Below are 144179 nucleotides of genomic sequence, written 5' to 3' on the forward strand. Positions count from 1 at the left end.
TGGGTGGGACCATGATATTAAGAGCATGAAAATTCACACTGAGGCACATTCATATTTTCCTGGTTTAAGAACAAAGTCAAATTTGACTGTTAAATGCAGAAGCAGTGGGAATAATCACACCTTCTCTAAATAGGTCTTATATAATGGAGTTCCTGTTTTCATTTAGATTGGGCCTCTTAAAAAAAAATCTGGGGTAGGTGTTATTTTAACTAGGGAGGAAAGTCCATAGAGTCATATTTTTTCAAATTGACAAGTGCCAGAGACTTAGTTTTATTACTCATTGGGTCAGACTGTCCCTGTGTGCTAGAGAATGTTTCAGGGCAATGACTGCTTTGGCAATGGAGAATCTGGACAAGGCAATAGTTCTTTCTGATGGTTAAGGTTACACATGTTTCTATTTTGTGTTCAGTTAAATCCCTAGCTGTTTTTATCCACTTGTCCAGATGTGGGCCAGAAGGCAAAAGAGGAATGAGGCTTAAAAGTTGTCAATAGTCAAACATTAAAACCGAGATCAGGGAGGGGCAGCTGGGTAGCCCAGCTTGTAAAGCTTCCTACTCTTGGTTTTAGCTCAGGTCATCATCTCAGCGGCATGGGATCAAGCCTCACATCAGGCTCAGCAACCAGCGTGGAGTCCGCTTAAGTTTCTCTCTCCTCCTCCCTCTGCCCCTCCTCAGCCCTGCTCAGATTCATCATTACACACTGCCACCCCCTCATACATCACCCCTCTATCTGGGCCCCCCAAACACAGAAACACCCAAGTTCTTTTTTTTACTCTCCAGTGGGATAAGGTGTTAGGAAATTTATTTTCAGTCCCCCATCCTCATCTAGTCCTTATTCCCAATGTCCAGCTAACTATGGACTGGTTGGTCTGGGCCCCAAACTTGCAGGATTCCACCTCCCTCCCTTTTCACTTACCCCTTTCTTTCCCCTCTTGTCAACAGAGAACAAAGACACACACACACATCTTTTTGCAATCTGTTGGTGTTTTATTCATCAAAACCCATGCACTTCATTTGGTCTCCACACAGGTGACCATGTAAGTTTTGACCTCTAACGGAGCATCCATCTCTCCAGCGCTGTTTCTGGAGAGGTAACAGCTACTTCGAGGTCTTTGACCCCTGGTAGGCATAGAGCACTGCCTGGGTCGGGAGTCGGGCTTTCTTCTTCCTCCTTTGGCTGATTTTCATTCTTCTTTTTACTCTGCCTGTGGTAACAGACCAGTATTGTTGACTTCCTCTTCTTACGCTTTTCCGCACTCAGCTGAAGGGCTAATTTAACCTTTGAGAGTATCTTCTGCACCTGGTAGGAAAACAAAGTGAGCCCAGAAAAGACACTGGTTTTGAGGAAGAGGATGGAAATAGATGGGAGGGGGGACTTTAAAAGAATGGGTACAGACTGAGGAGTTTTGTGCCAGATAAGGGCAGGACAGGTGTCTTGGGTGGGGGAATTGATGGAGAAGAGGAGAGGCATGAGTAGGGCAATCTGACCTTCTCACGTTCTTTGTCCTGGGGTTGACAAGGGGTCTTCATATTCTCGGTGATAGCAGTAACCCGCTGTTTTATTTTTGGGGCTTCCCTTTCTACTTCTGCCTCTGTATCCGAGTTAGACCCCGGCACTTCTTCACTAGCCTCTGCCATGCTGTACCAACAGTGGCCCACGCCAGCGCTCCTGGCCGCTATTTATAGCACGCCAGGACAATGGGGAGCCACACCCATTAGCTTTGATTGGTCAGTAGAAAATCGCTCCAGCCAATGGTAGCCCTGGAGTAGCTTGCCATCACAAAGCACCTCACGTGAAAAGCCACGGGAGGAGGGGCAACAAGTAGGGAGTTCAGATGCTCTGCTTAGAGAAAGGGGGAGATTTCTCAACGCCCCCTAAAGAGCCCTAAAAAACTGACCTGTTACTCATTCTCATCTCCTCTGGTTCAGTTCCTATGGTACACATGGCAGGGAGAAGGTGATTATTCCAAGCCATTTCCCATGGCCACTCACATTCAGTGTTTCATTGTCATCTCCCAGTGCTTATCACTACATAGTATTTTGTGTTTTCTTAATAAACTTTTAATTTTACAACAGTTTTAGATATACAGAAAAATTGTGAAAATAATACCCATATATCCCATGTGCAATTTCCCTTAATTATTATGTTTTATGTTAAAACATTCTTTTTAGAATTTTTACATTTGTTAAACTTAGTGAACCAGCAGTGAAACTGTTATTTAACTGAAGTCTGTACCTTATTCAGATTCCCTTAGTTTTTATCTAATGTCTTTTTTATGTCATCTAGGATATCACATTAAATTTAGTTAACATAGCATGCCTTTTTAAGCTCTTCTTAGCTGTAACAGTTTTAAACTACTTCTTTTTGAGGATTTTGACAGTGTAGGGGTATTTTTTGTTTTTACATTAGTCCTCAGACATTATTAATCTTATAGCTGAACATTTCCCCAACATTCCCTATTTCCTTCACTCTTCAGCCCCCGGTGATCTTTTTCACTCTTTGTTTCTATGAGTTTGACTTTTTTTTTTTTTTTTTTTTTTTTTTTTTTAGATTCCATATATAAGTGATACCATACCTATTTGTCCTCTGATTTATTTCACTTAGTGTAATACCTCCTCTGGGTCCATTCATATTGTCACAAAGGGCAGGACTTCCTCCTTTCTCATGGCTGAATAATATATATAATATATCACATATACATTGCCTCATATTTTGGTCTTACCTAAAACTCCTCTGAGCTAATGTGCCCATATTTAGCTTTCAATAGATACATGAATTATCACACTTCCCTCCAACATGTGGCTCTACCAGACAACTTTTCCAGGTGATGGGCACACGTGTGTGTGTGTGTGTGTGTGTGTGTGTGTGTGTTTACTGGACATACTTCAGTGAGGTTCTTCTCTGCCCTGCTCATATATATACACTTCTTCTAGAGAGTCCCAAATCAAATCATTACCATCAGGGTTATGGACCTCCCATGGCGATGGCTGAATTAATGCTTTGTCTTTGTCACGAGAGTGCCATGGATATTTCTCCCTAGAACCCTAAGGATCAGTCAGTCTCTCTCTCTCTCTCTCTCTCCCTCTCATGTGTGTGTGTGTGTGTGTGTGTGTGAGAGAGAGAGAGAGAGAGAGAGATAAACAGCAGAAACATTTTGTAAGGTCCTGGTGAGTTGTCTGCTTTTAGAATTGTGGCTTCAGCATCTCAGATAGTAACTGTTCTTCCCCCACGTAAATGACTACCCAATAAGCCTATATAGTAAACATACTATCAGTCTTTCCTTTTAGTTCCATATAGAAAGGGGGCCAATACCTATTTGAGATACAACTAATGTTTACACGGTAAGAGTCATTCCCTTGAGTTTAGTGTCAGTCACATAGTACTTTGGAATTGAGACACATGATTTAACCTGAGACCCTCAAATAGGTCTAGGTTGAGACACATAATCCGTGACTGCTTTAAGGAGGGCTCCAATCCAATCTTGTCACTGTATTCCAATTTGTGTTGGTCAAATCTTAAGAATTCACAAATGTAGCACAAAGGATCACAGTTCAAAGTACAAGCTAGCCAGTGGGCAGTAGCTCAAAGGGCTTGCTCACCAGCATGGAAGCCAAAGCAAGAGAAGAAAGAACCCTGGTGGTGGTGGAAAGTGCTGTGATGTCCTGCTTATAGGGCCAATTACCATGATCACTCCACAGAGACAGAATGATCCTTCACCCCAAATGTGGTTGGATATCAAGAGTAATGACACACTCACCAAGAGAGTATGAGAAAGCTTGTTACTCACATAATGAAGTTTTCTGGAGAGAACAGGGCAGGCTCTCAAACAGGTTCAAGAATGGCTTGATCTGCCTTCGGCTCAGGTCATGATCCCAGGGTCCTGGGATCGAGCCCCACGTCCGGCTCTCTGCTCCGCGGGGAGCCTGCTTCCTCCCCTCTCTCTCTCTGCCTGCCTCTCTGCCTACTTGTGATTTCTTTCTCTCTGTCAAATAAATAAAATATTAAAAAAAAAAAAGAATGGCTTGAGAGAGCAAAACAAACAAACAGCTGGCTTGGTTTTTATGGTGGCAAGGGAATGAATCTAGAGTGAGTGTTCCCACATAGAAGTCAGGGCTTGCATGGTCTGAACTTCCTACTGACCCCAAAGGAGAGAGTACCTGGGTTTTATTGTCAGATATAGATCCACAGGGAAAGAGAAAGAGAAAGTGGAGGGGCTCTTTTATAAAATAGTGCTGTGTAAATGAAAGATGTTCTAGCACTATTTAGAATTCTCATAAACATTATAAGAAGCTTCTCATATTGTTTTTAGTTTGAGCTACTTTTCACTAGATAAGTATTTCCCAAATTATGGTTCTTTAAATATTATTTAAGGTGGCTTAGAATTATCCTGGTTCATCAACAGAGAAACTGTATAAGAGAAAAGACTGCTAGCATCAGCAAGCCTGACAGTCTATAGGAGAGAAGACCTAATTGCACTATCTGCTGAAATATGTAGCGGCTCTTATATTTTTCCCAACCTAGCTGATTACTGTGGCACCAAAGACTGTAATAATTATAGAAACGAACATTTATTGACCATTAAGTCTATGTAGGAATTATGCTAAATATTCATGTCCATATTTAAAACTCATCACAACTCTATTGAGGTAAGTGGCAAAATAGCACTTATTGCCAGCTCTGCTGGGACTCCTGAGGCCACTCAATTCTAACTGCAGAAGCAGAAAAGAACATGGAGGAGGGTACATGGGAATATTTACGGGCCAGGTTCAAAAGTTTCATGCATTACTCCTACTCACTTTTCATTGCCAAAAACTCACACAGCCACACCTAATTACGAAAAGAAGTGGAGAACTTGCATGTTGGAGATCAGCTAGTAATCTCCGTCTCCACAATCCTGTTCATCACAATCTCCAGGATTTAGGATAGGGCCTAGCCCATGGTAAGTGGTCACAAATATTTCTGTCAAATGAATGTGTTTGAGCTCTTTTGGTCAGTTATGGAGATTAAAAACTTACAGAACTTGGTTAAACAATGGTTTCTTAGGTAGGACACCAAAAGCACAAGCAAGCAAGAAGAGTAAATTGGACTATATAGAAATGTTTTCTCTTGCAGAAAATACTATCAAGGAAGTGAAAAGGCACACTAGAGAAAAACAGGAAAATATTTGCAAATCATATATTTGATAAAGGTCAGGTGTCCAGAGTACAAAAAGAACTCTTACGAAAAAATACAAAATACCCAGTTGAAAATTAAAGGACTTGAATAGACATTTTGCCAGTGAAGATACACAAATAGCCAACAAACACATGTAAATATGCTCGGTGTCATTAGTCATTAGGAAAATGCAAATCAAAACCATGATGAGATGCCACTTCACACCCCCTAGGAAGGCTATAATTTTAAAGAAAATTAAGAGGGAAGTCCAAGATGGCAGTATAAGAAGATCTTGAACTTACCTCCTTCCATGGACATACCAAATTTATAGCTACATACAGATCATTTTCCTCTAATAAGACCTGAAAATTGGATAAAGTGCACTCCACAACAAAGGATAAAAGGACCATATTGAGACAGGTAGGAGAGGCAGAAACACACACACACACACACACACCAAAAAACCCACCTGCCTCTGCATGGTGACATGCAATAGAGAGAGATCTCACCAGATAGGTGCTTCTCCTGAATGAATGAAATGTTGATCCCCTACATAGGTCACCTTAGTCCCTGGGATCTGCCCCAGAAAGATGAGTCCCCAGAACATCTGTTTCAAAAACCAATGTGCTGTCATCCAGGGACCCAAAGTGCTATAGGAAATAGTATCCCCTCTTGGAGGGCTCACATGCAGTTTCACTTACTCCAAAACCCAGCAAACAAACAAACAAAAAACAGCAGTTTGAAAAGTGCCTAGACGATATATAAGAGAGATTCATTTGCTGATCTGGGGGTATCTGCTGGAGAGACAGTTAAGACGCTCCCTGGAGGCGGAGCTACCGATGGATCCCGTTTCTGCACGTCAGCTCAAACACAGCACCCTCCGCCCCGTCCGCTAGCACAGGCACGTAAGCTCAAACACAGCACCCTCCGCCCCGTCCGCTAGCACAGGCACGTAAGCTCAAACACAGCACCCTCCGCCCATGTTGCTGGGACTGGGAGGGGCAAGCAGTCCCAGCACGTGCCAAGGTTGGAGAGTGTGGGTGATTACATTGTTCCCCTGCTCCCTGGCTGGGGCAGGGTAGCACAATCAGTCATGGAGTTCTCCCACTCCCTAGCTGAAGTCTGTGAGTGTAGGTTGTTGTGACACTCCCGCACTCCCTAGCTGAGACCAGCAAGAATGAGCGGTTATGGCGTTCTGCTGCTCTCAGACTAAAGCTGGCACATGTCCATAGAGAAGTCACTCTCCGAACGCATTGCTGAAGCCTGTGGGCAGGTAGAGTCAAGACACTGTCCCACTGCCTTTATGAATCCGGTGAGCATTCCCTACCTCTAACGTTAGCTGCCATGCTAAAGCCAGTTGGAGCACACAATCCACACAGAGGCCACCCCTTAATTGTCTGGTTCTGTAGCCAATAGAACTGGTATTGCAGAGCTGCATGAGACTGTAGCAATTGGAAAGATAGTTCTTGACAGGCCACCACACCCAGGGCACTGCAATGGAGCCAACTAAAAGATAATACCCCAGTCTCCTCTGAAGAAAGGTCCATTTATTTAGCCTGGAGCTAAATTCTCCACTCAAAAGACAAAAAGTAACTAAATGGATTTTAAAAACAAGACGCATCTATATACTACCTACCAAAATACTCATTTCAGGAGTAAGGACACATGCAGACTGCAAGTGAAGGAATGGAAAAAATGTTCAATTCACATTGGAATGAAAAGAAAGATGGTGTAGCTATCCATATAACCTACAAAAGAGACTTTAAAATAAAGACCATGATAAAAAGACAAAGGGGGGTACTACATAATGATAAAGGGTCAATCCAACAAGAAAACATAACATTTATAAATATATATGTACCCAGCCAAATATATAAAGTAAATATTAACAGACTTAAAGGAGAAATTGATAACAATACAACAATAGTAGGCGATTTTACATCCGTTTTATATCAGTGCATACATCATCCAGACAGAAAATCAATAAGAAAAATCAGCCTTAAACAACACATTAGACCAGATGATTTAATAGATATATACAAAACATTCCAACCAAAAGCAATAGAATACACATTCTTTTCAAGGGCACATGGAACATTCTCCAGGAAAGATCACATGTTAGGCCAAAAAAAAAAAAAAAAAAGTCTTAATAAATTCAAGAATATTGAAATCATATCAAGCATCTTTTCCTACCACAATGGTAAAATACTACAAAAAAATTACAAGAAGAACACTGAAACACTACAAATATGTAGAGACTAAAAACCATCTTATTGAACAACAATTTGTCATAGAAGAAATCAAAGGAAAAATAAAAGCAATCTACAGATTCCACACAATCCCTATCAAAATTCTAATGGCATTTTTTTTTAATAGAACTAGGACAAATAATTCTAAAATTTGTATGGAACACTAAAGATACCCCCAAAAGTCAAAACAATCTTGAGAAAGAACAAAGCCAGAAGTGTGTTCCCTGATTTCAAATATACTACAAATCTATAGTAAACAAAACCATACAGTATTGACAAAAACAGACATATGATCAATGGAATAGAATAAAGAGCCTAGAAATAAACCCATGCATGTATGGTCAATTAATTTATGATAAGGAGGCAGGAGTATGCAACAGGGAAAGACAGTCTCTTCAATAACGGTATTGGGAAAACTGGACAGCTACATGCAAAAGAATAAAACTAGACCACAGTCTTACAGCATGTATAAAAATTAACTAAAAAAATGGATTAAAGACTTGAATGAAAGACCCAAAACCATAAAACTCCTAGAAGAAAACATAGAGGGTAAGCTCTTTGACATCAATCTTAGCCACATTTTCTTGGATCTGACTCCAAAGACAAGGGAAATGAAAGCAAAAATAAACAAATGGGACTACTACCACTGCTACTGCACAGCCAAGGAAACCATCAACAAAACAAAAAGGCAACTTACTAAACTGGAGAAGATATTTGAAAAATCATAATCCAACCAGAGGTTAATATCCAAAATATATAATTAACTCTAACAATTCAATAACATAAGAACAAATAATCCAATTAAAAAGTGGCAGATCTTTTCCAAAGAAGACATACAGATGGCCAACAGGCACATGAAAAGATGTTTAACATCACAATCATAAGGGAAACACAAAGCAAAATCACAATGAGATATCATTGCCTGTTAATATGGTTTATGCCTGTTAAAATGGATATTATGAAAAAGACAAGAAACAGTAAGTGTTGGTAAGGATGTAGAGAAAAAAGAATCTTTGTGTTCTGTTGGTACAAATGTAAATTGGTGCAGCCACCATGGAAAAGAGTATAGTTTCCTCAAAAAAATTAAAAATATAACTACTATATGATCCAATAATTCCACTGCTATGTATCTATCTGAAGAAAACAAAAAAAAAAACTGAATTAAAAAAAAAAAACACTAAAAAGGATATATGCATCCTTATGTTCACTGAAGCATTACCTACAATAGCCAAGATATGGAACAACCTAAGTGTCCACTGAGAGATGAATGGATAAGAAAGATGTGGTATACATAAACCATGGAATACTGCTCAGTGATAAAAAAAAAAAGTCTTACTATTTGCAACAACATGGATGAACATTGAGGGTATCATGCTAAGTGAAATAAGTCAGAGAAAGAATGACAAACACTGAATATTTTCACGTATATATGGAATCTAAAATCAAAACAAACGAAAACCCTAGAGTCATAGATACAGAGAACAGATTAGTTTGTTACCAGAGGGGAGGTGGGATGAGAGGGGAGGGAAAAATGGGTTAAGAAGTACAAGCTTTCAGTTATAAGTAAGTCAGAGGGATATAATGTATAGCAAGGGGAATATAAATAATAATATTATATTAACTTTGTAAGGTGACAATAACTAGACTTATTGTATTGGCCATTTTGCAGCATATACAAATGTTGAATCACTGTATTATATATCTGAAAGTACTCTAATCCTGTATATCAATTATACCTCAATAAAAAATAAATAGATAAATAGAAAATAACAAGTATTGGCAAGGAGGTGAAGAAATTAAAACCCTCATACACTTACGGTGGGAACATAAAATGATGCAGCCTCTGGAAAACAGTTTGACAGTTCCTCAACAAGTTAAACATAGACTTGCCATATCACCCAGGGTTTCCACTCCTGGATATATAACCAAAAGAACTGAAAGCATGGGGTGGAGGGAACAGGGAGCATTATGAAGGCAAAGGACAGATCATGTTTCAAGAAGGAAAAAACAGTCAACTTTATTAAATATTTTTCACAGGAAAGATGGAGACAGAATATTATTGAATTTAGTAATATGGAGGTAATTGGTAACTTTTTAAAAAGGAGATTAAAGAAGTGGAAAATATTTAATATAAACCCTGCTAGTATATATCAAGGAGATAATGTAAGATGAGGAAATAGGTGGTGAATAGGCAATTTCTTTTGCAAGGTGTGATGCCAAGAAGAGGAGAAAGTGGCACTATAGCTAGAGGGGGATTTGGTATCAAGCGAATATACTTTTAAAAGTGTAGATTCTAGAGGATATCTGTATGTTGATGTGAATAATTCAATAAAATTGATAATGTAAAAGATCAAGGGGATAATTATAGAAGAAAAAGTATTGAGAAAGCAAGTGGAGTATTCAAAGCACAAGTAGATGGGACACACAGTAAAAATAGAAGGGTTGTCCTTACATGAGAACAGGGGATGTTTATATACTGTAAAAAAAAGAAGGAAATGATTGCGGTATGGTTCCCAATGCAGGTAAGATGGTGGATTTGGTGGGAAAGATTTAAGGGAATTCTCTCTTGATTCTTCATTTTCCTCAGTGAAGGATGAGGCAAGGTCATAAAATGACAGGAATTAGTGCGGGAGGTTTAGGAACTGAGGAGAGGATAAGGTGCTGATACTCATTTGGAAAAAAATGGAAATGGGCACACAATACGGAAGGATTGCTGATTTGAGATCTCTGGTCAAGAATTTAAGTTGATATGAGTCAGCTCAGTCTTGTAAATTTCTACAGCAGCATACGGCACTTGTATACAGGAACAGAGTAGGTAGATAGCTGGATTTCAGAAGGGTTGTGGTTTTGCCAGGAGTGTATTAGAGTGGTATGGTAGATATGGATATGAAGGTTTATGAAAGTAGGTGATAATAGTGATGGAATGTGAATTCTATTTTGGTAAAGAATAAGGAAATGAGGAATGAGAAGGGTGAAAATTAGTAAAGTTCATAAACTGGAATTCAAAGTTAAAGAATTGCTAGAGTTGTGTATATGTGTGTATGCATGTGCACATGTGCGTGTGTGTGTGTGTGTACACACATGCACATGAAGGAGGTATTTTTGGCAGGAAGAACAACCAGTCGTACCTCAAGAGATACATGTTTTAAAATCGAGATTTCAGAATTGGTAGAATTTTTGAGAATGGCAATATCTATAGCATGAGCATTAAAATGAGTGGCTTAAGTATGATGGAAGAAAAATGTCATTGGACATGAGGACATCAAAGACTTGCAAGGCCAAAAATGTTGGATGAATATCCACATAGATGACAGATGTTGAAGCTGACAGAATTTAAGTAGAGAGGAAAAAGGGGGTCTGGAATTTAAGTGTCTATTGAATGATGGGAAAGGCATAAGGAAAGGCAGCACGTGATACTAATAATGTAAACTACAAATGAGCTCTGGATTTCTTTTTTTTTTTTCTTTTTTTAAGACTTTATTTATGTATTTGACAGACAGAGATCACAAGAAGGCAGAGAGGCAGGCAGAGAGAGAGAGGAAGGGAAGCAGGCTCCCTGCTGAGCAGAAAGCCCCGATACAGGGCTAGATCCCAGGACCCTGAGACCATGACCTGAGCCAAAGGCAGAGGTTTTAACCCACTGAGCCACCCAGGCGCCCGGAGCTCTGAATTTCAAAGGAGAATGGAGCAGACATGGTTTAGAAGTGATAATGAGGAGCAAAGCAACCAGCTACTCCACCTCTACTCCCTGGGGTATATGAGGAAAACTAATGTTTACTTAAGAGCACTGTAGGGGAAATGATTTCCTCAACGCACAATCACATTCCAGTTATAAAACACAGATGAACATTGAGAGAAAAATTTGAAGCTACTGGAGAGTTTCTTAACAATCTACTATCAGTAACAGAGGGCAGAAAAGAAGGGCTTATTTTTTTTTAAATCTTTTTAAAAGATTTTATTTATTTATTTACTTATTTATTTATTTAAGAGAGAGACAGTGAGAGAGAGTCTGAGAGAGCAGAAGGTCAGAGCGAGAAGACGACTCCCTGTTGCACTGGGCGCCCAATCCGGAACTCGATCCAGTACTCCAGGATCACGACCTGAGACTAAGACGGTTGCTTAACCAACTGAGCCACCCAGGCACCCAAAAGAAGGGCTTATTAAGATGGAGAGAGGGTAGTGTAGTGTTGTTTATAGAACAGTATGTGGATAAAAATGATGGATAATATGCAGTGTTGTGACTTAAGTATAAGTGATGAGACAAGATAAACCTTGTGATTGCATGGCAGTCTGGGAGGTCAGTAAAGCCCTCCTGACTGGGGATTGCTCGAGATTAACCTAGAACCTAGAAGAATCCAGAAACACCAAAAGGAACATGTTTCCTCTAAATACCATGTATCATGGTATTTAGGCTGATGCATGATGATGCAGCCTTTCAAAGATAGACTAGTAAGGACATCTAAAAGGGTAGATTTGAAAGGAGAGGAAAGTGTGTGTTCAGGAATGTGGGTGTGTATGAAAAATAGCATCATATTCTAATGTCAGAAGGTAGCTATTATAGGCATATGGAGCTGTGCACTATTTTTGGACAACCCAGGATGCCTGCACACATGTGGCCCACATGTAGGTACCAACATTGGGCACCTGCAAAGCTAAAACGGAGGAAGCAGAGAGAGGCCAAGGGGAAGTAGTATTATCCCAATACAGTAATACGTTTACTGAGGCCTCCTAAATGGCAGGTGGAAAATAATGGAAGAAAAGAAAGTGAACTTTTCCCCCCTAACATCTCTCTTTAGGAAGAAGTATTTGGAATTGTATTTCCTACATAAATTCACCTGCTAAAACTCCAGGGAGCTCATCAGTGGGCAGATGTTCCCACCTAAGTATGGTTACCAGCAAACATTTAATCAAAATCATGGCTGCATATGGCTCAAATTAAAAGGTTTCTCTTTGTCATTGTCTTTTAAAAGAACAATTCCCCATGCTTATAGTTCCAGGCTCAGAACATCAATTCAACCTGCCTCAGGAGCTTTGTGACTATCCCTTTCTTCTGGGAGTCAGCGCTGATCCCAAGTAATCAATTTGCAAAGTATTGCAAAAGTGCTTTTCTTTTCGGTGTTTATGTAGGAATGTCTAGGAGTGAAGTATAGACAGGGTTCAATTTCTTTCATCAAATGCATACAGTGTATATGAGCATCAAGGCAAGAGGACAGAGAGCTTTAACTGAACTTCCAATAAAAATAGGGGTTCAAACGCTGGAATCATTTTATATTAGCCTTGTGAGTTAGGCTAGGTACCTAACCACTCTGAACCTGTTTTCTGATTTCTAAAAAAGTAGAGAATAATATCTCATAAGGCTATTATAAAGAGCAAATGAAATAATTCACATAGTGAATATAACACAATGACCCACAGAATGGGAGGAAAAATTTGCAAATCATATGTTGGATAAGAAATTTTATCCAGAATACATAAAGAACTCTTGCAAGTCAATGACAAAAAGATAAATAACCCAATTAAAAATGGGCAAAGGATCTGAATAGACATTTCTCCAAGGAAGATACACAAATGTCCAACAAGCACATTAAAGATGCTTGACATCAATAGTTAAGCAAATGAAAACCACCAAGAGTATTACTTCATACTCACCAGAATGGCTAGAATAAAAAAAAGTCAGATAATCATAAGTGTTGGTGAGGATGTAGAGAAATCAGAACCCTCATCCACTATTAGTGAAAATATAAAATGGTGCAGATGCTTTGGAAAAGTTTGGCAATTTCTCAAAAAGTGAAACAGAGTTACTGTATGAACCCCCAATTCTACCTATAGGTTTATTCCCAAGATAATGAAAATATATGTCCACACAAAAAATTATACATGAATGTTCAGAACAGCAATATTCATAATCCTCAAAGGTGGAAACAACCTGAATGCCCATCAACCGATGAATGGATAAACAAAGTTTGGCATATCCATATAATGAAATACTATCCAGCCATCAAAAGGAATGAAGTACTAATCCATATTACAACATAGATGAGCCTTGAAAACATTATGCTAAGTGAAATAAGTCAGTCACAAAAGACCACCTAAGTGTATCCCTCTATTCATATGAAATTGAAGAGGGAAATCTATACAAACAAAGCAGATTAATAGTTGCTTATGGTTGAGGGTAAAAGCTGTTGGGGAATGATAGCTAAAGAATATAGGGCTTCTTTTTGAGACATTGAAAATGTTCTGCAATAGATCATGGGGCCAGTTGTACAACTCTGCAACTATATGAAAAAAAAAAAAAAAACACCGACTTGTACACTTCAAATGAGTGAATTGTATGGCACGTGAATTACTTCTCAGTGAAGTTGATTAAAAAGCCTATGTGGTAGGCAGGAAAAAAGAGTATAGCATATCACCTGGAACATGTAAATGTTCATTAAGTGATAGCTATTATTATTCTATCATCATTTATTATATTCCTCTGATAAATTTCGTTTGTCAGGTTCAAAATCAACCCAGGCCAAATGATTAATTACTGGGAAGGAATTAAGTATGACTAATAAACCTTAATGATTGATGGACTGATCTTTGAAGTCAAACAATCATGGATCTTTTATTACTAACATATGACCCTGAGCATACTAGCTTCTAAGTTTCCTCATCTCTAAGCTGCAGGTAATAACAGCACCTACCTCATATAAATATTGTTAAGAATAAATGAAATAAAGTATGTGCTAAGACCAGCACAGTGACTGGAACATAATAATTCTCAGCAAAAATTAGGTCTCCCTATCTCAAGCAAACTCCCCAGATGTTCTAATTCCCCCAAAAGATACTTCAAATATTTATATGCTACCAATTTTTATTTTAAATGTCAAACTTTACCTGGAAATTGCTTTCAATAATGGTTCACTGCTTAATATTGTCAGCTGCCAAAATGTCAATTACTCCAAAAGGCTATATTCTTATTCTCACTGTCCTCTATTGGTAGCTTGTTGATGGATGCAAGGCACTAATTTTCATTGAGTTTATAGGTATTTTTCATTTTAATCAACCACTGGTGCATCTTTGCCATTCTTTTAGCTACCGGAAAGAAAATCATTTATTGAAAAGTCAATGGAATAAATGTGATTCAATGAATATAGCTGTCAATGTTAGAAATGAAAACTACTCCCAGCTAATTCAAGATTGTGCTATTGTGAAGTCTTCCACTCGCAAGGGTTTTTTTTTTTTTTCCAGATTTACTCAAAATCAGTGACCTTAAATAACTAAAGAAAAAATAAAACAAGATGTTAACATGTCAAGATGTGCTTGGAAATCAATACACAGTTGTTCTGAATATAAAGAAAGGAAGACAAAACCTCCACAAAATCCCCGATACAACAAATCATGTTCTTTGCTCTAGGGATTAAAGAGAAGAGCAATTTTGTCACAACTATATATCATCTACCCAGATGTGTGACTTTTTTCAAATCTATGAAACCCGCAAATTCCATTCTATAAACCTGAAACACAAACACTGAATTTAAAGATAACCATAGGTACTTTTATAATCAAGCTTAAGTTACACTATAGTGGAATAAAATACATTTTTATGTCTTACAACTTTATTCAGAAATTCAGCATAGGAATTGGCTATAAAAGTCTCAGACTTCATTTATATCTTCCAAAGTTACGCTTTTGTTCTGGAATTTTAACTATTTTAAACTAACTTAACAGAAACATTAACAAAAGCAAAATACACATTATAGGCTATTTCAGGGAAAGGTATGCCCTTCAGCAAATCTCTACACGGGGAATGGCACATGTCAAGTTCACTGCCTTTTTGCCAAGGTGTGAGTATACAACAGGCAAGTATGAGAATTTAAATCCTCAGAAGAAATATGATGCTACTTTTGAGAACAACTTGACCTGAAGATCACAGAGACTGTTCCTAGGAGGAAAACTTCTAAGTTTCACACTGGTCTGCACAAATCAATAGCATTATTTCTGCCCATTCTTCCTGTTCCCAGTTTAATTCATAGGGGCACACTCATGGCCTTAGATTCACCCTACTTTCTCCTCAGTGTTGTCTGCTCTAAAATGCAGATTCTGTATGTTCTCTTGCTGGGCTATGCCAAGGTCAATGCCACATAGATAGCTTCTCTCTCAGAGTCCTCCGGGTTATCTCATCCTGCCCCACTATGAGGCCATTTCCTTGAACATTTTCTTCATCTTAATAGGTAATGTCATCAGAGCTAACATTTATTGAGCTTTTACCATGCACCAGATCCTGTTTTAAGCACTTCACATGCATTACCTTAACTGATCCCCCAACAATCCTAAAAAGTAGGTTATATTATAAGCTCTACTTTACCATTTTACTGAATGTATGGAAATGTTTCTCTTTATTTAGTGTCAAATGTAATGAGGAAAAAATATATATAAAGTAATGTGTCAATAGTTATTCCAATTGATACCAGTAAAATTAGAACATCTTTCTTAAATTAATTGATCATATGTATTTTTTTAGGAGTTACCTAATCAAATCTTTGTACATTTTCCTACTGGGACATTATATAGTCCTTATTGTTTCTTAAAAAAACTTTACATATTAATCAATTCTTGCATGACACATGTATCCCTTTTTTTCTGGTTATTTACCTTTTATTTTATACACACACACACACACACACACACACACACATTTATTTATTTATTTTAAAGATTTTGTTTATTTGACAGAGATCACAAGTAGGCAGAGAGGCAGGCAGGGGGCAGGGGTGGGGGAAGCATGTACCCGGCTGAGCAGAGAGCCCGATATGAAGCTCGATCCCAGGACCCTAAGATCATGACCTGAGCCGAAGGCAGAGGCTCAACCCACTGAGCCACCCAGGTGCCCCTTATATATGCTTTTATACAGAGAAGTTTTGATTATTTTTATGCAGGAAGAGCCTTGTATTTTCGAAGCACACTCAATCCACAATGAGAATAATAATAGTAAAGCTAAAATATCAATAATATTGATAATAACAGTATCAATAGATTTCTGCATTCCTATTTTACTTTCACAGCCCTTGTGGTCAATGGTAATGGTAGAAAGAACAATTTAATTAGCAGGCCCTAGAATTACACTGATTACAGGTTACTTTACATAGGAAACTAAAAGAAGGAATTTCTGCCTTTTTCCAATTCAAGTTCCCTTGCAGCGTTTAATGTCAAAAGATAGAACAGGCGAGACAACATATATTTCTAACCGTATAATTTCCACTAGCTTAAACCAAGTAAATGGATAAAAAGGTAAGTCAACAGTGGCCAAAATCTCTCTCTGGATCAAGCTCATTCTTGTATATAGAACACCAATTGTGTTCCTGATAGCCTCACTGTTTAGTCAATAGTATAAATCCTACCAAAATTCCTCCCACTATCTTTCCCCAAAATGGAATTAACTTGACCAAGTGCTACTCTGCTTCTTACTATTCTTTATTTACAGGAAGAGCAAATTTTTCTGTAAAGGAAAGCACAGTAAATAGTTTAGTTGCTTCTAAACTTCCGCTCCTCCTTCTACTCTTGCTCTTCTTTTTCAAATCACATTTGTCTTGATGTAATGCCATGAGATTTTAGAAAGTGGAACATGATTAAGAATAGAAACATTATTTTTTTAGTGGCCCATTTCTGTTTGCCCCCAGAATCATGTGTTACCTGCTTTTATTGGCACCCCAGATTGGATGTGATCTGCTGACTCACAGGCAGTGCTGTCTGGTGCTGACATAGACCTGCTTGAGAGAGTTGATTCTATGTGTCTCTTCATAATTTTGTGTTTGATGACAGTAGGTTGGTAGGCTGAAAATAGCCATAGTGAGAGTATTTGTTCCATGGAATTAGGCAAATGCTATAAATCAAGTGTATCAGTTTGCCTGGGCTGCTATAATAAGTATTGAAAACTAGGTGGTTTAATGAATAGAAACTGGTTTTCTCAAAGTTCTGTACTCCCATGTAGACTGCAGCATTATTTACAATAGCCAAGATATAGAAACAATCCAAGTGTCCACTGAAAGATGAATAAAGAAAATTATATATATGATCTGAAAATATAAATATATAATTAAAATATATATAATGGAATACTATTCAGCCTTAAAGAAGGGAATCTTTCCGGAGCGCCTGGGTGGCTCAGTGGGTTAAGCTCTGCCTTCAGCTCAGGTCATGATCTCAGGGTCCTGGAACCGAGCCCCGCATCGGGCTCTCTGCTCAGTAGAGAGCCTGCTTCCTCCTCTCTCTCTGCCTGCCTCTCTGCCTACATGTAATGTCTGTCTGTCAAATAAATAAATGAAATCTTTAAAAAAAAAAAAAAGAAGGGAATCTTTCCTTTTGCAACATGGATGAACCTGAAGTAAATAAGCCAGACTGAGAAAGATGAATACTTCACAATCTCAATTACATGTGGAATCTTTGAGTCAAACTCATAGTAACAAAGTGTAGAAGGGTGGTTACCAGGGGCTAGGGGATGGTGGTTTGGAAGAAATGTTGGTCAAAGGGTATAAACTTTCAGTTAGAGTAAATTTTAGAGCTTTAACATATAGCATGGTGACTACAGTATTGTATGCTTAAAATTTGCTACAAGAATAGATCTCGAGTGTTCTCATCATACACCAAAAAATGGTAACTATTTGAGGTGATGCATGTTAATTAGCTTGATTGTAGTGATCATTTCACAATGTGTATATATACCAAAACATCATATTGTTCACCTTACATGTATAAAATTTTCATTTGTCAATCATGCCTCAATAAAGCGGGGGAAAAAGTACAGCTTTTCAATATAAAGGAAGTATATTTAAAAAATAGAAAATGTAGAACTAATCGATAAAATTCCCCCACAAGGTTAGAAAGGATTACTAAGAATACACTGCATATGTCTCATCAAAAACCCTCAGAAGGGACGCCTGGGTGGCTCAGTTGGTTAAGCGGCTGCCTTCGGCTCAGGTCATGATCCCAGCATCCTGAGATCGAGTCCCACATCAGGCTCATTGCTCGGCAGGGAGCCTGCTTCGCCCTCTGCCTCTACCTGCCACTCTGTCTGCCTGTGCTCACTCTCTCTCTCTCTCTCTCTGACTAATAAATAAATAAAATCTTAAAAAAAAGCCTCAGAAAAGATGACTAAAGTGTCTGTGAGAGTTAAGCAGTTGAGGACCCTTCACACATATCTGATTTAAGTTTAGAAAGTACACAGATTTAATCAATACTTTTCAGTTATCATTAAAATTAAATTTATTATGCCATTCATTTGGTCCACCAATCCATTAGCATATTTTAGGAATATTCTTTTGCTTGTGTAAAAAGCTAAGATAACAACTTCCATAGCTAGATAGATGGGACTGGTTTGTTATATAATCTAGTTGGTCAAATATGGTTTGGTTATGGTCATTAGCAAAACAAGTATGAGCATACTCAACGTGGTTTCTTTTCTTTCTTTTCCTTTTTTTCCTTTTTTTAAAATTCCGGAATGGCACTTAGTGAATGCGCCAAAATGCTTTACCAACTCTGCTCATTTCGGTCATTAGGAATGATCACCAAAAAAACTTCTAGGCTCTCTTTTTCTGAGGACTGTAAGCCTCACAAAGAAGTCAATAGAAATTGTGTTGCTTTCTGTCTTATCGTACTTCCTTAATAGTTTTTGGCAGTTATTGATAATTGGCAAACAATTATATGTCATAACAATATAAACTTCAAATAAATGGATCAATTATTTAAGCAAGCATTCAGTAATCATTGAATGAATGCTTGCTTTGCTGTCATCATCATGGGAAAGTTTTCTGTCATATTTAGAGCCGTCCTTAAGCTCTAGGTTTCTTTCATAAATTAAAAAAAAAATGTTCAGGGTGCCCAGGTAGCTCAGTCGTTAAGCGTCTGCCTTTGGCTCAGGTCATGATCTCAGGGTCCTGGGAAGGAGCCCTACATCGGGCTCCCTGCTGGGCAGGAAGCCTGCTTCTCCCCTTCCCACTCCCTCTGCTTGTATTCCCTCTCTTACCGTGTCTCTCTCTGTCAAATAAATAAATAAAATCTTTTTTAAAATGTTCACACTTATTAAGGTATAACTGATATATGAAAAGTAAACACACACATCTAATGTGTAAAATTTGATAAGTTTAGACAATACATACATCTGTGATAGCATCACCACAATCAAGGTAATGTTCCCTTGTTTATACAGAGGAGATGAAAAACAAGAGCAAAGAGGTAGGCATTTACCTTATCATAGAAGTATTAAGTCTAACAAAATAAATTACAATGTAAACTTGGAAATTGTCTCTATCATAATATATTTGGGAAAAGAAAATACACAGTAAGTTGGTCAAAGAAGTTAAATTGTAAGGCATTTAAAGATAAGGTCAAATGCAATTTCTCTTTTTAATAGGATGTATTTTTAAATTTTTAATTATTATTTCAATAAGGCATTTTCTTTCAAAATACTTGGGATATAATTTTCATTTGCATCTAAATAGGATGTATTAATAGGGTATTGTTTTGTTCAAAATTTTTTGTTCACTCAGGGCTTGCTGATAAGTGATTCCAACTTCCATCTCCAAAGAGATTAATCACATTTAATGTGTTCACTGGCACAGAGACATGCCTAAAGCAAGTAGGTGGAAAGTGATTTTGCCAATGTCATTGGAATGTGTTTTTGCCAAGCTCTGAATGATATTACTTAATAGCAATTCTAAGACAGATGATATATGTGTTTCATCTGAAGAAATTTCTTTCTCTCAACTTAAAATAATTAAATATGTAGTCAAGTCTGTTTCCCTATGTATACAGTTAAGTAGATTTCTTGAATTCCTGTATCCATTATGAACCCAGGTACACTCTGCAATGTATTTTTTTCAATGTTGGGAATACAGACAGATGACTTCAGAGTATGCTATCCGAACCCCCTATTAGTGATTATGGTAGATAGAACAAGGGTTGCCCAAAGATTTTCATGTCCTAATTCCCACGAACTGTTGGGTATTTTAACTTACATCATAAAAGGGACTTTACAGGTATAATTTAGTTAAGAATTTTGAGATGGTTATATTATCCTGAATTATCCAGGTGGGACTGATACAATTGCAAGGGTCCTTAATGCGGACAAAGAAGGCAGAAGGGCAAGAACCAGAGATATGGCATCATAACAAAGACTCCACTAGGCTTTGCTAGCTCTATGAAAGAGGGCCACAAGTCAAGGAATGTGAGAAGTGTCCAGAAGCTAGAAAATGCAAGAAAACAGCTTCTTCCTAAGAAACCTTCCAGAAACGAATATAGGCCTGCTGACATTTTGATTTTAGCCAGTTGAAACCCAGTTTGTACTTCTGAACTCCAAAAGTGTAAGATAATAGATTTGTGGAGAATGTAGATGGTAAAGAATAAAGATGGTATTGTATGTGTTTTCTGTAACAAGTCCTAGGCAACATTATTGTCAACCAACTAGTGATGCTATTTTGAGGAATCAGAAGAGACAATAAAGCTGTGAGAAGATGTTAATACTTTCTAATCAGGTAAGAAAAACACCTAAACCGTTATTTCTGACTAGATTTAGGGAAACAATGGTTTGAAGTGCTGTAGAGTGAGCCTTTAATTCATCAGTGCCAAAATAATACATTTGATGGAGAATTTTCCAGCAAGAGAAACAGAAACTGTGAAAAGGAGCTTCCCTAGAGGCCATAGTATATTGTAGTAAACTTAACAGTTCAGATTAGCTGAATTCAGCTCAAACTGCATAAACAATTGCACAAAAATCAAGCATGATATAACTCAAAATCAATATATTCCTTTTTCACTACAAAGAAATGGTAGATAGGATAACAGGAATTTATATGCCCAATCTGAGCTAAGAATGAAATCAACATTTTTTTTAAAGATTTCATTTATTTATTTACACAGAGAGAGAGAGATCACAAGTAGGCAGAGAGGCAGGTAAAGAGAGAGAGAGAGAGGAGGAAGCAGGCTCCCCACTGAGCAGAGAGCCCAATGCGGGGCTCCATCCCAGGACCCTAGGATCGTGACCTGAGCCGAAGGCAGAAGTTTTAACCCACTGAGCCACCCAGGTGCTCCAAAATCAACATTTCTTTATATGTATCTAGAAAGTCTTCATGGAGGAGGGAAGAAGCGTAATGCAGCAGGCTGTAAGGAGGGCCTCATAACCATTACAGCTATGACCAGACAAAGTCACAGAAGGAGGAATGGGACAAATACCATCAAAAAGGTGAAAGCACAAAGAAACCTAAAGTTTTAAGATCTGAATCCATTCATATTTTCTGGATCTATGAGAAGATGCTATTACCATTTAGGCCTTAGATAGCAATGAGGTCATATACTGACAATCCTAAGAGAGATATTAACCTGGAAATGCATGCACACTGAATCCCATCATGTAAATGAGATGCTGTCTCCCAATCCCCCAAAATATATTCATTCTTAACTTATTCTTAAATTAACAATAGATATCCCATATTGTAGTTGAAGAAATAAACCTTAACTATCTCTCTAAAGAATTTCTCTAAGAATTCCTCCAAGCTATCCTCTAAAGAAGATTATAATGAATTTGGGGATCTCATTGGTAGTAAACCCATTCAAAATGTCAAAGAGATAATCTAATACACTTGATTTATGTTCAAAGTAGGAAAGTGTCTGACTAGACAAAGGGTTGTCAAATGGAAAGAGCATCAGGCTACAATGTGGGAGACCTGGGTTTTAGTTCTGACCCTGCCACCCCCTGACTATAGAATCTTCAATAAATCACTTCTCCTCTTTGGGTCTCAGTTTATGTATCTTGAAATTAAGAGGGATTTAAAGAAGTTGAAGAAAGGTATATTTGGAGAAAACATGCTTCCACTAGTTCATCTTTTAGTCATGACAGATACTCATAATGGATCACGGCACCCTTTTTCCTGAACCTGGATGAAGCCTCACAGTTCCAACTTAGCAATCCAGGCAGCTGCTACCAGACCATCAGAGTTAACATGCAAGGTGAAACATATTCCCCTCCTTGTAAATGATCTCCAAAATGCCTTCTATTTCCAAGAATTTATGTTTCTGTATTTTTTTAATTTCAGATTGCTGTTCTAGCTATTTTAAAAAAAAGCTTTATAAGAATGGATATTCTTCTGCAATTCTGTTGACTCACTTCTAAGAGTTTCTTTATAAGTTCTTATGAAACTCAGGCACAGATAAATATTTTGTGTTAAAATGAACATGGCTTATAGGGTTATTATGTTAACAAAGAAGAAGCTACAGTGAACCATGTGTTAGGTAACTGTATGATGTTGTTGTATCTGGCCTTCATCTACTGAAAGTAGATAGAAATTGAACAATAAGCATAATGACAACCTATGAAAGAAACAAATTACCTATGGAAGGCTAAAGTTCAGTTAAACTATAATGTTATCTAGAAGCAGGAGGAAAAGGTGTCCAAGAAATGAGGAAACAATCCTATGTGTTGGAAAGGGCACAGGCTCTAAAATCAGGCAGACACAGATTAAAAAAAAAATCTAAACTAAAACAGTTCTGACACTTGAGTTCTGTGCAAACTTAGGCAAGTCATTGAACTTCTTTAAGTCTGTCTTCATATGTAAAATGTATGTAATAACTACCTCAGGGATGTGCTATGAAATTTAAATGAGATGAGTTTATTAAGGCCAGTGAGAACATCCAGCATATCACTTGTTATGTAGTAAGTGCTCAATAAATGTCAATTTCCTTCCTTCTTTCCTTCCTTCTAAAGAGGAAACATGATTTGCAGAAACATTCCTTATGCCAAAGCCTATTTATAAAGTCTATTGCATTCTTACTTCCTGAGGTGACTTTTTAAAATTTTGAAATAATTTTTAGAAACTAATTTTTGTTGTAAAGAAATCACTGTCAGATTAACTGCTGCCTATAGAGTAGTTCTGCATATTTATCTCAAGGTGGAGATTAAAAATTGGAATAGGAGGACATGTTGTAGTTCAGCTCTGAGAAAGTCTGATTGAACTGGGATTTTCTGATTAGGTTGGTAACATAAAAATGTTATTTAGTAGAATATAAAATCACTGGTAGAAGTTCTACATCAAGCTGAATTTAAATATACACATAATAGTGTATATTAACTGGCTCAGCTGGGGCAGATGTTTGAAAACTGTGGCTTGCAGTCCTTCTGGGTCAGATGGTCAGAGGAGGAGAGAGGCAAAGGAGCTAGCCCTAGAAGAGTAGCACCATTACAGGCTGTGCCGCAGTGTGGGCCAGCAAGACCACTGGGAGCTTCCAGGATACACCTTGTGGTCTTAAAGTTTACTATGCAAATGCAGGAACATAAGTAAAGAACACAAAATAATATAAAATCATGAAATCCTTCATCTCTTGAAAGGAATAGGAATGAAAATATACAATATCAGGACCTCTGAACCCCACAAGCCTGTAGTCCCTAGGGCAACATAGCCTGTACTAAATACAATCTCATTAGGATGCCTATGGAAACATGATTGTTGTTTTCACTCCTGCTCCCATCTCAACCCACTTTGTCTTTGGCGTCTGTACTTGCAGAGTCAAATATTTTTGTGTGTTTTGAATAGCTGAGTATATTTTCTGGAAAGTTAATAGGACTTCTAATCTCTTAGAAAATGGGTAAGTTGTGAAAAAAATCATTTCCGTCTATGGAAAAATAACAGGGAATTGTCACTTAAAGAACTTCTTATACATAAATGTAAAGTTTGATGAGGTTCCTTTATTTTTTAAATTTTTTAAATATTATTTTTTATTACGTTATGTTAGTCACCATACAGTACATCATTAGTTTTTGACGTAGTGTACCAAGATTCATTGTTTGTGTATAACACCCAGTGAGTGCTCCATGAAATACATGCCCTCCTTAATACCCATCCCCAGGCCAACCCATACCCCCCACATCCCTCCTCTCTAAAACCTTCAGTTTGTTTCCCCAGAGTCCACAGTCTCTCACAGTTTGTCTCCCCCTCTGATTTTCACCCCTTCATTTTCCCCTTCCTTCTCCCAATGTCCTCCATGTTATTCTTTATATTCCACAAGTAAGTGAAACCATATGGTGATTGACTTTCTTTGCTTGACTTATTTCACTTAGCAAATCTCTACAATCTATTAAGTTACAGATGTACAACTTACAAAGAACCGAAAATAAAAAATGGCAGATGAGCAACACAGAGGAGTAGTGCTCTTACAATTGACACGTTTCTTACCCTTCATCTGATGGAAGATATTATCCTGGCACTATTATATTCCCCTCAAACTCCTACAAAGAGAACTATGTTACTGGAAGGGAGAGATGTTCTGGGATATGAGACAGGTATACAGCATAAAATGTATAAAATATCTTCCCCTAAGTCACCTTGGTGCATAAACTATTTAACCTCTATTAAGGCTAGCTGCTAGCCTCAAGATCCAGTCCCACAGAGGATTATATTCAAAGGAACAATAGTATATTATAGTTGGAGATTATAGGAAACCCCCCCATTTAAAAAAATCATATCTCTTTAAGTGCATTTATTCTTTACCCCTTTCAAAAGCATTTACTGATTGTCAGCAATGTGGTGCTGATTATGCTAGAAAATGTTGATACAATGTTGTACAAAAACAGAATTGTTTCTTATGGACCTTATCATCTGGTTGGCAAAATATATACTAATTATATGTATGCATTCATCAGATATGTATACATTAATACATTAGCATATATTAACCATATATGTGTATATATTACATCTTCTACATAATGGAGTACTATTCAGTCATGAAAAATAAGGAAATCCTGCCATTTGAAAAAACCTAGGTGGACATAAAGGATATTATGCTACATGAAATAAGCCAGACAGAGAAAGACAAATACTATATGATCTCATTTACAAATACTATATGATCTCTTACAAAATAGAAAGTCAAGCTCAGAAGCAGAGAGTATAATAGTGGCTACCAGGGGCTGCTGAGCTGAGGGGAAGTGGGGAGATATTGATCAAAAGGTACAAAGTTGTAATTATGTCAGATGAATAAACACAGAAAGCTAGTGTAGAGACATGATGACTATAGTTAACAAATACTGTATTGAACTCAAAATACACTAAGAGGGTAGAAGTAATGTGATTTTAGATTGACTGTAGTAATCATTTCACTATGTATATGTATATCAAATCATCGTGTTGTAAACTTTAAATTATATATAAACTTTAGTAACAAATATCTAAATAAATGAAGAATAAAAACATAAAGGGTCAAAAATAATTTCTCCATGTTAAGGTCTATTGTGGAGATGATGGTCCATTTTGTTCTGTCTTTAGGAAACACAGTTCAAAAGGCGATGGGCTATTTCACCACATAGGTAGTTATCTTCTCTGTGTACCAGTGGCACCAAATGAGCTGATCTTCATTCTCATAGCACCCTGTACATTTTCCTTATGCTACTTATCACAGATACAATCAAATATTTCTTTCTTTCTCAGTGTTTGTTTTAAAGTATCTACCCTGACAGATTTTAAACTCCATACAGTCAGCAAATATGCTTCATTTACCATTGTATGCCTAGTGCCTAGCAAAATGCCCAATAATGTCCTAATAAATGTTCCATAACTCTGTGTAGAGAGTAAAGACTAGAGGGAAGGAAGAAAAGAATCTAAGAAGGAAGGAAAGAAAGAAACAAGAAAGAAAGATGGAGGAAAGGAGGTAGATCTAAAAGTTATATAGATAGTGCACTGTGACTTATGGATGAAGAGGTTACTAGTAATCAACCATTTTAACCTCTAAAAAGTCAACTTACATGGCAATGCATGGCATCTATAGGACAGTCACATTCTGTTTTAATATGTAGAATGGATGTATGGACTATAATTTGTTTGTCGAAGTTTGGAACCACTTTGGTTTTCCTATACTATAACCTCTGTTTCCAAATGACTCCTTTTTTTTTTTTTTTTGCTTGTTTGTTTGTTTTATTTTTTATAGGGATAGCCTGTCCAAAAGTCTTCAAAGTATGAGTATCATATGCAATCCATAGTGCTGCTCAAACACCTGAGTGATTCTTGACCCCTTTCTCTTCCTTGTCATACATTTCCAGTTCATTATCAATTTGTCAATGTTGCTTCCTTGATACCTTTTTTTTTTAATATAATTTTTTATTTTTTATAAACATATATTTTTATCCCCAGGGGTACAGGTCTGTGAATCACCAGGTTTACACCCTTCACAGCACTCACCAAAACACATACCCTCCCCAATGTCCATAATACCACCCCCTTCTCCCAAATCCCCTCCTCCCAACAACCCTCAGTTTGTTTTGTGAGATTAAGAGTCACTTATGGTTTGTCTCCCTCCCAATCCCATCTTCTTTCATTTATTCTTCTCGTACCCACTTAAGCCCCCATGTTGCATCACCACTTCCTCATATCAGGGAGATCATATGATAGTTGTCTTTCTCCGCTTGACTTATTTCGCTAAGCATGATACGCTCTAGTTCCATCCATGTTGTCGCAAATGGCAAGATTTCATTTCTTTTGATGGCTGCATAGTATTCCATTGTGTATATATACCACATCTTCTTGATCCATTCATCTGTTGATGGACATCTAGGTTCTTTCCATAGTTTGGCTATTGTGGACATTGCTGCTATAAACATTCGAGTACACTAAAATCAACAAGTCAGGAAATGACAGATGCTGGCGAGGATGCGGAGAAAGGGGAACCCTCCTACACTGTTGGTGGGAATGCAAGCTGGTGCAACCTCTCTGGAAAACAGCATGGAGGTTCCTCAAAATGTTGAAAATAGAACTGCCCTATGACCCAGCAATTGCACTATTGGGCATTTACCCTAAAGATACAAACGTAGTGATCCAAAGGGGCACGTGTACTCGAATATTTATAGCAGCAATGTCCACAATAGCCAAACTATGGAAAGATCCTTGATACCTTTTGAATCTTCATTTCTGTTAGTCATCACTGTTTGCAAGTTTATCCTAATCTATCTCTCCTTTGGTAAATGGAAATAACCTCCCAACAGATCTCCCTGATTCTACTCCAGATCCTTCAGTTCACTTTCTCTGCTGCAACTAGATGGTTTCAGAACACCAACATGGGCATGAGAACTGCATGCTCAAAGAGTGACTCACCACTCTTAAAAACCAAACTTCTGGGGCACCTGGGTGGCTCAGTGGGTTAAGCCTTTGCCTTCGGCTCAGGTCATGATCCCAGGGTCCTGGGATCGAGCCCCACATCGGGCTTTCTGCTCTGCAGGTAGCCTGCTTCCTCCTCTCTCTCTGCCTGCCTCTCTGCCTACTTGTGATCTCTGTCAGATAAATAAAGAAAAAATCTTTAAAAAAAAAAAAAAACTTCTCAGTGAGTTCCTAGTGCCCTACATGGTGCTGCTTTTTGCCCACTCCTGCCTCCTGTCATGGCACTCTTACCCTCACCCTGGCACTCCATCACTCTAGCCTGATTTGAGTGCCTTTCATGTATCATTCTACACAGCCTATTCCCACACATGTAGGCCCTTTACCTAATCGAGGCCTATTCATGTTTTGGGTCTCAGCTAAAGCAAGATTTCTTCAAAGAAGTTTCCCTGGTCAATCTCGCCCCCAAGTAGGTCCAGTTCCTTCATAATATATCCATTAGCCATGTCCTTGACATGAATAACATTGTTCTCAGATTGGAATGATACACTTACTTATGTGAAGTAAAATATATATTTTGCCAACTAGAAGATAAAGTCCATGAGGCCCATGTCTGGTATTGTTCCACATTTTATCAACATTTCCTAGGGAAATGAGTAGCACAGAGCTACTCTACTATGATCAATAAATATTTTTTAAAGAGGTAAATAATAAGTGCACTCAAGGAGGTGTGGTTTTCTTTTTAAAATCCTCATAAATATAAGGGAATTCTCTATAATGCTATTTTCAACCTAAAGATAAAGACTCAGGTTTAATGTTTTAGTTAACATTCTCTATGATTTAAAAAAAATAATAACATCACTACTGTCCTTGGTGACAGTTTCTTTTTATGAAAAAATATTAAAACATTAGAGTTGTATTACAACTTTGTGATGAAACCAAATTTATATGCTCTACATCTTGATCTAATCATCAAATCACCTTTCATTTGAGTAACAAAATGTCTTCATGAAGCCAAGGATTTTTTTCTGTGTTCAAATGCCTGCCTATGGAAGAATGCAGCAAGTACCTATTCAAATGATATCAAAGGGTTAGGGGAGATGATGGGCTACGTTAAGAAATTGATTCACTGATCTATTTTGATAGAAAATGTCCTCCGAGACTGTTTTTACACTTAAAAGCATTGGGTCAGCCTTAGCAGCAACAAAGCACCTTAAATGCTATTATTTAAAAAATTGTGATCTCTCCCAGGCTCCCCTTGGCTAAAACAATAAGGAGAATGGTTTTCTTTATTTCATGACACATACTGTATCTTGTTCTTATTCTTTTTTTTCCCCCTTTCTTATTCTTAAATGATAGGAAACATGAAGGTTCATTCAGGATGGTAGGGAAAAGGTGTGGATCCTACTAGTACTGAAGGATCGTTGCTTGGGGCTTAGCCAAGAAAGAGCCAAAGCAAATGAAACTACAACGCAGGACATAAAACACATTCAGGACACAATATTCACAAGAAAAAAGTCAAATAGTTTTGGGCTCTTAATATTAAAACAAAGTGTCAAAAAGAAGTAAAATAAATAAAAATTTCTCTAGTCTTTTTAAATGAACATGGGTTCTACCATCCCTACAGTTCTTATTTGCAAGATTTCAAACTTACATTCACTTGATTTTGGAATGATTTTTTTTTTTTTTTACTTCTAAAAGGCCTTATTTTGAAAGTACGAAACTTATTTACAGTTACCTTCTTCATCTCTTTCCACATCTATCCCTTGGTCCACCTGTCAGAAAAGACTATTCATGATCCTTTTCTATTCAAAGCCTTTCGAGGATTTCCCATAACCTTTCAGATAAATTCAAAAACTTTTAGGAGGACATTAAAGTTTCTTTAGCATAATTTTCAAAGCATTTGAGAACTTGACCTCAGCTCAACCCTTGCCATCTCAACATGCAAATCCATACAAAAAGTGAACGCTTTACAGATTCCAAATCCATCTTTTTCTCTCTTGTTTCTCTCTGCCTCTATGCATGCGCTGGGAATATCTTTTCTCCTGAAATTAATTTCTCCTGGTCCTAAAAGGACCAGCTTAACAATAAAATTTTACTGTTTCTGAAAAGCCTTCCCTGGTATTCCCATTTGGGGTGAGGTATCATCCAAACGCTCCCAGGTCAAAAATGGAAATAAATAAGCTTTATTCACTTAAGTACAAGGAGAAATAATTGCCCATAAGGAAAAAACAAACAAACCTGTAACTGTATATATAATTAAGTAATATGACTTCATAGTAGAACTGAAAAGGCCATCCAAGTCATCTACCCAGCAAGGTTTTACCACAAAAAAGTGACTCCCACAATGTACGATGGCCACACTGGCAGGGTTGCTATGTTTTGGAAGCCCACTCCACCGAGTAATTTACAGTTCATCTCCACAGGGGAACAGAGCTTCAACTTTCTCCGCAATACAGCAGGGAACCAGTCACTCAATTACCACAGATAGACACGGTGATGGTGTTGAGTCTTTCTGCTGTGAACATCGTCATATATGTCTGTTTGGTACACTGATGTTCTGGAATTAACTGATAGTCAAACTCTAATCTCCTTTCTCTAAGGACCTGATACCTGAATTGGAATGTTTGCTTACCTCAGCTGCAAACTCACTCCTATCACTTGGAGAGGAAAATGGCAGTGTATCAAGCTACAGCTATGACACCATTTCCCTATCATAAGAAGGCGTAGCTAACATTTTAATTTTTTTAAGATTTTATTTATTTGTATGACAGAAAGAGACCCAGCAAGAGAGGGAACACAAGCAGGTAGAGTGGGAGAAGAAGGCGTCCCACTGAGCAGGGAGCCCCATGTGAGGCTTGATCCCAGGACCCCAAGATCATGATCCGAGCCCAAGGTAGACACTTAAGGACTGAGCCACCCAGGTGCTCTGGCATCACTAACATTTCTAGACAATTTTTTTTCAAAATCCCATGTGATCCACAAAACGTAAAAATTCTATAAATGATCAACTCATGAAATTAGGTTGAAATCTCTGCTCCATGCACACTAGTGACATTGATAGAGATTATTACCATTCTAGAATTTTTATATTGGTGGAGTTTGGCAACAGTAATTGGTTGAGGGAAGTAGGAAGAAAGGCTGAAGAACTTGTCCTGGGCTCAATCTGCATAGCAATGTCACTCTTTCTTACCTGCATGTGTCTTTGGGGAAGCATTTGTGGTGGTGTCTAATGAATATTATGGGGTCCTAAGCTTTGCGCCCCAGATGACTTTGCATCACCACTGATTGCAAAAGCTACACAAGCCTATCGTGCAGCTTCATGAAGGAACAATTGCATATTTCTGAGTGTTGGGACTTGGATTCTTGCTTTAAATTTGCTACAAAGTATGTGGTTGATGCTAAGTTATTTTCCCTCTCTGGATTCTAGTTTTTTTCTTCCAAAAAAAAAAAAGAAAGAAAAAGACGACATTGGGTTCCATGATCCTAAGATCTCCTCTACTTTAAATATTCTATGCTAGAAATGTATTGGCTTCAATAATGTCCAGTGCTTTCTCTTTTGTAAAGATCTAAATCTTAGTCCTAGAAGTTAAATGTCATGAATTTCCACATCTTAATATATTCACCAGTAGTAGTTAACAATACTGAACAAATGGTATATACCAGGCACTGTGCTAAGAATTTATATATATATATATATTAATTCACTTGTTTCCCACAACAACCTACAAAGTAAATACTAGTATTATTCCTGTTTTTTAGAGGAAGAAACTAAAGTGCATAGAGGTTAAGATACTTGACCAACTAGGAAATAGCAGAACCCAGAACTGAAACAGGCTCATGTTTTTGTTGTTGTTGTTGCTGTTGTTTTGGTGCCATATTGCCTCCATTGAATGTAACAGGAGTAATTTTATGAAGCATAACATTAATATAAATTCAATTGCATTACAATTGACAATTTGATAACCCTTACCACTATTGTGCAAATAAGTAGCATGAATATTATCATCATTTTATAGACAAAGGAATTAATCATGTTCCAAACATTCCTTCCAAGGAATTCAGCATTCTTTCTTCTACATGTCAATGCTTTCTAATATTGAAGGCTGCAATACTAAGTTTAGATTAACATGCATACAATCACTAAATAATTCTTTAAACTTTACATGTTCTAGGCACTGTACTAAGGTGAAACTGATAAAAAGGATCACTTTTTTGGGGGGGGACAGAAATACAAGTACCACTTAATGCTTTCACCATTAAATTGGGAATGGTTTTTCTAATGGGGGTCTTCTAAGTCAAGACCTAAAGAAAATGATGATGCACAGCTGGTATCTTAGAGAAGAACCTTGCAGACGGAAGAATGCAAAGGCCCTGAGATGGACTAATGCATGTGGGTCACGGGAATCACAAATTGGCAACTGTGACTGGAGAAGAGCAGTCAGGAGAATGATAAGCATTGATGTCAGAGAGGTAATAGGTGACCGGATCATGTAGAGCCTTAATAGGATTCTAGATTTCATTCTAATCAAAGTTGTTGGAAATTTCATCAAAGGAAAGACAGGATCTGGTTTAAAATATATAGTACGTGATTGACAGAATAAGAAAAAATCATTGTTATTATTACTTTACTGAGTATTTTCCAGAAGCACTTTCCAGTTGCCCAGATGTTTTTCAGAAATATTTTTTATGCTACTTGACTTTCTAATAACTTTATTTTTAATTAGTGTCAATAGATTTCTGAAACTTTCCACAAATTCAGGTTTAGGGATGTTTTCTTTTTTCCTTGTTCTTATCTCTTTCTTCTTCTCTTTTTTTTCTTTATATTTAGCCTAGAGCATATGTTAACATAGGACCAGATCTGATGTCTGAAATGAGTTCATGTCCCCTGTTACAGGAGTCCAAATCATGATCACCTCCAAAGGGTGATCTACAAATAGAAGAAAGCTGAACTCAACATTATTGTATCATGGGTTATGAGGCCAGCCTGCATGGTCTATATTTCAGTTAACAGAAAATATTTATATACACTGCTTCTCAAATGGAATAATGGCCTTGATCAATGATTGTCAATTTCTATTGTCCATGAGAAAAATGATGTTCTCACATGCAATATACAATGCCAGGATCCTTCTGCAAAATAGAGAAGATAGAATTCAAAGTATGCTTATTTCTCAGAACCTTACTTATAACTTCATTTCCTCCTCTTACTCTCAAAAAAGAATACTGGAATGCAAATGAGTTTGCAAGAGAATGACATTTTTATTGATATAGTTGGTATATGAATAATGTACCTGATCCAAATGCTCAGCTGAGCAATAAACACAATGCTGTTTTACTATAAGTGGGCCTAATTTTCATGTGGCAAGCACTTCAGGATTTCTGTCATGTTCCCTAGGGTCGTATCCATCTCCTGAGATGTGCATCATTTGTCTGAACCTTTGTGGCTGATTCATACAAAACACTTGTTTGCCATCCCTCTATCCCAACCACAGAGCTCCTCTACTTCCAACTCTTTAAGACACTTCCTGGTCCCTCTTAGGGGGTGTGGGAAACATTTAACTGCTTCCTTCCACTATTCCGATTCTTCAAGAAACAAGGTAGGGCTTTTAGAGGGCATTTATTGCCTGAGGGCTACGCTCAGGTAGCACTCCTCTGACATACTATGATGGAAACACAGGGCAGGGTAATGGCAGAAGGCAGTCCCGGGCCCATCTTCCCAGAGAGATCACTTGGACATTTCTTTTAATCTCTCATTATTCTGGCCTACAGGCAATTTGTCTCCTATTCTCTCAAGAATATGTATGTATTCTCAACTCTGGGTCTTAAACCAATTATTGGTTTCTTACATTCAGTTATTCTCCACCCATTCAAGGACTGAATGGGTTGAGAGTTCAGGGTGTAGTACCCCATCTCAAGCACCAACAATATCTATTTATTCGTGGTAAATTATGGTACATATCCCTTCATTCTACACTTCAAGGATGGATCTTCATATGGTCTAAGCCAGTCATGATTATCCACTAGGATATACTAGTTTTTGCTGGAGAAACAAACATACAAATGCTTAGTGGCTTAATATAAAAAAGCTTTAATTCATACTCATGCTAAATATCAAGGGTGAGATAAAAAGTCCTATTCAAAGGGCACTGACTATCTAGATTACATACTAGCAAGTGTGGCAGAGGGAAAACAGAGCCATGGAGTATTTCACATCAGCAATTAAGTATTTTGGCCTAAACATTACGTTTGTCATTTCTACTACAATTCGTTGATCTGAATAAATCATGCCTCTCATTGTCCTTCCACACCCTAATTGTCATGCTTGGTCATATGATTGCTTGGACCAATAAAAAGTAAGTGGAAATAACTTAACAGACTTTGTAAAACCCACAGCATTATTCTTCATGTTCTATGTTTCCTCTGCTACAAACTGGCATCCTAGAATGAAGATATTAAATAAAGCTGTAGCCAACATGAAGTCAAGAAGTAGCATGAGCAAGAAATAAACTTTTATTAGTGTGATCTATGGATGTTTAGGGTTGTTCGTTACTGCAATGTAACTGTCCTTAAACTAATTTATATAATCTAGAGGGGAGGGGAAATGAAATATTTGATGAACAACACTAATGACTTATCATAAACTTTCTATGTTTTAAACACCTGGGTAAAATAATTGTGGATTTGGGAAAACTTTAATTTATGGTAAAAGCAATTGGGGAAATAAGAAAAAGAATAAGAATCTATTTGAATCCATTGCTTGAAATGTGGTCCTTAGAATGCACTGATGATCTGACCTTATGCTCATAGAGGAAGAAATTTAATTAAGCATACTATTGTCTCATAGTAAATGATATTTAGGTAATCAAGATAATATCAATATTTATTGATATCAATATTTATTATTATAAATATTTATTATTTTCTTCCTACACAATCAACTAGATATACTTAATACAATTTGGTTCTGTAACCATAGTGATAAGCCTTGGCAATATCAAGTAAACAGAGTGCATATAAAGCCTGGGTGCTAGAAAGAGGTAAGAATGGGTGCAGGAAGGATATAAGGAAAGAGGAAGGAGAGATTTACCAATATTTCATTCTACAACATAGGGAGCAAGGAGAAACTGCTTTTGGTTGGTAAAGCAAGAAACGGAGATTTAAATATTCAGTTTGAAGTGGAAGAGGTGCCCAGTCAAGAAATATAACAATAATATATTGGTAGAATATGCTAAGTCAGAGTCAGCATCTAACCTGCTATTTTTATAAATAAAGTTTTATTAGAACATGGGCACCCCATTTGTTTATGCCTTGTCTGTGGTGCCTTTCACATTGCAAGAACATAATTGAATAGTTGCGAGAATCCTAAAACAGAGCCCCAGCCTAAAATATTCACTAACTGAATCATTACATAAAAATTTTTTTGATAACTCCTGTACTGGATTATAGCGTAGTAAAAATCTAGTCTCAGAAAGAAAGTGGCCCAACATTAACAAGAGATGTTTTTTTCTTGCTAACAACATGTTTAACTGGGGCAGTAGGGACCCTGCTCCATGTAGTCACTCAGAAGAACTAAACTCCCTGAGTATCCACCATCTTAGGATGCCTCCATAATAACACAAGGTTTCAGAATTTGCCACAGTATAAGAGGAGGTCACATGAAAATTCCATGCTTCCCTTTGAATCCTTTGGGGCTAGAAGCAAAATATATTACGTCTCTCCATACCCCATTAGCCAGCACTAATCACATGAAAGCATAATCTTCCATGTAGTTTTCTGTGTGCCTGAAAGGAGAGGAAACACAGACAGTGGTGAGCACTAGAAATATCTGACACAAATGACATAGCAATACTGAGAGGAAGATAGAGGCATAGAAGTGGGAGGTTGCAAAATAGCTAAATACGAATCAATAAGGGCAGGGAATCAACAGATAATATTTAAAGTTTCTAAATAGTGGTGAAACTGAATGACTTAGAAGGAATTAACAACCATAAGGAACTAAAACTAGGAAGTCAACAAGGTGGTTTCTTCTGGGGCACAAGACTGGGAGAGGAGTAGTATAGGCATAGGACTATTATGTTTCCTGACAAACTATTCTATAGTCTTCTGGAGTATGGCTTTTCTTAACTTAATGCATATATTACTTGGATGTTTTATCTGAACTAGATCATTCTGGGCGTGAATATGTAACCTCTCCACACCAGCTTATTACCCAGTTAATATCTGTCTGTTAAGATCTAGTTCACTGACATACTAAGAGATTTCCCTTTTTTCCCACCTAGTCCTCCCCCCAACCTATTAGCCACACTTTTGCTAAAATGATCCTTTCAAAGTACAATTAAATTATTTTATTTATTCTCTAATTTTTTCAATGTCTAGAGGTTCTGGAAAAACAAGGTTTAATCTCAGTAATGTGATGGTAAACGTTTACCAACTGGCTCTCAAAAAAAAAAACCCCAAACACCCTGATCTATAGCATTTGTAACTGTTGTGTATATACTAACATCATGACTGGCCTCAAACTGACAACATGATTTCACTAAAGCCAGGTGGGCAGAAATGCACAGTAGCACACCATGATATATATAATATGTCCACCATGCAGATAGAATAGATGTAAATATCCTCAATAGCATAGATAATAGTTAAATAAAGTAAAATAATTAAGAAATGATTACTTTTGAGTAGATATTTCCTTGGGTTTTAATATATTGTTTAACTGCATATCTTACATAATTTAATTTTAATTATTAAATTATATAAAATTAATACTTTTTAATAATCAACTAGGTCAGGAATTCCAGCACACCACAATAAATCTTCTTAGCAAGGCCTACAAAGCCCTTCATAATCACACCCTAAGCTTAGCTTTCCAGCCGATTCCATTCAGCATTCAGATCATAAAAAATGATTAATGGTTCCCTAAGGATGCTGTTCTATGCCCTTTTTCTGTGCATTTATTCTAAATTTCCTCTGCCTGGAGGGTTGTCCTTTTTATTATGATAATGGAAAACTCTTAATAGTCATACAAGGTCCAGATAAGGAGTGATGACAGTGAAAATAGTGGAGCAAGTACCTCCAGAAATTTTCTCCTTCTAAAAGCAGTGAGAAACAAGATGGGATTGGGAGGGAGACAAACCATAAGTGACTCTTAATCTCACAAAACAAACAGAGGGTTGCTGGGGAGAGGGAGGTTGGGCGAGGGGAGTGGGATTATGGACATTGGGGAGGGTATGTGCTATGGTGAGTGCTGTGAAGTGTGTAAACCTGGCGATTCATAGACCTGTACCCCTGGGAGTAAAAATACATTATATGTTTATTTAAAAAATAATAAATTTTAAAAAATTTTAAAAAAGCAATGAGAAAACTAGCAAAAATTTGTAAGTATCATCTCTTTCAAAATGGACATTAACAAAAGACTAATATAATATGAGAATTATTTAATCAAGAAAAAGAGTTGAATGCAGGTAAGAACAGTGAGCTTTGCAGCGCTTTAACTTGCCCTAGTCTCATACCCATTCTCTAGCTCCACAGGAGCCTTGAAAACTAACAGCCTACATTCACAGTGAAACCAGTAGTCTGGCAGTCACTGGAGGGACAGAACAGTGTTAGAGCTTTTTCAAAGCTACATTCCCAGATGAATGTCATTATTTGATGTGTCTGATGTCTCCCTGGAAGATCCCACTTGCAAGGCTGTCTGTATTTGACCTCATTCAAAGATCATCTACTAAGAAAAGCTCTTTCCCGAGTGTTTGAAGAAAACCACTAAAGCCGATTGTTTAAATTCAAGACTGTCTAAGGAGGTGGACAACCATTAAAGGGAACAATAGAATAGCCAAAAAGCTTAAAAGGAAAAGCTAAGGAACAAGATAGCTATAAAGACTTCAGCTCTAGGGGACCGAGTGCATACATGTGACTAAGCATATGGCCAGGGCTGTGTGCATGTTCTGAAAAGAACCAAAAAGGCCCTGTGCTCTTACTTGTGCCTGACCCTGAGGCTTTGTACAAACAGGAAGTGAAGGATATGGCAAAGTGGTCAAGTGTCAACTGCAACACACACACAGAGCCTCTTGGCAAAGACTGGAAGACTTACTGGTTGCAGCCATTTAAGAAAACTTCTGTCCAATCATTAGTTGACAAATAAACTGAGTAGAATTTTTAATGGCCACACATGACTAAAAATACTTTACAGAATTAGTTCAGAAAGTCACTAAACAAATGAACAGTAAACAGCAACAACAAATCTTGAGCTATAGAATTTCATTTCTAAAGTTGTTACATTATTTTAAATATCTAGTTTTTGATAAAAAAAAAATTATAAGATAGGCACAAAAAAAAAGAAAGTATGGCCCATACAAAAATCAAAAATCAATCAAGAAAACCTGTCCCTGAGAAGCAGACATTGGATTTATTAGAAAAAGAGTTTAATAAGCTATTCTAAATATGTTCAAAGGACAAAAGGAAATCATTTATAAAAACATAAAGGAAAATATGAAAATCAGGTCTCACAAAAGAGAGTATATCAAAAAGAAAATAGAATTTATTGAAAAGTACCAAAGAGTAATTCTTTAGTTAACAAGTATAGTAACTGAAATGAAAAATTCACTAGAAGTCTCAAGAAGAGATCTGAGAAGACAAAATAATCCGTGAATGTGAGATTACCTAACCTAAAGAACAAAAGAAAAAAGAAAAATGGACAATACACAGAAATTAACATCAGTCATACTAAAATATGCATAAAGAGAGACCCAGGATAAGAGAATGAATAGTGAATAAAACGTTTGGAGGAAATAATTGCCCAAACTTCCTAAATTTAAGGAAAAGCATTAATCTACACATCCAAGGAGCTCAGTGAACTCCAAGTACTATAAACTCAGAGATCTGCATCTAGACACGCCATAATCAAATTGACCAAAACAACAACAAAAAAGAATCATAAAAGCAATAAGAGAGAAGCAACTCATCTTCTACAAGCAATCCTCAATAAATTAACAGCTATTCTCCCATCATAAACCATGGAGATCAGAAGGCAATAGGATGGCATATGTAAAGAGCTAAAAGAGAAAAGCAGTGAACCCAAAATTTATATCCAGCAAAGCTATCCTTCAAAGTGAAGGAGAAATTAAGATGCTCTCATATAAACAAAAACTGAGACAAGTCATCACCAGCAGACATGTCCTACCATAAATTCTAAAGGAAGTTCTTTAGCTTGAAATGAAAGAAGACTAGACAGTAATTCAAATCCACTTGAAGAAATAAAAAGCATCAATAATGATTACTTCAAAGGCAAAAATAAAAACCAGCATAAATATATTTCTCTTGTAACTTTTTAAAATCATTTTACAGTTTAAAAAACAACTGCTTAAAACAATAATTATGAATCCCTGTTGACAGAAATGTATTGTGCAAAGATGTAATTTGTATGACCATAAGAGCACAAAAGAGGAAGGAGAAATCATAGCTATGTAGAAGCAAAGGTTCTGTATACTATTAAAAATAAATTGGTATTGGGCACCTGGGTTGCTCAGTCAGTTAAGTGTCTGTCTTCAGCTCAGGTCGTGATCCCAGGGTCCTGGGATCAAGTCCCATATTACTGGGCTCCCTGTTCAGCTGAGATCCTGCTTCTCCCTCTCCCACTCCCCCTGCTTATGCTCTCTCTCTCTCTCTCTCTGTCAAATAAACAAATAGAATCTTAAAAAAATAAATAAATTGGTATCAGGAGCACCTGGATCGGTCAGTTGGTTAAGCTTCTGACTCTTGGATTTGGCTGTCATAATATCAGGGTCAAGATTGAGCCCCATGTCAGACTCCATACTGACTTAAGTCTGCCTAAGATCCTCTCTCTCTCTCCCTCCTGCTGGGGCACATGCTGTCTCTAAAATGAAAGAATGAATGAATGAATGAAGAAATAAATATCAATCCAAAGTAGATTGCTATTAATAAAATGATAATCGCAATCCTCAGTGAACCACTAATAAAATAATTTTTTAAATAAATTATAAAATAAATGAAACAGGAATTAAACTGGTTCAGTACAAAATGCGTATTTAACACAAAATAAGGCAGTAGAGGATTAATAGAAAAACAAAAGTAACATAATACAAAAGAAAATGAATAACAGTATGACTGATACAAATCCTACCTTATCAGTAATTACATTAAGTATAAGTAGATTAAAACATTCCAATTAAAAGGAAGATATTTGCAAAACATTAAAAATAATCCAATGCTATACTATTCATTAATAGATGCACTTCAAGTGCAAATACACAAATAAATTGAAAGTAAAAGGATGAAAATATATATTCTCTATAAACAATAATCAAAGAATAATGGAGTGGCTATTGACAAAACAGACTTCAGACAATAATTATTGCAAGAGACAAATAGAGCCATTTCTGTGATGGTAAATTTGTTAATCTATCAGGGATATATAAAAATTATAAAAATAATTGAACCTAATAACAGAGCCCCAAAATACATGAAGCAAAACCTGACAGGACTGAAAAAAAGATATAGATGACTCAACTGTAATAACTGGAGACCTCAATGCCCCACTCTCAATAATGAATAGAACTGGACAGGGGGTACCTGGGTGGCTCAGTGGGTTAAGCCTCTGGCTTCAGCTCAGGTCATGGTCTCAGGGTCCTAAGATCGAGTCCCGCATTGGGCTCTCTGCCAGAGAGCCTGCTTCCCCCTCTCTCTCTGCTTGCCTCTCTGCCTACTTGTGATCACTCTCTTTGTCAAATAAATTTTTAAAAATCTTAAAAAAAAGAACTGGGAAGAAAGCCAACAAAGAAAACAGAAGACTTGGACAACACTATAAAACAAAAATTGACAGAAGTCTATTGAACACTTTACCTTATTTGGGAGTATGTTGTTTAATTTACACATATTCCCTAAATTTTGTCTTTTTATTGATTCCTAATTTCATCCTTTTGTGGTCAAAGGGCATACTCTGTATGTAAATTTATTGTGATGTGCTTTACAACCAAAAAATATGGCTTACCCTAAAGAATGTTTAGTGTACATGTGGGGAAAATGTGTATTCTATTTTTGTTGTGTAGAGTGCTCAATAGACTTCTATCAGGTTTTGTTGGTTTATAGTGTTGTCCAAGTCATCTGTGAAAAAAGTAGTCTTGATTACTCATGAAAGTTACCCATCTATGTAGTCAATGTAAACTATCTCCATAAATAGTTGCAAAATGTTTCCATTTTATTTATTCTATTCTATTTATTTCTCTATTATGGTATATACCACCCATATTGGAAATGCCTGCTTTTTTGGTCTTTCTCCACTACTCTCCCTGTCAAACCATATTTATTCAAGGGCAGGGACTGAGCTTTACTCATCTTTGTATCCAGAGAACCTGCACAGTATCTGACACATAGAAGGTCCTCAAAAAATGTTTATGCAATGGATGGGTAACTTTTATGACACAAATTTATTAGCATCACTATTCTGTGTATATCATTAAAGGTTAGCCATATAAATCCCACATTATACTGCCAAAAGGATGATAGGTGAAAAATCATGGGAAGCAAACAATATCTATATCAAATTCCCAGAATAGTAACAACTCTTACATAGAATTGAGTACTGTTACTGTTGTTATTATTAATAGTAACTCATGATTGTTTTACATTGTTAGACACACATTTTGCTTTGAGACTTTTCCCTGTATTGTTTCACATCTTTTTCAGTCATTACTTTCTCAGATTCAACCATGTTATGATTTAAAAGAGTAATGGGAAGAACTTAACACTTTTTTCTGTAGGAGACAGGAATAAATACAGAGGCACAACGTTTAGTCTGGTCTCATATTGGATCATCTTTATAGGAGCAACTGAAGCAGTCAAGGGCATAAACTTCCACAGCACCCCCACCACATTCACACACCCACCTGCATCTGTACCATACACCACTCCTCCCTCATCTTGGTTACTCTGTGAAGCATTCTTACTCCTAGTTAAGACTACTTTCTTCACAGAAGCATTAGATCTCATACTCTCTTGCCAATTGGAGGACACTATTAAAGCAACTATCACTTTTATTTACAGTATCGTTATGTTTTCCTTCTCCACTGCATATTTACCTAAATATACACTCTCTTTCCTCCCGTATTACCAATCAACAAACAAAACCAAACCTTTCTTTTGCTCTCTACTCACTCTGCAATAAACTCACTTCAGTCAGAATGTCATCCGAACTTTTTTTTATCAATGCCGCCAATAATATCCACATTGCTACAGCCAATTTCAACTCTCAGTCCTCATATTATTTAACCTCTAGACTGTATTTGACACAATCACTTATTCCCTCCTCCTCAGAAAACTTTTTTTCCCTTAGGTTTCAGAACTCTGTACTCTTGTTTCCTCTTAACTTTCCCTGTATCTCTCTATTAATCTTTCTAGTCTTTTCTCTGACTTATAAATGATAAAAATCCTTAGGGTTCAAAACTGAATTTTCTTCTTTATCAATACATCTCTGTAGGTGATTGCATTCATTTGCATGGCTTTAGATACCATCTTCATGCCAATGATTTCCATGTTTGTGTCTCCAGCTCAGACTTTTCCTCGGAAGTCAACACTCATATGCCTAATACAACTTGACATAAATATTCCAACTAAGATAGAGATTCCCCTTTCTCCACCCAAACCTTCTCAAGTCTTTTCCAACTCAGTAAAGGGCAATATCCTCCCAGGTGCTCAGGCCAAAAAATTTGTAGTTATATTGGAGCCCCTCTCTTTCTCTCACTCCTCATATCTAATCAGACAGAAATTCGTACTGGCTCTACTTTCAAAATAAATCTACAGTTCATCCACTTAACCACCAATCCCTTTGACAATATCTATATCCAGGCCATTGTCATCTCTTGTCTAGAATATCACAAGAGCCTCCTATCTGGAATCCTGGTTCCAACCATTTCCCTCCTTCAGTCTATTCTCAATGCAGTGATCCTGAAATTTCGAGTCAGATCAAGTCATTCCTTTTCTCAAAACAGCCATCCTCAGGGTTGAACCCAGAGCCCAAAGGCTTTTTATAATCTTTCTACCAGGAACCCTCCTTCTTTACTCCCAGGTACCTCTGTGAACACATCTCCAATTACTCTGCTCATTCACTTTACTCCCTGGTATGGATGTACTAATATAAATTTGGGGATTATTTTTGAATAATAAAATATTTTAAATGAATGATAAGATCATTAGCAATTAAGCAGTCCTGGAAAATACCAATTATGCCAAGCATTTTTCTGTTTGAGTCTCCCATTAAGCTTAATGATACCATTATCCTCTAGGTCTCTGTGCCCCAAATTTGGTCACCATCTTTGATATCCTCTTGGTCACAGACCTATTCTCTCTCTTCTGTTCCATTGTATATCTATCTATTGGAAATATGACTATCCCCCAAGTCCCAGGTGAAATGTTCCTTCTTCCATGAAGCATGGCCAAAACTTCTGACTAGAGATTGGCTTACTTCCTTTGAATTCTTTTATTTCATTGTCACTCTCTTAAAACATTTCATATATGAAATATAGGGAGGATGCTGTGGTGAAGTGGAAACAGCATTTGGACTTAGAACATGAAGTCCAGGATTCACACTCCAGCTGTCATAACTAGATCTGTGACTTTTGGCATCAAAGTTTATATATATATATATACATACATACACACACACACACACACACACTAACTGGGATTGTTTTAAAGATCCCATTAGCTAATATATGGAGAAACATGTAACACACAACTTAAAACATAGCAGATAATTAAAACACAAGGCTCATACCTTTTTCTAGAATGAGAGTTTATTGGTAACCAAGGTCATGTTCTGTCCAGATTCATCTTCTTTTTATTTAACTTAATTTTTTTCCGTTTTCCAAAATTCATTGTTTATGCACCACATCCAGTGCTCCATGCAATACATGCCCTCCATAATACCCACCAACATACAACCCCACTTCAGACATAGTTGGCGTATCACCTGGTTCATGGTGGGTAGTCAATATTGAATGAATTAAATTTTAAGAAATTACTAGAACTCATACAGCAATTCAGTAATGTGGCAGGAGACAAAATCAATGCACAAAAATCAGTTGTTTTCTTATACACTAACAATGAAACTACAGCAAAAGAAATTAGAGAATTAATTCTATTTACTATAGCATCAAGAACCATAAGATACCTTGGAATAAACCTAATGAAAGAGGCAAAGGATCTGTACTTAGGGAACTACAGAACACTTATGAAAGAAATTGAAGAAGACACAAAAAGATGGAAAAACATTCCATGTTCATGGGTTGGAAGAATAAACACTGTTAAATATCTATACTGTCCAAAGCAATCTATACTTTCAATGCCATCCCAATCAAAATTCCACCAGCATTTTTCAATGTGCTGGAACAAACAATCCTAAAATTTGAATGGAACCAGAAAAGACCCTGAATTGCTAAGGAAATATTGAAAAAGAAAAACAAAGCTGGGGACATCACGTTGCCTGATTTCAAGCTTTATTACAAAGCTGTAATCACTAAGACAGCATGGTACTGGCATAAAAACACACACATAGACCAAAGGAATAGAGTAGAGAGCCCAGATATGGACTCTCACACTCTATGGTCAAATAATCTTCAACAAAGCAGGAAAAAATACCCAGTGGAAAAAAGACAGTCTCTTCAATAAATGGCGCTGGGAAAATTAGACAGCTATGTATAAAAGAATGAAACTTGACCATTCTCTCACACCATACACAAAGAAAAACTCAAAATGGATGAAAGACCTCAACATGAGACAGGAATCCATCAAAATCCTAGAGGAGAACATAGGCAGTAACTTCTTTGACATTGGCCATAGCAACTTCTTTCAAGACACATCTCCAAAGAAAAAGGAAACAAAAGTGAAAATGAACTTTTGGGACTTCATAGAGATCAAAAGCTTTTGCACAGCAAAGGAAACAGTCAACAAAGGAAGAGGCAACCCACGGAATGAGAAAAGACATTCATAAATGACCCAACAGACAAAGGGCTGATATCCAAGATCTATAAATAACTCCTCAAAGTCAACACACACAAAACAGAGAAGCATGTCAAAAAATGGGCAGAAGACATGAACAGACACTTCTCCAATGAAGACATGCAAGTGGCTAACAGACACATGAAAAAATGTTCATCATCATTAGCCATCAGGGAAATTCAAATCAAAACCTCATTGAGAGGGGTGCCTGGGTGGCTCAGTGGGTTAAGCCTCTGCCTTCAGCTCAGGTCATGATCTCAGTGCCCTGGGATCGAGCCCCGCATCAGGCTCTCTGCTCAGCGGGGAGCCTGCTTTCTCCTCACTCTCTCTGCCTGCCTCTCTGCCTACTTGTGATCTCTCTCTCTGTCATATAAATAAATAAAAAATCTTTAAAAAAAAAAAGCTCATTGAGATACCACCTTACCCCAGTTAGAATGGCAGGGAATAACAAAACAGGAAGCAACAAATATTGGAGAGGATGTGGAGAAAGGGGAACCCTCTTACACTGTTGGTGGGAATGCAAGTTAATGTAGCCACTTTGGAAAACAGTGTGGTGATTCCTCAAAAAATTAAAACTAGAGGTACCCTATGACCCTGCAATAGCACTGCTGGGTATTTACCCCTAATATACAGATGTAGTGAAAAAAGGGCCATATGTACCCAATGTTCCTAGCAGCAATATCCACAATCACCAAATTGTGAAAAGAGCCAAGATGCCCTTCAGCAGATGAATGGATAAAGAAGATGTGGTCCTGGGGACCCCTGAGTGGCTCAGTTGGTTAAGCCTCTGCCTTTGGCTCAGGTTGTGATCCCAGAGTCTTGGGATAGAGCCCCTGCATCAGGCTTTCTGCTCTGTGGGGAGCCTGCTTCCTTCTCTCTCTCTGCCTGCCTCTCTACCTACATGTGATCTCTGTCTGTCAAATAATTAAATAAAAATTTTTTAAAAAGATATGGTCTATATATACAATGGAATATTACTCAGCCATCAGAAAGGGTGAATACCCAACTTTTGTATCAACATGGTTGGGACTAGAGGAGATTATGATGAGTGAAATAAGTCAAGCAGAAAGAATCAATTATCATATGGTCTCACTTACTTGTGGAACAAAAGTAATAACACGGAGGACATTAGGAGAAGGAAAGGAAAAGTGAATTGTGTGAAATCGGAGGGGGAGATGAACCATGAGAGACTATGGACTCTGAGAAACAAACTGAGGGTTTTGGAGGGGAGGGGGGTGGGGGGGAAGGATGAGCCTGGTGTGGGTATTAAGGAGGGCATGTATTGCATGGAGCACTAGGTATGGTGCATAAACAATGAATCTTGGAACACTGAAGAAATAAAATTAAATTTTAAAAAAAGCACTACTGGCTATTTACCCCAAAGATACAGATGTCGTGAAAAGAAGGGCTATCTGTACCCCAATGTTTATAGCAGCAATGGCCACAGTCACCAAACTGTGGAAAGAACCAAGATGCCCTTCAATGGACAAATGGATAAGGAAGATGTGGTCCATATACACTATGGAGTATTATGCCTCCATCAGAAAGGATGAATACTGAACTTTTGTAGCAACATGGACGGGACTGGAAGAGATTATGCTGAGTGAAATAATCAAGCAGAGAGAGTCAATTATCATATGGTTTCACTTATTTGTGGAGCATAACAAATAGCACGGAGGACATGGGGAGTTAGAGAGGAGAAGGGAGTTGGGGGAATTGGAAGGGGAGGTGAACCATGAGAGACTATGGACTCTGAAAAACAATCTGAGGGTTTTGAAGGGGTGGGGGGTGGGAGGTTGGGGGAAACAGGTGGTGGGTATTACAGAGGGCACGGATTGCATGGAGCAATGGGTGTGGTGCAAAAATAATGAATACTGTTATGCTGAAAATAAATAAAAAATAAATTTAAAAAAAAGAATAAGGATTTAAAAAACCCTGTTTTCCAATACAGGAGACATCTTATTCTGAGTCTTATTCCCAAATCTTCACTTTTCCACTTTAGAATAAGGTGACCTATCACATATACCCTCTTTGATTTGGGTTTTATAAGATATATGTTTCAGTAGTGCATTGTATCAATGTTTCCTGCAAGATAGTGGCATGTGATGGTGATATATCTTATGTGTTAAAAGACTCTAAGCAGGACCCCACACCCTTTGATCACACACAGTTTATTTTCCATTTACACCATTACTCTCAGAACTACAGCAAAGGGAGCAGTAAGATAGTTATATAACAAACTAGAAATAAATAAGTTTTTTTTGGAGTGCAAGCTGGTTAATTCCTCAATTCAACTTTTTTCTTTCTGTGTGATAACTGTATCTTCATTTATAATAAGGAAAACTTATAAATTGTACTTTTCTACTTGAAAGAAGATTGAAATGAAGGAGTAATATGAAAGATGTAATTATAATGTGCCAAAATAGGATCATTGCAAGTTGTTCTTTTTAAGAATTTATTTTGGATGACATTTAAATTAAACTGCATTTTAATTCAAATACAAAGAAGGAAACCCACATCACTAACTAACTTTGCCGATCAACCTGTCAATACACTAATTATCAAAAACTTAACAAGGCAGAATTGCCCCCTTACAATTCTTATACTCTAGCCCTAGACACAAAGGCAATTACTTTGTTCAAGTTCTCAACTTTGTGAGTCAAGTTTAAAAGTGAACTCACAAACAGTGATAATAAGCCCTATCTATGAAAGAATTTTGGTAGCTATACAGAATTGACATTCCTTAACTATAACAGATACAAATCCACTAAGGGAACAATACCATTTACCCCTAAACTAGCGCTGTGCCCAACTATAAATAACAAAATGATCATGTAAAACTAATCATAATTGTTGTCATTTATTGGGCATCCAGCAGTTTTAGATTTTTTAAATGATACCTTTAATTTTCAAACTCTGAAAGATATGGTCCATTTAATAAATAAAAAAGTGATACTCAACCAAGTAACTCAACCAAGACTGCATACTAGGAAGTGCACAGCTTTTTCTGACTAAAGCTCTTGTTTTTTATCTTGTGCCAACTCCAGAAGAAAAAATGTTAGCCTTCAAGCAGGACTCCTGAAACCCGACTGCCGCAAAGTCAAGTGCCTCAAGGGCAGATTTACATACATAACTTCACTCCAGGAATTATTTTTCAGCGCCACTATTTGTTTTTAAGGGATTCTGACCACAGCAATTTATTCTCTTCATAACCTTGGTGAAGCAAGAAGAGTTGCTAGGTGATCCTAGCTATTTTATGTTAAATATTTTGTATCATGGTTAAAATATTGTAACTTTTTTTTCCTTTTTTAATAACAAAATTTAATGGGAGATGTATGAAAAATAGAATTAGTAGCGTTTATGTTGTACAAATGGGAAAATAACGTCAGTACTATTTTTTAATTTTAATTCTAGTATAGTTATAGTAATGACTATACTATACTAATAACGATAGTAAAATTATTTTTTAATTTTTAATTTTTAATTCTAGTATAGTTAACTTATAGTGTTATATTAGTTTCAAGTGTACAATTTAGTGATTTGACATTTGTATACATTGTTCAGTGATCATCTTGATAAGGGTACTAATGTAAGTACTATGTTTAAAAAATAAATTATCCAGTGTTTTTTAGTACATATATTTAGTATATATGAATTGCAGATTTATATACAGTCAATGTAGGCATGCAATGTAGACCTATTACAATTCTCTATTATATTTAGGTATTGTGTTTATTATTATATTATATTAGGTATTGTGTTTCTCAATAATTGTCATTTCATCTAAGGCAAATGCATGGTCATAAAGTTGTTTAATATGCATATTATTTTTTTCAATGACTATAGGGTATATAGTGGCATTCTCCCCTTTATTCCTGATGTTGGTAATTTGTAACTTCTATCTTTCTTCTAATTAATTAAAAAAATCTTTAAAACTTACACACATAGTCATCATTTTAGGCCCTTAAGTTTGTACAGATCCAAATTTCTGTTTTTTCCCTTCAATCTGAAAAACTTCCTTTAATATTTCTTTTACTTCTAGACTTCTTGTGAAAAATGATCTCACTTTTGTTTTATTGTTTCTGAAAATTTTTGTATTTCTTCATCTCCAAAATATATTTCACTGGACGTAGACATCTAGGTTGGCAATTTTGTTTGTTTTAACACATTTATCAGTTTTGTCAAAGTGTCCTTCAGCTTTCATAATTTCTGGTAAGAAGTCTGTAATAATTCTTTTTATTCATCCACATGTAATATATCTTTTTTGCTTTTGTACTTTTAATTTTATTCCCCACACTTATTTTAGTAACCTGATTATGATGCCTTGGGCTTGATTTTCTTTATGTTTATCCTCCCATATTTAACTGAACTCTCTGGTTCTACAAATTCTTAGTTTTCAAATCAAATTTACAAAATTTCATCCATTTATCCTCAAATAATGATCTGCTTCCCCTTTTTTCCTTCTCTTTCTTGGATTTCTAATATACATATATTGGGTCATGTAACATTATTCTACTTGTCATTAGTGGTCTGTAAATTGTTTTATAGACACTTTTAGAATAGTTTTAGATTTACCGTAAAGATGTGAAAATAGTAGAGCAAGTTCACATATACAAAAACCATATACAATTCAGTTTTCCCTATTGTTAATATCTTATACTAGTATGGCATATATATCACAACAAATGAGTCAGTACTGATAATTATTACTAACTAAAGTCAATATTTGATTCAGTATTCCTTAGGATTCACTTGATGTTGTCTTCTTGCTCCAGGATCCCATGCAGGACACCACATTACATTTAGTCATTGTGCTTCCTGAGGCTTCTCTTAGCTGTTTCTCAGACTTTTCTTGTTTTTGATGACCTTGACAGCTGTGAGGAGTACTGGTGAGATATTTTGCAAAAAGTCCCTCAATTGGGATGTTTTTCTGATTCTTTAAAATATTTTATTTCTTTATTTGACAGAGAGATAGAGAGAGTACAAGCAGGGGAAGCAGCAGGCAGAAGCAGAGGGAGAAGCAGGCTCTCTGCTAAGCAAGGAGCCCGAGGTAGGGCTCTGATCCCAGAACCCTGGGATCATGGCCTGAGCCAAAGGCAGATGCTGAACCAACCGAGCCATCCAGGTGCCCCGGGAATGCTTTTTTATTCTTAGACTGAAGCTGTGAGTTTTAGGGAAGAATACCACAGAGGTGAGCTGTTTTTCTCATCACATCATATCAGGGCTATATGATAGCACATGACACATCACTAATGACATTAGCTTGAATCACCTAGCTACAGCAGTGTGTACCTGATTTCTCCACAGTAAAGTTACCTCCATAGTAGAGTTTCAAAGCAAATCATTTAGTGCAATCAGCACTCAAAGTGGAGGGGAATTTTGCTCCACCTCTGAGTGGGGAGTATCAACATAATTTGGAGCTCTTCTGTATAGGAGGCTTATCTCTTTTCTTCCACTTATATATTTACCCAATATATTTATATTGCTATATACTCCTAGATATTTATTGTATAGTTTACAATATGTCAGTACTATTTATTAACTTTGCCTTTCATATTTGGTTGGTTTCTGTGTCCTTTTTCCATACCCCCATCCTTTTGCTCTTGAGATTTATTTTTAATTTTCTGACATTACAAGATGCTCTAGGTTCATGTTATATATGTCTTGCCTCAGCCCTCGAATCAGTCATTTCTTCAAGGAGTCCTGGTTTGTTTGTTTTTTTTTGAAGAGTGACATTCGAAGCCAAGATCTGAGTGCTAGGTGTGTTGGTTGTTACTTGGTTGTCATCAATTCTAGGCCCCCTCAGCAGATACAGTGAGAAAGTATGTGTAGGTACGCTCTATTGTGTATATAACTATATCTACAAATATTTCTATATGTAGCCATCTATATTTATATTACACTAAACCTGAGTTTATACTGATGTCTTCAGCACTAATTCATTACCATATGTATCATTCTAGCCTTCTGCCTTGCTTATCTATAACCTCCCACTCCAATATCGCAAAACTCCGTTCTCCAAACCCATCATCTATTTGCTTATTTGTTCAGTTCCAGTACAGATGTCAAGGGTTTCAGAATTGTTAGTCTGTGCCCCAGTGGGAAACAATGTTACCCAGGCGGAGTGCAGTGTTTATATAAAACTCGTTTTGCTTTTAGTCTTATAGATTCCATTCATACCCACCTTTCTCGGTGAGGTTATTTAATACATTTGTAATACAGTCAGATTCTGTTGTCACCATCTGAATTTTCTATTTTCACGTGGTTTAGACAGGTTTTTTTTCTTTTGCAAGTATCTAATGTTCTGAAAATTTCATCCACTTAGTTTCTAATTTCAGTATATGTCTTAGCTCCAAACTCTCATGTTTTCTTTTCTATTTATCTCCTCATTACGTTCATGTTTTTTTTCTTTTTTAATTTCTTTTTTAAAATATTTTATTTATTTATTTGACAGAGAGAGAGAGAGAGAGATCACAAGTAGGCAAAGAGACAAGCAGAGGGAGAGAGGGAAGCGGGCTCCCTGCTGAGCAGAGAGTCCGTTCATGTTTTTTTTTTTTTTAACTGTAAAACATAGTTACATTATTTTAAATAACTATTGTAAAGCCCTTCTCAGCTAATTCCATTATCTCTGATTTCCTCCTTGTTATAACTCACAATTTACTATTTAGTTTGTTTTGTTAGGCAGTTAAATGAAGATTTTTGGCTTTTGATTTAATAGGACCTTTAATTTGATTTTTTAAATCTTGATTTTAAGTTTTTTTTTAAGCTTTGCTAGGGCAAGTCTCCAGTAGCCTTTACTCTTGGACTAATTTAGCCTTCTGGTGTCTAATGCTTTCTTGAAGTGTTAACTGATGTCTCTCCACTTTCACGAGTACGATTTTGAAGACTTTTTCAATCCTATGTGTAGAAAATTTTAAAAAACAGTCTTTGACACCTGAGAATTGGCCTGACACTTGTAGCTAGGCCTCAGTGCTATTAGAAGCTAGTCCGCCACTCACAGCTAAGGCATATTATTCTCTTATGGGACATAAATGATTTCATAGAACACCAATTTCAGACAATGATAAAGTGAGATAAATAAGGCCATTTTATAATTTTGTTTAAGCACAGACAAAAATAAGATCGCTGTATAACCCACAAAATATGAATATCCTCCATCCCCACTAATATGAGTGACTGCTGCTTATTCTGTATTACAATTTTGTATTTGTTTTACTCTGTCTCCCTTCTATATGAGATTTATTTTGATATCCAAGCATAGAATTGTCCCTATATTCTGGTAGCATTCAATCTAGAGCACACCACCACTTTCTTAGACCCTCTTCCAAATCACCCATCCAAAGCCCAAATCCTTTAATATATTTTTTCTAACAGCCTCTTACTGAGATGTCCTGGTGTTCATTCTCCTCACTGAAATGAGTAATAAACCCAACTTCTTCATCTATAGGTGTGTTCCTGAAAAACAATGACAGAGAGTTCTGGGAATTTTTCAAATGATAACTCACAAGTAGTCATTCCTTCTCTGGTCTCATGGAATTCATCCTATGAATGGGTTGATTAGTAACCAAAGATTCCAATGGCCCTCATGAAGATTTCTGGAGCGCCTTTTCTGCATAGGTCCCTCCTCTCCATTATTCTACTATGCAAATTTCAATTATTTCAGCCTGCCTGAATTCCAATTTCTGCTCCTCAATTTAGTGAAATAACAGTGGTTTACTTAGGTTCCTCTTTCTTGTGCCACAGTTCAAAATGTTCCTCCTGGGAGGGAGCTGGAGTGATTGCAGAGCTCACCTCATTCATTTCCTTTCTGAAGTGATCATAATCCTGCATTGCCAAATGTCCTGATTTCTGATAAGAGATTGTTTCAAATGTATGTCTTCTAGCTTTCTAGTTGTTTGCATAGGAATAGAAAGCTCTGGACTGGTTATTTCTTCATGGGCAGAAGTGGAAGTTCTGTAGCCACTTTTTAAAATAAAAGCGCACCACTCAAAAAGTTGAAAATAGAGTTACCCTACAACCCAGCAATTGCATTTCTGAGTATTTACCTCAAAAATACAAATATGGTAATCTGATGGGGGCACATGCACCCCAATGTTTATAGCAGCAATATGCACAATAGCCAAACTATGGAAAAAGTCTAGATGTCCATCAACAGATGAATGGATAAAGATTTTATATATATATATATATGTATACATATATATGTATATATATATATATACATATGTATATATATAATTACATGCAGTGATGAATTAAAGTTGAAGACAACAGTATAAACTCATAATATTCATATATATATGAATATTATGCGGCCATCAAAAATGAGATCTTGCCATTTGCAATGACGTGGATGGAACTACAGGGTATTATGCTAAGCGAAATAAGTCAATCAGAGAAGGACAATTATCAAAGCTGTCACTGATATGAGGAATTTGAGAAATAAGACAGGGAATAATAGGGGAAGGGAGGGAAAAATGAAACAAGATGAAACCAGAGAGGGAGACGAACCATAAGAGACTCTTAATCTCAGGAATCAAACTAAGGGTTGCTGGAGAGGAGGTGGGTAGGAGGGATGGGGTGGCTGGGGGATGGACACTGGGGAGTATATGTGCTATGGTGAGTGCTGTGAATTACATAAGACTGATGAATCATATAGACCTGTATCCCTGAAATAAATATATGTTAATAAAAATAAAATTAATTAAAAAATTAAAAATCAAAGCATACCATATATATTTATCTGCTATTTGCTGTCCTTACATCAATCTTTTTTTTTTAATATTTATTTATTTTACAGACAGAGATCACAAGTAGGCAGAGAGGCAGACAGAGAGAGGAAGGGAAGCAGGCTCCCTGTGGAGCAGAGAGCCCGATGTGGGGCTCAATCCCAGGACCCTGGGATCACGACCTGAGCCGAAGGCAGAGGCTTTAACCCACTGAGCCACCCAGGTGCCCGATTACATCAATCTTTTAAAAAGCACGGATTGCATGGAGCACTGGGTGTGGTGCAAAAATAATGAATACTGTTATGCTGAAAATAAAAAATAAATTAAAAAAAATAAAAATAAATAAAAATAAAAACATATCAAAGATATATTATAAATAAAACTCGATTTCACTTGATTTTGGTTAATATCTTATAGGATATAATCACAATTATGTATATAATCAATGCATTTGCATTTTTCCTTTTTAAATTGAAGTATAATTAACATGTAATATTATACTAGTTTCAGGTGTATGACATAGTGATTCAACAATTCCATACATTATTTAGTTCAGTGCAGTGGTATGGGTGAAATAGATAAAGGGGATGAAAAGATACAAACTTCCAATTACAAAACAAATAGTCACAGAGATTAAAAGTATAGCACAGATTAAAGTACAGCTTATCTTCTTTGGAGAAGTATCTGCGCATGTTTTCTGCCCAGTTTTTGACTGGGATATTTGTCTTCTGAGTGTTGAGTTTGAGAGGTTCTTTTTTTTTTTTTTTTAAGATTTTATTTATTTATTTGACAGAGAGAAATCACAAGTAGGCAGAGAGGCAGGCAGAGAGAAGCGGGGGAAGCAAGCTCCCCACCGAGCAGAGAGCCCAATGCGAGGCTTGATCCCAGGACACTGAGATCATGACCTGAGCTGAAGGCAGAGGCTTAACCACTGAGCCACCCAGGCGCCCCAAGAGGTTCTTTATAGATCTTGGATATCAGCCCTTTATTTGTAATGTCATTTGCAAATATTTTCCCCCATATTGTGGATTGCCTCTTAGTTTTGTTGACTGTTTCCTTTGCTGTGCAGAAGCTTTTTGTCTTGATGAAATCCCAAAAGTTCATTTTTGCTTTTGTTTCACCTGCCTTTGCAGACGGGTCTTGAAAGAAGTTACTGTGGCCGATGTTGAAGAGGTTACTGTCTATGTTCCCCTCTAGGATTTTGATGGATTCCTGTCTCACACTGAGGTCTTTCATCTATTTTGAGTTTAATCTTTGTGTATGGTATAAGGGAATGGTCCAGTTTCATTCTTCTATATGCAGCTATCTAATTTTCCTAGTACCAATTATTGACGAGACTGTCTTTTTTCCATTGGATATTTTTTCCTGATTTGTCAAAGATTAGCTGACCTTAGAGTTAAGAGTCCATTTCTGGAGTCTCTTTTCTGTTCCATTGGTTTATGTGTCTGTATTTGTGCCAATACCTGGCTGTCTTGGTGATCACAGCTTTGTAGTATAGCTTGAAGTCAGGCAATGTGATGCCCCCAGCTTTGTTTTTCTTTTTCAACATTTCCTTGGTGATTCAGGGTCTTTTCTGGTTCCATATAAAATTTTAGAATTATTTGTTCCAGCTCTTTGAAAAATGTTACTGGTATTTTAATAGGGATGGCATTGAAAGTATAAATTACTCTGGGTGGAGAGATATTTTAACACTGTTTATTCTTCCAATCCATGAGCATGGAATGTTTTTGCATCTTTCTGTGTCTTCCTCAGTTTCTTTCATAAATGTTTTGTAGTTTCTAGAGCATAGATCCTTTACCTCGTTAGTTAGGTTTATTCCTAAGTATCTTATGGTTTTTGTTGCTACTGTGAATGGACTTGATTCCTTAATCTATTTTTCTACACTTACATTTTTAGCATATAGAAAAGCAGCTGATTTCTATATCCTCCCACATTGCTGAATTGCTATATGAGTTCTAGTAATTTGAGGTTGGAGTCTTTTAGGTTTTCCACATAAAATATAATGTCATCTGTGAAGAAAGTCTGACTTCTTCTTTGCCAATTTGAATACCTTTTATTCCTTTTTGTTGTCTGATTGCTGAGGCCAGGACTTCTAGTATTATGTGAACAATAGTGGTGAGAGTGGGCATCCCTGTCATGTTACTAATCTTATGATAATGATATTTGCTTTTCATAGATGCTTTTTCTGACATTGAGAAATGTTTCCTCTATCCATATGCTCTGAAGAGTTTTAATCAGGAATGGATATAACATACAAATGGCTAACAGACACATGAAAAAAAAAATGCTCAACATCACTAGTCATCAGGGAAATACAAATCAAACCCACAATTAGAAATCACCTCACACAAGTTAGAATGGCAAAAATTAACAAAACAGGAATCAACACCTGTTGCTGAGGATCTGGAAAAAGGGAAGCCCCCTTACACTGTTGGTGGGAATGCAAGTTGGTGCAGCTACTTTGGAAAACAGTATGGAGGTTCCTCAAGATGTTAAGAATAGAGCTACCCTATGACGCAGCAACTGCCCTACTAGGTATTTACCCCAAAGATACAGATGTCATGAAAAGAAGGGGCACAGGCACCCCAATGTTCATAGCAACAATGTCCACAATAGCCAACCTGTGGAAGGAGCTGAGATGCCCTTCAACAGATGAATGGATAAAGAAGATGTGGTCCATATATGCAATGGAATATTACTCAGCCATCAGAAAGGATGAATACCCACCATTTGCATTAACATGGACGGAACTGGAGGGGATTACGCTAAGTGAAGTAAGTCAAGCAGAGAAAGACAATTATCATATGGTTTTATTCAGATTTGGAACACAAGCAATAGCACAGAGGACCATATGGGAAGGGAGGGTAATGTGAAGTAGGAAAAATCAGAGAGGAAGATGAATCATGAAAGACTCTGTGCTCTCTCTCTCTCTAACAAATAAATAAATATTTATTTGTTTCAGGTTTCGGGGGGTGGGATGGGGGAGGGGTAACAGGGTGATGGGTATTAAGGAGGACACATGTTACGATGAGCACTGATGTGTTATATGTAACTGATCAAAAACTAATGATGTACTATACAGTGGCTAACTGAACATAATAAAAAAAAGTACAAATCAAAGAACCACTAAAAATAAATAAATAAATAAATAAATAAAATCTAATTTGCCTGAAAAAAAAAAAAAGTACAACATAGGGAATATAGTCAATAATATTTCAATGCACTTTTAATAAACATTTTTTCTAGCATGTATGTCTGTGTATATAGAACCTTTTTACCCCTACCCATAAAATTGCATTATTCTATTTATTTTAATATCCATATGCCCAACAAACATTTATTGAGATACTACTATGTGCCAGGCTATATGTATTACAATGATCATGATTCCTACTGCTAAAACTGTGAAAGTAAAAAATAAATTTCAATGTCATTGTCTATTTATGAGAAACGTATCTTACTTTTTCAGAGTTGGCTTTCTGTAATATCTGTCAGACCTGCAGTATCTGTGTTCTGGTAGATCCACTTTAAATTTCTCCAAAATATCTTTTTTTATCTCTCTCATAAATACATTTTGAAGCCCTAAGTTTATATAAAGGTTGTGATTTTATGGGTCTAATTTCAAATGACTTATTTGTAATTTATTTCATTTTTTAAATTTTTATTTTATTTTTTCAGTGTTCCAAGATTCATTGTTTATGCTTTTTGAGAACAGTCTAATTGGGAATTTAAAATCTAGTTGTCCCATACATTTCATTTTTTTATACCCTATCTGGGTATTAATGGGAGAAATGGCTATAGGAAGCTTTGGGCAGCAGATAGTATATGGTTAAAAAAAAAAAAAAAAACTGAGGAAAAACAAAAGCAAGACACCTTGAAACTTTTGACTGAAGAAACAATCACAGAGTTCACACTAGTCAAAAGCTTTGCACTGTGGGATGAGAATAGCATAAAAGGAACCAGAAATTACAGCCTTTTCTCTCCTCTTGGTAATTTCTTCCATGTGTTTCCTAAGTCAGGGAGAGGGCAGGTTTAGAAAAAGGAAAACTAGCACCTTTGATTAGTGGGAAACAGATAGTTCTTTCTTGCTAGAAAATAAAGAACAAAAGCAAAGGTGTTTAATGTGAAAGTGGCTTTAAAACCTAAGCCACAATCATAGTTCACTGTTTATTGTATATAAAATGCTATTCTTTAAGATTTCCTAAGGTTAACTGTCACAGTTATGTTTGTTGTAGAAATGAATAATTAGGGGCTTTTTGGAAAAAATTATTAAAAAATATTTGAGAAAAATGATTATGTCCCCTTCAGTTAATTATTTGCCACTTAATTTCCTTTCTAGTATACAAAATCCTGATCCTGTATTATTTAATATATATACTGGGAGTGAAGATATGTTTGGAAAACTGAAGGGGGGGCAGCAAGTAGAGAAGAATCCAATGAAATAAATCCTTATCTCACGGAACCTGAAATACTAAGTCACCAATACGAATAGGCTGTCATTTTTAAGCACTGCCTTTGTTTCAGACGGACCATAGCTTTATGCAATATCCTTTATCCTACAGCTTTTGAGATATAATTCACTTGTAACACTGTGTAAGTTTAAGGCATGTAACACTTTGACTTGATACACATATACTCCAAAACAATTATCATAGCATCAGCTAACACCTTCTTTGCATTAACAGGATTACTGTTTCTTTTTTGTATTGAGAACATTAAAGCAACTCTCTTAGCAAATATATAGTACAGTATTATTAACTATAATCAGCATGCTGTATATTAGATCCCCCGAACTTAATCATCTTGGAATTGGAAGTTGGTATCCTTTAACCAACACCTCCCCGTGTCCTCCAGCCCCATCCCCAGGCCCACCTGAGCACCAGTCTACTCTCTGGTTCTGTGAGTCTGGTTTTTCTTGATTCTACATGTAAGTAAGATCATATTGTATTTTTCCTTCTCTTTATGACTTATTTCAAGGTTCATTCACAAATGACAGGATTTTCTTCTTTCTCATGGCTGAATAATATTCCATTATGTATTATATGGTACAATACATATAGTGTAACATTTTCTTTATCCACTTATCTGTTGACAGATGCTTAGGTTGTTTCTTTGCTATGAGCACTATGCTTTTTAATCCTCAAACAAGCTCTATGAATCAGGTAGTCTTATTATTTCCTGTTTCACAATGAGATTATTGAGGTCTAGAGAAGTTTAGTAGCTTGTCTAAGGTCACACAGTGAGTGAAAGAGCTAGGTTTCAAACCCAGGTCTATGTGAATATTTCATTGTAGTTCTTTCCTCCATGTGGCCTATTACCTCTATATGAAGTCTGTGTCAAGTTCTTAGTCTCATTAAAGGGAATAATTGTTTCCTATGGCTAGCTTCCATAGAATATTCTCAGGAGAAATATTTTTACATAAGGTATATGACTTCTGGTCCCCTGGTCCTATGGCTAGGGGTTGGGACCGTGACTTTGGAGGTCCATTTCCCTAGTTCTAGTGTTCTTTTTGGAGGTTAACGTGGTGAGATGAGGCAAGGTATGGTTTAGGAACTCGAAAACTCTCCTTAATTTCAGTTCTGCCTCTAATTAACCTAGTGCTCTTGGTTGATCCTTGAATTTACTCTATCCAGGGGCAGGAAAGAAGGTTACTACTAAACAAAGGTCAGTGATGAGATCTTCCCCAATGTCCCATCAGCTTAATGGGTCTCAATCTCTTTCAGTCTAAAGGAAAGGGAATGTGTTTTATTTTCTTTAAGTTGTATCAAATGCAATGTAAGCTCAAGAGATACTCAGACAAATATGTCACTCTCCCTTTTCCTAAAGAGTAGTTCACAGTCCATTAGAAAAAACAGACAATAAAATGACAAATTAACATTGATATGCCATGGTCTATTAAAGACAAAGTTTTAGTAGAATTCACAAGAGAGAATTTTGTGAGGAAGAACTCAGAGAAAGCTTCAGATAAAAGGTGATATTTGACCTAGATCTTAAAGGATACTAAAGATAATGAAAACAACATTTGCTGAGTATTACATGTCAAACACTCTGGTAAATGCTTTATATGCATTTTTTCTTTAATCCTCCTAGCAAAACTATAAGTCAATTATTAGGACTGTTATTTTACAAAGTCACACAGCCACTAAGAGGCAAAACTGTGACTCAACCCTTTGAGTCTTCATTTATTAGTGAGTAAATATTGTTTCAGGATCTGTTCTAGATTGGCAGTTCTCAACCAGGACTGGTTTTGTTCTATAGGGGATGTTTGGCAAAGTCTTGGGACATGTTGGGTTATCTCAACAGGGGGTGTGCTACAGGCATCTGGTGGGTAAAGGACAGGGGTACTGCTAAATATCTTACAATGCACAGAACAGCCATCCACAACAAATAATTATTTGGCTCAAAATGTCAATAGTTGGTTAACAAATGCCACTGACATTGAAAAGCCCTGTTTTAAAGGTTTAGGGTACAGTAGGGAAACAATGGCTGTGGATCAATCATCTTACTCTCTTTTGGATGCAGAGAGAAAATTTAAAAATTAATAAAATGATACATAATAGAATGTCATGTTGTGACGAGTACTATGAGAAAAATAAAGCAGAGAATGAACATGTGGAAAAGATATGCTGATTTAGAGTGGCCAGAAAACACCTATTTGTGGAAGTAGTATTTGAACAGAATGAAATGAAGGAAAAAGCCATGTGAATATCTAGAAAACAGAAAACGCAAAGGCCCTGAAGTAAAGGCACATTCTAGGAATGGAATGTTCTAGGAGTGTTCAAGGAGGCTAGTGTGTCTACAAAGGGGTGAACAGTGCAGAGAATGCTGAAAGATTATGACAAGGAGTCAGGGGGAGGCCAGATCATATAAGACTTTGTAATCCACGATAAGGACATTAGACTTTGTTTTATGTGCATTAGAAGGACACTGGGGGGATTTTAGCAGGGAAAAAACATAGTGAGATTTACATTTTAAGAATAACACTGTAGGGGCACCTGGGTGGCTCAGTGGGTTAACCCTCTGCCTTCGGCTCAGGTCATGATCTCAGGGTCTTGGGATCGAGCCCCACATTGGGCTCTCTGCTCAGCAATGAGCCTGCTTCCCTGCTCTCTCTCTCTGCCTGGCTTTCTACCTACTTATGATCTCTATCTGTCAAGTAAATAAATAAAATCTTAAAAAAAAAAAAAAAGAATAACACTGTAGCTTGTGTGGGGAGAACAGATCCTTTGAGAGACTGCCCTTTCCATTAGTATGTCTGGCTGAGAAGACCTATATCCTACTAAAATTAAGTTACAATGCTGGATTAAAACCAATCCTCTTAAAAAACACTGGAACACTGGAAAGATAGTAAGAATTAATCAAGTCAAAATATAAATGAAGACAGGATTTCCAAAGGTAATGAATCTACTTTTGTGGCCAAACCTATAGGAATTGGATTTTGTTTGAATGATCTCAGAGGCTGTGGGGAACAGAAGGCAATGCCTAGGACCTTCACAAAATGGACAAACTAATAGGAACCCCTATTTTCATAAATCTTAGATCCCATAAATTTATAACTTCAGTGTAAATGTGAACTAGAAGTAAATCTAATTCTGTTTCACATTCATCTCTAATGAACAGCAAGGAAAATTGCCTTAGAAATTCTTAAAGATGCTTGGGGCAGGGAGATACATAGATTTTTCAACTAAAAGCTGACCCTCATACGGACTGAAGACCCAAATTTATATTACCTGAATATCTTCCCAAAAAACTTAAGCCAAGAAATTAGTTTAAAGTAGTCCTCAGTGGGTGGTAGTCCCAGACACCTGAATGAAACAAAACCCAAAAATTCTCTTTTGAGAAAACTATATACATCTGGGTCTCCAAGAATACCAAACAGTAATTTTCTGAGGAAAATGAAGGGCTCACCATAAAAAAAATCATTTAACAACTATAGTATGTTAAGTTGAAAGAATTTAAGTGTAGCTAGTATTCTATGGTCCCTATGTTGTCAAGAGGAAGAAAAAAATGTATCTTTGGGATATATACCCAGCAGTGCAATTGTTGGGTTGTAAGATAGCTCTATTTTTAACTTTTTGTGGAACCTAACTTAATTTTAGCCATTCTGACTGGTGTGAGGTGGTATCTCATTGTGGTTCTGAATCTAATAATACACTGTATGTTAGTCAATTGAATTTAAATTTAAAAAAGAGGAAGAGAAATGTATTGATTATCTTTAGACTTTAAGAAGTGAAGTATGAATGTTGTAATTTACAGGGTTATCACTGAAAATAATTGCGTACCCACAAATTAGTAGAAAGAATAAAAGGAAATATAAAAAAACTTGACTCAAGAGAAATCATAAAGGAAGGAAGAAATATAAAATAGTTCAGACAAAAGAACAAAATATATGGTAAGATATAAATGTTAATGTACCAATAATTACATTAATTTTAATTGAACTAAATTATCCAGTTATAAGGCCAATATTTTCAGTGAGGATTAAAAATTCCAAGTACAACAACAAAAATTCCAACTATATTTTCCTTGCAGGAGACATCTAAAATATAAATTCTGAAAGCAAAACGATGAGAAAACATTTACCAAATTTCAGCCAAAAGATAAAGAATTAGAGCTATTTCTATAGAACAAAATAGATTATAAAGCAAAATGCATTGCTTGAGTGAGAAAGTATCTCTAAATGTAAGCTCCATTAGGGCAGGGTTTTTTTTTTCTTTCCCTTTGGTCATTGTACCTAGAATAGTGCCTGGTGCACAGCAAATGATCAATAAATAAAAAGTAGACATTAAATAAATGAGTGAATGAACTTCTTAATGAGAAAAGGTTTAATTCATCAGGAAGCTATGACAGTTTAAAATTTGTATTCACCTAATAACATACCTACCAAATATAGAAAGCAAAATTTGACAGAACTATAGGAAGCAAAAGATAAGTTCATGATTAGAGAGCAGGATTTTAATAGACCTCTCTAAGTGATCAGTAGACAAATTAGCCAAAAATATCAGTAAGATACCTCATTAAAAAAAAAAAAAGATTTTATTTATTTGACAGACAGAAATCACAAGTAGGCAGAGAGGCAGGCAGAGAGAGACGGGGAAGCAGGCTCCCTGCTGAGCAGAGAGCCGGATGCAGGGCTCAATCCCAGGATCCTGAGATCATGACCCGAGCCGAAGGCAGAAGTTTTAACCCGCTGAGCCACCCAAGTGTCCCAAGATACCACATTCTTGAGGATAGACTATAAATGAGCAAGGATACAGACAAGAACAGCTAAGGTGCTTTATAAAAGTTGAAAGATCGTACTATCCTGGACTTGGGTAGTGAGAGCACAGAAGGTAAGAAATGCTGAAATTCTGGATATATTCTGAAAGTGGAAAAAACAGGTTTTGCTTATAGATTGCATGTATATCTAAGGGAAATAAAGGAGTTAAGCAAAACTTCAGCTTTTACCTAAGCAACCAGGTGAATGGTGTTTCATTTATTGAAATGAGCTAATTGGGGAGTTTGCTGGTTTGTACATAAGATGATTGTGGTGGTAGCTCAAGAGATCAGTTTTGGACATATTAAGGTGGAGATGCCTATTAGATGTCCCAATTGGAGATATAAGGGAGTAAGCTGGACATAAAAACCTGTAATTCATGGAAGAAGTTAAGAATCAAATACAAATATGGGATTTGACAGCATAAAGATGGCAGTTGAAGCCGTGAGACCAGATGAGTCTTAAGTGAGAGAAGAGAGAGAGTCAAGAACTGAATCCTGGTGCACCTTTAGTGGCTGGGAAGAATGAAGGTGGGACAGCAAATGAGGTGGGAAGGAAAAGTCACAAAAGTAGGAGGAAAACAAGGACTGTGTCATATTCTGGTAGCTAAGTGAAAAAAAAAATTCTTGAAAAAGTGACCAACTATGTCAAATGCTGCTCAGAGGTGGAATAGATGAGAACTGAACATTGATCATCGGATTAAGCAAGATGGAGGTCACTGGCAGCCTTGACAAGTATGGTTTCAGTACAGTAGTGAAGATAACATCCTGATTGAACCACTTTAGTTTCAAGAGGTAACAGGAAGAGAGCAAGTCAAGATGGCAAGTATAGATTTTTTTCAGGCTTTAGTTTCAAATGGAAGCCAAGGAGGCAGAGAAAAGATACGATAAAGTCAGAAAATGTTCTCCTATCTTAAGATGGAAAGGATGGTATATTTGTATATGAAAATGATGAAATCAAAAGAAAAAAGTAATTATGAAAGGAAGAGAGAAGATAGCTACATGAGAAAAGTCCTTGAGCCAGAGATACGGGGTGTCATCTAGTGTCTTCAACAGACACCACTAATTAGATACTCTGATTCCATCACCCAGTAGAGGAACACACAGCAGCTGCTTTTCAAATGGCTTATAATTACCTGTTGCGGATTTCATAGTTTTGAGATTGGGACCTGAGTGGAGAGCCACAGTATTCACTACACCAGCCAACTTTGAGTTGGAGGGTCATGCTAATTGAAGACAATGTCCATGACTCTTGCCATGATATTTGATATCTTTCACATCTGCAAGTGTTTCCCATTAGAAGTCCTTTGCAATTCTAAAATAATCTGACAAATTCCGTTTCATCAATTTTTTAATCTGTGATCATTCCAAATGGGAGTATTTGCTCTTTCATTACCATGGCTCCCACTTCTGCCTTTCTTACATTATTCCTTCATCCTTTAATCCTTTGCCTTCCCACTTCTCTCCCTTTTTAATTGCTACTGGTCCCTATAAGGCCAGCATGAATATTCCTGAAAGCCTTCCTTATGACTCTAGTCTGTCTTCTCTGAACTCTAATGGCATTTCATTGTATATGTTCCTTGTATCTATATATGACCTCTACATGACTATTAACTCTTTGGTAAAAGGATCTAAGCCTGAAAAAGCCAAAGAATTATTCAGTATATAGAAAAAAGCAATTTACACTCCTTGAAGAGCTCTAAGTACTGTTTCTAGTCTCCTCCATTGTTAGGGGATCTAGAAGGCAAAACAGAGCTGTGGGGAATCTGGATGGGCCAATACAGATAGTAAGGTTTGAAGCCTGAATGGAAAGGAACATGTTCCTTCTTGGTGAATGCTGCTCAACTGAGTTCTTCCTTATCTCTGATTTGAAAGTATGGGGGCCAGAGCAGAACTTTCCTTCACATAGGTCAGCAGGAATATATAGAGTATCATCGACTGAATTCTACAGAGTAATAAACTAAGGCACCAAGTGCCAACAGGTTCTCAATGTCATCTGGTAAGCTATCACTGTGCCTCAAAGCCTTAGTGTGCTCATCTGGGCTGAACAGCTCTTCCTGGGACACATTAGACATATTTTAATGCAAAATCAAAGTTAAAATGCCAGCATGACTAATAATTAAAATGTGGAGCATTATAAAGGGAGAAGAGAAAGATGAGGGGGAATATTTCACTTATCAGGTAAGGATCACAAAAGGGTGGTTCCTGGCAGGTTCCAGAACCTGACTGTGTTAAATTCAGGAAAAAAGGAATAATCAGTCTCAGGGGGCAGACACATGCGAACGATAGTCATCTTGATTAAAGTAAAAACTTCTGTGCCACTTTAGAAATGGAAATTCTAACTGCCATGTAGACTAGCAATGCAGAGTCACAAAACAGAGTCACAGCATGTCTGAACTGAAAATTATTTAATCACCATATTTAATTCCCTCATTTTACAAAGCAAAAAACCGAGACAAGTAAAGGGGATATGATTGTGCAAAGTCACAAAGCTAGTTAGAGGCAGAGCTAGAGACAAAACTCAAAATTCCTGCTTCATAAGCCAGTGAAATACAATTGTAAGCCATTACCAACTCAACACATCTATGGAGCACCTGAGATGGGTCAAACACAGTAAGTCATAAGCAGAAAAATGTGACATGAGGGGCTGACTACAGCACAATGATCTCTCTTCTCTATACACGTGCTGACTAATCGGAATAAAATGTAAGCAGATATATAATTTAAAATTTTCCAATAGCCACAATAAAAAAAATTAAAAACCACTGAAATCAATTTTGATAATATATTTGATTTTACCTAACATATCTAAAATATCATTTCAACATACAATTTAAAAAATTTTAATGATATAGCACACCACCTTATCTCATTTATATTAAGTCTCCAAATCCAGCATGTATTTTACACTTACAACAAATCTCCACTTGAACTGACCACATGTCAAATGTGCAATAGCCACATGTGGCTAGTTCTACCTAGTTACCACTCTACCGAACAGCATGGATCCATACTGTACAGTAGAAAACCCAGTCCTTGACACACTTCCAAAAAGTAATTAAAATGCAGCTCTAACATATTACATTTAATAATCCAATAAGTTACAAAAAGCAGAAAATGCTTTTTCAGATGAAGTCCTGTGAACTTCAATTAAGTGTCCTACTTCCCTCAGTTATTCTATACCATGCCTGAGCATACCAGGTCATTGGAAAGGTTAAATGAAAAGAAGCAAAAAGAACATCTAAATAAAATGTTATGTTAAACCCAATAGGTTTTTAATGATTTCCTGCCTTCATTTATTCCAAGTCTTTATAATTGTGATTAAACATTATTTTCACAGTGGCAAGTCAGAACAGATAATAACAGGAATGGAGACACTTTCTGGTAAAACATTAGGGACTAAACTGTCCATTCCAAATTAGGTTTTTTTCCCCCAATATCACTGTCAAGACTAGTTTTTCATAAAAGGCAGATCATTTTACATGGAAGGAATTGCTAAGCAGGCTAGAGGTTCCAAATCCATTACCTGTTCATCACCTAGCTAATAGATGTTCACCCTCTATAACCTTGGTGAAATTCTGCCACAAAATTCAAATGCAACATACAACTCATATTTCTGAGCCCAGTGCTGCAAAATATGGCTCGACAATATTACAGAATCTTTCAAATGAGAGCTTTCTAGAAAATCCAGAATTTATGTTCATAGTAACTATAAATTAATCAAACGTCACAACAAATTTTGGAGCCCAAGAAGATGTAGCCTGACATTATAGTAGCTGGTCAGGAGAAGGTAGTTTCTGCAAAAGTCACTAAATACCATCCTCTTAGAGGTACAGTTTCCATAACTATCACTCTAAAGCATAAATGTATGGGGGAAAATGAGGTACAAACCTTGGATGTTTTTCAATTTTTTTCATGTATCTTGATTCATGCATTGTCACTTGAAGAAATATCACTTTTCTTTTCCTGAAAAAATTATAAAACACATTATTTCATTTCCAGGTCTTTGAGGGAAAAGAAATCTTACTTTATCTCTAGTTTGTCTTCAATTTCAAAATGTGCTACTCTAATTACTAACAGGATAAACAGTGAAAGTTTATATGCCATATGGCTTAAAATGACGAGAAGATTGTAAAGGAAATGCCAGAAATTTTATTTTCATAGAAGTTTACTTTCAAATAGAGATGATCTATTTTTTTAAACCCAAGTGTTTAGAATTGTTGGAGGGTGGAAATCTATCTACTTTTTTCCCCATTGTGTAAATTCTGCAGTATTCAGTACACTTATCTGAGAGCATTTGCAAATTGGAAGGTAGTCAAAAGAACATGACCAGGATGTTATGTAAAGAGAACTAAATCCCGTCATGCGTGGAATGGTTGAGGGAAGTGGAGAAAAAACTTGGGAAGATGCCAACTTTAACATAAACACTAACAGATCTGAAGGGAGAAATAGATAATAATAGTAGGGGACTTTAATAACCTACTATCAACAATGAGTAGAAAACCCAGACAGAACATCAACAGGGAAACACTGGACTTGGACCATGATAGATCATAAGATATTTCACAAAAGAAGTCCTGGAAATTTTAAAAAGACTGAAATCATACCAAAGCCAGATAAGGACACTACAAGAAGAAAATTACAAGTCTATATCCTTTACAAACATGGATACAAAATCTTCAACAAAATACTACAAAAGAGAATCCAACAGCATATTACAAAGATCATAAACCATGATCAAATTGGATTTAATGCTGGGATGCAATGATTGTTCAACAGACCCAAATAAATCAATGTGATACAACACATAAACAGAATGAAGCATAAAAATCACAAGATCATCTTGATAGGTGCAGAAAAATCATTTGACAGTATTCAACATTTTTTCATGATAAAAACTCTCAACAAATTAGTTGTAGAAGGACCACACCTCAACATAATAAAGGCCATATATGACCAACCCACATCATACTCTTTTTAGATCAGGTACAAGACAGGGCGCCTGGGTGGCTCAGTTGGTTAAGCCACTGCCTTTGGCTCAGGTCAGGATCCTGGAATCCCAGGATGGAGTCTTGCATTGGACTCCCAACTCCAAGGGGAGTCTTCTTTTCCCTCTGAACTTCTCCCTTCTCATGCTCTCTCTCTCTCTCTCTCTCTCAAATAAATAAATAAAATCTTTGGAAAAAAAGATCAAGTACAAAACAAAGATGCCCACTCTTACCACTTCAATACTATACAGTACTAGAAGTCCTACTTAAAACAATTGGGCAAGAAAAAGAAATAAAAGACAACTGAATCAGAAAGGCAGAAGTCTAATTGCCTCTGCCTATAGATGAAATGACATGTCATGTTGAAAACCCTAAAGAATCTGCCACAAGGGGCGCCTGGGTGGCTCAGTGGGTTAAAGCCTCTGCCTTCTGCTCAGGTCATGATCCCAGGGTCCTGGGATCGAGCCTCGCATCAGGCTCTCTGTTCAGCAGGGAACCTGCTTTCCCCCTCTCTTTCTGCCTGCCTCTCTGCCTACTTGTGATCTCTGTCTGTCAAATAAATGAATCTTAAAAAAAAAAAAAAAGAATCTGCCACAAAATTATCAGCACTAATAAATGAATTCAGTGAAGTTGCAGGGTTCAAAACTAATATACAATAATCAGTTATGTTTCTATACACTAAAAAGGAACTATTGAAAAGAGAAATTAAGGAAACAATCATTTATTGAGTAGCTTTGGGAGAAAAATATATTCTACCAGTCCTGCTAGGGATTCCCAGGTTTGTCAGACCTTTTCTATGAATATACCTGTTCCATACTTCTTATTTCTGCTTAGGGGGTGGGGTTTCTTATGATCATGTGCTTTTTCTCATCCTGCAAAGCCAGGCCAAGGGTGGACCATGTCCCATGTGCTTTCCCTAGGGTGGTGTTCGGAGCTCCAATTTGTATACTTTCTCCTAATCTTAGAGTTGAGCCAGTTTCCGGTGCAAGCTCCCCAGCCACTGCAAAAGCTTACACACCAACCGCTCAAGGGCAAAACACAGGGAGCCAGCTACAGCATGGGTGTGTGTGTGTGTGTGTGTGTGTGTGTGGTGCACAGAGCATTGGGGGTACCTATGGGCCTGTTGGGCGATCCACAGGTTAGTCTCCCCAGTGGTTTGTGGGCAGGCTTCCTGAAGAATTCTGCAGAGTGCTTGGTAGGATCTAGATCCCTTTGATGCTCTTGAAGAAGCCCGTTTGTTGTTCTTCCAGCCAACCCACTCCAGTTATGTAGCCATCTCTTTATTCTGGATGGTATAAGAAAGAAGTGAACCTCTCAGGCCCAGTCCTGTACAGCTGGGGCATCTGGGTGCTCATTACAGGCTCACTTTCCCATGCGGCAGAAACAGCAGCCTGGGAATCTCTCTCTCGGGACAGAGCTGTGCTGCCTGGGGAATGGGAGATGAGGGTAAAAGGAAACTGATCCTCTTATACTCTTCAGTGTTTCTGATCTCAGATATTTTTGTCCCAACAGCATGCTAGAACTTCTCTGCTGGACTCCTGGACTTCCACAAAGGTGCTCTAGTGTGTGAGTGCCAAAATAGGTGTTTTATGGTGGGAGAATAGCAGAAAACTCTTATTCTACCATTTTGCTGTCACTCAAGGAATTGGAAGTTTAAAGTCTTGGTAATGGTCCTTCTTGAGTAGCAAAAATACTGTCTGTTAAGGTTGCATACGATGCTTTGGGACACTGATATGATCCTTTTGACAGCAGAATAAAAACCCAGGAGCTCTTTTGCTCAGGGCTCTGTGGATCTAACATTCTTCTTTGATCAGGGCCTAAGACATTATTACATGTCAATGATGGAGCTGTTAAGAACCATGTTAGAGGAATCTAACATGCCTATAGCAAAATTTTATAACATATTACATCCAAAAAGCAATCACTAAACACCATCATAGAATGAAATCAAATTAAATTGTATTTACATATTTAGACACATATGTAGAAACAATAAGCGAAAAATGTTTACCAGCTTATTCACAGTTCTCATCTCCAGAAGCAGAATTGGGCTTATTTTCCTTCTTTGTAGACTTATGCATTGGCTACATTTAGAGTAATTAATATATATTACTTTGGTAATCAGAAAAAAATTGTTATTTCACAAATATAATTAAATAATAAACAATGAATGCCATAAAATTCATTTCTTATAGAAATTCTTAATTAGCCCACTTTTTTTAACAATGTGCTGGAAAATTCTCACTGGGTCTCATAAGAATGATAAAGGTCTGTGGGGGAGGGGAAGAACTGATTCATTTTCTATTTTTAATAATGATGTCATGGATAATTTTTAATTTCTGATTATAAAACTAACATACATTGAATTTATCCAAGAATACAATTTATATTTAGGACTTTAAATACATAAAACTAAAACTCTCATTTTAAACACATAAATAATTCAAAATAAACTAATTCAGGATACTTCATTTAAATCCTTAAGATTAAATCTCTTAATTTAAATAAAGAAAATACATTATTCCATTAAAATATCATCTTCTTAGAAAATGCAACATAGTTCCTACAACAAGAAACATAATAGACTGGTAATCTGGATCTGCTAAATATATTATTGTGAATTAGGTAAATCAGATTTATCTCTAGATCCTAGATCTGGAAATGATCAGAAATGTATATAGATAATACATTTATTTCTACAGAGCAGCCCTCTAAAACACATCACCACTCCAAAGTTTGTTTCCTGAGCAAGACTTGTTTTCCTCAGGTATAAAATGAGGGAGTTGGAATAAATGATCTACAGTGACCCTTTAACAGGGCAACAGTCACCCTACAGACACACCAGCTCCATGAAGGAACCTGCATTAATATAAAGTCGCCCCGTCTTATACAGAGTTTCAAAATACTAACCTAAGAACACATTTGTCCACATGAAGTAATATCCTTTACCAATCTGACCCAATGACCATATTGAAATACCCCTGCAATTTTAAAGCATACCAGCCTCATCCATAAGAATACCTTCTGTTCCATAGAGACTGTAATTCCCTTGAAAGAATCTCCGTAAAGAATCTCCTGCTATTTGCAATCTCGTCGACACTCGAAAGGGTTTCTCATGCACCCTTCAGGTGCCACTTCTACATCTAGTTGTACTACTTCACATCATCCATTCACACTTTAGTTTTATAGGAAAATTTATACAGAGGCTTTATTTGCAAGTAAAGGATTACACTCTGTTTTTCAGAAGTATTTAAACTGTACCATTTACAACTTTTTGTACTGTTATCAAAATATACTATATTTGGTTTTAAAATAAAATCCTCAAAAACACAGGATAAGTAATTTAAATCACATTAAAATTCCTTGTTACATCTAAGTGAACACTATCATCATTAATCCTATAATATAATTGTGACACCAATAAAATTAACATCTTTCCATTTAAAATGTTCCCCAGAACAAGAGGCCAATTCTTCAGAGTATATTTTACCAATTATTTTAAAAATTAAATTAGAATTTCTAACACTGCATCTCATAGTCACATTATCATTTAGTGAATTCATTATGATGAATATCACCACTATGACTATCAAGGGAACTAATAAATGACTACTTCTTTAGCATTTTAACAATGGAAGTTAAAACATACAGTTTTATCCCTTTCACATGTGATTTTTCTCTTTAGCTCATTCCAATAATTGAAGTCTTTAATCTACCATTGTTTGACACAGAATCTACTTTGGGTAATATATTTCTTTTTCTTTATCACATAACTCTTACTACCTCATTATTTCCTAAATTATAACATAAAATGTAATCAATTAATTGAAAGCATTAAGTATTACTATAATGGTAGCTATTGCACTATTTGAATGTTTTTCTAATGGTTATATAAACCACTTCTTGATTGCTAAACATTAATTTTACCAGGCATGTGAATTATTTTATTCTAATAATTTCAAAGTTCCTATAATGAAGGGCCCCTGCCCACCTAGAACAGAGGTGCACAACAGTGACAAAAACTGTGGCTAGGGACACCAGTCTACTGGTGCCAGAGCTTTTGGGACTCTTCCTCAACTTCTCCCAAAAACTGTTGTAGTGAGGAGCCTAAACAACTCCATGGAGAACCCATAACATTCAGAAGGACAGGCCAGATAAGACCAGGTTAACCAAAGAAGGGTCGATGCAGGTGTAGTGGTGCCAGAATGTCTCTGGCAAATGCTGGAGCCAGTACTGCCTTGGTCTCTAGCTTTCCATAAGGCAACTGCCAGACAGTACACACTGCAAAGTAGGACTTGGAAGTCAAGGCCTCAATACTGCTTTCCAGGGACGCCTGGGTGGCTCAGTTGGTTAAGCAGCTGCCTTCGGCTCAGGTCATGATCCCAGCGTCCTGGGATCGAGTCCCACATCAAGCTCCTTGCTCCGCAGGGAGCCTGCTTCTCCCTCTCCCTCTGACTCTGCCTTCCACTCTGCCTGTGCTCGCTCTTGCTCTCTCTCTGACAAATAAATAAATAAAATCTTTAAAAAAAATACAAAAAAAAATACTGCTTTCCAGACTTCATGAAAATGAAGCTAGTCTAACGTTAGATGTCTTGTTCTGCTACTTTACTGTCTGATGACAGTCTTGTCTTGCTCTTTGTGTTTAATTCTTCAGGATCTGGCCGGTGACAATGAAACAGTCATCATCATTGGCCAGATAGTTCAGACTCAACTGCGAGCAAGTCAGATGCCATTGCAATAACCACCATTAGAGCGAAAATCTCTTTAAGCCAAAATCCAAATCTCTTTCTGAGGCCTACTTATTTCAGAAGATCTTGGTCAATGCAGTTCTAACATTTATCAAATGCTAGATATGTGACAGACAAAAGATGTACTGCCCAGATACCCCTTCAAGGAAAGACATGATGCCCACCTACAAGGAGGGGAGTCAGCACACAGTCTCTAGCCATCAGCCCCTTCAAGGTCTACCTCAGCCTCAGAGAGCTAGCTGCCTCCCTGAAGTCATGCCCACAGCAGTCCACACCTAGCGCCTGAGCAGATACAAAGACAATACTCCCCTCAGAGTTCCAAGTAAGACTGGCTGAGATTTTGTTGAGCCTTCATTGAAGTTCAATTTCTTCCTCTGCCCAATCCTGCTCTTTCTCCTTTCCTCTTATAGCTACTGCTCCTCAATGAATATCCTGTACCCCAAAACTTCAATCGCTGAGTATGTTTTTGGAGATCTCAAACTGTAGTAATGTATCATGTGTGTGCACGCGCACACACGTGTGTTCACATGTGTGTACATGCATACATATACATATACAAATATATATGTACATATGTATACACACACATAAATATGCTGTAAATCCCAAGTTCTGCTTCTAGCATTAAGGCAGATTAAACTCCCCTCCATTGTGAAACTATCAAAAATAGTGTAAGACCTATTTTTTAAAGCTTTCAAATGTATCACCAACCAGGAAAATCCTCAGAGGCCATCAATGAAAAGAAAGTCTAGGTCTTGCTATAGATAGTCCAATAGAAAATGAGGTATAAATACCTGAAGGATCTAGGAAAGAAGGTCTGATTCAGCGAAGAAATATAGAACTAGTCAAGTCTATGTGAAGATATTAGAAAATAGGGAAAGACAGTGTGCTAGTTTGCATAACTGTTCACCAAATGTTCTTGATGTTTCTCCTTTAGTTTCTTTCTCTTGAATGGATTTAATGCCTATCCTACTGAATTCAGGAGAGGCCATGTGACCTATTTTGGCTAGTGAACTATGGAAGTGATATGTGTATTTTCCAGGCAAAAGGTTGAAAAGAGTGGTCCACTTTGCTTCCTTTCTCTCCACAATGATGATTAGCAGTATTACAGAAAGAGGATGCTCCACCAGCCTATTTCCTAGAACAAAAAAGACATCATCAAAAGAGGTAGCCAATCCAAACTGAGTGAAAAATGAACCTTTATAATTTTGGAGCCATTTGTTACCAAAGCATGACTTTGTCAATCCAAAAAAAAAAAGAAATTTAATTTTATTCAGCATCTATTGCAGATATTATCTTGTATGATTTTCAAGTCAACCCTGTTAGGCAGATCATTATTCCATATGGTGATTTAGTTTGCAAACAAAAGAAACCAAGTTCACTAATGTAAGCAGAAATAACACTTTATTAAAGATATCAGATAGCTCTTAGAATCCATGAGAAGAGCAAAGAAACAGGTGCAAAGAATGGCTGGTAATACCCAAAGGGAAGAAAGGAATCACACAAAAGAATCAGTCTTCTTAAGACCTTAATCCAGTCCTTATCACTACTGAACAATTTCTACCACCCCACCAGACTCTAGCCTCTGCCATGAACACTGAAAATAATCTTTGAATGTCTCTACACTTTAGTATTACACCCTCAAAAGACTCAAAACTCTGGAGCAAAGCAGTCCAGACTGCTAAACTTATGTCCCAGGTCTATGCAAACAAGTTGGCCAATAAGAATATTTGTCTTCCATTTTCAGTTTCCTAATGGGAAGTGGGGTCCTGCCTCATATTTTTCTTTGTATTACCCTCCACAGGAGTATTTAGATACCAGGAAGACAGATTGAGAGATGTAATATTATTTCCAGAATACATAAGAATACTGATATTTGGAGAACTTAAATGACCAATCCAAGATCACAGACCAATAAGGACTTGCATCAGATAGAATGCTTTCAGCTGCAAATAACCAAAATCACCAACTCAAACAATAAGGCATTTATTACCTGACACAAGAGGTATGCCAAGTGAGGGTAAGGTTTCTGGACTGGTTGGCTCAGTTCCTTAATGATGTAATTCATTCTTGTAATTTCTTAGCCTACTCGTCTACAACATCAGCTTCGTATCAATACTAGTATCCTTTATAGTTTTTTCTTTATAGTATCCTTTATAGTTACAAGATGGCTTCAGAAGCAATCAGGTCTAAACACTTTTTTTTGTTGTTAATTCTCTATGAAAGAAATTCTATTAGCCCCTCATCCCTTGTTTCTGACTGGCCTAATTTATAGCATATGTTTATCCCTAGACAAGTAACCATCACAGGAGATGGCCATGTGTTGATTAGCTTAAACCTAGTTTCCTGAAACAAATGCTGGCAACAGGACAGAATTGCCATGATTGATTGGCTTATCATACACTCTGAAGCTGGAGATGAGGACACCTTTTTGAATCATATAAGCTTCATGTAGGAAGGAAAACGCCTGAAGAAAATTGGGGTTCTGTCATGAAGAGAGAACGAGGAAATAGGTGTTGTGTAGGCAATCAATATCCATACTCTACCTACTTCTAATATATGCACATTCATAAGTGCTCATACCTACATGAAATGACTTTGACCATCCCCAAAGAAAGTCTGCCTAAAGCCTAATCTGTGTCCTGCACTCAGATCTAAGCATGTGGTCTCTAGGTGATGCATCAGTGACTTAGAATGAAGTGGTCTCATATACCTATCTGAAACACACTGGCATATCAAGATGGAGGAATAGGAAAACTGCCTTAAAAAGACAACTATCATATGATCTCCCTGATATGAGGAAGTGGTGATGCAACATGGGGGCTTAAGTGGGTAGGAGAAGAATAAATGAAACAAGATGGGATTGGGAGGGAGACAAACCATAAGTGACTCTTAATCCCACAAAACAAACTGAGGGTTGCTGGGGGGAGGGGGTTTGGGAGAAGGGGGTGGGGTTATGGACATTGGGGAGGGTATGTGTTTGGTGAGTGCTGTGAAGTGTGTAAACCTGGCGATTCACAGACCTGTACCCCTGGGGATAAAAATATATGTTTATAAAAAATAAAAAATTTTAAAAAAACCAAATTATTATTGGAAAACAAAAATGAGGAAAACAAGAATGACATAGAAGAGGATGCCCTGTACCCAAAGGAAGATCTAATCAGCCAAGCTGGCTGTCCCCAGATCGTTCCCAGAGAAAATCTCTCTCATCAATTTTCCTCCGAAGTCAAATCTGTGATGAGCATTTACCATATATTTTTCCTCGCAGGGGATTACACTGCCTTCATAGTCTACTTTGTATTGCTGTAAGCATAGAAACTCGGGGATTGAGGTTTTTGGCTACAATTTCTGTTTCTTTGGCAGTATATTGCACTTATAAATTCAATAAACCCTGAGCCTATTTACTTTTAATCAGTTCTACCAGCTAGGAACCCCAGCCAGAGATCTTGTCAAGCCTTAGTCTTTGAGTCTGAGAATATTGTTCCCCTTGCTAGAGCTTTAAAGTGGCCACATTCAGCTTAACTATTATAGGACATTCATGAAGGCAGCAGGAACAGCTAAAACACTCTAATATCCTAAAATTTCCTCTAATAATACATTCTAAGCCTGAGCATAGTTTGAATACCAAAGCAAAGCATATGGGAGTTTAATAAAATGCTGTGCAATTACACAGTATGTGTCAACAACTTACTACTAGTTCACTGACTTAATGATACTTATTGAATACCTAGTGTCTAAATCAGCTAATGCTGCAATAATGCTGCATAACAAACAACCATAATATCTCAGAGGCAGACAAAAACATTCATTTCCTCACTCACAGTTTTGCATGTCAGCTGGGGCAGAATTGAATCAGGCTGTAGACTGAACTGAAGCCAGCTTCACAATGTTTCTTGTACCAGTATGCATATTGAAGGGACAGCAGGGACCTGGGGCATGTTCTTCTTATGGCAATGGCAGTAGACAAGAAGATAAGCCCAACTTTGAAAATAACATTTTAAACCTGTCTTCACATTGTATCTGCAAACATCTCACTGAACAAAGAGAGTAAACGGCCAAGACCAAAGAAATGGGATAGATAAGTATAATTCACCTCTCTCTCACAAGGCCACGGCAAGGACATGGTTGTAGAATACTACTACAAATTACTGAATAATTAGGGCCACTAATTTAATCTACCACCACATCTGCTACATATCAAGGATTGTTACAAGCACTAAGGATACAGGAGTGCTCAAAACAGACAAATTCACTGTACTTTTGGATTATAAATTGCCATTGTGGGGGGGGGGACATAAAAACAATGAGCACAATCAAAAGAGAACTTATAAAATGTTATACAAAGCTAAAAATGTTAATGGTGGAATCTCTGTGGTGGATAGATGGGATATTGCTCCAAATTCCTTTCAATTACGCTGTATGTTTGAAAATGATCATGGTGAAAAGTTGGAAAAAGTAAAACGGGTTAAAGGGTTTAGAGAGTGGTATGCATCTGTGATATCTTGGATAAGATTGGATCAGTGAAGCATTTATAAGGAGCGAACATTTGAGCAGAGACCTGACTCATGTGAGGGGTCAATGTGAATAGAAATCTGAGAGAAAAATCTTTCCAGGAAAAGGGAACAGCATATTGAAAGGGTTTTAAGATCAGAGATGACTTCGTGTGTTTTAGGAACAGCAAGAAAGCCAGCATGGCTTAGAAGTGTGGTAGCAGATGACATTAGAGTGATATGTAACAACCTGATCACATGTCCTTATGGTCATGATAAGGACCTTGCATTTTACTTTAAATACCATGGGGAATATTATAATGTTTTCATATAAAAATAGTGAGCATGTGTGAACATTATTAACTTCATTATGAAGGGAACCAATAGGCAATAAAGAAGAGCTATTTCAAGGATAACTTGACAAACAAGGATTTATTTAGTCAGGCAAAAAAGAAATGCCTAAATGAGAATACAGTGTTAGATATATGGTTTGCCTATCTTTCTATAAGAAAGCAAAATCATAACAGTTTTGGGGTTAACATTCCCACCAGGCTACACAATCCTAACAATTTATCAATTTCTACAGGTTAATCTTGAACCTGGCAGAACTCTAAACTGGTTTCAACCTTAACTGTTGCAGATGATTAGATAACTGTGACAAGGCTACACTCAAACAAAAACGTGTGTCAGATGAGAATCAAGCAGGTTTCTTAGAACAATGATTTAGCATGATATTGATATATCAAACAGTTAACAGCTTGTGATTTTCCAATTTGGGCTAAACTCTCATTCAGAAAAGACACTGAAGGGAGCAGAATGTTGGCATTATGACTTCTATTATTTTTGATTGGATTGATTCATTTAATCCAGATTTCTCAAATTTTTTTGAACAACTCCTCTCCCCCTCCCCCCTTTTAAAAAATTAATTGATTTATTTTCAGCATAACAGTATTCATTATTTTTTCACCACACCCAGTGCTCCATGCAATCCGTGCCCTCTCTAATACCCACCACCTGGTGCCCCGACCTCCCACCGCCCGCCACTTCAAACCCCTCAGATTGTTTTTCAGAGTCCATAGTCTCTCATGATTCACCTCCCCTTCCAATTTCCCCCAACTCCCTTCTCCTCTCTAACTCCCCATGTCCTCCATGCTATTTGTTATGCTCCACAAATAAGTGAAACCATATGATAATTGACTCTCTCTGCTTGACTTATTTCACTCAGCATCATCTCTTCCAGTCCGGTCCATGTTGCTACAAAAGTTGGGTATTCATCCTTTCTGATGGAGGCATAATACTCCATAGTGTATATGGACCAAATTTTCCTTATCCATTCGTCCGTTGAAGGGCATCTTGGTTCTTTCCATAGTTTGGCAACCGTGGCCATTGCTGCTATAAACATTGGGGTACAGATGGCCCTTCTTTTCACGACATCTGTACCTTTGGGGTAAATACCCAGGAGTGCAATTGCAGGGTCATAGGGAAATTCTGTTTTTAATTTCTTGAGGAATCTCCACACTGTTCTCCAAAGAGGCTGCACCAACTTGCATTCCCACCAACAGTGGAAGAGGGTTCCCCTTTCTCCACATCCTGTGGGACTCGATCCCAGGACTCTGGGATCATGACCTGAGCTGAAGGCAGATGCTTAACTGACTGAGCCACCCAGGAGTCCAAGAGAAGTCTTTTTTTTTTTTTTTTTTTTAAGATTTTATTTATTTATTTATTTATTTAATTTATTTATCTGTCAAATAAATAAAATCTTAAAAAAAAAAAAAAGACTTCTCTTGGACTCCTGGGTGGCTCAGTCAGTTAAGCATCTGCCTTCAGCTCAGGTCATGATCCCAGAGTCCTGGGATCGAGTCCCACATCAAGCTCCCTGCTTAGCAGGGAGCCTGTTTCTCCCTCTGCCTGCTGCTCCCCCCTGCTTGTGTGCTCTCCGTCTCTCTCTCTCTCTCTCTCTCTCTGGAAAATAAAATATTTTTTTTAAAAAGACTTCTCTTTCTGTTGTGCAGTTAAGAGACTGCAGGATGCTACAATCAAAGTAGGATGACCACCTAGGAGCCTAATATAGTAGTTCTGATGAGAGGTAATGGGGACTCAGATTAAGAAAGGGTCAGTGCAGCTGAAAAAAAGTACAGGGATTCATAATATAATTCTGATGTTCAGGTTTCAGGTATTCCTGATATGTGCCTTTATCAACATATGCCCTTTTAAGAGTACAACCATTATTAGTAGTTTACAAGGCTTATCAATGTGGGGAGGGAGGCCAGCTCCAAAGTACCCCCCTTCCATGATTTGTTCAAAACTTTCCCAGTAATGTATCTCCCCCTTTATGTGATATCAATATCAGCACCCCATTTTATTTGTTAGTTAGAGCCCTCAAGAATAATGAAAAGTAAGGTCTTCCTCTACCCAATAATGTTGAGAAACACACTTTAATCATATCACTCCAGCAATTCTCCCTTCTCTCCCTGATATCATCACACTTTCCACTCTCCTGAATTAGTATCATCAGATCATCAGATACAAATATACTATTATTTCTACCACCTTAAGTAAAAATTTCCCTTGGCCCTACTTCCTTGTTCAGCTTCATGGCCATTTCTCTTCTCAGTACAGTAAAACTCTTAGAAAGATTTGCCTATACTCTTTTTCTATTTCCTCTTTAACCCAAATAAATATTATGCTTCTACCACTCTAATAAGCAGTGTCACAAATGAATGAATTGAATTACACTGAATTGAAATCAATTAAAACTCACTATTTCTGAGGCCTCATCTTATTAGACTTAGCAGCATTTGACTATGTCGATCATACCTTCCTCCTTGATACACTTTCTTCATATAATACCACACACTCAGATTTGTTCCCCCCTCTTTGGCCACTCTTTCTCAGTCCCCTTCTCATAATGTACATTATCTCTCAGGCTTTTGAATGGTAAAAATGTGTCCCATTGCCTTTGAAGAGTCTGTATATACTCATATCTTAGGTATTCTCTTTGTCTCCTGGCTTAAATGCCATATATATGGTGATGAGTCCAAAATTTATGTCTCAAACACAGATCACTCCCCTGACAGCTTAACTGAAATGTCTAATAGTAACAATAAATAATAGTAATGATGATGATGATGACAATAGTAAAAACTAGTGCTTATATAGTATTTATTATTTTCCAAAGCTTATTCTAAGCACCTTTTCACATACTAACTCACCTTGATCCTCACAACAACCCCATGAAGTATATACTATTATCACCCCTATTATAAGAGGAGGAAACAGAGTAAGTAATCTGCACAGGGGCACACAGTTACTGGGTGGTGGAGTGAGAATTTGAACTCAGGTAGTTTGGCTCCAGAATTTGTGTTCGAACTACATGCCAGCACTGCCAGCAATTAATAGGTAAGCATGTCCCAAGCTGAGCTCCCATTCCCCATCACCACCACCACCAAACTTGTTCTTTGAGAGTTTTTCCTATGTCAGGGAATAGTAAATCCATTTGCTTAGGGAAAAAATACTAGAGTCATCCTCAACTCCCAAACACCCCACACAACCCATATCTGGTTCAACAAATACAGTTGGCTCTAATGTCAAAATACATTAGAATCTGACACCTTCTCCACAAGCTCCATTGCTACTTTTCTGGTCCAAAACACCATTATTTTTCACTTGAAACAGTACAGTCATGTCATCACTTGGGACCTTGCTTCCATATTTGTCCCCTTTGTTTCAAATTCTGCAGTGGATTCCCATCTCACTCACAGTAAGAGCTGGAGTCCTTATAATGGCCTCTAAGGTTCTTCATGAGCTTCCCTATATCTTTTGAACTCCCCTCATACTACTCTCTGGTTCATTCATTCTGGTCCAGCTACACTGGCCTCCTAGCTAATCCTGGACAGTATCAGGCTTGCTCCTACTTCAGGCCTCTGCAATTGTCTTCCATCTGCCTAGGACGTTCTTCTTCAGAGGTCTTCATGGTTCATTCCTTCACTTCCTTCAGAACTTTACTCAAACATCACTTCCTTAGTGAGGTTTCCTTTGCCACCCTGCATTATTTAAACCATACCCAACAAATGTACAATCCCTTCTATGTGGTTTATGTTTTTTAGATTTTACTTATCTTGTTTATTGTCTATATCCTCCTACTAGAAATTTGTTTGCTTTCTTTGCTGCTATAACCTCAGCATCTAGAATAGTACTCTTAGCACACAGTTTCACTCAATAAATATTTGTTGAAAAAATAATGAAGTCAAACGACTAAGTTTTAACTGTGAGAATTTCTGGCATAAAAACAGTTAAGGTAGGGTTCCCCCTGGTTAAGAAGTAAGTGGTACCTGAGATCTCTTTCTCTTAGAGAAAGAGTCTTCTTTCGTTTCAGATTTGTTAAGTTGTATTCCAATAGATATTCACTCACCTGGGAATAAACTCATGAGGCAGATTGATGGCTCCTACAAGCTAGATTTGACTTGTGTAGAGCTAAGTAAATATCAAACTGATACTCAAAAGCTTTGCAAAATTTGTTTATAAAGACTCTCCCAGCCAATAGTCCTGTAGCTCCTCATTGGAATATCAGAGGTCTTGAGTACTCTGCTGTCATCTTCTTAAACTCATAGTCAACTAAGAGACAATGCACTCTAAGGCAGAAGCTCCTTTCTTTCAAAATTTCTAAATCTCTGAATTGTAAAAGTAACTGGAGGAAAAAATCCTCATTAAACCTTAATTATTAAGTTTATTATTGAGTACTGATTTAGAAAAGGAACTTAAAAATATCCAAACTTTGATCCCTTAATTCCAAGAAGAGATTTCTAGCTGAATCCCTTTGTGGTGCTGGAGCTGCATGTGTATGGAAACTTTATTTTATTTATTTATTTTTTAATGCAGAAAGATTTTTTAATAGGATTTCTATGTTCAAAGAAGTATGAAATGTTATTAATTCAAAAATAAACATGACTAGGTTAAAAAAAGGATATGTTGGATTAAAAAAAGGCTCTTGTAAATATAATATAATTTAATATATATACATATAAACTCATATGTATGTCTCTGCATGCATCTTCAAAAGTCATTTGTTTAATAGTACTTACCTTAATGGGAACATTCAAATATTATATTTGCTACCAATATCAGGGGAATTCAGTTACACTTTTAAAATAAGTATATGTCAAAGAGAACCCAGTTTAGGTAGAAGCTGGCATCAAAGGAAATCTGTTGCAATTTTAAGACCAGTGCCTCTGAGCATTTTATAGAAATCTCTTTATTAAGGCACTCTATTGCCCTGTTATTTGAGCCTGGCATTTTGGTCTTATCTTGAGGACGCATAATGGGCCAGAAACCACTTCATGATTACCACACAGTGACTGCTATAAAAGAGTAAGTGAGGTATTTTTTTCTCAACTCCAAGGTTATTAGCTTTAGACAGCTCATGTACACAATAAGTGCTGATCCAGTTAGTAAAGTATGAAGGGAAATGAAGCCTGTGGTCTCTGGGAGATTTTGACTCTTCTATTACTTGCCATTAGCAAAAATAAGTTTTATTAAGTCTAGATTTGTTTCATCAATTGGGGACTAATGGTGGGCTGCAGAGTTGCTTCTGAGGAGCACTTTGACTGGTTATAAATTTCAAAGTTAAGTAGGGAGAACCAAGGGAATAATTGCACTCCAGGAACTTTTATCTCCATCTACATGATCTTGGGTAAATTGGATGTGTTTTTCAGGCATATATAGATTTTTATTATCCTAACCCAAGAGAATCTAACCCAAACCCAAATGGTACAGAGGAACAAAAATGAGGCCCAGAGAAGTTAACTGACTTACCCAGTTAGTGAGATACACAGCTATGATAGAACCTAGATCTCCAGAGTCCCAGTTTAGTCTTCTTCTCATTAGCCAATTTACCAAAGACGTCCTGAACACCAATGATATGAGGCAATGCGTTAGGCATATGGGGGATACAAAAATGACCATGATTTGTCCTGCCTTCTAGATGTTTCCTAAAATGTGTCCTAATAATACCACCTTACTCAGAGATTACATTAAATATGCAGGTTGAAAGATATGCAAAGAAGAGAGGCTGAGATTATATAAAAATGCTTCTGGGAGTTTAAGTTCAAAGCTGTCCACCCCTACCCTCCTAAACACACAGAAACAATCAGGTTTTATTTTAAATAAAAAGGTATAATTGGGGGGGAAAAGCATAACCAGATTTAAAAAATAAAACTGGAACAGAAATATTGAGTGGGTGTATTCATTTGCTAGGGCTGCCATAACAAGGTATACAGACTGGGTGGCTTAAACAACAGAAATCTATTTTCTCCCAGTTCTGGAAGCTAGAAACCTAAGATCAGGGGACTGAAAGGGTTAGTTTCTTCAGACAGTGTCTCTTCTTGGCTTATGAATGTCTGTCATCTCCTTGTCTTCACACGGTCTTCCCTAGGTGCCCGTCTCTGTCCTAATCACCTCTCCTTCTGAAGATGTCCGACATATTGGATTAAGCCCCACCTGTATTACCTTATTTTACCTTGATCATCTCTTTTAAAGGCACTATCCCCACATATATTCCTATCCTGAGATATCAGGGGCTGGACTTCAGCATATGAATTTGGTAAGAGAAGGTGAAGAGAAACACAATTAAGCCCCATAACAATGAATAAGTGGGGCTGAAGTTACAGGACAGGAAAAAAAAAAAGAGAGACTTGTTTGGCTACTCTGATGTGAAGGAAAATAAAACACCCTACATGTGAGGGAGGATCAAAACTAGATCACTGGTTGAAGTTGGAGCCGGGAGAGGTCCCTTGCTCTTCGAAAAGAGGATATAAAAAACTATACCTGGTACCCACCAAAGAACACAGATTCTTTTTGTATTGAGAAGAACTATTAAGTTTTAAGCAATTACAAGGATAATAGGAGGTGGAGATTCAATGGTTTCTTTAACATTCTAAGACCTTTTTCTTGCCTTATAGGAAGCAGGGAATATTGAATAACTTTAGAATTTAATAGAAAAACTGAAAAACAATCTGAGGGTTTTGAAGGGGTGGGGGTGGGAGATTGGGGGTACCAGGTGGTGGGTATGAGAGAGGGCATGGATTGCATGGAGCACTGGGTGTGGTGCAAAAACAATAAATACTGTTACTCTGAAAAGAAGTAAAAGAAAAATCCATACAAAAAAAAAAAAAGAACTATGTAAGTTCCTGTGAGTGTGAGTGCTAAAAATTTAAAAATAACCATCAGAAATATAGACATATAAGCTACAGTTTCTAAAACAGAATAGAAATTAAAGTGAAGAAACAAGCTTTATCCTCCAACATAAATAAGAAAAGTAAAAAAGATCAAATAAAAAGTATGGTAAACTAAATAAAATAAAATCATATAAATAAGTCCAAATTACAAAAAAATAATAGCAATGAATATTGATTAAACTCACCTGCCTGGTAAGAAAGACAATTATATTAGAATCTAAAAGTCCAGCTATTTACTGCTTGTAAGAAATGTACTTAAAAGCAAAACAGAAAACAACAGAAAGGTTGAAATAATTAGTGATATAAAAAGATATTCTAGGAAAATGCTAACCAAATCAAACTGATATATCAATATTAATATCAGAATATATTGAATTTAAAGTATAAAAATTGATACATATAAAGATGTACACTTCAAAATAGTAAAAATCATTATCCACCTAGAGTGATCCAAAGGCATTGAACAGCATAGTCTGAAAATACAGGAAGCAAAATTTGATAAAAAAACACAAAGAGAAATCAAAAGGGTAGATTTTTAATACAAATTCTCTTCAAAGCTGAAAAATACAAAAATAAAATGACAAAACTTATTTGAACTATTCTGTTAATATGCTTGGCCATGCATATGTGTACATGTGTGTGTATGTGTGTAGAAAGAAACAGAAGGAGAGGAAGAAGAAAGAGAGATATAAGATAGGGGAGAAAGAGATTTTTTTTTTACATGCACAAAATGAACATTTACAAAAACTGACTGTGTGCTAGGTCAGGGGTTTGAAAATTCTTCTGCAAACAGCTATCTAGTAAACATTTTAGGCTTCATAGGTTATAAGGTCTCTTTCACAGGTATTCAAATCTGCCATCATAATATAAAATTCCTAATACACGATACCTAAATGAATGAGTATGATTGTGTTCAAAAGATGTTTACTTACAAAAACAAGCAGCCAGATGAATTTTCCATACAGGCCTTAATTTGTTAACCTAACCCTTGTTTCAAGTCATGAAGAAAATTTCAAAAAATTTTTAAAAAATGATGTCTTTCCACAGTTTGGCGACTGTGGCCATTGCTACTATAAACATTGGGGTACAGATGGCCCTTCTTTTCAAATGGCCATGGTCGCCAAACTGTGGAAAGAACCAAGATGCCCATATACACTATGGAGTATTATGCCTCCATCAGAAAGGATGAATACCCAACTTTTGGGGACGCCTGGGTGGCTCAGTTGGTTAAGCAGCTGCCTTCGGCTCAGGTCATGATCCCAGCATCCTGGGATAGAGTCCCACATCGGGCTCCTTGCTCATCAAGGGAGCCTGCTTCTCCCTCTGCCTCTGCCTGCCATTCTTTCTGCCTGTGCTCGCTCTCCCCCCCCCGATAAATAAACAAAATCTTTTTAAAAAATTAAAAAAAAAAACCAACTTTTGTAGCAACATGGATGGGACTGGAAGAGACTTTGCTGAGTGAAATCAGTCAAGCAGAGAGAGTCAATTATCATATGGTTTCATTTATTTGTGGAGCATAACAAATAGCATGGAGGACAAGGGGAGATGGAGAGGAGAAGGGAGTTGAGGGAAATTGGAAGGGGAGGTGAACCATGAGAGACTATCTCTGAGAAACAACCTGAGGGTTTTGAAGGGGCGGGGGTGGGAGGTTGGGGGATCCAGGTGGTGGGTATTATAGAGGGCACAGATTGCATGGAGCACTGGGTGTGGTGCAAAAACAATGAATACTGTTACGCTGAAAAGAAATTTAAAAATTTTTTTAAAAAGTAAAAAAAAATTAATGTCTTACAGAACTCATTGCCACAAGAAAGAAAAAAGTAAAGCAGAAATTGAAAATTAAAAGAACATTTTAAAAATTTGGGAGGTCGAAAACTTGATCTCAGATCACTCATGTATTAGGAACAAAACATGATTTTGGAATTTACAAAACACTTAGAATTGAATAACAAAAATCTACACATAAAAACATGTAGAACTCTGTTTTATGTTATGATAAGGAAGGATTCAAAGAGATTTTTGAAAAGATTAATAAACTTGATACATCTTTAATAAAATTAAAATAAAAAGAAGAGAACACACAAATTCCCAATATCAGGGAAGAGAGTAGAGCACTACAAATCCTATTGGCAGTAAAATGATAATAAGGGAATATAAAACCAATTTATGCCAATAAATTTGAAGACAGATGAAATAGACAAATTACTTGAAATATCCAACTTATGAAATTTTACATAAGAAGGGATTGAGATAGTCTCAAATCTGTTAAAAACTGAACTTGTAAGTAAACTATATACATGTAATTTTTAAAAATACATCCCCACACACCACATACACACCCAGACTCTGATGTCTTCACTGGTGAATTTAATCATTTGAAGAAGAAATAATTCCAGGGTGCCTGGCTGGCTCAGACAATAGAGCCTGTGACACTCAATCTCGAGTTGTAGGTTTGAGCCCCATGTTGGGTGTAGAGATTACTCAAAAATAAAATCTTTTAAAAAAGAAGAAGAAATAAGGGTGCCTGGGTGGCTCAGAGGGTTAAGCCTCTGCCTTTGGCTCAAGTCATAACCCACATTGGGCTCTCTACTCGGCGGGGAGCCTGTTTCCCCCTCTCTCTCTGCCTGCCTGTTTTTGTGATCTCTCTCTCTCTGTCAAAAAAAAATAAAATCTTTTTTAAAAATAAAAATAAAGTAAAAAGAAGAAGAAATAATGCCAAATTTACACAAGTTGTTTCAAAAATAGAGGAGGAAATAATATTTATCAGCTTATTTTAGAAGACCAGCATATCTTTGGTATCAAAATTCTGTCAAAACTATTACCAGAAAAGAAAACTATGATCAATATCCCTCAAGTACACTTGCACAAACATTGGTGTAGAATACAAAGCAATATCAGCAGAAGGAAAAGTCACAAGAGAAAAAGTTCAGAGAAAACCAGGCACAAGCTTCCAAGAGTTCTCTGGAAATTAAACAAAAGATATGTGTAACCCATGCAGAGAGTTGTAACAAAGTATGTGAAATGCTATCTTATTAGAGACTTAATAATGTAGTTTTTTTTATTGGGGGCTGATCACGTAGGAACCTTTTGCTTTGCACATACCAAATATCCAGAGTCCCATGAGGAAAGCAGACAGTCAACATAACTACATTATTTGTACCAGCAATTTAAGCACAGTGAGCCACTTTCATCAGTTAGAGAAAGCCTTCCCAAAATCCAAGTTCCTGAATACCAGCCAGTGGTCACCCATGCAAACATACAATGTTAACTCTTTTCTGAACAATGACCAAGAGAGATTTATCCAAGGAAAAAAAAGTTGGTTTAACAATTAAAGATCAACCACTGAGGGAGAGAGGAGTCAAGATGGCAGAGAAGTAGCAGGCTGAGACTACTTCAGCTAGCAGGAGATCAGCTAGATATCTTATCTAAAGATTGCAAACACCTGCAAATCCATCGGCAGATCGAAGAGAAGAAGAACAGCAATTCTGGAAACAGAAAAACAACCACTTTCTGAAAGGTAGGACCAGCGGAGAAGTGAATCCAAAGCAACAGGAAGACAGACCGCGGGGGGAGGGGCCAGCTCCGGGCAAGCGGCGGAGCAACGGAGCAAAAAATCGGGACTTTTAAAAGTCTGTTCCGCTGAGGGACATCGCTCCAGAGGCTAAACCGGGGTGAAGCCCGCGTGGGGTCAGCGTGGCCTCAGGTCCCGCAGGGTCACAGAAGGATCGGGGGTGTCTGAGTGTCGCAGACCTTGCAGGTATTGGAACGGGAAAGCCGGCTACAGAGACAGAGCCGACAGTAAGCTCACAGCTCCGTGTTACCTTGAACCGGTCGCAGGCTCGGTGAGCTCGGAGCGCGGCCGGAGGTCGGGCAGACGGGAGTGACTGGGCGCTGTTCTCTGAGGGCGCACTGAGGAGTGGGGCCCTGGGCTCTCGGCTCCTCCGGGCCGGAGACCAGGAGGCCGCCATTTGTATTCCCGTACTCCGGAACTCTACGGAAAGCGCTCAGGGAACAAAAGCTCCTGAAAGCAAACCCGAGCGGATTACTCACCCCGGCCCCGGGTAAGGGCGGTGCAATTCCGCCTGGGGCAAAGACACTTGAGAATCACTACACCAGGCCCCTCCCCCAGAAGATCAACAAGAAATCCAGCCACGACCAAGTTCACCTACCAAGGAGTGCGGTTTCAATACCAAGGAGAGCAACAGAATTCCAGAGGAGGAGAAAGCAAAGCACGGAACTCATGGCTTTCTCCCCATGATTCTTTAGTCTTGCAGTTAATTTAATTTTTTTTTCAATTTTGTTCTCTCTTCTTATGCTAAATTTTTTTAAACTTTTACCCTTTTCTTTTTTTAATGTTTTGTAACCAGTTTATCTAATATATATATATTTTTTCTTTTTTATATTTTTTCGTTATTTGTTTTCTTTTTTTAATTGTTTCTTTCTTTCTTTTTTTTCTTTCTGAACCTCTTTTTATCCCCTTTCTACCCCTCACGATTTTAGATTTCTTCTGATTTGGTTAAAGCATATTTTCCTGGGGTCTTTGCCACTCTTTTAGTATTTTACTTGTTCCTTCATATACTCTTATCTGGACAAAATGACAAGATGGAAAAATTCACCACAAAAAAAAGAACAAGAGGCAGTACCGAAGGCTAGGGACCTAATCAATACAGATATTGGTAATATGTCAGATCTAGAGTTTAGAATGACGATTCTCAAGGTTCTAGCTGGGCTCGAAAAAGGCATGGAAGATATTAGAGAAACCCTCTCGAGAGATATAAAAGCCCTTTCTGGAGAAATAAAAGAACTAAAATCTAACCAAGTTGAAATCAAAAAAGCTATTAATGAGGTGCAATAAAAAATGGAGGCTCTCATTGCTAAGATAAATGAGGCAGAAGAAAGAATTAGCAATATAGAAGACAAGATGACAGAGAATAAAGAAGCTGAGCAAAAGAGGGACAAACAACTACTGGACCACGAGGGCAGATTTCGAGAGATAAGTGACACCATAAGACGAAAAAGCATTAGAATAATTGGGATTCCAGAAGAAGAAGAAAGAGAGAGGGGAGCAGAAGGTATACTGGAGAGAATTATTGGAGAGAATTTCCCCAATATGGCAAAGGGAACGAGCATCAAAATCCAGGAGGTGCAGAGAAACCCCCCTCAAAATCAGTAAGAATAGGTCCATACCCCGTCACCTAATAGTAAAATTTACAAGTCTTAGTGACAAGGAGAAAATCCTGAAAGCATCCCAGGAAAAGAAGTCTGTAACATACAATGGTAAAAATATTAGATTGGCAGCAGACTTATCCACAGAGACCTGGCAGGCCAGAAAGAGCTGGCATGATATTTTCAGAGCACTAAATGAGAAACACATGGAGCCAAGAATACTATATCCAGCTAGGTTATCATGGAAAATATATGGAGAGATTAAAAGCTTCCAGGACAAACAAAAACTGAAAGAATTTGCAAACACCAAACCAGCTTTACAGAAAATATTGAAAGGGGTCCTCTAAGCAAAGAGAGAGCCTAAAAGTAGTAGATCAGAAAGGAAAAGAGACCATATACAGTAACAGTCACCTTACAGGCAATACAATAGCACTCAATTCATATCTCTCAATAGTTACCCTGAATGTTAATGGGCTAAATGCCTCAATCAAAAGACACAGGGTATCAGAATGGATAAAAAAACCAAACCCATCTATATGTTGACTACAAGAAACTCATTTTAAACCCAAAGACACCTCCAGATTTAAAGTGAGGGGATGGAAAAGAATTTACCACGCTAATGAACATCAGAAGAAAGCAGGAGTGGCAATCCTTATATCAGATCAATTAGATTTTAAGCCAAAGACTATAATAAGAGATGAGGAAGGACACTATATCATACTCAAAGGGTCTGTCCAACAAGAAGATCTAACAATTTTAAATATCTATGCCCCTAACATGGGAGCAGCCAACTATATAAACCAATTCATAACAAAGTCAAAGAAACACATCAACAATAATACAATAATAGTATGGCATGTTAACACTCCCCTCGGTGAAATGGACAGATCCTTCAAGCAAAAGCTCAACAAGGAAATAAAGGCCTTAAATGACACACTGGACCAGATGGACATCATAGATATATTCAGAACATTTCATCCCAAAGCTACAGAATACACATTCTTCTCTAGTGCACATGGAACATTCTCCAGAATAGATCACATCCTGGGTCCTAAATCAGGTCTCAACCAGTTCAAAATATTGGGATCATTCCCTGCATATTTTCAGACCACAATGCTCTGAAGCTAGATCTCAATCACAAGAGGAAATTTGGAAAGAACCCAAATACATGGAGACTAAACAGTATCCTTCTAAAGAATGAATAGGTCAACCAGGAAATTAAAGAAGAATTGAAAAAATTAATGGAAACAAATGATAATGAAAACACAACGGTTCAAAATCTGTGGGACACAGCAAAAGCAGCCCTGAGAGGAAAATATATAGTGGTACAAGCCTTTCTCAAGAAACAAGAAAGGTCTCAGGTACACAAAATAACCCTACACCTAAAAGATCTGGAGAAAGAACAAGAAAGAAACCCTAAACCCAGCAGGAGAAGAGAAATCATAAAGATCAGAGCAGAAATCTATGAAATAGAAAGCAAAAAAACAATAGAACAAATCAACAAAACTAGGAGCTGGTTCTTTGAAAAAATTAATAAGATTGATAAACCTCTGGCCAGACTTATCAAAAAGAAAAGAGAAATGACCCAAATAAATAAAATCATGAATGAAAGAGGAGAGATCACAACTAACAGCAAAGAAATACAGACAATTATAAGAACATACTATGAGCAACTCTATGCCAACAAATTTGACAATCTGGAAGAAATGGATGCATTCCTAGAGACATATAAACTACCACAACTGAACCAGGAAGAAATAGAAAGGCTGAACAGACCCATAACCAGTAAGGAGATTGAAACAGTCATCAAAAATCTCCAAACAAACAAAAGCCCAGGGCCAGATGGCTTCCCGGGGAATTCTACCAAACATTTAAAGAAGAACTAATTCCTATTCTCCTGAAACTGTTCCAAAAAACAGAAATGGAAGGAAAACATCAAAACTCATTTTATGAGGTCAGCATCACCTTGATCCCAAAACCAGACAAGGATCGCATCAAAAAAGAGAACTACAGACCAATATCTTGATGAACACAGATGCGAAAATTCTCACCAAAATACTAGCCAACAGGATTCAACAGTACATTAAAAGGATTATTCACTGTGACCAAGTGGGATTTATTCCAGAGCTGCAAGGTTGGTTCAACATCTGCAAATCAGTCAATGTGATACAACACATAAATAAAAGAAAGAACAAGAACCATATGATACTCTCAATAGATGCTGAAAAAGCATTTGACAAAGTACAGCATCCTTTCTTGATCAAAACTCCTCACAGTGTTGGGATAGAGGGTACATACATCATAAAGAAGAAGTCAAACTATCATTCTTTGCAGATGATATGATACTATATGTGGAAAACCCAAAAGAGTCCACTCCAAAACTGCTAGAACTTGTACAGGAATTCAGTAAAGTGTCAAGATATAAAACCAATGCACAGAAATCAGTTGCATTTCTCTACACCAACAAGACAAAAGAAAGAGAAATTAAGGAGTCAATCCCATTTACAATTGCACCCAAAACTATAAGATACCTCGGAATAAACCTAACCAAAGAGGCTAAGAATCTATACTCAGAAAACTATAAAGTACTCATGAAAGAAATTGAGGAAGACACAATGAAATGGAAAAATGTTCCATGCTCCTAGATTGGAAGAATAAATATTGTGAAAATGTCTATGCTACCTAAAGCAATCTACACATTTAATGCAATTCCTATCAAAATACCACCCATTTTTTCAAAGAAATGGAAGAAATAATCCTAAAATTTATATGGAACCAGAAAAGACCTCGAATAGCCAAAGGGATATTGAAAAAGAAAGCCAAAGTTGGTGGCATTACAATTCCGGACTTCAAGCTCTATTACAAAGCTGTCATCATCAAGACAGCATGGTGCTGGCACAAAAACAGACACATAGATCAATGGAACAGAATAGAGAGCCCAGAAATAGACCCTCAACTCTATGGTCAACTAATCTTTGACAAAGCAGGAAAGAATGTCCAATGGAAAAAAGACAGTCTCTTCAATAAATGGTGTTGGGAAAATTGGACAGCCACATGCAGAAAAATGAAATTGGACCATTTCCTTACACCACACATGAAAATAGACTCAAAATGGATGAAGGACCTCAATGTGAGAAAGGAATCCATCAAAATCCTTGAGGAGAACACAGGCAGCAACCTCTTCGACCTCAGCCACAGCAACATCTTCCTAGGAACATCGCCAAAGGCAAGGGAAGCAAGGGCAAAAATGAACTATTGGGATTTCATCAAGATCAAAAGCTTTTTCACAGCAAAGGAAACAGTTAACAAAATCAAAAGACAACTGACAGAATGGGAGAAGATATTTGCAAACTACATATCAGATAAAGAGCTAGTGTCCAAAATCTATAAAGAACTTATCAAACTCAACACCCAAAGAACAAATAATCCAATCAAGAAATGGGCAGAGGACATGAACAGACATTTCTGCAAAGAAGACATCCAGATGGCCAACAGACATATGAAAAAGTGCTCCATATCACTCGGCATCAGGGAAATACAAACCAAAACCACATTGAGATATCACCTCACACCAGTCAGAATGGCTAAAATTAACAAGTCAGGAAATGACAGATGCTGGCAAGGATGCGGAGAAAGGGGAACCCTCTTACACTGTTGGTGGGAATGCAAGCTGGCGCAACCACTCTGTAAAACAGCATGGAGGTTCCTCAAAATGTTGAAAATAGAACTACCCTATGACCCAGCAATTGCACTACTAGGAATTTACCCTAAAGATACAAACGTAGTGATCCAAAGGGGCACGTGCACCCGAATGTTTATAGCAGCAATGTCTATAATAGCTAAACTATGGAAAGAACCTAGATGTCCATCAGCAGATGAATGGATAAAGAAGAAGTGGTATATATACACAATGGAATACTATGCAGCCATCAAAAGAAATGAAATCTTGCCATTTGCGACAATGTGGATGGAACTAGAGGGTATCATGCTTAGCGAAATAAGTCTATCAGAGAAAGACAACTATCATATGATCTCCCTGATATGAGTAAGTGGAGATGCAGCATGGGGGGTTAAGGGGGTAGGAGAAGAATAAATGAAACAAGATGGGATTGGGAGGGAGACAAACCGTAAGTGATTCTTAATCTCACAAAACAAACTGAGGGTTGCTGGTGGGAGGGGGGTTGGGAGAAGGGGGTGGGGTTATGGACATTGGGGAGGGTATGTGCTATGGTGAGTGCTGTGAAGTGTGTAAACCTGGCGATTCACAGACCTGTACCCCTGGGGATAAAAATAAATTATATGTTTATAAAAAATTTTTTTTAAATAAAAAAATCAACCATTGTAATTCACCATGTTAACAAAATTTTTAAAAATGATCATTTGAATAGATTCAGTGAAAGTATTTGAGAAAATTCAACACCCAATCATGATTTCAAAAACTCATAATAAACTGGACATAGATGGAAATCTCATTCAATAAAAGGAATCTATATAAACCTATTGGCTGGGCGCCTGGGTGGCTCAGTGGGTTAAGCCGCTGCCTTCGGCTCAGGTCATGATCTCAGGGTCCTGGGATCGAGGCCTGCATCGGGCTCTCTGCTCAGCAGGGAGCCTGCTTCCTCCTCTCTCTCTGCCTGCCTCTCTGCCTGCTTGTGATCTCTCTCTGTCAAATAAATAAAATCTTTAAAAAAAAAATTAAAAAAAAAAACCTATTGGCTAATGTCCTACTTAATGTGAAATATTAAACATTTTTTTATTAAGCTTCCAAAAAAGAAACACTTTTACTATAGGTCAAGCCAATGAAATAAAGCAAGAAAGTTAAAGGTTTACATTTGAGAATAAAAGTAAAACTTTGCTAGCAGACAATATGGTGGTTTACATTTAAAAAATCTCATTCATCTATAAGTAACTAGTCAATTATTATATTAATCAGCAAATTTATAGAACATGAAGTCAGTATAAGAACTGTAGCTGTTAATCTACTGGCAGCCAAAATTTCAAAATAAACTTTTAAAATACTGCTTCCAGTAGCATTCAAAAGCAGAAAATACTAAGGAAAAAATTAATAAAAAATGTGTAAAATGTCTACACTGAAAATTATGAAACACTGAAAAAGGTCACATCAGCAAGACAGTACAATAGAAGATCCCCTACTCATATCCACCCTCAGCAATGGTAATTTGTCAACCATCAACCAACAGAGTGCCTTTGTGGGAGTTCTGGGATTCAGATAGATTGTGAAACCCTGGTGGAGTCCAAGAACAAGGAGGGCCTTCCTGAGAAGGCAGATTCATTAGCATGTGGTAGGCTTACTGACTATGGTCCTGAAAACAGACATCTCCTTGTGGACTCAGCCAGAACTTCATTTGGCCTTGATCTGGCCCCCAGCATCATCTGCCAGGGAACACCAAAGGAGCCATGCCTTCCCATGCCTTGAGTAACAAACTTGCTGATCTCAGTCCAAAATCAGATCCTCAAATGGCCCTATAACAGCTCTAGCTCCTCTCAGTCATGGTCCTGAAACACTTCTGTCAACCCAGGGTACTGGCAGGATAGATACTCCTCTGTGCCTCCAGTCTGACTAAAACTCCTGAAGCAGCTCTGTGACTTGGCTACAGCTCAGCTCAGCTTCAGGCCAGCAGAAATCTTGTCTTCCCTGAAACCTGGCAGGATACAAACTAGTCCAAGTCCCCAAAGGTAAGCCTATAGAGCTTGGTCTCCATTTTGAACTCTGAAGCAGTCCTGTGTCTGCAAGATGCATTAACATGATGTCAAACTATATTACAAAACCATAGAAATCAGAACAATATTACAAAGCCATAGGAATCAGAACAATTTACAAAATCATAGGAATCAAAACAATATGGTACTGGCATAAAAACAGATGCATAGACCAATTACCCAGAATAGAGTCCAAAAATAAACCCGTATATGTATAGTCAACGAACTGCCTTTGATAAGAGCACCAAGAATATACAATAGGGAAAGGGTAGTTTCTTCAATAAATGATACTGGGAAAACTGGATATCCAGATGCATAAGAATAAATTGGACTCGATTCAATTTACAAAAACAAGCTTAAAATGAAGAATTAAATCAGACCTAAAACAATAAAACTCCTAGAAAAAAAAAACACATAGGAATAAAGCTCTGTGGCATTAGTCTTGGCAATAATTTTTTTTAAGATTTTATTTATTTATTTGACAGACAGAGATCACAAGTAGGCAGAGAGGCAGGCAGAGAGAGAGGAAAGGAAGCAGGCTCCCTGCTGAGCAGAGAGCCCGATGCGGGACTTGATCCTAGGACCCTGAGATCATGACCTGAGCTGAAGGCAGCAGCTTAACCCACTGAGCCACCCAGGCACCCTTGGCAATAATTTTTTGATATGACATTGAAAGCACAACCACCCAAAAGAAAAACAAGTGTGACTATAACAAACTAAAAAGTCTCTGCAAAGGAAACAACCAATAAAATGAAAGGGAAAACCATAGGATGGGAAAAAAAAATTTTGCAAATCATGTATCTGATAGGGGTTGATAACCAAAAAATATCAGAAACTCATAAAACCCAATAGCAAATTAATAATCATCATCATCCAATTTTTAGAAATGACAAAGGATCTGAATAGATATTTTCCCAAAGAAGACATACAAATGGCATTGGGTACATGAGAAGGTGCTCAACATCAGAGAAATGCAAAACACCTGTCAGGATGAGCACTCACCTCACATCTGGCTCTTTGAACTCTAGCAATTTTATTTGTTAAGTCTACTTTATGTGTATTTGATATGGCCACTCCTGCTTTATTTGATTCCTGATTGCATGCTATATCTTTTCCACTCTTTTATTTTCAACCTATGCATGTGGTTAAATGTGAGTTGAGTTTCTTATGAACAGCATACAGCTGGGTTGTATTTTTTTTAAAGGTTTATTTATTTGACACAGAGAGAGATCACAGGTAGGCAGAGAGGCAGGCAGAGAGAGGAAGGGAAGCAGGCTCCCTGCTGAGCAGAGAGCCCAATTCGGGGCTTGATCCTAGCCAGGATCCTGAGACCATGACCTGAGCCGAAGGCAGTGGCTTTAACCCACTGAGCCACCCAGGTGCCCCTGGGTTGTATTTTTTAAATCTACTCTGCCAATCTCTGCCTTTTAAATAGTGTGTTTAAAACATTTACCATTAATGTAGTTATGGATATCATTGAGCTTAAAAATATCATTTTATTATTTGGTTTCCATTTGTTTCCTCTGTCTTGTTTTTTATTTGTTTTATCTTTACTTGTGGGCTACTTCAACATTTTCTAAGAGTCCAGTGTGAATTATTTATAATGTCTTGGGATTTATCACTTTGTATAGCTTACTTAGTGGTTGCTTTGGGTAGTATAATATCAGTTTTTGACTTATCACAGACTACTTGGCATCCATGTTTTACCACTTCAAGTGAAATATGGAAACCTTGTTTCCATTTAGATCTCGTTATCCTTCATACTTTTAAAATCATCATCATGAGTACCAAATGGTGTTATAATTTTTGTTTCAATCTTCACATATGATTTAGAAAACTCATTTGGAGAAGTATAGAGTATTGTATTATTCATATGTCTGCTTTTTCTGTTGTTCTTCCTGATGCTGTGATTATTTTATCATTTTTTTTCTGTTTAAATAAATTTCTTCAGCTATTCCTTAAGGTTAGTTCTGCTAGCAACAAATTATTCTAGTTTTCTTTTATCTGATAATGTACACTTTTCCCTTTTCTTTTTTTTTTAAGATTTTATTTATTTATTTGTCAGAAAGAGTGAGCACAGGCAGACAGAGTGGCAGGCAGAGGCAGAGGGAGAAGCAGGCTCCCTGCTGAGCAAGGAACCCAATGTGGGACTCGATCCCAGGACACTGCGATCATGACCTGAGCCGAAGGCAGCCACTTAACCAACTGAGCCACCCAGGCATCCCTCCCTTTTATTTCTAAAGAACAGTTTCTCTAATGTAGAATTTGTGGTAGAAAGTTATTTTTATATAGCACTTGAAAAATGCTGTGCCTCTTTTGGCCTCCATAATTTCAAAGGAGAAATCCATCACTATTTCTTTATAGGCAACACGTTAATACTCTCTAGTTTCTTTCAAATTATTTTTCTGTCTTTAGTTTTCTGGAGTTTAGTTATAATGTGCCTTGGCGTAGATTTCTTTTGGCTTGTCGTATTTGTAGTTTGCTGATCTTCCTTTTTTTAGTTTCATTTTATTTAAATTTAATTAATTAACATAGAGTGTATTATTAGTTTCAGAGGTAGAGTTCAGTGACTCATCAGTTGTATATAACACCCAGTGCTCATCACATCATGTGCCCTCCTGTTGCTCACCTTCTTGAATCCATGAGTTTATGTCTTAACATTTTGGTAATTTCTCAGCATTATTTCATTGAATACTTTTCCAGTTCCAATTTATTTATCTTCTACTTCTGGTACAACGGTTATTTGAATGTTGGATTTTTTTAATTTTTTATTTTTTATAAACATATATTTTTATCCCCAGGGGTACAGGTCTGTGAATCGCCAGGTTTACACACTTCACAGCACTCACCAAAGCACATACCCTCCCCAATGTCCATAACCCCAGCCCCCTTCTCCCAAACACCCTCCCCCCAGCAACCCTCAGTTTGTTTTGTGAGATTAAGAGTCACTTATGGTTTGTCTCCCTCCCAATCCCATCTTGTTTCATTGATTCTTCTCCTACCCACTTAAGTCCCCATGTTGCATCACTGAATGTTGGATTTTTACATTTTAGTCCCAAAGGCCCTGCTGATTTTGTAGTCTATTTTCTTGTTACTCAGACTGTAAAAAGTCTATTGAGTTGCCCTCAAGTTCACTGATCTTATACTCGATCTTTCCTGTTTTACTACTGAGACATTCCAGATAGGTTTTTTGTTTTTGTCATTGTTTTTTTCAGTTCCATAATTTTCACTGATTTTTTAGAAAGATTATTTATTTATTTACTTATTTATATATGAGAGAAAGTGAGTGTGAGTGAGGGGAGGGGCAGAAGGAGAGAATATTTAAGCAAACTCCTCGCTGAGCTCAATATGGGGCTTGAGGTCATGACCCATGAAATCATGAGCTGAAACCAAGAGTTGGGTGCTTAACTGATTGAAACACCCAGGAATCCCTCACTGATTTTTAATAACATATTACTTTTCTGAAAATGTTTAGTTATTTCAAGTGTTTTCTAGTTGCTTGTTGAATCATTTTCATGATGGTTTCTTTAACATCCTTAAGAGTTTCAACTTTGATTTATGTTGGTGTTAGCATCAGTCAAATGCTTTTTCTCATTCATGTTGTGATTTTCATAATAGTTGCTATTCTGGGTGTCTTTTTATTGTATCCTGGACATTTTGACTAATACGTTACAGGATTTGGGTCTTATTTATTTTTTTATTTTAGTAGGCAATCTTCTTGCTTAGATCTGGAACAAAGGTCCCAGACTAATTTTGTTGTCTGTGGTTCTAAGAAAGAATTTTTCGGGTGCCTGTGTGTCTCAGTGGTTTAAGCCTCTGCTTTCAGTTCAGGTCATGCTCTCAGGGTCCTGGGATCAAGCCCCCATCAGGCTCTCTGCTCAGCAGGGAGCCTACTTTCCTCTCTCTCTCTGCCTGCCTCTCTGCCTACTTGTGATCTCTGTCAAATGAATAAATAAAATCTTAAATAAAAAACAAACAAACCGATTTTCAGAGGTCAAGTAGTACCATTTTGGCTTATCTGGTATATTTCATGTTTTTGGTCCCTAAATTCAATGGTCTCTGCTGATGCTGCTTCAGGTGGAAGAAAAAAGTTCCCCAGATCAGTTTGCCTATGCCTCTAGGTGGGGACAGAGAATCTCTATACCACAAGATGAAGAGTGATTCCAGGGTTGAGCATTTGTTGTGGCAGCTTTTCCCCTGCATGTGGGGGTGGGAGGTTAGAGATGTTCCCTGGGTCCTGTTGTGGCATGATCATCTTGGCTAGTGGCCCTAGTTGCATGGTAAAAGGGTCTCACACCTGGTGGTGAAGGAGAGCCCTTTGTGGACTAGGTGCTTCTCATGATGAAATTCCCCTTACCATGTCTCCAGGCCTGGGCATTCAGGGTTGGGAAGACACACTTTATAAAAAAAACATATAATTTCATATGCCAAAAAATTGGACAACCTAAGAGACATGGACAAATTCCTAGAAACATAGAACCTCCATAAACTGTATCAGGAAGAAATGGAAAATTTGAACAGACTGATTATCAGCAATGAAATTAAATCAGTAATAAAAAAAATCTTAGCAAACAAAAGTCCAGGACTAGGTAGTTTTATAAGTGAGTTCCACCAAACATTTAAAGAATTCTTCTCAAACTGTTCCAAAATATAGGAAAGGAAGGAAAAGTTCCAAATTAGTTCTACAAGGCCAGCATTACCCTGTCACCAAAACCAGATAAAGATACCACAAAAAAGAAAACTGTAGACCAATATCTCTGATGAACATAAATGCATAAACTATTCAGACTGCATCAAAACAAAAAGTTCATGATTCACCTCCCCTTTGGCAGTGGGGTGGGAGGTTGGGGTACCAGGTGGTGGGTATTATAGAGGGCACGGATTGCATGGAGCACTGGGTGTGGTGAAAAAATAATGAATACTGTTATGCTGAAAATAAATTAATTAATTAAAAAATAAGAATAAAAAAAATAAAAAGCTTCTGAACAGCAAAGCAAACAATCAACAAAACTAAAAGACAACCTACTGAATGGGATGAAATATTTGCAAATGACATAGGATTAGTATCTAAAATATATTAAGAACTTATACAGCTCAACACCCAAAAAACAAATAATCTAATTAAAATATGGTCAGAAAAAAAAATATGGTCAGAAGACATGAACAGACATTTCTCCAAAGATATCCAGAGGGCCAACTGACACATGAAAAGATGTCCAACATCACTTATCATCAGGGAAATGCAAATCAAAACCACAGTGAGATATCACCTCAAACATATCAGAATGGCTAGCACAAAAACTCAAGGAATAAGTGTTGGTGAGGATGTGAGAAAAAGGAAGTTTCATGCACTGTTGGTGGGAGTGCAAACTGGTGCAGCCACTGTGGAAAACAGTATGTAGTTCCTCAAAAAATTAAAAATAGAACTACTCTATCATCCAGTAACTGTACTACTGGGTGTTTACCCAAAGAGTATGAAAACACTAATCCAAAAAGAATAAGCACCCCTATGTTTATTGCTGCATTATTTACAATAGCCAAATATGGAAGCAACCCAAGTATCTATTGATATATGAATGGATAAAGATGATGTGGCATACATAGAGAATGGAATATTATTCAGCCATAAAAAGAATGTAATCTTGCCATTTGCAACAACATGGATGGAGCTAGAGAGTATAATGTTAAGCGAAATAAGTTAGTCAGAGAAAGAAAAATACCATATGATTTCACTGATACGTGGAATTTAAGAAAACAATGAGCAAAGGAAGAAAAAAGACAAAAAAAAAAAGAAAAGACTCTTAACTATAGAGAACAAACTGATGGTTACCAAAGGGGAGTAGGTAGGGGAATGAGTAAAATAGATGATGGGGATTAAGAGTACACTTATTGCGATGAGCACTGAGTAATGTATAGAATTGTTGAATAACTATATTGTACATCTGAAACTAATATAGCACTGTATGTTAAGTATACCAGAATTAGAATAAAAAACTTAATAAGAAGTAAAAAAACACAATAATCTCAATTTTAGAAAGGTTTTAATTCTGGAAATGGTCAAGAGAGTCATATTTAATTTGTTCCATAAACTCACATGTGGGAATGAGGAATCAGCCAAGTTCTAAAATTGTTAGTCATTGTGTTAATAGATGTTTAAGACATATGGAGACAACCCTTAATAGAGGATGTATTTCCTCACAATCAAGGGTCTATATTTTTACCGTTGAAAGTAAGTAACATAAACTTGGCATGCTTCATAATAGTCTGCAAATTAGATGAGACTAGTGAATTTTCTCCCCTTTTCATTCACAACATACTTTGGCAATGAATATTCAAAGTCTTAAGCCTGAGATACCTTCTCCATGGAACAAGAAAACTTCGGGAAAACTACAGCTGACTAAAGGGGCTATTTGTTCTTCATATTTATGCCTCAAATAAAGATACAAATTGTTCTAGCTTGGCCTATGAATTTTTATGCTTCATGATGTGGAGGACCAGAGAAGACAAAGAGCACTGTTAGCAGTAACTAGATCGAGAGAAAAAAGGGAAAATTTCTCTTTCCCTTCCTCACTCTCATGCCCAGTTAACTGCTTGCTCACTACTCAGTGGGAAATGATCAGGACTGGGGCGGGGAAGAAAAAGAGGGGAAGATAAATAAAGGAGCAAAAGTAAGCTGAAAGAAAAATTAGAACATAGCACATAAAAGAGGTAGAAAGGAGGCAATAAGTTTATTGACAAGTAAAATTAATTATAATACAATCTTTCAGTTCTATCATTAAAATCAATCTCCCCTTCAGGAGAACTGAAAAGAAATTAAAAATAAATAAATACTATTTGTTATGCTCCACAAATAAGTGAAACCATATGATACTTGACTCTCTCTGCTTGACTTATTTCACTCAGCATAATCTCTTCCAGTCCCGTCCATGTTGCTACAAAAGTTGGGTATTCGTCCTTTCTGATGGAGGCATCATACTCCATAGTGTATATGGACCACATATTCCTTATCCATTCGCCCGCTGAAGGGGAAATTGGGAGGGGAGGTGAACCATGAGAGACTATGGACTCCGAAAAACAATCTGAGGGTTTTGAAGGGGAGGAGAGTGGGAGGTCGGGGCACCAGGTGGTGGGTATTATAGAGGGCATGGATTGCATGGAGCACTGGGTGTGGTACAAAAACAGTGAATATTGTTATGCTGAAAATAAAAATTAATTAATTAATTAATTAATTAAAAATTTTAAACAATAAAATGACTCTTCCCCAACTCTTGCTTTCTTAAACCCTATTTAGAATTTGATAGAATTGGAATATTCAATATGTGAGATTAATTTTGGAATAATCATTAAGGATTGTTAACCAAACACAGTACTCTGGGTCTTACCAAATACAAATGCTACTGAGTAGACGATATAACCACAAGATTTACTTAATTTTTCACTTTGCATGCATCATAGCAATTGTTCTAAATAAATAGATCTCAGGTACGTAGTCAAGAATAATTCTGAAATTGGTTATATCAGTAATTATCTCTCTAAGTAAGTCTTCCTCTCAGGATCACCCTTACATCTGAGTCCCTTAAATGTGTCAAGTTCTGTGTCAGCCCCAGGGCCTTTGCACATACTATTGCCTCTACCTTGACTATTTGTCCCCAGCCTCTGTCTGCAACCTATCTATTTTTTACCATTATTCAGATACTTCAAATCTCTGCTTACATATCCAATTCTCAATAGAGTCTTCCCCAACAATGCTACCTATCACTAGCAACAACTATTAGGTGACCCTTTTGTACTTGCACAACACCCTGTATTTCCCTCATTATAGTATATACTTTATCCATATCCCTCAGTAAGCATTAAGACAACACAGACCAACTCTATCCTACTACATAGGAATATTGTGGTATGTATAGTCTCTAACAAAGATATTCTCAATACATATTTGAAAATAAATAAATCACCAAAACCTGAAGTAGACGGAGTACTGGTTAGTAAAGTACAGCCTGAGAGATTAAAAAAAAGTGACTACTAAATATGCCCAATTTTTATGGAGTGGCTTTGTTCATTCTCTAGTATTTCAAAGTTTCAGGCAAAAGCCCACAGTACCAACTGAGGCACAGTTATTTACATTGCTGAAACCAAGATTAACATTGAGGCCGTAATTACCCCTCAGGCTTTCCATGAAGTCATTTCATCCCACACTAAGATCACAAAAATTTTTCCTAACTCAGGCTGAAGTAACCTAGGAGTTGCAGAGATATTGGTTGAAATTTTAGCTTCAACATTTCCTAGTTGTGTGTGATTGAACAAGTCACTTAACTTCTCAAATCCCAGATTTATTTTTGCTTTAATACCTAACCTCCAATGGTTGTGGGGGATCAAAAGACAAACAGTGTTCAAAAGGACCTAGTACATAATCCAGTTTTAATACATGCTCAGTAAAAATTTCCACAATATTTGTTCAGGGAGAAAACATGAGTAAGGCTTCGACCCTTTCTTTGAGAAGCTTTTAGGTCAGTGTAAGTAAATCATTACAATTTGATAGGATAAGAATAAATGATTATACTAAATGGTAGAAGACCACAAATGACATCTTTTTTCATTTTTATTTTTATTTATTTTTTTAAATTTAATTTTATTTTTTCAGTGTTCCAATATTCATTGTTTATGCACCACACACAGTGCCCCATGCAATATGTGTCCAAATGACATATTGACTTACTGGCAAGAACACATGAAAGAAGAGATATTTAGGATGGATGATAAAAGATGCAAAGATGTTTGCAGATAAATAAAAGAGTTGGAGGGAAATTGGGGGATAAGCATTTCAAGAAGTATATCCAGAAACCAAAAAGTATGTCAGAGCATGACATATTTAAGGAAAGGTAAACTGTTTGATAAGATTAAATGTAGTAGGTGGTGAGGATGGGGAAGGGGAATAGCAGATGTTATATCATAAATGGTCTTGCATGTCAGACTAAAGGTCTTAAAATAGGGGCAGCATGATCAGATTTGTGTTCTAGTATGTTAATTTACAACTATGTAGAAGATGAACCAGAGGAGACAGCTACCAGAGGTATAGAATTAAGTTAGTTTAGAATACATTGCATTAATAGGAGTGATAATTTATACAATCTGAACTAATGTAATAACAGGAAAAACAGAATAAAAAACAGATTCAGGAGATAGTGAGACAGGATTTGAGGATTTGGTGATGTGGTAGAACACAATGATGGTCCCCCAAATGTGTGGATGTCCTAAGTCCCAGCACCTGTGACTGTGTTATCTTAAAGAGGACAACGAAAGTAAGATTGCTGATAGCATGAAGGCCTCAAATCAGCTGAACTTAAAATATGAAGTTTATCTTGGATAATCTTGGTGGGCCCAATATAATCATAGGGGTCCTAAAAAGTAGAAGAGAAAGCCAAAGAGTCAGAGTTGGAGAGATACATGACTGTAGGAGGATGTCAGAATTACACAATATGAGAAAGACTATGCCAGCCATCACTTGATTTGAAGACCAAATGAGACCATGAGCCAAGGAATATCAGTAGCATTTAGAAGCGGAAAAAGGCAAGAAAATCGATTATTCCTTAAATATTCAAGACAGAAACACAGTCCTGCCAAAACCTTGATTTTTGGCACAATAAGGGGCTTTTAATCTCCAGAACTGTAATATAATAAATTTGTGTTGTTTTAAACCACTAAATTTGTGCTAATTTGCTACAGTAACAATGAGAACCTAATAGAGTGACCAAGTAATTGTGAGTGGGAACAAAAGAATGGGATTGAAGATCAATTCTGAGTTTCTGACATAGGTGAAAAGATGCTGCCATTAATCAAGATAGAAAATACAGGAAGGTAATAAGTTTTGGCAATAAGGGGAATAAAAACAGAAGAGTAGAAAAAATATAATGAGTTTGATTTAGGGTATGTTAACAAATATTTAAATGATGTATAGGAATACTTGTCTAGAGGGTAACTGATGTATGAATCTAGATCACAGAAAAGAGAAAGTGCAGGAGATACATACTGGGTGTTGCTATTACACGAACTGTATGAGAAATCAGGAGGAATATCACAGGGGGAGAGAAGATCAAGTGAGAAGAGAGAGATGATGCTGGAACATTGAAGAACACAGTATTTAAGGAGGGGAGGGTGTGAAGGAATTCAGTTCAAAGAAGCTGAAGAAATGAAAGAAGGTGAGCAAGAATCAAGAGATAGTGTAACAGAAACAGGGGAAAGAGTGCTTCAAAGGGAAGCAAGCACGAAATCCGAAGGACACAGAGAGATCCAATAACATGAGACTGAAAATTGGCCATCTCCAGTAAAAAATAACAACTGTGATCCTACAGCCCAAACTATGAATACAGGCAGTTTGAATCCTTCTGCTGGTTCAGTGTTCCCCAAAATGCTTACAGTTTAAGCAAGGGCTTATAACATAGGACCTTATATAGCTGATTATTGTAAAAATTATGGGTGACCTATCAAGTTTTAAATAAAACTTCAATTAGGTTCACTTGAAACAAAGTCCTAAGCAAATTTTATGAATTGTTCCTAAATTATATCATTTGTACACTCGCCTTCACTTTGAAAACATATTAGATGAATATATCACAGATTAACTCACTATTATGATTTATATTTATTTGTTATAATCAAACTAATTTCCCTCCTATTTTTTTCTAACTCAAGCTGTATTTGGTAATTCTGCACTCACAGCTTATTTATCATGCTGAATTATTATACTAAAATCTGAAATTTCTTCCTCTCAGGTAAAGAAAAAAGTTACCGGTCTAATTAACTAAATCTAAGCCACTAACGTGGCTTAATAAAGATATGTGCAGAAGATAATTCTCTTGTTGCTCCTGGACCAGTCTAGCATACCAAATTGAAGAAAAGCAAAAATTAAAGGGACAGTGATTTACCTTGTTAACATGATTTTTGCTTAGTAAACTCAGCCTTGTATTCCCCAGAATTTCAACTTGTGGTGAAAGGCTCTCAGTTATTAGGGGGAAAAAGTACAGATTAACACACAATGACTTAAATATTAAAATAAAACATTTAATGCTCAATTTTTACTAATTCCAGGAGCAGTCTGTTTATATAGTGGCTGATTTATATGCATGGGAAAAAGTAAATAAAGCCAAAGAAAACATTTAAAAACTGTCCCATAATGGGAAGAATAATCCATATAGTAAATAGTCCTGTATAAAAAGATCTAGGTTAAAATATACAGTGAAAATAATTAAAAGAAAATATGTTTGTGGTTATGTTCACACACGAGAAGTACACATATGCAGAATAAATTGCTGATGTGAAGTATTATTTACTTAGCAGTTTTGTCTAAAATAACCATACATTTGGTAGCATCTAACTGGGGATTTCAGAGAGGTTTGGCGCTATAAACCACAAAATTGCAAATACTCAGATCTACACAGTACCAAACTAAACAAACAAACAAACAAACAAGAACTTCTGTCTTTATTTTGGATGCACCTGATGAGATCAGCTTGGGGAATGTATACTTGAATAAATTATTCAGAATGCTTCAGAGTGATAGAGAGATGAAAAATAGGAAAGAGTAGTTAAGAGGGGGGGGAGGGGGTTTGGGAGAAAGGGGTGGTATTATGGACATTGGGGAGGGTATGTGTTTTGGTGAGTGCTGTGAAGTGTGTAAACCTGGTGATTCACAGACCTGTACCCCTGGGGATAAAAATATATGTTTATAAAAAATAAAAAATTATATTAAAAAAAAAAAGAGAGATACGGAGAACAAAATGAGTACTTCTAACATTCCTCCAGTCATCTCCTGAAGGAGAAAAGAAAAGTGGAGGAGATAGTCAAAAAGCTTTTTGAAAAGGTAATGGTTCAGTGTTATCTATAAAGAATGAATAATATGAATCCTCACATTCAAAACATCAAATTTCAAGTAGCATAAAAATAAATTCATATCTAGACATATTTTAGTGAAACTGAAGAACACATAGGTGAAAGAGAAGATCTTAAAAGCAACCAGGGGCGCCTGGGTGGCTCGGTGGGTTGGGCCGCTGCCTTTGGCTCAGGTCACGGTCTCAGGGTCCTGGGATCGAGCCCCGCATCGGGCTCTCTGCTCAGCGGGAGCCTGCTTCCTCCTCTCTCTCTGCCTGCCTCTCTGCCTACTTGTGATCTCTGTCTGTCAAAAAAAAAAAAAGATGGATTAAAAAAAAAGCAACCAGAAAAAGAGACCATAATAAATAAAAGAACAAAACTTAGCATGTCAGTTCACTTTATGGCAACATTGGAAGCTGGAAAGCTGGGGAAATTCTTGAAAATGCAAAGTAAAATGACCTGTAATAGACTGACTCAAATAATGGTTACAATTTTTTATACCTCCTTATATCAACTTTCTTTGTAGTATCCTCCCATACTGACCCTATATGTATGACTGGCTTTGGCAAAGGCATAGTAGCAAACTTTATACAGGCAGAAAATTCTATAAAGAATTTACATGTTTCTTCTTTTTCTTCTTCTTCTTCTCCTTCTCCTTCTCCTTCTTCTTCTTCTTTTCTCTTTCTTTCTTTCTTTCTTTCTTTCTTTCTATCTCTCTCTCTCTCCCTCCATCATGAGCGCCACAACAAGATGCCTGGTCTGGACTTCTGGACTGATATAGAATGACATGGAACAGAGCCTGTCATCCTAGCTGAAGCTATCTTATATCAGCCAACAACCATCCAGTGATAAGACATAAATGAACCCAAGTGGAAAAGAGAAGAATTGAGCAGACAAGTTCATTCAAAATAATCCAAACCCTGTAAGTGATATGTACAATAATAAATGGTTAGTTTATAGATCACTGTGTTCTGGATGGCTTGTTATGCAGCATCATTGTGTCAATAGACAATTGATACAGAAAATGGTACCAGATTGATATGTTAGTATTGTTTAAAAAATTTAAAATAAGGGCTTATCAGTGAAAACAGTGGAATTATGACCTCTGAAAGTGATCTCTTCCATAAAAGCAACAAAAATGTTGAAGAAATTATCAAGATCAATGTTTTTAGAACTATAGAAATAACCAATGCTTTGTAGAAATTGAGGAATTATTTATTGAGGAAAAAATACCTAAATCATGGAACTAACAGTTAGCTTTACTGCATTACAACTTTCTCTGTTCCTACCACCTCTGTTCCAACTCCATAACATTCATTAAAAAAAAAAAATAGTGCACAATCACAGTGAAAACCCGCATCCTAGCAATCACTGGAGAGAACAGAACAGAGTTAGAGATCTGTTAAAAAATGGAAGTTTTAAGAAATTCATATGTTCAAGCCTAAATTCCTAGTTTGGCTATACCTAGAAAACAAGCTTTTAAGGAGGTAATTAAGGTTAAAAAAAGTTATAAGGATAGGGTCCTGATCCAAGAAGATCAGTGTTCTTTTAAGAGATGGGGTGCCTAGGTGGCTCAGTGCATTAAGCCTCTGCCTTTGGCTCAAGTCATGATCCCAGGGTCCTGGGATCAAGCCCCACATTGGGTTCTCTGTTCTGCAGGGAGCCTCCTTCCCCCTCTCTCTCTGCCCGCCTCTCTGCCTACTTGTGATCTCTCTCTCTCTCTCTCTGTCAAATAAATAAATACAATATTTTTTTAAAAGAAGAGACATCACAGAGTTCACTCATTTTCACTATATTCAGGCACACAGAAAGCAAAGACCATGTAAAAGCCCAGCAAGAATGCAGCCACCTACAAACCAGAAAGAGAGTTCTCACCAGAAACCAAATTTGCCAACACCTTCATCCTAGACTTCTAGCCTCCAGAACCATAAGAAAATAAGTTTCTATTGTTTAAGGCACCTAGTCTATGGTACCTTGTTATGGCATCCCAAGTAGACTAATACAAGATCTTCCAAAGAATCTTCTCAGAGAATACTTTTATTTGACCTGTCTGGTATTTCCATGGAAGACTATATTCCAAGGATGTCTTTCTTTGACAAGTCCCAAAGATCACCCATAAATAACAGCCTTTTACACAGAGATGTTTTTAAAAAATACTTTGAGCAAGTACCACACAGTATAGTTGCCCAAAGTGGTATATAACAGATGGGGAAAGCAAGAGGCTAACCAAAAAACTGGGAAATGAGATGTTCATAGAGGGTTTTGTCATATTCCAGAGAATCTAGAAATCACATATATGCATAAGGCTACACACATGTCCATATCTATGACACTGTTTGGGAAAGACCTAAGAAGACTTTAGGCTCTCATCTCTGGCTAATCATGAGGTGATATACAAACATTAAGAGAAGGATAATCCTTAGTTGTAAACTACTTGTCTGAATGTTGAAAGCATGTTCCAAGACATAGAGCCCTTTGGCAAAGAAAGATTTATTGATTTCAGGCATTTGAGGAAATAACTGCCCAGTCATTAGTTTACAGGTTAAGCTAATCAAACAGAAACTTAAGTGATTATGCATGACAAAAAAATACATATTTGACTGAATTTGTTCTGAAAAATCACTTTAAATAAATAAACAACAACAAGAAAGAGAAAAAAAAAAACTCTAGGTGGGGGAGGATCTGATTTCCAGAGTTGTCACATTATATTATTTGAAATGTTGAGTTCTCAGCAAAAAACTTGCGAGACATGGAAAGGAATAAGAAAATATGGCCCACAAACACAGGGGGTAAAAAGCATTCAATATAAACTATCCCTGAGGAAAAGTAGACATTGAAAATATGGCCCACAAACACAGGGGGTAAAAAGCATTCAATATAAACTATCCCTGAGGAAAAGTAGACATTGGACTTAGTGGACAAAATTTTGTTTATTTTTCAGGATTTTATTTATTTGACACAGAGAGAGAGATCACAAGTAGGCAGAGAGGCAGGCAGGGGTCGGGGGGAAGCAAGCTCCCTGCTGAACAAAGAGCATGATGTAGGGCTGGAACCCAGAACCCTGAGATCATGACCTAAACTGAAGGCAGAGGCTTAACCCACGGAGCCACCCAGGTGCCCCAGTGGACAAAATTTTAAATCAGCTATTTTGAATATGTTCAAATAACTAAAGTAAACCATGTCTAAGGAATTGAAAGAAAACATTAAAACAATGTCTTACAAAATAGAGAATGTTCAATAAAGATATATAAGTTATTAAAAAAACAAAAACATAGAGTTGAAATGTAAAATATTTGTGCTGTAAAGCTCATTAAAGGGGCTCAAGGGCAGATTTGAGCAGGCAAAAGAAAGAATTCATACTTGAAGATATATCAATTGAAATTTTTCTGGTCTGAGGAACAGGAATAAGAGAATTTAAAATATAACAGAGAAATCCGTGAGACATCATCAAGCATACCAATATATGGATAATTGTAGTCCCAAAGAAGAATAGAGATGAGGCAGAAAGAATATTTGAAGAAATAATGTCCCAAATCATCCTAAATTGGATGGAAAAAAATATTGATCTGTACATCAAAGCTCAGTGAATTCTAAACAGAATTCAAAGGCATCAATACCAAAACACATTACAACCTAATTATCAAAAGCCAAAGACAAGAAATTGCTTGAAAACAGCAAGAGAAAAAAACTCATCACATACAAAATATCCTCAATAATATTAACATCCAATTTCTCATCACAAAACACAGTGGACAGAAGGCAGTGGAATGACATATTAAAAGCAGTCTTCTAAATAAAGTCCTCTAAGTCAACTAGTCCAGTAACTGTCCTTCCAAAATGAAGGAGAAATTAAGACAAAAACATAGTATTTTTTTTTCCAGATCTGTCCTAAAAGAAATCCCAGAGTGAGTTCTTCAGTTTGAAATGAAATGGCACTAGACAGTAACCCAAATCCATATAAAGAATAAAACAGGGACGCCTGGGTGGCTCAGTTGGTTAAGCAGCTGCCTTTGGCTCAGGTCATGATCCCAGCGTCCTGGGATCGAGTCCCACATTGGGCTCCTTGCTCCGCAGGGAGCCTGCTTCTCCCTCTGACTCTGCCTTCCACTCTGTCTGCCTGTGCTTGCTCTCGCTCGCTCTCTCTCTGACAAATAAATAAAATCTTAAAAAAAAGAATTAAAAAAACTGATAATGATAATTACATAGGTAAATGTAAATATACTATATATGTATTTTTTTGTAATTGTTTTTCTTGTAACTTAAAGACAACTGCATAAAGAAATAGCTATAAATCTCTACTGATGAGCATACAATGTGTTCAGTTGTAATCTGAGTGGCAATAATCACATAAAAGAATGGGGAGTGAATGAATCTATATCGGAGCAAAAGTTTTATTTACTAAAGGAAATAAGTTGGTATTAACTTGAATTAGGTTATCATTTTATTTATGTTATAATTTAGGATGATAATTGTTATCCTCATTACAACTACTGGCAAAATAAAATTTTAAAATACTACCAGAAGGGGCAGGCGGTGGGGGGTTGGGGTACCAGGTGATGGGTATTATAGAGGGCATGGATTGCATGGAGTACTGGGTGTGGTGCAAAAATAATGAATACTGTTATGCTGAAAATAAATAAATAAAAAATAAATTTAAAAAAATAAAATAAAATACTACCAAAATTATGAGGGAATTAAAAATTGCACACTAGATAATATCTATCTATAACAAAAGAAAGCAATAATGGGAGAACAGAGAAACAGAAAGGAAATTACATATAGAAAGTAAATAGCAATATGGCAGAGTAAATCCTACTTTATCAGTAATTGCATTAGATGTAAATGGATTAAACACACCAATTAAAAGGCAAAAGTTGGAAGAATTTTTAAAAACCCATAATTGAATCATTTACTGTCTACAAAAGGCACTTGATCCAAAGACACAAATGAACTGAAGGTAAAAATGAAAATATATACGATGCAAAAAGTGACGAAAAGAAAGCTGGATTGTATATACTCATGTCAGACAAAATATGCTTCAGAAAAAAAATGTTACTGAAGAATTTCAGGTGGTTAAAGTGGACATTTCATAATGGCAAAAGGGTCAATCTATGAAGAAGATGTAAGAATTATAGTTATACATGCACCTAAAAAACTCTTCAAAATAGATGAAGCAAAACTGACAAAATTGAGGAAATAGAAAACACAACAATAGTAGGGACCAAATTCTCTTATAAATATAGTCCCCCAAATCCTCAACAAAATGCTAACAAACCAAATATATGTAAGGATTATACAACATGACCAAGTGGGATTTATCAAAGGAACAAAAAGTTAGTTAAACATGAAAATCAGTGACTGAAGTTAAAAAATTTTTGACAAAACCTAAGACCCTTTTGCAGTAAAAATATTCATCAAACTAGGGATAGAAGGGAGCTTCCTCAACCTGATAAAAGGCACCTATGAAAATCCCACAGCTAGCATCAATCATACTTTCCAACAAAAGCCTGAATATTTTCCCCCCAAGATTAGAAACAAAGAAAGGATGTTTGTTCTTTCTGCTTCTATTCAGCATTGTAATAGAGGTTTTAGGTAGGGCAAATAGGCAAGGAAAAGAAATAAAAGGCATCCAGATATGAAAAAAAAATTAAATTTTCTTTATTTGTTCATGTGATGATCTCATATACAAAAAATTCTAAGGAGTTTGCAAAGAAACTATTATAGCTAGTAAGTTCAACAAGTTTTTAAGATACAAGGTTGATGCACAAAACATTCGTATTTCCATACACCAGCAGTGAGCAACTTAAAGACTTTTTTTTAAAGTCTATTTACAATAGCATCAAAAAGAATAAAAATCTTGGGAATAAATGTAACAAAATTATAATACTTGAACAGTGAAAACTATAAAATGTTGAAATAAATTAAAGAAAACCAAAAAGAGTAGAAATAAATCGTGTTCATAGATTTGAAAATAATCAATTAGATGGCAACTCTTCAAAAATGATCTATAGGGGCACCTGGGTGGCTCAGTCATTAAGAGTCTGCCTTCCACTCAGGTCATGATCCCAGGATCCTGGGATACAACCCCTATCAGGCTCCTTGCTCAGCGAGGAGCCTGCTTCTCCCTCTCCCACTCCCCCTGTTTGTTCTCTCTCTCTGTCAAATAAATAAATAAAATCTTAAAAGAAATAAATAAAAGTAAAAGTAAAAATAAATAAATTGGTATCAAGAGTACCTGGGTGGCTCAGCTGTTTAAGCTTCTGACTCCTGGATTTGGCTCAGGTCATAATCTCAGGGTCAACATTGAGCCCCATGTCAGACTCCACACTGGAGTACAAACTTTCAGTTATAAGATGAATAACTTCCAGGGATGTAATACTCAGCATGGTGACTATAGTTAACAATACTGGGGCACCTAGGTGGCTCAGTCCATTAAGCATCTGCCTTCGACTTAGGTCCTGATCCCAGGGTTCTGGGATCCAGCCCCACATTGTGTTCCCTGATCTGCAGGAAGCCTGCTTCTACCTCTCCCGCTTCCCTTGCTTGTATTCCTTATCTCACTGTCTCTCTTTCTCTGTCAAATAAAAAAATAAAATCTTTTTTAAAACCCGATTTATAGATTCACTGCAATCCTTATCAAAATATCCCTATCTTTTTAGCAGAAATTAACACGCTGATCTTAAAATTTGTATGGAAAGACAAAAGATGAAGAAAAAGATCAAAGTCGGAAGAAACACATTCCTATTTCAAAACTTACTATAAAGCAACAGTAATCAAGACTATGTGTTATTGGGACAAGTATTGACATAAAGATAAATAGAATAGAATTGGAATTCCAGAAATAAACACATACATTTCCGGTCAATTGCTTTCTGAGTGGCAAGACTATTTCTGAAAGAATAGTCTCTTCAACAAATGTTCTAAGATGACAGGATATACTATGCAAAATCATTAATTTGGACCAGCTTATTAAAAAGCTTACAAAAACCCCTCATATACATATACACACCTACACACACACACACACACACACACACACACACATTCTGAATGCTAAGGAAAATCCCTACTATCTTTCTACCCTCCCCTGAACACTTCCCATCCAGAGAGCCTGCAAATACTTGGCCCAGGAAAAACTTTCTTCATTCAAAGATGTGCTCAAAAAATATCAGGTTCAAAGCTATAAAAAGTACACTGTCAGAAAAAAAAGGAATGAAACAGAAAAAAATAGTATCACATGAAGAATACTAACTGCTAAAGGCTGCCACAGAGGAGATAAAAAAAATTCAGAAGGAATTTTAATAGTATTGAAAACTGGCAGGCTAGGAAGGAACAATCAGCCTCAATATCAAGAGAAACTGTAACCCAAGGCCCAGGGCTTACCTAAAAAAGTGGAGTTTAATAGCAGACTATCTTCAAATGGATCTGGGATACCAGAGGATCACACCTTCATGGTAAAGGTGAAACAAAGAACCTATTCTCTTTTCCAATCTCAAGGAACTTCAGTGAAGGTCACCTTGGTCTTGAGCAGAGAAAGCAGGGGAAATGGCAAAAATATGCATTCCTGACAAGTCCTGGTCAATGGGCTACTTGTCACATATATTTATAGACTGGTTCCATAGTGCTCCAGGACTACAGGAAACCTCAAGATAGGAATGTTTGTTGGATTATCCCAGAGTAGCAGTGATCCTGGACATGTGGCAGAAGCAGCTTTCATCTCAAACCTCAAACAATTCAAACAAATGTTTTTACATTTGTAATTTTACTATTTGTCTCATGGATAGGAATGGAATATAATTTATTTTTTATTGTGTTATGTTAGTCACCATACATCACATTAGTTTTTGATGTGGTGTTCCATGATTCATTGTTTGTGTATAACACCCAGTGCTCATTGCAGTCAGCGCCCTCCTTAATACCCAGCACCAGGCTCACACATCCCCCACTCCCCTTCCTTTTAAACCCTCAGTTTGTTTCTCAGAGTCCATAGCCTCTCCTGGTTGGTCTCCCCCTCCAATTTCTCCCTCTTCATTTTTCCCTTCCTTCTCCTAATGTCCTCCATGCTATTCCTTATGTTCCACAAGTAAGTGAAACCATATGATAATTGACTCTCTCTGCTTGACTTATTTCACTTAGAGTAATGTCCAGAATGGAGTATAATTTTAATATCTTTTTTTGTACTTTGTGTGGTTTTGGTATCAAAGTTCTGCTAACCTCACAGAATAAGTTTCAGATTTTCCCTCTTTTTTATTGTTTAGAATTTATAGGACTATAAATTGGAATCCTCTATTTGGAAAAAATCTATATCTAGTTTTTATCTGTTGGACCAACTTTAATTAACCCTTCATTTCCTTTAATATTTAAGACTATTCAGATTATATATTTCTTCTTGTATCAATTTTACTAAGTTGCATATTTATAAAACTTTCCATTCCATCTAAGTTTTCAATTTTTTTTTACAAAGTATTTAGTAATTCTCTTATTAGCTTTGTAATCTATACTGTATCTCTAGTTATGTACCCCCTTTTAATTCTTTCTTAAAGATTTTGTTTATTTATATTTAAGAGAGAAAGAGAGCACATGAGCTAGGGAAAGGGGCAGAGGGAGAAAAGGACCCCGCATTGAGCAGGAAACCTAATGCAGGACTTGGATCCCAGGACTCTGGGATCATGACTTGAGTGGAATGCAGACACTTAACCGACTGAGCCACCCAGGTGCCCTCACTTTTAATTCTTAACTTTATTTTTGCTTTCCCTCTTTTCTTCCTTAATTTACCTTGTCTGATATTTGTCCATTTTATCATTTTTTCAAAGAACAAATTTTGGCTGTACTGATTCTATTTCATTTTATTAATTTGTGCTTCATTGTTTTTATGTCTTCACTTTAGTTTCCCAAAATTGATTCTGCTGCCTCCTTTCTAATTCTTGAGATAGATACCTAGCACATTAATTGTCAAGTTTTTTCTTTTCTAGTATAAATACTTGAGTCTATAAATTCCTACTAAAATACCACCTTTGTTGCCACTCACAAGTTTAAACTCTAATTCTTTCAAAATCACTAAGTTCTAATTATTCCATTGTGATAATCCATGAACTGCTGAGAAGTATGTATTTCTGTTTTTGATTTTGTTATCAAATTCCAACTTAATTGTGCTTTTATTTTCACTAATTCAATCACAAACTTTTTACTAATCATTTAAATATCTCCCCAAGACTTTCATCTCATCAATTGTTCTATCAATGTTATTCATCTTGAAGAATACTCCTGAAGGCTACTGACCTGCCACAGTCTGGATTGGCTGCTGTAGGTCAGGTTCAAATTTGTCATCCTATAATCTCCCTTCACCACCCTTTTAGGGATTTTATTTCTGTCTCTTAGATTACGCCTTATATTTTATGTATCCCATATGTGTATCCCATATCTTCCTCTTTGTTTATTTCTTCTTTATGGTGGAGAAAAATCTCCAATAGCTTCCTGAAAAAATGTGCAGAGGGAGATGAAATTTTTGAGAACTCATATATCTGAAAATATCTGTTTCCTATCTATATATTTATTTATGTATGGTCAGAATAATTTTCCTTATGAATTTCCAAAGTATCACTCCATTGCCTGGTGTTGAAAATTCTTAAGCCCCATACTGATTCTTGACCTATTTTTACCTCTCTAGAAACTTGTACAATTGTCTCTTAGTTCCCAGTGTTCTGGAATTTCACACTAATGCATCTTGGCATGAGTCTATTTTCATGTTTTGCTTGATGTTGGTTATTTATTTATTAAATATTTTATTTATTAATGAGAGGGAGAGAGCAAAAGTTGGGGGGAAGGACAGAGGGAGAGAGAGAGGAGTGGCTCCCCACGAATCAGGGAGCCTGACTTAGGGCTCTAGTTCAGGACTTGGGGATCATGACCTAAGCCAAAGGCAGACACTTAATCAACTGAGCCAGCCAGGTGCCCCAACTAATCTTTTAATCTATGAACATCTTCAAGTTCTAAGAATTTTTCTTAAGTTATTTTCCTGACAATTTCTTCCCCTCCATTTTATGTAATTTTTTTTTTCTTTTTAGAACTTATATAATGAAAATACCAAAGAAGGGGCACCTGGTTGGTTCAATTGCTTAAGCATCCAACTCTTGGTTTTGATTCAGGTCATGATCTCAGGGTCATGATATTGAGCCCCAGGTCAGGCTCTCTGCTCAGCAGGGTATCTGCTTGAGATTCTCTCTCTCCCTCTCCCTCTGCCCTTCGCCTTGCTCATGTTCTTTCTCAAATAAACAGGTAAGTCTTTAAAAAATAATAATAACATAAAATACCAAAGAAATTTTTCTTAGCAAAGAGAGAGCCACACTGATTCTGTTTTATATATACTTTATATAACATATAGCATATATATAACTATATATATTATGTGTTAATATAGTAACTGTATCGATACTTTATGTTTATATAGAATACTTTGTATATTAAATATATTTTAAATCTTAAAATATATTATATATCTATATGTATATTATATATTACATAACTATGTTATATAATATAGTATATACATATAGGCATATCATGTTGTTTTACATATATGTTTATAATGTATATATGTCATAATGTTATCTTGTATATGATATGTTATATATCATATATAGGACACACATGCTCTGGAAACCAATGTATTATAGCTCAAGATTTTCATACTCCATTAAACAGAAATACTGTGTTTCTCAGTGTGCATATTAAGTGTGACCTGAAAAAGGAAATGACTGGTCAAAAATTGAACCACATGGGTAATAGTTGGAAGACACAAATACTGGCTCCTCCTAGAACTTCAGTGTATGAAAATTTTAAATTCCAGGCAAGTTAATCTGAGCTTCAACATTCTCTCTAGCTGTACACAAATGAACATGTTTGTACTAGGCTTTGGGAACAAAAATGAATGTCATTTTTCCTGTCCTCAATGAGCTCCCCATCCAATGTGAGACAAGGAAAAATGATATAAAAAGAGGGACATTGAGAGAAGAATAAATGAAACAAGATGGGATTGGGAGGGAGACAAACCATAAGTGACTCTTAATCTCACAAAACAAACTGAGGGTTGCTGGGGGGAGGGGGTTTGGGAGAAGGGGGTGGGATTATGGACATTGGGGAGGGTATGTGATTTGGTGAGTGCCGTGAAGTGTGTAAACCTGGTGATTCACAGACCTGTACCCCTGGGGATAAAAATATATGTTTATAAAAATTAAAAAATTAAAAAAAAATAAATAAATAAAAACCAGAAGCTAAAAAAAAAAAAAAAAAAAGAGGGACATTTAAAATACTCTGGGAACCCAGAAGAAGTACAGAGTAACTGTGACAGGGAACTTGGTTGTAGCAGTTGGAGACAAGGAGGTCTCAGAATGTGCTTCCATTGTGTCACATCTGAGCACAAGCAAGAGGAATGGATTTTAATCTTTACGAGGTCACAGACCATTTGAAGGATGTAATGAAACTTATGGTATCCCTTCCAATAAAAATGCATCTAACCCAAATACACAGGTGTATATTTTGCTTACTGACTCATAATGTGCACCATTAAGAACTTTTGTTATAGAAGGATGAGTAAGAAATTTTTGGCATACAAGAAGAGAGAGTACAAACAGAGGAAACAGCATGGGCAAAAGCCTGCAGACATTTAAAAAACATGTGCATTATTGGAGTGGAGGGAACTGTAACATCATTCAGTGTGATTGCAGCATAGGCTGGAAAGAGAATCAGGTACAGCACAAGATGAAAACAGAAGATAAGAAGATAATCAGGAATAAAGTATGAAGTATTTCAAATGTCAGTCATGCACTTTGTTTATCCAGAGACTAGCCCATGGTTGACAGAGATTACACATGGTATGTCAACCCTCTCCACTCTTAAAAAATATAGCTGGAACTGCCAGTGCCTAATGTAATACCAATTTATATTCTATGAGTGTGGAGTTTTGTTGGCATTCACGGTAGGTGTTGAGTGTGCAGTACTCACATCTCAAGATTGTAGCTTTATGAGAGAAAAAAAGAGTGTTAGAATGAAACCAGAAGTCCCTGAATATCAATTATTTTACACCTTAATAACCTACAGCCAAATGTCAATCTTCAATGAATTGCAATGGTTCTCAACATTGGCAACACATTAGATTTACCTGGGGAACTTTCAAAAAGCCTCCTGTGCCTGGATCCACCCCAGACCAACTAAATTAGAATATGTTGGGGGCGGGGAGCTAGACATCTGAATTTTTGGAAGCTCTTCAGATAGATTTAATGTACAGTTAGAATTGAGAACTACTATGTTAAGAAAAATACTCCACAAAGTAAATGCTTACCTACTAATTTGGCCTTAATTCTATTACATCGTTTCCATGTAGCATTAGAGAACTCAGAAATGATTTTTTAAACAAAATTTTAAAATATGTGTTTCACTATTTGAATTCCTTTGCTAAGCTGCCCCAAATGTCACATGAGCGACTATGGGGTGGTGAAGGTAGTTTAAACAATGCTTTGGGTGTCAGTAGCAGGACCTGCAGACAGCCAGTCTGTGCTGGAAGTGCTCAGAGTGGGCTTTTTCACATTTTACAGTCTCATCTCCTGAGTGTGCTGCCTGAGGCTATTGTTCTCTCATATCTTGCAGATCTGTCTGGCAAAAAGGCTACATGCATCAACAGTTTTTACTAAGGGTCTTGTGATTAATTGGATGGCCTTTTAGTTGGACAGCTTATGAGGACAAGTTTTTTTTTTTTTTTTTCCTACTTTGGCTCAGGAAGCCACAAAGGTTAGTTGTGTGAATATATTTAACTTTATCGCAGCTAATAAGTTATGCTTTAAGCAAAATATACAGTACACATTTTAACTTTAGTTATGCCTAAACACTATATGAGTTTGCAATCAATTATTTCTTATATTCTGTAGTCTGTTTGATCCTGAACACAGAACTGCAAGATGAGGGTCATGCGATGATTTATAAAAACAAATATTTAGGGGCGCCTGGGTGGCTCAGTGTGTTAAAGCCTCTGCCTTCGGCTCAGGTCATGATCCCAGGGTCCTGGGATCGAGCCCCACATCAGGCTCTTTTGTCAGCGGGGAGCCTGCTTCCTCCTCTCTCTCTCTGCCTGCCTCTCTGCCTACTTGTGATTTCTGTCTGTCAAATAAATAAATAAAATCTTTTAAAAAAACAAATATTTATAGATCTTACTATGTATCAAGATATTTACATGAACAGTGCTATGATATTAGAAAATATAACATGTATTGGCCCTCAAGGTGTTCTCATTCTACTAAAATGGCATAATAACTCCATACTGACTCATAAAATTTCCACAAGAACTCCATAAGTACAATAGTCCCTCCTTATCAGCAGGGGATACATTCCAAGATCCCCTGTGGATGCCAGAGACTGTAGACAGTACCAAACCATACATAGACTCTGGTTTTCCCTATACATATGTACTATGTTAAAGTTTAATTTATAAATTCAGCACAGGAAGAGAGTAACAACAATACCTAATAATAAAATAGAGCAATTATAAAAATATACTACAATAAAAGTTATGTGAACATGATCTTTCTCTCTCAGAATACTTTATTGCATTGTATTCTCCCTTCTTCTTGTCATGGTGTGAGATAAAATGCCTATGAGCAGGTGTAGTGAGGTGGATGACGCAGGCATCATGACATTGTGTTCGGCTACTCCTGACCTTCTGACACTGCATCAGAACCAGGGTCACCTGCTTCCAGACCACGGTTGATGGTGTGTAACCGAAACTGTGAAAAGAGAGACCAAGGATAAGGGCAGACTCCTGTATATTAAAAAGAGGTGAACTCATGAGATGTCATGATCGCTTATAGCTTAGAGAGGTTAAAGCCAGGTCTTTAAGAGCCACAAATGCCAGGCTACAAAGTTTAGAAGAAAGTCTCTAGACAAAGGGGAAGCTTCTTTTTTTTTTTCATAGGAAAATGATAAAGTCTGAGGTTCAGGAAGGCTATGAGGTTTACTGCAATTATACTGTGGATTGAAGTTTGGTAAGAGAAAAGGGAAGGTGAGTTATAGGTTTTATTAAATGGTAAAGTAAGAGGTGATGGCAACCTGAGCAAGGGAAGTAGAAGTAAGGTTTGAAAGGAAGAGACAGATGCTAGAATTATTGCAGAGAAAATACAAAGGCCTTACTATGCATTTTCAAGTTTGAGACTACTGAACAGACTGTGGAACTATTAGCATTCATCTATCTGTCCAATCACTCAACAAGACTATATTATGCATTTATTATGCATTAAGCATTTTGCTGGGTTCAGGAGGTACAGCAGTGAATATAGCAATGAATGGTCCTTGCTTTCATGTAGCTTCAGTACTGGGAGAAGCAGACAGTAACTAAGAGACACAAATAATTAACAAACACTTATAAGTGCTATGAAGGAAGTTTGGGGGTGCTGAGGGAGAACAAAAGGCTGCAGTAATGGTTGGGATGGACTGAACTACTTTAAATTGGGCATTAAGTGAAGTCCTCTCTAAGAAAGTATTATTTCAGAGGAGATCTGAAGGATTTGTCAGAAAGAGCGAGCATCGAAGAAGAGGGAAAGCCAAGTGCAGAGGCCCTGCAATGGGACACTCTTGGTAGATTTCTATGTTGGAAGACGAGGGAACAACCAACGTGTTAAATGGTGGTGAGAAGTTGAGTAACATAAAAATGGTAAATTGACCATTGGTTTTAGTAGCACAGATGTTACTGTTGACCGTGCTGAAAGCAGTTCCACATGAATAAGAACAAAACCAAATTGGGGTGAATTGAAAAGTGAGTGGGAAGAAAGGAACAGAGAAGAATGTGTTTAGTAGAGAAAAGAAATGAGGGGCACCTGGGTGGCTCAGTGGGTTAAAGCCTCTGCCTTCGGCTCAGGTCATGATCCCAGGATCGTGGGATCCAGCCCCACATCGGGCTCTCTGCTCTGCAGGGAGCCTGTTTCCTCCTCCTCTCTCTCTCTGCCTGCCTCTCTGCCTACTTGTGATCTCTGTCAAATAAATAAATAAAATCTTTGAAAAAAAAAAGAAATGAGTTGGAGGGGGATATGAAATGGAGGATATTCCAGTTCATTAAAGCAATATAAGAATTTAGATCCCACCTGTAGACTGAGCTGGTAGAGATGGAAAGATCAATGCACATGAGAGAAAACTGGGAGCAGGAGATGATGCCCCCTTAACACTCTCCAGTTCACTCTCATTTTGCAACTGAGTTAAATAAATGACTCAATGCTAATTCTTTCAAATTTGGGATCTATGGGGGGCAAATGGGTAGAACATTGTGGATTGCACCAGAAAATAAAGATACTGAGTACTGCAGAGGAAGAGTGCAGGAAAGCTGAGAGACCAGGCACCAAACTGAATGCTGTCTAATTTCTAGTGTATCACCTGAGCCCTGCCCTAAATTCCAAAAGAATACAGATTTATGACTCAAGGAAACAAACTGAGGGCTGTGGAGAGGGGGGTGGGAGGATGGGGTAACTGGATGATGGGCATTAAAGAAAGCACATGATATGATATGCACTGGGTGATATACTCAACTAATGAATCATTGAACATTATATTAAAAATTAATGATGTAGTACTATACCTTGGCTAATTGAATTTAAGTAAAATAAAATTAAGTTAAAATAAATAAATAAAAGAATAGCGATTACTTCATTTGATCTAACCAAGTATTAAATGGCTAGGTAGGGGGCATTCTCTGTGTCTCTCTACCTTTAAAAGCCAGTGTAGGGGTACCTGGTGGCTCAGTCAGTTAAGTGACTAACTCTTGGTTTTGATTTAGGTCCTGATCTCATGGTTTGTGAGATCAAGTTCCATGTAAGGCTCCATACCCAGTGGGAGTCTGCTTGATTGTTCTCTCATTCTGCCCCTTGCCTCCTACCCCTCTCTCTTTGCCTCCCTCTCTCTTAAATAAATAAATAGGTCTTTTTTTTTTAAGATTTTATTTATTTATTTGACAGAGAGAGATCACAAGTAGTCAGAGAGGCAGGCAGAGAGAGAGAGAGAGGAGGAAGCAGGCTCCCTGCTGAGCAGAGAGCCCGATGTGGGACTCGATCCCAGGACCCCAAGATCATGACCTGAGCCAAAGGCAGTGGCTTAACCCACTGAGCCACCCAGGTGCCCAATAAATAGATCTTAAAAGGAAAAAAAAAAAGCCAGTGTAGTGGCCCCAGAATGTTATTTTCACTATTCAATAGAATTTATAAAATATATGGGGGAACCACCAATGTATACTTTTGTCAACCAAGGACATTTTAAACAACCCACTGTGTGCACCCATCATCTCATAGAAGAAATAATATTTTAGGACTAAAAAGTAGGAAGAACATAATACCAGGATTCAAGACAAATAACAAATCTAGCTTCATAGAAAACCTCTCTGCACTGTTTTCTTATTTTATTTCTAAGTCGGTCATGGATTGGTGAAAATACCATCCCAGTCTTGTGTCAGTATGGAAATTAGTGTTAGGAAATCACTGGTCCAGATGACTTATAAAATCTCCTTCAATTCAAATTCTATGATTCAGTTAATAGTAATAAAAGAGTATCATACTTGAAGTAAGATAGTTTCCTTTTCATGTTCTGTTCAATGGTCTTGTAAATAACTTTCCCCTGAGTCACCTTTGCAGTTCCCTCAGCCTTAGGGACCTAAGCAATGCTCCATCATTCACCTCAGTTTCAAAGACCTCTTTTCCCAAGTCTTCAGAGATCCCAGGGCATTACAATAAAACACTTCTCTCAGCAGAAAAGATAATAGCAGGTGCAAGTGTTTTCTGTTGGCTTGAATGTTGATTAAGACTTCGGTAACCATTTCATTCTGTATGAATCCAAAATCAAAATGCAGGTTAGTTTTCACAGAACAGAAAGAAAGAAACAAAAGAAGAAAAACCACAAAACTGCCTTCCTGAAAAAAGAGTATGAAAGAAAGCTCACTGGTTAGCTTTTTTTTTTTGGATATTTTTATTTCTAAAGTATTCACATATCCTAGTAGTTTTTGAGCTCTCTTAAAGAGACATATTAAAATAGTACATCAAAGAGGAGATTTTAACAGATGAGAGGATATTTTAAAAGAGATGTTAAAAGATGATTTCGGTTACTAAAGGCAAACTCAGAAACACCCGAACTGTTAGTTGCTTAATGAGAGCTCTGATCTGTGGGCCTGCACCCGATGACGCCTTTCCAATTCCACCAGCAAGGTCCTGGAGCAAAGTTTCTTCCACTGTAGGGTCTGCTTTATTAAATTCTCTAAATGTCCTAATTCTATATATTTCCAATTAGCTACCTTTGAGGCTGACATTGGTGGAAGGGAATTGTTTTCTGACAAGCTAACATTTTAAGGCTAACGTTTTTTTAATAAGCAATTGAATTTGCAGCATTCAGCTCTTGTTATGTTTTATTGGTTTTTGTGCTTTAATTTGGTATGTGTGTTTTGGCACAACTCCATGGCAGGTGCAATTTTAAAAATGGAATCAATAAAATTCACTGTGATGTATGATATGAGCATTCCAAGCTTAGCTTTTAAAACAAAACTCTAGGCTTGGCTCTTGAAAGAGCCCTGCAAAGAAAATGTGCTGATTCCTTAGGGCTTTCCTCACTGTAGCTTTTTGAAATATTGTTCACACTCCTCAAATGTCCAAATATGCCCTCCTTCAAACAGCTCTTACTCAGAGCCCATGACCTCATCTTCTCGTTCTTGAAGAGATGAAGTTTATCCTAGCAGGAGAGCCTAAGTACAGTTTGTTTTCTTCTTTAAAATCTCTCTCTAGGAAGTGGAGATGCAACGTGAGGGGTTTGGGGGGTAGGAAAAGAATAAATGAAATAAGATGGGATGGGGAGGGAGACAAACCATAAGAGACTCTTAACTTCACAAAACAAACTGAGGGTTGCCAGGGGGAGTGGGGTAGGGAGAGTGTGGTTGGGTTATGGATATTGGAGAGGGTATGTGCTATGGTGAGTGCTGTGAAGTGTATAAACCTGGTGATTCATAGACCTGTACCCCTAGGGCTAATAATACATTATATGTTTATAAAAATAATTTTTAAAATTATTTAAAAATATTTAAAAATTAAAAAAATCTCTCTCTAGTGTTTTCTACAACATTGTCAATCAATAGGGACTTAATAAATCTTTGTTAAATAACTAGGTGAATAAACTTGTCCCCTCTTCTTTCTTCTCTGACTAAAGAGAGAAGCTCCTCCTTTCCAAGATTGACACCTCATAATGATGTAGAGTTTATCCTATTCTATCCTCTTCTGCCTTGTTCAAGACCTTGTTTCATCGTGTCTCCTTTCTCAGTTCTAAGTGTCTTTGATCTTGATCTCTCCATTGGTCAGTCACTTTGTGGCTCCCTATAAACACAGATAGATATCTTCATTTTGTTAAAATATGGTCTGAGGGAAGGAGTGGTGATTTGGACTGGGGGCATGCAGGAGAATATGACATTGGTGACAATGCTCTACTGTTTGTTAGCTGTGTGGTAGACATAAAGTCACATGCTCATTTTGTGCACTTTATTTTTGTTTTATTTGGTAACAGGAAGTTTAAGGAAAGAAAAAGAAAACCACCTCAAGGGCACGAGGATAATTAGAAATATTGATAATGGACTTGAGAAAGTGAACAACTCTAATGACTATTCAGCAAATCCTTTTTGCAAGTCAGCTAATTTCTAATGCTTTGTTTTCAACAAAATTGAAGAATGACTTGTTGTTTTCATGTAATTATATATAATATATAATTTTAATATATAATGTGTAAAATATATAATTTTGAGTACATAACTCACAAGAAGTTTAAAGGATTGAATGAAATGACTATAAAAGGAAAACATCTCCATCCATTCTCATATACTTATATATGAGAGCAAAGTCTCTTTGGTATTTTCATAAAAAAAAATGAAGATAGAACTAATAATGAACCTTGTCTCATTCTAGCAATTAGTAATAATCATCTTTGTGTATAAGAATGAATGAGAAGGAGAGAGAGAAAATTCCATGCGTCTCATTAAGAAATGCATTTTTAACAAATGTTAACATTTTATATTTAGTAATTGTTTTCCAATTTTTAATATATTAATTTCAATCCATTGTATGAGGCTATCACTTGCAAAGCTAACTCAACTTAGAAGAAATTTGACACAGAGCGCGATGGTCACTTAGTAAAAAAAAAATCAATGTGTACACATTTTCCCTGAAATTAATATGACAGTGATGCATAAAGGGCTTTTAAGCATTAGAAAACAATGGTCTGTTGTGAATGAATCTTATAGGAGCTTCTTCTGCAGATGTATTTCTTCTACTTCAATCTAATACAGTCCAAGGCAAGTGTTCAGAGAACAACAATTTTGATCAAAATATTGCACTGTATGTCGTCAAGAGGACCCTGCCAGAAGAATGTTCTGATTTATTAAACTTGTCTCCCCTAAGAATGACGAAGTAGCTAAATCATCAATAGATGAAGATACCATCTTTTCTGCCTGGATTTTAGGAAGAAATAAGCCAATATGTATGATCTCACTTTTGATGTGGCAGCCTTGGGGGAAGGGACCAGTAAAAAGTTATTTCTACTCTGAGAACACGAATATGACCCAACATTCACACTGGAAGCTCTGCTAAAGTTGTTTTGAGTCCTGATTACATCTTGAAGTTTAGAACACACCTGTAACCTCAGAACAATCCCCTGAAAGCAAATGCTCCTCTTCTTGCATATCCTGAATTATCTAATTCAGCCTCTTCTTGATCACCCTGAGACAGAAAAAAAGAAGAGTGGGTAATGGAGATCCATACAACTGAACCATGGTCCGGAGTGAGACAGTGACTTTGTATTAACAATAAATAACATTCATCCTATTGGAAAGGATTTTCAACTCATGAGTCTTCTCTCAAGGGCCAATAGGTAGGGAGAAAGATATGAAAAAAATTGTGTGATTGATGCCACTTTTATCTTTCCTTTTTCCCCCAGATGCATAACAAATGGCGTTCTGTGTTCATGTCTGGTGTTAAGATTTGAACCATAGAGATGAGGTATACAGAAGTTTAAAAAAAATCATAAACATATGCATAGATAATTATCTCCAGGTATGTGTATCAAAACAATAATGGTGGTTATTTTTCTATATTCTTGCTTTTTATTTTTTGTGCTTTCTATCCAGACTTTTTTGAATTTTTTAATCTTTACAAGATTTGTGTATCATATTCCCATAAAATAAAACAATAACCTAATAAAACTATCTTAAAAATGCTTTCCCCTGAAAATGCCACTCCCTGCAGCTATTTCTCTTCTTTTTTGCATCCTTTTCCTCATTATTGACTCATCTCTTTCTCACTAAGACGGCTCACCCCTATCACTTCACTGAAAATGTACTCTTCAAAGCCAACCTTATCATTGCAAAATCCTCTGCCTTTATTTTCTTTGATAGCTCTAGGCCATCATTCAGCATAGCTGACCCCTCCCTGCTTTTCAAAATGTCTTCTTGGCTAGTCATTCTCTTGTTTGTTTGTTTGTTTCTCCTTCCTTTCTGCAGGCATCTCATCTGTCTCTTTGGTTTAATACCCTCTGCTATTTGTGAAATGTAATCCCCAGGCTTAGATCACTGCTCCTAGCTCTGTCTCAGGGCCCTTACACTCCGAAGAATGACTGTCCAGACTGACTTCACCATTCACAGTGTTCCCTAAGCTTGAGCTCCATCTTTGCAACTGCGATTTCCACTGGGATATCTTGACATCACCTTAAACCTAACATGTTTGAGACAACATTTGTTGGCCCAAACCAGTTTTCCCTCTAGACCTTCCTCTTTCTGCCCACAGAACTGGTCATAATCTCATTGTTTTTGCAATAGCCCCTGGCCAAAAACAAAGAAAAGGCACAAAGTGATCTTTAGCTACAGTAGAAAGATCAAAACAGAACAAAGAGTGAGTCTGAATACAAGATTTTTTTCAGAGCTGTTTTCATAAAAGAAATCAGACCAATGTACCATGTCAATTTAAGTGGAGCCACAAGAGTAAATTTAGCTCCAATTTTGAAGTCAGTCAGTCCCTAGAGAAGTCAGTCTCTCCCTAGAGAGAATGAGTTCATTACCCATATTAACACCTCATCCTCTCAATCATGTGGATTAGGTATTGTAAAGAGAGGTACTCTTCTCTGTTCATATCCAATCATTCACCAACTCTTGTCAAGTCTTCTTTACTATCTTTCTTTGTCCATTATTTGGTTATAGTTTCACTGTCACAAAATATCTAATTCAGATCCTGCTTACCCTACATCAAGACATTCGATGCCCAGCTTCATAACTTTGTAACTGATATGCTTTGCTTCTCATATTCTGTACCTGTTTTCATAAATTGAACAGACTGAAAAAAAATATCCTTGGCACTGTGCTGACCACAACAGAGACCATAGAGCTGAGTGTATAAGGCCTATAAAATCTGATCAAAAACTGCTTTGCCAATCTTATCGACCACTCCATTCCTTCACAAACAATGTCTGATCAACTTTTGATAACTGCTAGACATGAAAGAAATAAAAAAAATAACAATAATACATAGCTAGGAAAAAAATCCTGGGAAGCAGAGATTGAGTGAGATCTGATGAATGTAGAAAAAGAGTAGAGAGCCTAGGACCAAGGTTTTAGGTTTAAATAAGGTAGAAGCCAGTAAAGGAACATAAGAAAGAGAAGTCTGTGAGATAGACAAATACCCAGGTTAAATGTGAAGTTACAAAAGAAAAGGGAAGAAGTTGTTCAAACCAAAATGGAGTGTGCAACTATTTAAGAAAAGACTGATGGTTGATCATTAAGTTAGGAACATGGATGGCTAGAGACCTTGATGAAAGCAAGATCAGTGGAATAGACAGAGTGAAGTCTGGAGTGGGATAGAGATAAGAATGTTGGAAGAAATGGTGAGTATTGACATCTCTTGCATGGTTTTGCAGTGAGGAGAGCAGAGAAATTGGATTATACACAGAGAGGGCAGTGCAAAGAGAGAATATCATAGCATATGTGTATGATAACAAATAATCTAATAGAGAAGGATAAACTATGTTGAAAGAGAAAGAAGGTACAAATAAAAGAGCAAAACACTTGGTTAGGTGAAAGAGAATGGGATTCAGTGCAACTGTGGAAGGACTCCTTTTTTTTTTTTAAGATTTTACTTATTTATTTGAGGGAGGGAGTGAGAGAGAGAGATCACATGAGCAGGAGCAGAGGGAAAAGCAGCCTCCCCACTGAGCAGGGAGCTCAATGTGGGGCTTCATCCCAGGACCCTTGGATCATGACCTGAGCTGAAATCAGATGCTTAACTGACTGAGCCACCCAGGCGCCCTGGGACTGCTCTTTGACAGGAATAGGGACGCTTCCTTGATGGTAAGAGAAGGGAGAGGCTATGAAAATGTGAGGCGTAGAGATTTTGCAGTAAAAAGACTGAGCAGTCTCCTCTCCATGGCTTTTAGTTTCTCAGTGAGGTATAGGATTGGGAATACAGGAATGGGGATGGTATATAAAGTTTATGAAGAGAGAAGGTATTCAAATGAAGTCTCAGAGGGTAGAAAAATGAGCTTACTATAGAGAAACAGTTGAAATTCCAGGCAGTATTGAGACCTAATTTAAGTTTTGAGAACATTACTTTAAAGTGAATTTCATTTTAATTTAAAGTAAAATCAGGGTAACCTGACGGGTTGATTTTCTCCCGGTATGAAAAAGGGGTAATTAATGCACAGGGCAGAAAAGAGGACCTAGTACATAATTTCTGACTCTAAGACAAATGTTTTTTCCATTAAATTATTTTTCTAGTGGTATTTTTTTTCATAATTTCCTCTAGAAAAACTATAGTTCCGATTATAATTGAGTAAAGTATTTTCTTTGAATTCAAAGCAATTAAATCTAAGAGGATGGTGAGCAACAATACCTATGGGAAAAAAACTGAAGAGGCTTCCAACATGAAACCATTTGTAACCTCTATGCCAATCAGCGTACATTTCCCCCTGTAAATATCGCAAAATGTCCATATGCTCATGCTGCAAAAACCCTCTTGGAGGCTTGTAATCAGGCCAGTGGACCATATTGTTATGCACGATCTAACCTCTTTCCTTCTTGGCTCCCAACAAAGGACAGCAGGCTGATAGGGCTAGAGCTCATTAGCACCCTGTTCATCTTGCCTTATGTTTAGAACGCCTAAAGGAAGCTTCTCTTTCCCGGCTGATGATCAAACAGAATCAGTCTCTGCTCTCTGAGCTGAGTCATTTATCAATCATGATTCTGCAGACACAATAAGAAAAGAAGATAGAGACACAGAGACATACATTCCTATATTTAGAATGTTTAATGTTGTGTATGTATGTGTGTGTTTGTATTTATGTATATTTAGTAGCACAGTATAATGAAAAAAAAGTAGACATAAATGGAGAAAGGTTGAGAGAAGAAAACTCAGAAACTGTGACTAAGGCTATTCCTGGAGAGGCAGAATAATGTGGGGTTAAACTGTAGACTCTCAAGTCAAAACTCCAGGGTCAAATCCTGGCCCTGACATTTGGGCCAGGGCAAGAAACACACCTTTTCTGGACTTCAGTTTCCTCAGTTTTAAAAGATGAATAACAATAGTAACTAAATTAAAAGGTTATTGGGAGGATTAAATGATAAATTGTTGTTCACATTTCTAGCACTTGGGAGCTGGTGATCCTGAAGACATCATTCAACCACTTGAAGTTCAATTTCCTTGTCAGTAAACTTATTTGGTTTTGTGAAGTTATTCCTCTTACAAGATCCTACATTTTCTAATATTTGGCAATATATTTTGCCAGATTTGTGGGGAAATAAATATTGTATTAGTTATGGAACTTCTTCAAAATTCTGTTACCTATGCCTATGTTCCCATCAGTGGCCAGATAAATCTATCATTTATATTTGCTTGGGGGATGTCATATATGAACCTAGAAAGCTGATATGTCTTCCTAAAAATGAAGCTACATTAATAGTCAAGTTGGCTTGCATTCCATGAGGACTTATCAATGCCTCACCTACAAAGCTGAAAGAAGCCATAGAACTCTCAGTACCAAGAGACAGCACTTAGTCTCCTTGCCACATGTCTTCTGGTTCTTGCCTCATGAAGAAGCTTTGCTATAGGGGCATCTGGGTGGCTCAGTCAGTTAACTCTTGGTTATGATATCAGGTTCCTGGGATTGAGCCCAACTCAGTCTCCACGTTCAGCTGGGAGTCTGCTGGTGGATTCTCTCTCTCCCCCTCCCTCTGCTCCACCTCCCTCAAATAAATACATCTTTTAAAAAAAGAAGAAGAAGAAGTGTACTATAGCTTCATAAAGGCAAAACCTTGTCTTCTTCTCTCTGTATTCTCAGGTTGAGAACAGAGACTATCACAAAACGGGTCTCCAAAATGTGTGAAAAATAAGTGAGGGAGGGAATAAAAAGACTCATTTGATCATTTGTCTCCTTTTTCGTCTGCTTTGAAGTCAGTTCCCGTGACCTAAATCCTTTGGGGTTAGGCTATAGTAAGCATACTAATATGATAGAAGCAGAGTAATATGTTTGTGTAATCAATGCCTGGGCAATGTCTAAAAGGTTCACAGAAAAATTCCCAATTATTGACAATGCCTAGATTACCATCTTTGTCTGCTGCATAGTGTTGCTTTTTATAATGATTTTGGTATCCCCCCCAACACACACCCCACAGTCTCCTTCTATAATAAAGTCTCCATTTCAGCAGCAATGAAAAAAGCACATACTCAAAATGCTAAGGCGGAAAGCAAAAAAACAAAATGCTGGTTCATACTTAAGGCCCTGGGCTTTTGTGTTCCATATGGTTACTGAGCTTACAACATACCAAATACAGATTCTGAAAGATCTTTTTATCCCTCTGTTTTGTGATTTGTGCAGTCAAGCATGAGAAAGAATAAGTAACCAGAACAAAGACCTGACTGGCAAATAGATAGCAATTTGTAATCAGCGAAGAGAATACTTTCCCCAGGTTCCAAGATTACTTTTTTTTTCTTTTTTTAAACCTGTATTGCAAGGCAGAGCAAACACAATTGTATAGCACCCAATTATAACCAAGTGAAACCACCATCAAATAAGACCCTGAATCTTGGTTAGACAAAGAAAGTCAATGTACTTAAAAAAAAAAAAAAAAGTGGGGGGTAATCCCAAAAGAATCACTGGGATGTGAAAAGATTGGCAATTATTTTTTAAATACAGGTTTGTGGCTTAAACTTAATCCCATAAATGCCCTGAAGCCTTTAATGCTGCAAATTGTTTGGGGGATTCAGAGGGGTTAATCTCAAAGATAGTGTCATTTCAAAAATCATTAGATAGATCAATTTTTGTTACAGAGAAGCAAATAAAGAAAGAATAAAAACGGAAAAAAAAATTTCAGGCAACAGAAAGGATGATAGACCCAAAGTCATAAGATCTGGAATCTAATCTTAAGTCAACCTCCAAAGACCCTTTATGATCTAAGGCAAGCCAGTTCTCTGTTTTGTTTGTTTGTTTGTTTGTTTCCCATGAATAAAACAAACTGAAGGAGAATATGCATGCAATCATTCCCCTTCCAGCGCTGACATTCAATTTGTTTAAAAGGCCTTTGTATTTACTGGACATGTCTTAGCTTACAAAAACCTCCATAAATTTTGTATCATTTGATCCTCACAACCTTGTAAGATAAGACTTATTATCTCCATTTGCAAATGAGGAAATCAAAGCTCAGGGAGATTAACAAACTGCCCCCAAAACATCTTGCCAGTATGTTGCAAATTCAAATCTTCTCACATCAAAACCACAGTGTTTTTTCAACCATAGTACACTGACCCCCTGATACTATTTTGCCCTAATGTACATAGTATCTCTGAAAGTTTACATTATTATATGACTGGGAAATGACCTTTTCTACTAAAACATAAAGCAGTTTGACTATGAGCCACAACATTTTCATAATTTGGCCCTTTAGCCAAAGGAACATATCACAGTGGCCCACGTAGGGTTGATGACTTACTGTGGTGAGAGAGAACACATGACAGGGAACTGCAGCATGTCTCAATAAGAAGATGACAGAAAGTGCTTGTTATAGGATTTTGGCTTACAGAAGGTGATTTGGGGGAAGCTTTAAGAAAGCAGTGTTTTGGTCTAAATTGGATGCTGTCAGGAAGTAGGGGTAATAGGATGACAAGGCATCTTAATAAATCTTATCTATGGGGAAGCCAGTCAAAAGCAAAGGTAAAGCAGTAACTGGTGAAGAACCAGCGGTCACTCCTATCAGCCAGCACAGGGTAACGTGTGGTCACTTTTTTGTGACTTGCGCAGTGTTCACCATTTCTCTATGTTCAGTCATGATTTTGGAGTGGTCTTTTTTTTTTTTTTTCCATCTTGATCCATCAGAGTCACAGAGGGGCCGGTTTGATGTTGATGTTCTCTGGAAGTGTTTATGTTCAATACAAGCTGAGACTGCCAGGCCAGCTTGTAGCAACACCCGGGCCTAGCTCCTGAATGTCAGAGCCTGCTTTTCTTTTTCTCAAACCCAGTTAACCATTTCAGTGTTTTGCCCTCCAGCTGATGGATGAGGGGAAATTTTCAAAAGAAAAAAAGAAAGATGTTTATTCTTTTTCAGAAGATACTTTTTCATATGGCAGATAGTGCCTTACATAGTCAAAACATAACAGCCTGAGAGAAAATAATCATAATGTAATAATAGAAAAATAAAAATTTAAAATTCTCATATAAATCAAGAAGAAAAAGAAAATAACCTAATTGAAAAAGACAGTCGATAAAAAGAGGCTATCCAGGGACGCCTGGGTAGCTTAGTTCGTTAAGCGGCTGCCTTCGGCTCAGGTCATGATCCCAGCATCCTGGGATTGAGTCCCACATCGGGCTCCTTGTTCTGTAGCCTGCTTCTCCCTCTGCCACTCTGTCTGCCTGTGCTTGCTTGCTCTCTCTCTCTCTCTCTCTCTCTGACAAATAAATAAATAAAATCTTTAAAAAAGAGGCTATCCATAAATTAATAACTACATATGCTTAAGAATGGGCATTCAATGTCACTATTCATAAAGTAAATATAAGTTAAAGCAAAGGGACAATTTTCTTCCAAAAAAAAAAAAAGTGGGAACAGGAAGGACTCCTACACTGTTGGTTAGGAATGTACGAAGTAGAACTACTTTGTAGGATATTTTGGCAAATCCTATTTGGCAAATCCAAACCTTGAAAAGTATATTACATTTTTAGGAGTCTTTTCAACAGAAATGATAACACATATACAAAGACACATAGTTCAAAAATGTTCATTGTAACATGTGTGATAGTGAAATTTAGGTAAGAATCCATATGTATATCATTAAAGGGATAGCTAAATTTAAAAAATGGTGTATCCATACTATAGAGTTCTATGCAGATGATTAAAATAATTAGATGCATCTGTGTGACATATTCCAAAAATCCACGGTCATAGAGCAAGAAGTCCAGTTTACAAAATAATAACTAATGTCTCATTTTTTTCAAAGTTTTTATGTATGTATAATGTTTGTATATATGTATATGGCTATACATATAATATGTGCATGTACATATTTTTAAATAAATATAAAATTATCTGTAAGTGCACACACCAACTATAAAATATTTCCTCTGAGGACCATGAATGCACCTGAGTTTTGGGAGAATACAGGGTGGGGAGAATAGTGGAAATGCAAATTTTCTGTTTTGCTAATGTCTGTTTTGCTAGAAACATTTATAAGAAAATATAATTTTCATGATAAAAAGTTAAATAATAAAATAATCTCTTAGGAAACATATAGCTGAAATGGCATAACAGAGAATAGGATTATCCTCCTGGCAGAAACAAATAAAAACACTTGGACTATATATATAAAGTTGGTTTTCACATATTGGAGCTGAGGTACAGAAAGACACAAAACCAGTGAAGTGAAGCCCTATTATTATCCTAATTTACAGCTTGGAAGGAGAGTTTGGGCTGCATCACAGGCAGGGAGAACTCAAGTGGAAGCTAGTGATCTCCCTGTTGAGAAGACAGAGCTGGGAGTCCAAGGAAAGAAATTCAGCTAGAGTTCTCAGGGCAGAATATAAGAGAGGAGAGACCTGCACAAAAATGTGTAGAGGTCCTCTCAACTCCTTAGCTGAGCACTCATCGATACATAAATGTGATATAACTACCTGGGGCTGGAGAAAAAATCACATAGAAAAAAGAAGGAACAATTCTTGGAGCTCAACCAGAAGAGGAAACATTTCATATTCCCAAAAGACAGAATATAAAATGTTGTATTGGGGTGCCTGGGTAGCTCAGTTGTTAAGCATCTGCCTTGGACTCAGGTCATGATCTCAGGCCCTGGGACTGAACCCCACGGAAAGCCTTCTTCTCCCTCTCCCATTGCCCCTGCTCATGTTCCCTCTCTTTCTCTCTCTCTCTCTCTGTCAAATAAATAAATAAAATATCTTAAAAAAAAAAAGAAAGAAAGAAAACCTTGTATTTCACATGGCATCAGGTAGGATTCTCAGAGGGCCTCTGTAGTGGACAAAAATAAGCCATGTATTAATAGCTAGTCCATTTCTATTTAAAGAAGATTAAAATCAAGCCTCAAAAAAATCAATCTGTTTCCAAATAAATTAAAAGCATTGCAGATTTAAGTTTGAGAATAATTTTAGAGGAAAAAAATTATTTTAGGGGAAAAAATATACAAACAAAAAAATCCAACATTATCTGGCATCAAATAAAAAATTACCAAAAATGCAAGAAAGGAAGAAAATAGAGCAATAATGAAAAGAAAATCCTTTCAACCGAAACAGACCAGAAAATGGCACATATGATCAAATAAGAAGAGAAGAACATTAAAATAGCCACTATAACTACATTCTACTTGTTCAACAAGAGAAAAAATTGAACATGTTACACAGGCATATTAAAAAATACCCAAATTAAGCTTCTAGTACTGTAAATTACAGGTCTGAAATGAAAAATATACTGAATGGTATATAGACACTGCAGAAGGAAAAATCCAATGTTATAGGTTGAATTGTGTTTCCGCCAAAATCCATGAGTTCCAACTACTATTACCTTAGAATGTGATCTTATTTGGAAATAGGGTCATTACAGATATGATTTCCTAAGATGAAATCATGAGGGTGGGTCTTAACCCAATATGATTGGTATCTTTATAAAAAGGGGAAATTTGGGAGGGAAGATGCAAGATGGTGGAGAAGTAGTAGACTGAGATGATATCAGGTCACAGGCGTTCAGCTAGATGGTTATCAAATGATTCTGAACACCTACAAATTCAATAGGAGATATATGAGAAGAAAAGTAGCAATTCTAGGAACAGAAAATCGACCACTTTCTGAAAGGTAGGATGTGCAGAGAAGTAAATCCAAAGTGACAGGAAGATAGACCGCAGGGGAGGAGCCAACTCCCGGCAAGCAGTGGAGCAGCAGAGCACAAAATCAAAACTTTTAGAAGTCTGCTCCACTAAGGGGAATCGCTCCAGAGGCTAAGTGAGGGTGGAGCCCTTGCAGGGACGGTGTGGTCTCAGGACCTACATGATCACAAAAAGACTGGGGGTGTGTGGCAGAGCACCCAGGTTTCAGAGCAGGGAACCCAGCTGCAAAGACGGAGCTGAGGAGTGAGCTCTAAGATTGGGGTTACCTTAAACCATGATCCAAGGCACAATTAGACCATTGCTTTTTGAGCAGGGACCCCACAAGTGACATATCTGGAGAGACCCCTCCTTCCTCCTCTGAGAGGAATAGTGGGAGAGTGCATGGCAGGAATCTGCTGGGTTTCAAGACTCCAGATGGGGCTGCGCATCAGAGATAGCAATGCTCTATCACAGGCCGAGTGAGCATGGAGCACGGCCAGAGACCAGGGAGATGGGAGGGACTGGCTGCTTTTCTCTGAGGGCACACAGGAGTAGGGCCCTGAGCTCTCGGCTCCTCCAGGCCAGAGACTAGGAGGCCACCATCTTCATTCCTGTCCTCCAGGGCTCTAAGGAAAGCATTCAGGGAACAAAAGCTCCCAAGAGCAAACCCAAGCAGATTGCTTAGCCTGGCCCCTGGCAGGGCAGTGCAATTCCACCTCAGGCAAAGACATTTGAGACTCACTGCAAAGGCCCCTCCCCCAGAAGATCAGCAAGAACATCCAGCCAAGACAAAGTTCACCCATCAATGAGAACTGTGGAACTCCAGAGCTAGGGGAAAGCAACAGATAGAATTCATGGTTTTTCCCCATGATCCCTTAGTCTTGCAAAGTTAATTTTTAAAATTCTTTTCTTATTCTATATTTTTTAACTCTTCCTCTTTCTTCTTTTAACGTTTTTTAAGTAGTTTATCTTAATAATACCTTTAAAAAAAACATTTCTAAATCTTCACTGTTATAACCATATTCTATCCCTTCATTGTATATAACCTTAATTTTTGTATACATATAGGTTTTTATTCTTTAAAATTTGGGGATACAATTTCTTCTAATAGATCAAAATATACCCTAAATCTAGCACATGGCTTTGTTCTAGTCTCCAGTCTGATCACTCTCCTCTTATTGTTTTTCATTTTTCTGGGGTCTTTGCACCCTTTTAGTATTTTACTCTCTTGTTCATATATTCTTATCTGGATAAAATGACAAGGCAGAACACCTCACCACAAATAAATAAATAAATAAAAGAACAAGAGGCAGTACTGATGGCTGGGGACTTAATCAATATGGACATTGGTAACATGTCAGAACTAGAGTTCAGAATGATGATTCTCAAGGTGCTAGCTGGGCCCAAAAAGGGCATAGAAGATATTAGAGAAATCCTGTCTGGAGAAATAAAATAACTAAAATCTAACCAAGTTGAAATTAAAAACGCTATTAATGAGTAGCAATCCAAAATGGAGGCTCTTACTGCAAAGATAAATGAGGCAGAAGAGAGAATTAGTGATGTAGAAGACGAAAGGATGGAGAATAAAGAAGCTAAGCAAAAGAGAGGCAAACAACTACTGGACCAGGAGGGGAGAATTCAAGAGATAAGTGATACCATAAGATGAAACGATATTAGAATTGGGAGTCCAGAAGAAGAAGAAAGAGGGAGAGGGGCAGAAGGTATATTGGAGCAAACTATCATAGAGAATTTCCCTAATATGGCAAAGGGAACAAGCATCAAAATCCAGGAGGTAAAGAGAACCCCTCTCAAAATCAATAAAAATAGGTCCACACCCCATCATCTAATAGTTAAACTTACAAGTCCTAGTGACAAAGAGAAAATCCTGAAAGCCACTCGGGAAAAGAAGTCTATAACATACAATGGTAAAAATATTAGATTGGCAGCAAACTTATTCACAGAGACCTGGCAGACCAGAAAGGACTGGCATGATATATTTGGAGCACTAAATGAGAAACATATGCAGCCAAGAATACTATATCCAGCTAGGCTATCATTGAAAATAGAAGGAGAGATAAAAAGCCTCCAGGACAAACAAAAACTAAAAGAATTTTGCAAACACCATATCAGCCTTATAGGAAATGTTGAAAGGGGTCCTCTAAGCAAAGAGAGAGCCTGAAAGTAACAGACCAGAAAGGAACAGAGACAATATACAGTAACAGTCACCTTACAAGCAATACAATGGCACTAAATTCATATCTTTCAATAGTTACCCTGAAATTAAATGGGCTAAATGCCCCAATCAAAAGACACAGGGTATCAGAATGGATCAAAAAAACAAGACCCATCAATATGTTGTCTACAAGAAATTCATTTTAGACCCCAAGACACCTCCAGATTCAAAGTGAAAGGGTGGGAAACAGCTTACTGTGCTAATGGACATCAAAAGAAAGCTGGGGTGGCAATCCTTAGATAAGATAAATTATATTTTAAACCAAAAACTATAATAAGAGATGAGGAAGGACACTATATCATACTCAAAGGGACTGTCCGACAAGAAGATCTAACAATTTTGAATATCTATACCCCTAACATGAGAGCAGCCAACTACATAAACCAATTAATATCAAGGTCAAAGAAACACATCAACAATAATACAATAATAGTAGGGGACTTTAACACTCCCTTCACTGAAATGGATAGATCATACAAGCAAAAGATCAACAAAAAAATAAAGGCCTTAAATGACACACTGGACCAGATGGACATCACAGATATATTCAGAACATTTCATCCCAAAGCAACAGCATACACATTCTTCTCTAGTGCACATGGAACATTCTCCAAAATAGATCACATCCTGGGCCACAAATCAGGTCTCAACCTGAATGTCCAGAATACCCCAACTATGGAAAGAACCTAGAAGTCCAACAGATGAATGGATAAAGAAGATGTGATACACACACACACACACACACACACACAATGGAATACTATGCAGTGATCAAAAGAAAGGAAATCTTGCCATTTGCAATGACGTGCACAGACCCAGAGGGTATTATGCTGAGTGAAATAAGTCAACCAGAGAAAGATAATTATAATATGATCTCTCTGATATGAGGAATATGAGAGCCAGGGCAGGGGGTTTGTGGGGTAGGGAAGGAAAAAAATAAAACAAGATGGGATTGGGAGGGAGACAAACCATAAGAGACTCTTAATCTCACAAAACAAACCGTTGGTTGCTGGGGGGAGGGAGTGGAGGGAGAGGGTGGTTGGGTTATGGACATTGGGGAGGGTATGTGATATGGTGAGTGCTGTGAAATGTATAAGCCTGACAATCCACGGACCTGTACCCCTGGGGCAAATAATGCATTATATGTTAATAAAAATTATCAATTTTAAAAAGGGGGAAATTTGGACATAGAAACTACATACAAGGAGAATACTATGTGAAGATGAAGGAGGTGATTAAAGTGATGTTTTCATAAGCCAAAGAATGCCACAGATTGCCAGAAAATCACCAGAATCTGGTTGAGAGGCATGGAAAAATTCCTTTCTTACAATTCTTAGAAGGATCCAACTCTGCTAATGCCCTGATATTAAAATTATAGCCTCCAGAACAATAAATTTCTCTTAAGTCACTCAGTGTGTGGTAACTTTATTATGGCTACTGTCGCAAACTAAAACTACCAGCAGCCTTAAAGACATTGGAATGATAACTATCCAAATTTATGCAAGGAAGAAACACTAACTAAAGAAAGTTAGAATACCTACATAGTGCACATGGAACATTCTCCAGAATAGATCACATCCTGCGCCACAAATCAGGTCTCAACCTGAATGTCCAGAATACCCCAACTATGGAAAGAACCTAGAAGTCCAACAGATGAATGGATAAAGAAGATGTGATACACACATACACACACACACACACACACACACACACACACTGGAATACTATGCAGTGATCAAAAAAAGGAAATCTTGCCATTTGCAATATAGATTTTAGAGGCAAGAATATCACCAGGCAGAATAAGGGAAATTATAAACTTTCCAGTTTATAAACTTCCAATTTTCTAAGGCACAAATCACTAAAGGAACATGAAAATTCAAATATTTAGGCAACCAAAGTAATAGATCTTCAAAGTCCACAATGTAAGAAACAAATAAACCTGCAAGGAGAAATAGACAAATTCATAATTGTCATTAGATATTTCAAAATCCTTCTTCCAATAATTGATAACAAAAACAGAAAATCAATAAAATACAGAAATTGAAACAATATCAAACTACCACACTTATTTAACTTTCACAGAACACTTATCCCAAAACAGCATAACACAGTCTTTTCAAGTCCACACAAAACACTTACCAAGTCAGAACTATATACACTGTCATAAGATGAGTCTGAAGAAATGTTAAATGATTCAAATAATACAAGGCATATTCTCTAATCACCATGGAATTAAATTAGGAATCAATATCAAAAAATGTCTAGGAAATTCCCAATTAACTGAATTCTAGATAACACATTTCTAAGGAGCATATGGGTCAAGAAAGTAATGAAAGGAAATTAGAAAGCATTTCAAACTGAATAGGAATGAAAACAAAATCTTATCAAAATTTGGGGAATGCAGCTTTAGCGATTTTTAGAGGTATATATGTAGTACAAAAATTCCTATACTAAAAAAGAAAAATGGTTTCAATGCAATGACCAAAGCTTCTACATTTAGAAACTAAGAAAAAGAGAAAATTAAATTCAAACTAAGCAGAATTAAAAAAAAACACTGAAACAGAAATAAATAATATAGAAATCAAAAATAATATTAAAAATCAGTGGAACAGAAGTTCTTTTAAGAGATCAATATAACTGATACACTTCTAGCCAAACCAATCTGGAGAAAAATACATACTAGGAACGAAGGAGATGGCATCACTAAAGGTTCCATAGATTTAATCAGATAATAATTGAATGTTATGAACAACTTTATGCCAATAAATTCAGCAACTTAAAAGAAGTTATAAATACCTTGAAAACACAAGCTACCCAAGCTCACACAAAAAAATAGATAACCTAAAAAGTACTATATTTATAAAAAGAAATGCAAGTTTTAGATAAAAACTTCACATGAAGAAAATTCCTAACCCAGAAACTTCTAATGAGAATTCTAACAAATATCTAAAGAAGAAATGATACCAATTCAACACAAAGTCATTCACAAAATTAACAGGAGAGAATGCTTCCTCATTGTGTAAGTCCACCATAACCTTGATACAAAAGACTATTACAAGAATAGTTCAGACAAATGTCCTCCATGAACAAAGATTCAAAAAGTTATACACAACTGCTGTCCACACCTGGGATAGTTCATGGTTTTGGGGGTGCAGGGAGTGAAGGGGGGCTGTTGGCAGAGACAAGGGGATCTGGGGCCCACCACTGAGAGGATCAGTGGGGGCATGCACTGCCTGTGCGAGGCTGTGGTTTTCAGTGGCACTTACAGAGGGGGAGACCGTATGTTCTGGACAATTCAGAGAGGAGCAGACTGTGGTTTCTCTCCTCTGGGGCAGAGGTCTGGGTGTGGACCTTTTCCTTTGTCTTGACCCTCCCAAAAGATGCAAAAAGTCACCAGAGAACAAAAGCCCAAAAAACTGGTCTCCACAGAGCCCAGTCCCTTCATAGGGGCAAGGCAACTCTGCCCAAGCAGGATGGAATGAATAACAATGCATCAGGCCCCTCCCCCAGAAGACAAGCTGGAAGAGCAAGAGGACAATAATCCGAGGGTCCCCGTAAAACTGTTAAAACCCAGCACTGGAGGAAAATAGTATATTAAGCTCCTGGTGTTGCCTCATGGCCTGTGTGTTTCTTAGATACAACTTTTCTCTCCTTTTAAAATTCTTTCTTGCATTTCTTCTGTTTTTTTTTTTTAACCTACTTATCATTTCAACTAGATGTTTAATAAAACATATTCCATAGTAACTTTTTAACTTAACTTTTTCACATATATACTTTTTTCTTTTTATATATATGGATATAAGCTTCAATGTAGTCCTTTTTCCCCTATTCAATACTACCTTTATATATATACCAGATTTTTATATATATATATATATATATATATATATGTGTATATATATATATATATATATGTATATATACACACACACACATACAAATATATTACCTTTATATATACCAGATTTAGTTTATCTGTATCTCTGGGAAGTAGTGTTCTCTAACAAAGAGAACAAAATACAGCCAGGAAGAACTAAAATACCCTACCTTGCCCACATCGAGGGATTATAGCCACCTTCCCTTCACCCTCCCATTTTATTATTTTTTTTGTGGGAATTTTTGTTTGTTTCTTTGTTTTTGTTTTTGTACTTTATAAATCTTGTTCTCGGGTTTCATTTTGACTGGGTGTTTTGTTTTGTTTTGTTTTGTTTTGTTGATGGTGGCTTCCAATTGCTCCAAACTTTCCCAGGGTGCACCTAGCCTGGATTATGGCTTATATTTTCAGCTGTACATCCCCTCAATCACAACTAAACAGAATGACTAGGAGAAGGAACTGCCAACAAAGAAAAGACCCAGAGACAATGGCCTCTCCATCAAACCTAATCGATTTAAGCAAGATGTCCAAAATAGACTTCAAGGTAATAGTTATGAAGACAACAGCTAGGCTGGAGAAAACTACTAATGGTAACATAGATTCTCTAAGGGCAGAAATGAGAGCTGCTGCTCTGGCAGAACTTAAAAATGCTATCAACAACATCCAATCTAATCTAAACACTCTAACAGCTAGGGTAAATGAGGCAGAAGAACAAATTAGTGATCTAGAAGACAAAATGATAGAAAACAAGGAAGAGGAGGAGGCCTGGAACAAACAGCTTAAAATCCATGAAAACAGAATTATAGAAACAAATGTTGTCATGAAAGATTCCAATGTCAGAATTGTTGGGATGCATGAGGGGGTAGAAAGAGAAAGCAGACTAGAAGATATATTTGAGCAAATCATAGTTGAAAACTTCCCTAATCTAGGGAATGAAACAAGTATTCATGTCTTAGAGGGAGAGAGAACACCCCTAAGATCAAGGAGAGCAGACCAACCCCCAGGCAGCATGTAAGAGTGAAACTCGGGAATCTTAAAACCAGAGAAAACATCTTAAGAACAGCTAGGACAAAGAGATTCCTTATGTACAGAGGGAGGAACGCATGTCAGAGGAATACTGTCAGACCTGCCCACAAAAACCTGGCAAGCCAGAAAAGGATGGCAAGACATATTCAGGGTACCAAATGAGAAGAACTTGCAGCCAAGAATACTTTATCTAGCAAGGCTGTCATTTAGAATGTATGGAGAGAGAAAGAGCCTCCAAGACTGGCAAAAACTGAAAGAATATGTGACCACCAAGCCAGCCCTCCAAGAAATATTAAGGGGGGGGGGTTCTATAAAAGGAGAAAGACTTCAAGAGTGATATAGAACAGAAATACACAGAGACAATCTATAGAAACAAGGACTTCATAGGCAACATGATGACAATAAAATCATATTTCTCAATAATCACTCACAACAAAAATGGCCTAAATGCTCCCATAAGACAGCACAGGGTTGCAGATTAGATAAAAAGACAGGACCCATCCATATGCTTTCTATAACTCATTTTGAACCTAAAGATGCATCCAAACTAAAAGTGAAGGGATGAAAAACCATCTTTCATGCCAATGGGCCTCAAAAGAAAGCTGGGGTAGCAAATCTCATATCATACAAATTAGATTTTAAGCTAAAGACTGTAGTCAGAGACAAAGAAGAACAGAACATCATTCTTAAAGGGTCTATACATCAAGAAGATCTAACAATTGTAAATATTTATGTCCCTAACATGGGAGCAGCCAGCTACATAAGCCAAATATTAATCAAAATAAAGAGACCTATTGATAAGAATATGTTAACTGTAGGGGACCTTAACATGCTACTCTCAGCAATAGACAGGTCATCTAAGCAGAAAATCAGCAAAGAAACAAGAGCTTTGAATGACACACTGGACCAGTTGGACCTCATAGGTACATACAGAACATTCCACCCTA

The sequence above is a fragment of the Mustela putorius genome, unplaced genomic scaffold (assembly GCF_011764305.1).
Source record: "Mustela putorius furo isolate JIRA1106 unplaced genomic scaffold, ASM1176430v1.1 tig00003899_pilon_pilon_pilon, whole genome shotgun sequence".
NCBI lineage: Eukaryota > Metazoa > Chordata > Mammalia > Carnivora > Mustelidae > Mustela > Mustela putorius.